At 39.7% G+C, this 144,179-nt stretch overlaps 1 protein-coding gene across 1 annotated transcript; it reads left to right on the top strand.

The window, feature by feature from the left end:
- Positions 1-84,209: 84,209 nt before the first annotated feature.
- On the top strand, positions 84,210-142,839 carry LOC146002948 (uncharacterized). Its single transcript, XM_083141107.1, has 5 exons — positions 84,210-84,459; positions 92,865-93,043; positions 134,058-134,219; positions 136,761-136,888; positions 142,830-142,839. Exons 1-5 carry the CDS (start codon positions 84,210-84,212, stop codon positions 142,837-142,839), a joined length of 729 nt encoding a protein of 242 aa, XP_082997233.1.
- Positions 142,840-144,179: the final 1,340 nt, after the last annotated feature.

Genomic DNA, 144,179 nt, shown 5'->3' with positions numbered 1-144,179 from the left:
TAGGTTACATGAGAATTCTTGCCAACATTTCTGTTAATATTTAATTTGTTTAGAAAAATCTGCAATAGAAAGGGGATTTTGAAATTCAACCCTATTAAAAACAAATAAATAACTTTTTTAAAAAAATAGTTATTTATTTACACTTAGAATTTTAAAAAAGTGATTTTTTTAAAAAAATAAGAGGAAATTATCTAAATCATACGATTTTACTCTATAAAATTGAATGTTGAACTTTTGCAAAAATCAAATTTTCACTTTTTACACTTACGAAAACCGCTAAATGTTAATTTTTGATCAAATTACACTTGAAGAGATCACTATAAAATAATTAGATTTTGGGGGGGGTGGCCTGAAAGGCATCGTTTACTCTACTCCCACAACCCTACTTTTGTTTCTCCCAGTGAAATCAGTCAGCCTAACATCTGGACATGGTTGTAACTGTAGTGCTCGATCTAAACTTCGTTCACCTTCATTGAGAGTCAGCACAACAAAAAGATGATTATCTTCACTACTTATAACGCTGTCATCTGTTCCCAGAGAAGTCCAAGATTTTAGCCCAACCGTGATATAGAACGAATAATTCACGTTGGGCGATTGGCTAAATCCGACTGCATACCAATCGGATTAGCACTAGTCGATGGTGCCCAACAGAAGTCTTGTTATGTCGACGCTTTGCCGTTGCTCGTTTGTCAAACGTGATGCAGAAGGTTCAAACTCTGAAGTTACTGGATTCAGAGGCGTTACGTGAAGAATCACGGGAATTATCTTCTGGATCAGATCTGAAACGACGCGGCCCACGTGCATAGTTGTTTCTGCCATCCCTTCTCGGAGGATTACGCCGCCTGTTGTAATTGGAATAACCATTTCTATGGTTCTACGTAACTTGTCTGACCCGGGGGATTTGGTTTCCAATTCTATTTTGTCTATGAGAATTTCATTGACCAGCACCTTCTCTATTCCACACCGGCTTCCAACTGTCCTGCTCCTCAAGCACCTCGAATCTTTTCAAACAATTAGCAAGCTGTCGTACAGTTCGAGGATAATTAGCCAAACTCAGACTGCATGCTCTATATGGAAGCTGGGAGATGATTAAGTTCACTATCTCTGGTTCTACATAACGGGCAGACAGATTGCGGTAGACTGAGTAAATGGACCAAGCGTATTCCTCCATACTCATATCAGACCAGACTGCTTTGAATATCGGCGAGATCTCACTGCCTCTCTTTGGCCTCTTCAGAAGCATATTTCTTGCAAAAACGGCGGCAGAATCAGAATAGGATCTGAACTCCAACTGATATGCTCGAAACCAATGCTCAGGCTGGCATTTGAATAACCGAGGAATAATTTCCAATCGGTATTCGTATGAAACTTGCATTAAATTAAAGTTGATATTGAGTTCTTTTAAATACTGTTCAGCATTCTGGGCTTCCAGGTCTCCTTTGAACTTGGACAAGGAATTAAGGTTTGCCATCCTTGGGGTTCCTGTCGTTGCTGATCGCTGAGTTCGTGGTGGTGACTCATCTGTGGCCTGTGCAGCCGTCGAAGCACAACGTTACAAGTGCTGTTGCGGACAACATGGAACAAGATGAACGTGGTCAACGATGGACGAGTTGGTTTTTGTGGAAGGAAGGGGAAACAACGGCACGTATCCATAGACGGTTAGTGGCTGTGTGTGGCGAGTATGCAGTGTCACGGAAAATGGTGTATAATTGGGAAACTGGCTGGAAAAACGGTCAAACGTCGACGGAGAAGGGAAAGAGTCCAGGGCGACATGTGAGTGTGAAAACAGACGCAAACATCGCGCGTGTGGAAAATGTCATACTGGAGAACAGGTGTGTGACGTTTACGGAACTGGAGAGGATTACGGGATTAAGCAGACGAACCCTGCAACGCATTGTGCACAGTGACTTGAAAATGGGTAAAGTGTCAGCTCGGTGGGTACCGAAATGTCTTAACGCATGCCACAAACAACAACGCGTAGACTTTTCCAGGGAGCTTTACGACCAGAATCCAGCTGATTTCATGGGGAAGCTTGTGACAGGTGATGAAGTTTGGCTGTATTACCACGAACCGGAAACCAAATCCCAATCCATGCAGTTGAAACATAAGGGTAGCCCCCACCCAAGAAATTCAAAACAGCGCCCACGGCTGGGAAACAAATGGCCACTGTGTTTTGGGATAGTTATGGCATCATTATCATTGATTGGCTACCGAGGGGAACCACCGTTAACAGTGCAGTTTACGTGGCAACACTGACGCGGTTGCGTCGTGCAATTCAAAAGAAGAGGCAAGGCAAATGGGGCAAAGGTGTGCTTCTCCAACATGACAATGCCCGGCCGCACACCAGTCGTGAAACAACAGCTGCTATTGACCGACTGGGTTTCAAGGTGTTACCACGTCCAGCATACTCTCCCGATTTGGCACCGTCCGATTTTCACTTGTTTGGCCCCATGAAGAAGCCCCTGCGTGGTCACCATTTCAACAATTGTGAGGAACTCCATGAGGTTGTCCAGCGATGGGTGCACACAACTCCAAAGAACTGGTTTCAAAATGGTCTCGAACGACTTCCACACCGCTGGCGTAAGTGTCTACAGCTCCAGGGGGACTATGTTGAGAAAGTGCATATAGCCGATTAAATGTATCTATGTCTGTATGTATCGAATACAATAAAGTGTAATTCTTTATGATACGCCCCTCGTATTATTTATGATCACAGATACGAAATTACATAAGTGTGTAATTGGGTGGGTAATGTTTTCTTAGGATAAGTTTTATTGTGTGTCGTGTGCATTAGTGTTGATGGATGAGATGAGGAATAGACATTAACACGATTCTATGAATGTTAAGCAGGGTCTATGTTCTAGTATGGTATGTTTGAGATAGTGAGAGTATTATTGGCTTTGAGATGTAAGTATTAATACTAGGAAGGGATATGAAAGAACGAGTGGTACCTGATGCAAGGAGACTTGCGGGAGACCAGCAAGAGTTGATCGGACTGGGATGAACATCGGTACGACGGTTGGTACCCGGGACATCATCAGGAAGGAAAGAAGTAGGGAGATTTCCTGGGAAGTATCGGGTACATTAGTACGTTCGGTAGTGGAAATATGGCGAATTGTCAAGAATCAGTAGGGAAGTTTGCAGAGTGTAAATAAAGAAGGGGTGTAAGATTACAGTTTAAGAAACAAACGAAAAAGAAAAATCTGGGTTAAATTCGGTTGGTTCCTGGGTCGAATCCTTGCAGTGTTATCCTTTACCTTTCTCCGGGGAGGAGTAACCTTTTTTTTCGTTTTGGCGTATCACTGTCTTGTGTATTAGTGTGTCCTTGATGTTCCTGTGGGAGGTTCTCCTTCATTATCCTCTTGGTGATCTTAGTCCGAAGGAGGGATGGATGTCCTGTTGTTGAGTTTGTCGAAGGTGGATTCTTTGTGATCTTCTGGGGGGTATATTACATTCCGGAGGTAGGGGTTGAATGGGGAGGTGAGTGATGCCGGATTTGAAGAGGGAATGTTTCTCTTTCGACACCAGGTTTGTTAAGTCGTTTAGTAACGTAAAGTGCTCGGGATTTCTTATTAACTGGTACGTGTTGAAGTTTGGTAGCTTTTGTCTTAAACCTTCGATTTGTTTGTTCGATGTGTGGCAAAAGAAGGCTTTATGTTCCGGTGTGTCCGTCTCCGTTGTACATTTCAGGCATTTATCAGTCTGTCTGAGGTTGTGCTTATTTAGGTGTTGACCGTGGGGACCGTGTCCCGTTAGGAAATGTATGAGACCTCTCGTGGGATGGAAATGGTCCATCGAAAGTCGTTCTTTTATGTTTGGAAGGAAGCTGTGAAGTCTCCTTCCTTGCGTTGCTTGTGTTCATTCCTGTTGCCAGACGCTAAACAAGTGGTGGTAAATTTCTGGTACCGTGGCAGGGCGTATTCCAATTAGTTTATAGATTTCGTCCTCTTGTCCATTTCTAAAGTAATATTTTGATGCTCTAATTTTAATAACGATTTCAATAGGCTGTAGGCCCGCAATCATGAGAAGAGCCAGGGTTGAGGTTGTTCTGAATGCGCCCGTAAGGCAAAGTATCACTTTGCGTTGTGAAGATCTCATTCTGTTTTTAATGTACTGTTTACTGGTTTCCATGGCCCACAGGGGCGAGCCGTAGGAAATAATAGCATTATATATGGTAATGAGATGTGTTTTTATGTGTGATAGTGGAAGGTTGTAGTTTGCAGAACACAATGTGGCTAGACTGTTTATAGTTGTTTCGGCCTGGGTTATTGCCAGGGCTATGTGTCTGTTATAAAACATCTTCTCTTGAAGAGTAATACCAAGGTATTTAGCTTCTCTTACTCTTTTTAAGTTTCTTTCTCTGAGTTTGATTTGAGGGTTTCTTTGTAACTTCCCCTTAAGGATAATATAATGTGTCTTTTCCGAAGCTATTTTGAGTTTAGCATGATCACACCAATCGGATAGCATATTGATTGCAGTAGATGCTTTATCTTCGATTTCCCTTCTTGAGTTACCGGAAGTGAGCATGATAATGTCATCCGCATAAGCTATGATTTGGTCTATGTCTGGATGGTCTTGTAGTTTCATAAGCGCAGGCTCCAAGTTAGTATTCCAAAGCTCGGGTCCCAGAATGGAACCCTGAGCACAACCTTTTGACGTAATCTTACTCATTTGTAGATCCGGATATTTGATGCTAACTTTTCTGTTAGAGAAATAACTTTTCAGAAGTAGGAAGAGTGTACCTGGGCAGTTCATGTTTTTAAGTGTTTGAAAAAGGCTGGGCCACCACAAGTTGTCAAATGCCCCGGCGATGTCCACCATAATTCCAACCATGTACTTGTTTGGAGTGTTTTGTGTTGTAGACGATAGCAGGCATAATGTATCGTCAGTGCATTTACCTTTCGTGAACCCAAATTGTATCCCTGGCATGGGTTTGAGCAGGCAAAATTCTTTGAGTATTTTAGGATAAGTTCCTCGAAGAGTTTTCCCAAAACGTTGAGATGGCATATTGGTCTGTATGAATTGACCCTGGTTTCATCTTTATTTGGATGTTTCTTGATGATTATTAAGTTTGCTTCCTTCCAGGTTTCTGGGAATATCTTCTGAATAAGGCACTCATTAAATAGTTGAGTAATGGAAGGCGTAAGTACTGGGGTGATTTCTTGTATTATTTCCACAGGAATTCCATCTGGTCCTGGGGACTTCTTCATTTTCATGCTGCTTATTTCGTTTTATACTTCCTGGGTAGTTAAAGGTAATATTGGTGATTCTGGATATGGCTGGTGATAAATTTTTCTTGTATCCTTATTTTCATCGCTGTCGTTTTAAGGTTTGTCGTCTGGTATGAGATTCTTCATTAGGAAGTTGATGGTTTCTTCCAAGCCCTTTGTCATATTCGTGTTGTTCTCGTCATTAATTAAGGTGGAAATGGTTTGCGTTTTTTTTATTATGCCGGTAGCGATTTTATACGGGGTGCCCCATTTATTTATTTCCAGACGTTTTTCGATGAAGATATTCCAGTGTTGTGTCTTATAATTTAGTAGCTCAGTTTCGTATTGCTTTTTTTGGCACAGTAAATCTGGAGGTTGGCATTTCTGTATTGTGCGATGATGAATTTTTTATATAGTTTCCTGGCTTTTTGCATTTGTTTCTTAAGGTTGGTTAGTTTCTTTGGCCATGGCTTCCTCTTCATTTTCCTTTGGTTATTTCTGGGTGTTGAATTTTCAATTGCTTGTCTGATGTTTGCAGAGAGTTCCTCTGCGAGCGTGTTGAGTTATTTTTGTTGGTCCAATTGTTCAGGGATAATGAGTTTTTCTAGGAATTTTTGATGATCCATTTTTCTCCAGTTCAATATGTTCTCCTGGTGTGTCTGTTCAAGCTGATGTTGCCTGTAGATTAAGTCGAATAGTATTAAGTTGTGATCGCTTGTTGTGGCGAGATCTATAACTTTCCAGTTTTGGACATCGCCCAAGGCCCTTCCATTCGTGAGTGTTAAATCAACGTTGCTTGAGGCGCCCGCCCTTTCCCTGTAGGTGGGGGGATTATCTGGCTGATTTTCGACTTGTAGGTTGTGCTCAGAAATGAATTCCTCCATGCATAGCCCCTTGGTGTCGGTTTCTTGGCTGTACCACCACTGAGAGGAGGAGTTTGTGTCAGCTGTGATTATGATCTTGTAGTTTTTGTACGCATTGCAGATCAGATCGATTTTTTCCAGATATGGGTCTATGTCATGGCTGAATTGAAAATAACTATTTATTAGGATCCAAGAACCATGCTCGGAAGATATTTGAGCGCAATTTATGTGTGTGTCACAAAATTGTGTTATTTTGGTGATTGTTAGATTTCTGTTTAGGTTAATTATTGCTGCCATGGTTTGATTGCGGTCCTGAATTGTGTGAACGTTGAGTGGTATGTAGGGAATTTTGTTTTGGATGTGTATGGTTCTTGCATGAGAATTATGTCAATGTGTTGCTCTTTGCAGTAATTGATTGTTTCAAGTGTTGCAAGCTTGCTTCTTCTGGTGTTGATCTGCGCAACGCGTATCTTGTCGTTATCTATGAGTGCCGTACTAATTGGTGGCATCGGGGCCATTCGTTTGTTGCTATGAACTCCATCCTCCCGTGTGCCCTTACAAAGTCCGCTTAAACATCGTCAAGTACCAGGGACTCTCCGCGACGTCCGAAAGCTGTCTCGGTTAGCCGGAGCAGCTCCTCTGTGTCGGTTGGAAGGTTGTAAGTTTTTAACGTTATCCTGTCCACTGCTTCTGGTATGGGAAAGGTAATAGTTTTGCCCTTGCTATGCTTCTTCCTGACTAGTAGCCTCAGTGCAGTAATGAGGGCCTCCCCGATGGCGCAGTGGTAGCGTCGTCGCCTTGTAATCAAGGGGTCCCGGGTTCGATACCCGGTGGAGGCACAAGTGGTTCGGATCCCACTTTAAACTGTAGGTCCAGTCCCGATTAGCCTTACTGTGCATAAAGTGGACTTAAAACACCAAATCAATCCAATCCAATCAGTGCAGTAATGAGAATATCTCTCTCTTCTAGGCGTGAAAGTTTCTAGTTGTGTTCGAAGTTTCTATATATTAGGTACGGATCCGAGGGATGGGATGAGTGTTCTGGCGAGGGTGATGGAGGTTCCGAGTCAGTATCGAGATCGGTGTCATATAAGTCAAGTGTGTCTTCTGCAGTGATTTCAATTTTCTTGAATGTGAGAGGGGTGTGAGATGATGTGTCAGATGTAGGTGTTCGTGTCAGAGCGGGTTTTATTACCTCAATTGGGGCAGAAGGTGTTGGAAAAGGGTCGTTGAGGATGGGATAGGTGTTTGTAGTGGATTTTATATTCTCCGATGGGTTGGACGGTTCAGCAGAGAGGTCGAGAAGGGTTGGGGGATTGAAGTATGTGCTACATGGGTACATGAAGGGGGGAGCTTCTGGGTTTAGCGTGGAAGAGTTTACTAAATCGATTGCTTTTTTTAGTCGGTATGCTGCCGCTCTTTTAGCGTTTCTTTTTCTTCTACTTGGTGGATTTCTTTTCCTTTTTGTTTTAGGGGTGTTCTCCATAGTCTGTCTTGTCCACTAGTCTTTGCCACATGAGGGTGTATGTTGGGCAGTCTTTGTTGTCTTTACTATTGCATGTTTTGTTCCTGTTGGACGGTTCAGCAGAGAGGTCGAGAAGGGTTGGGGGATTGAAGTATGTGCTACATGGGTACATGAAGGGGGGAGCTTCTGGGTTTAGCGTGGAAGAGTTTACTAAATCGATTGCTTTTTTAGTCGGTATGCTGCCGCTCTTTTAGCGTTTCTTTTTCTTCTACTTGGTGGATTTCTTTTCCTTTTTGTTTTAGGGGTGTTCTCCATAGTCTGTCTTGTCCACTAGTCTTTGCCACATGAGGGTGTATGTTGGGCAGTCTTTGTTGTCTTTACTATTGCTTGTTTTGTTCCTGTTTTTACATGGAATGCATGTTTTCGGTTGGGTTTTTTTATCACAATTTTGGCGTTCCTGATTCTCATTCCCACAATGGGTGCACAAGGGTTTGTTTTTGCAGTATTTTGCTACGTGGCCCAGATCTCCACATTTCAGGCAATGTGCAACCACGATATAATCTTTGATAAAAAGAGATAGAAACGGTAAATATACATTTTCTGTGCGAAGAAGGATTTTTCTAATTTTACTTGTGGTTTGTACCACTAGATGTACTGTGTTCCTGTTACGGGGTCCTGTTTTAAATCTCACATTGAAATCATTTGTGTATTCTTCATATGGAATTGATTCTTGGAGATTAAGGCTGTAAAATTCCTCTGGGTCTTTATTGGCCGGAACGTCATATATGATCATAAGTGGATCCTTTTTTCGAGGGTTTTCTACTTGGATGTTATGTTTAGGAAGATCTTGCTTATTAATTAATTTCTCGGCTTCTTCTCTGGAAGCTGTTTCCACTATCACCATTTGATTTGTGGTTCTTATGCTTTTGATTTTGATATTTTCCCTCACTGGATTTACTGTGGTGGACAAAATTTCCTGTATCTTCTTAGCACTCATTTTCCTATCTTTGTCGGACATAAAGACAGTGTGCTTTACGGTAGATGTGGCTTTCTGTATTTGTTGTTGTTTGTCGTTTTCTTTGTTTTTTTTTGTTGATACAACCTGGGAGTATAATACGTCTTCTCTAGGGGTTGCAGATTGGACATGGTGATTTCTTTCTTGAAGGATTTTATTTACGGCGTTGAGTGATTTGTTCTCCGACACTGTTTCTTCATGTACTTGTTCTAATTTGCTCAACAGTTCTAAGAGGATGGATTTTCTTTCTTCTGATATGTTTTTATCTTTAGCGACGAGGGTAGTAATTTCTAATACCAGTTTTCTGTGCATCTCTAGCTTGATAGTCTGAGAAACGGGAACACTGTCTATTGAAGATACGCCAGTCGTATTGGAGTTTGATTTCTGAACGTTGGTGCCTGGTGTCTGGAAGGAAGGGGTGGCTGAGGGGCTGAAGGGGTTTGCAGGTGACGGGTTGAATGACTTTTTCCAGTGGTCCTGGAGCTGTTGTAGGGGCGAATCTGGCTTCCTTTTTGTCAAAGGTGAAGGTGGGGGGGGCGAATGACGGACAGGGCCTCTCTGTCCGAAACCAAAGTGGGTGTTTTGCTTGGGGGTAGAATTTTTGTTTTTGGGTGTGGCGCCACCGGTAGGAGCCATGAGGAACACCAACAGTAGTCCAAGTTGTGCGTACTGATGAAATCTGGATTAAAGAAGCCAATTGACGGTGAGCAGCCGTTAACTGCAATCGCACGGTTGCCCGGTGCTACGAGAACTGACGCGTATTGTATAGTATTGGAATGGACTTCATACTCACGAGTGACATCACGCTATGTGAATGTCCTTTGTAACAGCTGAGTGAGTAAGACTGACGTCGCGCCCCGGCAATTCACAGACTCCTCTAGCCGAGAATTACACCGTGTCGTGGCAGTTGTATTTGTTAAATAAAACTGGAACTACTGTATTGAATTCAGTTCTGGGGGTCTCAGAATGTCAATCAGACTTCTCATAAAACTACTATGTTTATTAACCAAGCTAACTGAGTTCGGGTTGTCTGTGTCTGGTTGTTATTTATACCACTGACATCCGTTAGGCTTAACTGACATGGCTCTGTAAGGATAGCATGGGGATGTTTGTTTCACAACAGTTATTTTGCTTAAGGGTGAATTCACTTTTAGTTTATTTTCAGATCAAGATTGGTCCTTCTTACGTGAGCGTTTGGGGGTGAGCAAAGCAAACTACTCCTTGGGTGAGCTGCAGGGGGTGTCTTTTGCGTTCATCTGCGGGCAACAGTATTCTCCATAAGAAATATATGGAGAGTGCACACGATCACTATTTTGGCAGTGTTTGAGAAAGTACTTACCGGAACAGATTGTGGGGGTGTCCTGCGACCCAAGGCACACCTTACACTACTGCCTGCTCCCTCACTTACACTAACACTCACTAATTACCACATATTTTGTCGATTTTTATGAAGCACTTTTACGCATGAAGAGGTCTGCTTGGCACATGCACATAAGGACGATTCCGTGGCCCGCGAGATTCACGCACTCTGTAACCTCTGTCATCGACCGAAAGACTAAAGGTAGGTGGAACTGCAGAGGCCACTTCATTAGCTCTTGAATCAGCAGTAACTCGTGGACGACAGACTTGTTTGTCTTCCCTAGTTCTCTCTCCACCGGCTCTGTCCATCGCTTCATTTAGTTCAATGTTCATGGTTGGCAACACTGCAGACGGATGACCAGCTGCTCGAGATCCAGTTTCTGTTCCCGTTTGCAGGGTAACGTGCATAGTCTCTAAATGATTCGTAAGCTGTTCTACTTCCTCATTTCCTCAACGTCCTTACTTCTTTGAGATACAACTACGGAAATCTGACCAATATTTTCTTGGACCTCAGATCGGAACCATATTTTGTCAGTCTCGGACTCGGCCAATATCTGTTCCATCGTCAGCTGTTTTTCAATAACCTTAATGCACTCCCCAGTGAATCTTGAATTAATATCCTCTACATCGATGCGAACACTTTCCGTCGCTTTATTAACATCAGCCGCCAAGCTACGCCGGAATTCATCAAAGTCTATCTCCCTAGCCTGCTGGATTTCTTCAGAGAATCGGGCCCTAGTTTCCTCGTTCTCAGACTTTAGTTGTTGTATTTCACAGGCCATCTCGCCTATTTTAGCTCTTAAAGCTTTCATAGATTCATCGTGCTGCTTACCGATATCATCCTTTAATAGCGCACATTGTCTACAGATAACAGCCTTCAAGATGTTAATGGAATCAGCTTGCTGTTTAATATCAGCCTGTAATGTTTCAGACTGTTTGCTAATGTCATTGCTATTATCAGCCTTCAGTGCTTCAGACTGTTTACACATATCAGCTTGCAATATTTCATACTGTTTGCTAATATCAGCCTGTAATGTTTCCATACTTGCGACTTCTTGCTTGCTAATTCCTTCAATCATGGCTTTTAATGATTTGAACATATTTAATGGATCAGATGAAATATCCGTAGACAATGATTCACAATCTTTAAAAACCAAATCGGTAGCTTCGTGGCTTTCAAGTCGAATATCTAGGCCACAACATTCATAATGTAGAAGCTTCGCACATATCTTGCACACAAATGTGGTTCTTTCTTTATCAATGTCCCGACAAGAATCGGGAACATCAAGTCTTGAACTCGAAGTAAGACTTTTATTTGCACTACGACAATGCTTCCTTTCCATATCGAAACAAAATGTAACTGTGCTTTTCTATCAATATGAAAGTTCAGTGCTCTTGCATAATGAATCTCAACTTTAAACAATTGTCTTGCCCTTGTACACTACAAAATCGAGCCAACCCCTTGAGCTGCCATTTGACAAGTTCTTGCCTTGCTTTATTATTATACTATTTAACGTATTATTATACTTTTTAAATATTAATTCAGTATTACCCAGCGGTGAGCGATGAGACTCTGTGAAGTACACACTCCTCTCAGGTACAGGGATAGTGTTAGGCAAAGACAATGCACAGAGGAATAAAACCACATTATTGCAGTAGACAAAAACGAAAAGATTTATTCTTTATTTATTGCGATTTTGATGCAAACAGGCTCAGTACGAAGATGAAGATTTCGCTTTGTCGATGACTTGACTCGACTAAAATGCATAAAATCAATGCGTGGCTATCGGCATGCCTATGATCACATAGACCTACCTTGCGCTCCGAACTACCACACCAAGAGATATGCAATAATAACTGAGCCAATATTTGCTCTTTAGCCTTTTATTCCAAATTAATCCTTAGGCTAGCTTTATTTCTTAACGTAGAATGGTTGCAGTATTGTGCATAGCATCAATGCATGGCCATCGGAATAACTATGGTCACATAGGCTTAGCTTGCGCCCCGAACTACCATACCAAGATGTATGCACAACACGGAGAAATTCTTTTTTTTTTTTAAGTTTTAAATCTTCGACGATCCGTGGCGAATGTGTGCCATTTCTTCTTCTTTATTGGACTGTTGTTTTGTGAAGTATCGCCTTTAGCAGGCCTGGCTCCTATTTCTTCCTGTGTCGAGTTAACTATTGGTGTGGGTTGGTTGACTCGTCTTTCTTTTCCTCCTGCAACTGTCGCTTCTTGGATATATCTGCTTTGTTGTTTGTTTTGGTTCCGTTAAGACCGTTATATTGTGGTCTTTAAAAGGGCCTGGAATGACAATTCGTTTTTGACCTAAAAAGGGCCATCTTGGTTTTTGATGTCGTATCTGTGGGAGTTACAAGTCCCCTGTTGCGACAATGTCTAGGCAGACTTCCAGCAGGAGTGTGGCTTTGTCCTCTTTACTTTGAAGTTGTGATATCTAGTTTCTGACACTCCTTATCCTCTGTAGGATGTTGCCTCTGCGAAGTTTCTGAAGTAACCACTGGGGTGTTTCTTCATCTTCTTCGCTGTGTTGTCGTTTTGTTTCTTTGTATTCCGGTCTTCTCTGTTTTGGAGTTGCTGCTGTGGCATAGGTAAGAGACTCAGCTGTTGTTGGTTTTGGGGATGTTTGAAAAACTTTACAGCCTCTGAAGTTAGCTAGATGTTCTCCCCCCGCAGTTGGAGCACTTAGCGTTCAAGCTGCGGTCCTACTTTTCGCATTCTCTGGTCAGATGACTCTGTGCACATTTTACACATCTAGGCGCCGCTTGGCAATTTCACTGTGTGTGTCCGACCCTCTGGCACCTATGGCATTGAGGTGTTTCGGGAGATCCGTATTGCTTAACCAGCACTCTGTAGCCTAACAGGTATTCTGTTTGGTGAATTTCTCTAGCTTTTGTTGTTCTTCTGATGTCAATCATAAATACAGGCATCGGCACCTTGGCATGGGTGCTTTTGTCTCTCTTTGTCATCTGGGAGGCGTCGAGGACGTCGTAGGTCTCTGCAAGCTCTGCTTTGATGTATTCTACAGGCGTATCTATTGGCAATTTTCTTATGACGATCTTGATTGGTCTGTCCCTTTTTGGTGTCGAAGTAGCATACTCCGTGTCACTCAGCTTGCAGTATTCTGTGACTTGGTCAAAAGCCTTTTTCGTCTTGACCTGTACCCTTATGCCATCTCGGGTTAGGGCCTCCCCGATGGCGCAGTGGTAGCGTCGTCGCCTTGTAATCAAGGGGTCCCGGGTTCGATACCCGGTGGAGGCACAAGTGGTTTGGATCCCACTTTAAACTGTAGATCCAGTCCCAATTAGCCTTACTGTGCATAAAGTGGACTTAAAACAACAAATCAACCAAGCCATCTCGGGTTATCTTCACCGTCGGTTTTTCCTCTGCAACCTTGGTGATGGCTCTGGTTAGTGCATATCTAAATAAGAATAGTGATGGAGGCCATTTTTCCGTTGTCTCTAAAGGTCATTCAGTGATGTCTGGCTGATGGATGTTCAGAGGTTGGAAGATATTATTCGTTATGTTATGCTGTAGATGAAAGTAAATATTTTACACTACAGTTAATTTCTATCACAACTTACATTCAGTGTTCTGTAGATGAAATAATATTTTGGAAAATACAACATAGAAACTAGTTCAGTGCCATCTACCATGAGAGAATAGAATAAAATAATAGGTATGAGTGACACAGCTCATTGGGGAAGTTATCAAACAGAATAATTTCTGGATCCCACTTTAAACTGCAGGTCCAGTCCCAATTGGCCTTACTGTGAATAAAGTTGACATAAAACACCAAATCAATCAATCAATCGAAGTTGTATGAAATTTCACTTTTCTGGTTTGCATGAGAGTAATATCAACCCATTTCTAAAAACGTGTGGATGTTTGTAAGATATATTATTAACTAATCACTGCATGCTTATTCATTTTAGTATTTGTCAAACATCCCTAATTTTTAATCTAGAATGGGAGTAGGAATATGTCATGCAAGCGAGTTTTGTTCGAAGTTACTTACTGGAACCACTCTACATATTGACTACAATTTCATCATATGGCATTACATATTTCATAGTTACACAAAAAACTGGACTCGAAATATGAATGTCTTAGAATACAAAACAAAGCAGTCATGGAGTATGTACGATCAAGCTAGATAAGCACACTCCCAGCCCCCCACTCCTAAACACACACACAATGGAATTATAAATACACCACTGAAATATCTTATCCTGCACAGATATGTATTTTATATATTCATATACTTAATACAGTACTGAAGATGATACAATCCATGCATTCAGAATAAATATTCCACATGAATTTTAAAGTTAATTAAAAAACAAATAAATGTGCAAATTTCCAGCTGATGACAAAGAAACCAACAGTATTTTTTGCAATTTAGAGAGATTTCACACCAAAGTGACATGTGACATATGTCACTTGGAAATGAACCAATGAACAGCAACGTTTCACCCATAGTGGATGCCATATTGACAAAATCCCTGCTACTCATTATAAGCTTCTAAATAATGTCACACATGTTTCTAGTCAGTCTAAAAGAAAGTGAACATAAAGAATTAATAAATAATCATTCTTTCAACTTCACACTATCAGGTCGATCATTGGTGCATTTCTCATACCATCCCTTCCATGAAGAAGTAAATTTAACTTGGCTTCATATCGAACATAGGTGTCTGGTCTCACTCATGATGATTTGCTGCAAGGGCTAGACCATCCAATGTGTCATGTCTAAATGTTAAGTGATTGGCTTATTCCTACCTAATGTGTAGATTATACTTTCCTCAAACTTTTGATCTTACCAATTATTGACCAGGTTGGGAGATAATGACAGCACTTTAATAAATGTCATTACCTTTTTGAGAAGAGCGGGGCTCTTATACTGTCTCTGAGGAAGTTCGTAGTTTTGTGTATATCCTTTGCAAGTCTTTATAACATTTCACTTTCAACCTTTCTCAAGAGGCTCTTCGATACCTGGTGGAGACCCATAGTGTTTCCGATCTCACTTTAAACTGTAGGCTCAACCCAATTAGCCTTTCTGTGCATAAAGTAGACCTAAAAGAACAGTTCAAACTCAAGTAAGGATATTAGATAAGAGGATTGTTCCTCACATACATTGAATGGCCCAATATGGTCATTATGCCTACAAGTCCCAAAATATATTTCAAGCATCTTACTTCCAATTACATATATAAATTATATTGTTAGCATTAAACATATGGAATATAGAGTAAAAGACTATAAGAAATCCTTAAAACCCTACATCAATTAATTTCCACTGTATTGAATATTATCATAATATTGTTAATGAAATTCCATTAGACAAACCATTGATAGTCATACTGATAGGTTTCTTTGTCGGACACTCACTATGGTGACATGTCATACTTCACCAAGAATGAATTTACATGTTGAAATACTCCAGAAGAAGAGAACAGTTTCAGAGTAAGTACATTACTCTTAATGATTTAGTACTCATATTGTGGAAATGTAAAACATTATATTCTATTGCTAATAACAAATGTAAGGGAAAATAAACACATTTTTATTCAGGTATATATATTTATTGAATCACTAGTAATTAATATATTTTGCATAAGGTATGATAATCTCTTTGAGGTCCTACAGACTTTCACTGGAATAAAAGTTACTGAAATTATTAAAGCATCATTAACACACTCAACAAACGTTTCCATAGTAGGTTCACATATGTACAGTCTCAAACAGAAAAATGTGTGCATTTTATTTCCTTTAATCAAACTGTTCAAATATTTTACAGGACTGTTGAGCTGAAAATCATATATTTTTTATCCACCCTGCTTGGAATATTTAGTGAAACATTAAATACATTTGTTTCTAACATCCTCAAGCAATGTATTGTGTTGTTAGGTGTTATGTACTTTAAGTAAAATTTTTCTCTAAAGCATATATTTTTTTAATGCAGAAAAGGGAAAATACAATTTCTTATGCATGAGCCACATAACTGATGACAATGTTATTCCATAAGAAATGCAATATACTTACTTGGTTCTACTCTGGGTATGCATCATGCACTAACTTATTTCTATTAGAATTCATAAACATTTTCTCTGAAAAATTGTCTCCACAAACTCTGTAACTTTTGTATGTTTTGTGCCTCAAGTCCTTTCGCCATATTTTCTCCAACCATATCTCAGCTATACGAGAAAAATAAAAGATGAAAAATTATTTTAGAAACATATAACTATGCAAGGCAAAGCATTCTGCATTTTATGTCACTCAAAAAAGATAAATTCCATGATGCAAGAGTTGTTTGTGAGCTAAGGTCAAAGCGTGTCAACACAAAGAAAAGTTACTGAAAATGAATATGCATTAGATCACTATCTGTATCTGTTGAATAGAGTAGTGTCAAATGTATAAGGGTCCATTCTATGATAGCTCCTTCAACTAGTGCGGAAAATCTTACGAGATTGTCACCATTCAATTGATTTATTTTTACTCAATTTTCACATTATTTCTCATCGTAACTAATTCTTATGGCACCATACAGTGTGTGGCAATGCAAATAAAACAATATTATAGATATTGCACTAAACTTCCTAACATATGAAGCAAAGTTTTACCACATTATCTTTTAGAAAGAGTCCCTGAAGCTTACTGCCTAACCTACAACTGGCTAACAACGCAATTTTTCTCATTGAATGGATCATGGAATCTACTCCCGGGAGTGCTTTCAAGGAAAATGTTATGACACAACATATTTCTGAAGAAGATACCAGGACAGAAAATATGTCAACAAATCAAAATCACCCATACCATTTAGTAGATCAAAGCCCATGACCAGCAACAAGAGCTATTACAGCAATAATATTAACTACAGGTATAATTAGATGATTCCATCAACATAATATATTATTATATTATTATTAATAATAGGAGTAACATCCATAATTCTGTAGGGTTGGATTAAAGCACATAGATTAAAATGCGATTTGAAACACAAAATCTTCCTCCTGTGGCACCAGTGAGAAAGGATTGTTTTTACAGTAACAAGTGTGTAAATCTTTGTAAAATATTTTGCATATATTGCACATGTAGGTTAGTTACACTCATTTCGTTTCCAAAACTAGTGATTACTTATGATTTGGTTCAATGTATGCTTTCGTAGTTAGGTTAGGCAGGCCGGGTTTGGTTCTCTTAGCATTATAAACAAATTCCCTAAATTCATTTTTCTAAGGTTCGAATTTACTTCTACATTAATTCCCACTAGTCTACGATACTTACAGTCCCTTGTCAATGGAAAGAGTGCTAATTACTTTAAGAAAGGTTCAAATTTCGTGTGACAATGATTGCTAAAATTCTACGATAATTAGTCTTTCTGCTAAGATAATTTTTAAAAAAATCATAGAACGATAGGAACCTTAGGTTTCATCGCTTTAATATTTGCATGCTATTTTTCATCTCCTGTACATGCTGACAAAGTTTTATATGCTAGAAGAAATAAACTTCATGCAGAAGCGAATAGGAGCGCGATAACTTGCAACTTTCTGCATTATAACATGCCCAAATGAGCTTTTCCGAACTTCAAACAAACTTCAAGTCATTCCTACTATTCTCGTTGGCTTCCTATCCTCCTTATAAATAACATTAAGTTACAAAATCGAACCTTTAATCTTTCAGACGTTTTTTTAACACATGTCCTTTTACTTAAATGAAGCAAAATACAGAATACGAAGACATGCTAGGAATTATTCTCCGTGGAAACTAACTTTATGGAAATTATTTTTACATAATGAGCGAACAGAATTCATAAATAACTAACCTTTCAGGATATGACAGAACACGAACACAGCTCTGGATTCCTCTTCTGACAGTTTTTACAATAAAAATCTGCACAATAAGCCATTGTTTTTATTTTTTGTTCTTCTACATCCTTAAAATAGTTAGTGTACGTCCATGACAGATCATATGGAACGACGTTACGTCATGTAGAAGTATTGACTTTAAAAATACGATTTTTCTTATACATGTTTAAGAAGGGAAAGTCATTTAATAAAATACAAAATCACGTACAAGTGATCATCATTGATTAATAGATACATAAACTAAATTTTTAATGAGAAAATTAGGATTTAGCATTGATGGTGGTGCCGACTTTTAGCTGGTTAATTCATGCACGAACAAATGAATTCCGAAATTAACCTTGTTCGGATTTTTGCACCAGTGCGGGAGGCCTGTTTGTACTATTTTCGAGAACACAGATTCAAGTACAGATCCTATCTACAAAAGGATACTATCAACAAAACTGACATCTATGCATGTTTAGAAATACAAATTCACATAGTGCACTCTCGCAAACATGAAGATACATTAAACTACTCATAATAGAGCATAAAATACAATAAACATTAAACAAAATATATACATTACAAACAAGGTGCAATATTACATATAACAACACGGAAAGTATGTTTTCTTTGCTCAAAATAAATATATTAGTGACAAATTTTAAAGTTGTGACGTCACATAAAAATACGGATCATATCAGACTAACCTTGGCCAAAAGTTCCACATGGAAAGAACGACCCTTGTCTGTGACCAAACCATGTTTGTTCGATGAAGCCGTACCGTGTGTTCTCGCCTTTCACTATGTTTTTACAGGAGACTCACCTTCCTGAGACTACGGGCAGACAAATTATTGCTTTAGAAGTCGATGCACAGATTTCAGTATTTTTTTTCTTCTAAATGCCTTTCTATTTTTTTAACTTTATGCATTAAGCATAAAATGTCAATAAAGTTATAGCATAAAGAGTAATAGTTCGATTATGTCTAGGATTCCTGACAAATCTAAAATTATGTTTCAATTAGTTGTCGACCACTGGATCTAATGAAATCTTGTTGTCTCCTAAGGACGAGACAACGTTAAATTAATTTGTTAACTGTTGATTTTCTGAAGACCTGAATATTCAAATTATTTCCACCACAAAATATTTTTAATTTAAAATCGTTACGTAAGCTGACGACAAATATCAGAAACACTGGATTTTTAAGTTTTGTTTTGAAGGATTGCTAGTTCCCCCATGTGTGGGTGTATTGAACTTTTTAGCCTCGAATCAAAAACGCTCCTGTTTGCACCACTGGAACCAACAAGCAACTTATAATTATGGAAAAGAGCAAAAGGGATAACCGTGAAAGAGGACCAACACCGCTACCACAGAGTCTGCTTCTGCAATCTCCCCCACAGCTGTCTCAATTGCAATGGTTTTTAGTTAAATGGTGAATGTGAACGTTTCCTTCAGTGGAATACGTTTGGTGGAAAGTAGAAGGTGATGAATCTTGCTCTGAAGTAGTCCGCTGTATCAGTTGATTTCCGTTGTGGAAAATAATAGTCTATGCTCCCATTATACATATGTCCATGCTTTGTTCCACTCTATACCTCTCATAGGTCACCACACCACTAGGCATAATGGGTGCCGTTCTATGAAATATTTATTTTAATGTTATAAATTCCCGTAAAATTTGTGTCGACCTGGGGAAGCCACCCCCCATTTCAATTTAAGTAAGGCATCTCCTCACCTGCCTCACTATAAGCATATTAAACTACGGGATATTCTGCAACTATAACTGTAAGATTGGAGCAATCATTCTCTACACTCAACAATTTTCACTTCAATAGCTGCGTAAAATGTAACATAATAACTTACTCGTGCTATTCGTAAACAGTAATTAGATACCAGGGAGCAACCCTGGGGGTTAAACACTTCCCAGGGCGTGGTGCCGATTACATCAACTCAACAAAAGGCCGATGTGTGGTACCCACATTCCACTCCCCTTTCTGCGTTCATTGCATGTTGCAATGTGCAGGGGTAGGTTTTGTTCTAGCTACATTGAGAGTAAAAATATCATCGATGTCGATAATATTGATAGCGGCCAATCATGGATATCGATTTCAGATATCGTACGGCTTATGATGATGTAGTTGAAATTTCGGGTGCATCAGCACTTAGGCTATTTTGCACCCGTCACATTATGCGGGGTCCAGCCCCTTACCTTAACATAACTGTAATGTCGGATGACTAAAATATTCTTACTTGGGTTAAAAGTTGAGGCTGTGAAGGCGCACTGCGCAGTGGTAGAGTCATCGCCTTGTAATCAAGGAGTCCTGGGTTCGATACCCGGTGGAGGCACACAGTGGTTCAGATTCCACTTTAAACTGCAGGTCCAGTCCCGATTAGCCTTACTGTGCATAAGGTAGACTAAAAACACTAAGTCAATATTATATAGAGACACTCAGTACACATAAGGACAAAACAGGACAGTACACACAGCTCTACAAGTACGTATTATACTGGTCGTAGGTCCAGACGCAAGAGCCTCGTTAGTATCCCTAATGCAGTCCAGGGTGGACTATGTGAAAGTGAGGTTGACAATTGGGCAGTGACGTGCGGTGACGTCGACACTTGGGGTAGCAATCCGTGGCGTGTCCAAAGGGAGTTGGTGTAGATCATACCCCTCCCCCCTTTAGGGCCCGGTATTCCTAAAAAAAAGAACGTCAAAAACAGGTAAATATTTCAAAATGATGAATAGGTACTTTAAAAAAGTACACAAACTCTCACCGCCTTTCGAAAATGAAAAATTATTTGATTTGACTACTTAGCCAGAGATCCCGGGTTCGAATCTCGGATTGACTCTAGGTGTTCTTTGTGTGTGTCTGTCCCTTGATCAATTTTATCGTATTATCTTCGCGAATAGCCAAACGTGGCGGAAAAGTGGAGTAGAATAAACCTAATCAAGCAGTCAATCAATGATTTGATTTTTCTTACTTAGCATCGCTTTTTGTCACATTTCGTTAATTGCGAAGATGATATGATAAAATTAATGAGGGCACAAACACAAATAACATCTATGCCCAGGTCGGGGTTCTAACCCCAAATTTCTGGTGTCGTAGCGTGCTGTGATAACCACTCCCCCCACGGTTAGTTGATTTCTTTGTCGATTTGCTGTTTTAAGTCCACTTTATGCACAGAAAGCCTAATCGGATCTGAACCTACAGTTTCTAGTGGGATCCGAACCAATATGTGCCTCCACCGGGTACCGATCTGGGACCATTTGCACTCAACCACGGAGGTCGGCCGACAACAAAAATTACATGGGTATGTGGTAAAACAAACTGCATTTTTCCTCAGTGGTAATTTTCAATTGGATTTTTGAAACATCATCTTTGTATATGATTAAGTTGTTGTTTTTTTTCCAAATATTTTGCATTGCTCGATTTCCCTAATTTCTCCATTCCACGATCTCCTTACTGAAGGATCCGGGCTCGAGCCCTGGCGTGTGTATGAGTGTTCCTTTGTATCCACCCTTTACATGTTTCATTTAATCAACGTTCATCGTCATGGCAGAAGTTAGGAGCAAAGCATTTAAAAAAAAAAAAACTCCCAGTGCATCTGCAGGGCACTGTGAAATCAAGAATCTAGAGTTCTCTGTTTACGATTGTCCCTCATGACGTCCTTAATCTCATTAGTTACTTATTGCGATTAAATCCAGCTAGAAAAAGTGATGGTAAGTGGCAAAAATTCAACATATTAGAGGAGATAAAATGGCAACATAGTACACTTTTTTGTAGTTTCTTCAACAATATTCATTTGGCTTTTTGAGCTCAGGGATACATTTTTCATTCCAAATTATTTCATTACTCAATGCAGAGGGACAAGAATGCGCGCTAATCACAGGTTCGAATCCCGGCCTGGATTCTTCTATGTGAGGTCCCTTCATCATCCATCCTGATTTTCGCGATAACCAAATGGGGCAGAGAAGCGAAGTAAAATATACCAAACCAACAACAACAATATGAACGCGCGATCTCTTGCCCAAATAAATACGTCCGTATTTACGACTGTTTAGTTTACCCATTTTTTATTGGAGGCCAAGAGATTAGTATATTTAAATAAAACACTACAAAACCGAGAGCGAGAGGGAGCCTGAACAAATATTTGTTATTTAATCATTATATATTCCATATTTGGAAAAAATGAAAGATTAACATTATTGTCTGCACATAATACGTTTCAATTTCATAAATAATAAAACTACATCGCATATATTATACATACATACATATTGTAAAACGTGTAAAAAGTTGTGGTGTAAATGCAGAGAACATAAGTACTGCAGATAATTTTCCCCTGAGTTCTTTAGAGGATTTACAAAGGAATCGAAGTTAAACCAATCCCCTATCTGTCCTATAGGAGATAGACTAGGGGACCTGAAAGCACGTGCTTTAAACCATTGCAGCGGGGGGCGAGAAGGCAAAGGGAGGTAGAGGCACAAATCTCCCCTTTCCCTTCGGGCGGTCGTTTCTACCTGGAATTGGTGAGGCGGAGGAAGAGCGAGCTAAGCCAGATTTGCCCGCGCGGATCGCACCGAGAGACTAGAAGCGCGTGAAAAAAGTGTTGCATATGAACTGTGGTTTTAACAAGACAATAAATATTGTGATTTGAAAATAATTAGCGTGTGAGATTGATTGATCTATCTCTGCTAGACTAGCTACTCCTCAGTGCACGTCACTGAATTGGGTGTACTATGTGTGTTGCGAAATCCGGTCCGTTGAGGACCATTTTTATGAACGATGAATCCGGTCCGGTAGGACCATTTATGATTGATGATCCTAGTCGGCAGGATTTAAATGTAAGCAAAATTGTACGTTACTACTTACACCTCTCTGGAATGGATTGTGTCAATTATAGGGCTAAGTTCACCGCAATCTTCTTGGAGTTGTAAAGAAAAATACAGGTACACACTGATAACCATAACTATGTATTATACGAGGGTGGATCATTAAGTATCGCACAACAATTCTTTCCCGCGATGTTATTCTGGCTGGGACGTTGAAATTTTACAGATGTATGGTTTGAAGTTCGCGCTAGAGACGGACTTTTTTGATCAGGTATAACTCTTGTGGCAGAAGCGTGAACTACTTAACAAAGATGACGCGCATGTTATTGTCGTTAACGTGTGAAAAGCAAAGAGCTGTAGTTCGTTTTTTTGTGGACGAAAGGACAAAACCCAAGTGAAATTCTCAGGGAAATGTTGGGCGTTTATGAGGAAGACTGTTTGGGCCGTAGCAACATCTCCAGGGGGGTGCACATTCTTTCAAGGAGGACGTCTGAAGCTTGTTGACTCGTCACGTTCCGGGCAAGCAGTAAAAGCTGCAACGAAACAATGTTACAGCCATTAAGCAGGCAATTCTCAATGACCGGCGGATCCATCTGAGAACCTTGTCAGGGCGGTTCAACAATTCAGACTTCCATCTGTTTGGTCCAATGAAGAAATTCCTAGGTGACCAACGCTTCAATTCCGATCAAGAAGTGCAATCGGTTGTGCGCAGATGGCTGTATTCCCATTTAACGGAGTTCTATGAACAGGGCATATTTAAACTAGTGCCACGATGGGAAAAATATGTTAAAAGGCTTGGCTCCTATGTCAGAAAGTAGCTAAAAGATGTGGTTTCAATGTGTATAATTTATGTTGTCTTACCTATTAAACTTCCTTTTTAAAAGAAATGTTGTGCGATACTTAATTATCCACCGTCGTAATTTATACACACAACACGAAATCACAGTTCCCTGAACTCCTGTCTTGGGAAAACTGTTTTACACGAAGTTTGTAGCTGGTGTCACGATAACACGCCACTAAGAACATAGCCACGTTAGGCTTACGATATCCGTAACTGTCCGCGACGGTTTCCAGTTGTTGCCCGAGTGACTTCTCCGCGCACACTGAAACTGTAGAGTGCAAAGATATGGCAGTAACAAGACACCGCGCTCAGAATGAATTAGCCAATGAGAGTGCAGGTTTCTTATGGCATTTGATATACACAAATAAACAATTGAAGCTATATGCAGACATAAATAAAGAATAAACGTGGTTATTTTTATACCTAGATAAATCTCCAACAATGTGAAAGGTTCACCCGTTACACCTTGGCCTTATGAAAGAAAATCATAAGTTGATTAAGGCGATGTGTATATTTTTCACAAACCCAGCTTCTTTGGTTTCCAATGTCGGTTTTCTTCTCAACAGGGCGTCGTATAACCGATTTTTACAATCTTATTTCCCCATATACATACATACATACATACATACACACAAACACAAACACACACACGCGCACACACACACATACATTTTCACATATACATATATATAACGGGGGCCTTCCCAATGGCGCAGTAGTAGCGTCATCGACTTGTAATCATGTGACAGTCAGATTTACCGTCATTATTATTATCATTATTATTCATGTATGTAGCGGTAAAAAGACGGTGTTGATTCAAAGTGTTAAGTGTTTTAATTTGTAAGATTACATATTTGATTTTTGCCAAGCCGACGGGAGGAACGAGACATTCGCTTGTGTTAAGGGTGAGCACCTGAAGGGTCACGCTATGCGTCTAAAGCTTAGGAAATTTGACCTTAATGACAAACATTTAAATATCTCGGTTTCCAACGGTTCGATTCATGTGAAACTTATACCAGCGCAGCGGCATATGTACAAGGACAGATGTGTGGAGTTTCGTCACGATCAAGCGACAATTACGGACGCCAGATCAAATCGGTTCTAATCGATCAGTTTGTGGACAGCGATTGCAATTGAGCTGTGGGCGACAGCCAGGCGGAAGTTTAATCCGCGCAAGTCAACTTCGGACACGGTACGTCCTAGTTTGGAGACAATAGAGCAAAGTGGACTGACCTCTTCGGAAGCGTCGCTTCAACGATCGCCTAGCGTCGTTTTTCAATATCTAAATAAAACGAAGGACATGGTTTTTCGATACACAGTCTTACCGCGATCCTTGTAGTGAGAGCAGCTCCGTGCTAACTCTCCATATACAGTTTTGCCGCGATTCTTGGAACGAGAGCACCTTTGTGCTACCTTTCGTGTACAGTGGACTTTGTTGTGTTGTGCGAACACCAGTGTGTGTGATAGGCAGTAAGTCTACACGAGTGCACCTACCTCAACCGCTGGGGGAAGTTGAAGCGAAACCGTGTTTCCGTGATTACCTTACGCCATTTATAATTTTTGAGAAACAAGGAACACCGGAAACTATGGCGGGCTAGAGGAAGAAAGGAGATGAGGGCGTTACGTCGATTCGCCCGACGTCAGAAGAAGCTACGCCGATGATGCCTATACGCCGCCATGGAGAGAGAGAGAGAGAACGTCGAACGCCGCCCTATTGATACGCCGACGATGCCTACCATTCGCCACGTTGACGCCCCGACGACGCCTACCAGCCGCGACAGAGAGACGTAGAGAAAGATGTTGACGCTCCGACGACGCCTACCAACCGCGACAGAGAGACGTAGAGAGAGATGTTGACGCCCCGACGACGCCCGCTCAGATGCGACGTCCGAACCGCGCCATACCACGGAGATCCACCGATCCCGAGAGGAAGAGGAGCCGGGGAACTAGGTGTTTGAACACGTTTCGCATCTCCATCGTCGCGACCAAGGAAACCTTCCGTGTGAATACTATGTGTTTTTCAATCGCCCATAACGACGCCAGGATGCACCCCGGAAGCTGAGAGATGGTAAAGTGTTCATCTGTGTGAACCTTAACACGTGACGGCCCGATTGATTTAGAGAACGCCCTTGAAATTCGTCGACATTTTGAAAACGCCCACTCAACTCGAACTTCATACCAAACTCCCGTCGCGCTTGTCATTTGTAATCTATTCGTCTCAGGTCAATTTTTCTTATTCCTTGTGATATTTTTTTATGATCTTAAATTCATTGTTGTTTGTGCTCCTTTGTATTTGTTTAAAGTGCGTACTATTAGAGTAAAGCGCCGCCCGCTTAATTGCATATTCTACTTGAGGTTTGTTCATTTTTATGTGTCAGCGCTGTGTCGCTGCTAGCTATGTCCGGTCGCATATGTGATTATTTGTTAAAGTATTTGCCTGGTAATGTGAATTGCTCGTCGCGGCGAAGTGTTTAAGTCCCGCCTGCTAGAGAGTACATGTTTGCGTCACTCAACGGAGGTTATTTGTTATGTTTGAACCACGTGAGGTCTTGTAAAAGGAAAACGTCCGCCCACGTGAATGTAATTGCCGTTGAGACGCCTTTGTTTATACTGGTCAAGTAATGTATGGTCACCGCGCCGACTAGTTTCTTTTTTTAAAAAACAAAAGGTGAACTTAAGTAAGGGCTGGCTAGGATTTAAGTAGCACTGGAGCAAAATCACAAATGACCTGATTAGACAAAAAAGTAAGATAAAATTAATTGAGAATGCAATAATTAGGGCTTGTCGTCATAAAACCTGTACATGTCATGTATAATTTCTTGTGTCGATGACCCCATGAGGATTGAATCTGAGAGAGAATGTGAGAGTGCAAGTGTGGGGACCTGTAATAATTCCATTTTTGTTGGTTATGAATAGAATATACTTTTTATTTTCATGTTAATTTTGGGCTATATCATTTTCGTATGCATGTCGCTACCCGTGATTTTCAGGTATGCAGCTAGCCGCTTCCCGGCTACAGGTAAAGAGGTGGTAATTTGAAAGTACATATGTCTTTGTTTTTATTCGATATGGCTTATCACTATGCACTGTCGTTCACCGGTTCCTACACACGAACTTATCCTGGACCGTAACGCTATTTCGCTTGTCCGAGGGAGATTATGCCGCCTCTATCTAGGTAGTGGTAGCATTTGTTTTCCCGGGCAAGGGAGGGCGTAACATACATTTTTGGCGCCCGAACAGGGACCGGTATAGTTTAAATCGAAAGCACCCCCAGTGCAGGTGCATAGGTCGTTTTTGTAAGGGCTACGTCAGGCGTATTTTGGTGTCATGTAACTGTGTTTCATTGTGAGATTTTATTGTGTTATTTTTGACGTGAGGTGGTAATTGAGATATTAGGCGTTTATTTTGTTAAGGTAGTAGGGCAGCTACTTAAGGCGTTAGGCATTTTAAAATTTTTGTTTGGCATATGGCATTAGGCGTTAAGTTGAGTTCTGGCAAAAGGGGAATCGACCGCCCTTATCTTTTTTCGTTTGTGAATTGTTTAAATACATATATTGGTATATATTGTGAGCGCTCACGTTTACGCTTGTCAGCGAGCATTGAGAATCGACCGAGGGTTGAATATTTGATTTCATGAAATTGCGCAACCGCCGCATCGAGAACTTAAACATGAGTGACGTAAGGGTGATTTGCGATGTCTGCAGCGAGGAGTTCCCAGAAAGTGAAAACGTCGGCACAGCTAGCCAGGTTTGTTCCCGATGCGATCTCCCGTTAGGTCCACGTGAAGGAAGCAGTCTACCGAACAGCGGGGGGCAAGCCAATGAGGTCAGCGCGCAACCGGTTTCTCCGGGAGGTGCGGAACGGGTCAACGAAGCAGCTAGCCTCAGTGGTACCAACTCCCAACAGATCATCGAGATGCTACTGCGGATGGGAGCCTCGCTCGAAGCCAAGATGGAGGCTACGCGAAGCGGAATCGAAGCCTCGCTAGAATCAAAGATGGAAGCTACGCGAAGCGAGATGGAGGCCACGCGAAGCGGAATCGAAGCTAAGATGGAAGCCACCCAAAGGAAGATAGAGGCCATCAGCACCCAGATGCAAGTGACGGAAGACCGCCTCCAGGAGACCATCCGTACTTCCGGTGAGGTGATAACGCAAGAATTCGTCACTCGGGTACAGGAATGCGAATCCCGTGTCGAAGCCAAAATCGCCGACACCAACGTGCGGATCGACCGGCAAGAGGACCAGATGGCAACACTGTCTCAGAGCGTGCGCGACCAGGAGGAAGGTATGCAGCAGATGGCCCGACAATGCGTGCAGCTGGAAGCGACATGTGACCGTGGCATAGACTCCCTGGGGCGACATGTGCGGGAAATTTCAGTTAAAGCCGAAGGGAATTCCGAACGAATTGAGGACCTCGAGATGAAAGTGCGTCAACTGAGCATAACTAGCAGCGGCACTTCACAATCGTCGCGGGAGCCCAGATTGACGTCACCACCGGCAGCCGACGTCGCCACTTGTTCGAACGGGGAAAGCGACCAGCGAGCCCCAGGAACGCCCCGCCCCCTTCGAAGAGAAAACACTGCGTCACCACGGTTGAGTCCGCGCCGCGAGCAGAGGGACGAGGATTTACAGTTACTACAACCGTCCGCCAGGAGAGCTCTGTTTCCGCCCGAATACCGGAAGCACTTCAAAAAATTTTCGGGTGCTGACAGAATTCTTCCTTCCACGTACCTCGAGGAATTTAATTCTACCGCCCGTGAGTTAGGTCTGACGGACGAGGATAGGCTTCTGATTCTGAAAGGTTTAATGCAGGACCGGGCCAAGAACTGGATGGACAGGAACGAGGGGAACTTCAATTCATATGAGGAGTTCAAGGAAGCGTTTCTCACTTATTTTCAACGTCCCCTGCAGGTCGAGAGGATGCTGATGCAGGTGCAAAACGAACGATACGACAGGGGCGGAGGACTCACGTATGCCCAGTACTTTTGGAAACGTTACAATGAGTTCAAGTCTCTGCAACCCTAAATGACCACGGCGGAGATAATAGCCGCTCTGGTGTACCATTTTCCACACGAGATTCGTCGTCACCTCAATGGAGCATGCGTGTTTGACGCCGACGCGATGTCCCTCACACTGGAAAACCTGTTTCAGTGCGAGGAGGAGAGGCAGAAAACCAGGGGTGAGAAGTTTAGCAAGCGGCGCCGACCGGAAGATGATTCGTTGCACCGGAATAAACACCCGCGCGTTCATCTAGTCCAGCAGGGATGGAGAGGACAGCACCACGCTCCAGGGGCTGAAAGGAACCGCCAGCTGCAAGATCCACCTTCACCGCAACGAAGACGCCCGTTCAGAGGCAGGAGACGGCGTGGAGGTCCAACTCATGCGTCGCCAAGGAGAAACGACGGCTTTTTCAAAACGGCCAAGTCCGGGATGGATTTTATCAGCGTCACGCGGATAGCAGGTCGGTCAGCCCGGAGTCAGATCGGGGAGATGCAGGACGCCGTGGAGCGAGGACGCAACGGAGCCCAGCGAGAGAAGAGACCAGGCCGAATTCCAGACGCGGTTCGCCCAGGCCAGGACCGTCGGGGTACCAGCATCCGGGAAACTAATAAAAGTCTCGCGTCAGGGCTCGGATGCGGGGCAGACTTCACCTGATCCACCTTCGCTTGAGCCGAACCACCCGGATGTAACAAAGACCACGCCGATCAGAATTCGTGCTGCTTGGCTGGACGAGGAGATCCACGCCGACGAGGAAGCCGAGGAAAGTCACGAGGACCGCTGGCCTTCGAAATCGCCACACGTACAACTGCGAGTGGGCGATGAAATTGTGATGGGGCTCCTAGACACGGGAAGTGAGGCAAGCTTATGCTCGGAGGCAACTTGGCGGCGCGTGACAAAGGGAGTGCGCAGGCCACAACTTCGGCACGTACGAGACTTTAGACTCATCGATTTCTCGGGCAAAGCGAGGGAGAGGCCCCTCGGTCACACCATTCTGCAGGCAACGCTGGATGAACATCACGTTGAGGTTGAGGTTCTGGTGGTCCAGTCATTGTCCGTGGACCTGCTGCTAGGAATGGATTTCCTGAGCCGGTATGCGTCTGTGCTCAACATCGGTCGACACTTTGTAACCTTGAATAATCGCGACGAAGAGTTTAACGTCGAATTCTGGAGGTCAGGCGCAGGAGAAGATGGCGAGTTCCAGCCCGTCGTCGCTTTATGTTCGGAGGTCGACCGCGACAAAGGAGTACAGGAAAGATTGCACGCCGCAGTTGCTTCATGTGAGAATTTCTCGGCGAGTCAAAAGCAAGTTTTCGCCAATCTTTTGAGGGATAATGCCGTCGTTCTTGATGAAAGGCCAGGAAAGTGCCGGAAGTATACGCATGAAATCCGTGTCGAGGGAGAAAGTCCAGTTGTCAGTAAGCCTTACCCGATAGCGTTTACACATCGACCGGAAGTGCGTCGGCAGCTGCAGCAGATGCTGGAGTGGGGCGTAATAAGGAAATCACGCTCAGTACATTTGAATCCTCTACTCGTGGTGAAGAAATTTGACAATAGCCTCAGAATTTGCGGAGATTTTCGCGCGCTAAATACGAGGTGTAAGCTTGAACGCGTCAGAACATTAAAACTACAGGACACCCTACAACTGTTCCATGGAAAACACGTGTTCTCAAAAATCGATATGTTATCTGGATTCTGGCAGGTTCCCTTGTGCGAACAGAGCATGCCTTATACAGCCTTCGGATTCGAGGATAACTTATATGAGTTTACCGTCGTTCCGTTCGGAATCTCTAACGGCGTGCAAGCTTTCACGAACGCCATGGCGGAAGTGCTCGGAGACGAAGTGAAAGATTTCTGTCTGTGGTATGTTGATGACATCTTGTGCTTTTCAAGAAACGTGGAAGAACATTTTGAACATCTAAACCTGATCCTCAGTAAATTACGAGATGCGGGAATGACAATTAAACTCGAGAAATCGGCTTTCTTTCAACCGGAAGTGCAATTTTTGGGCCACATCATAGACGCGCAAGGCGTGAGGCAGGACCCAGTCAAGTTTGACACGATAAGGAAGCTCGAGCCCCCGACATCAAGGAAAGGAGTCCAGCGCCTTCTAGGGATATTTACGTGGCACCGGCGCTTCATACAGAACTTCAGCGAACTTGCGTCACCCCTATTTGAACTGCTGAAACAAGGAAAGGCATGGAAGTGGACGCATCAACACCAAGGAGCCCTAGATAAACTAAAGGACGCCGTCTGTGAACAGCTTCGCCTCTACCACGCTGATTTTTCTGACGTCTTTTATGTCCAGTGCGACGCTTCAATCACGGCCGTGGGCGCAGTACTGTATCAAGAAAAGGAGGGGGAGAAACGTGTGATTCAGTACGCCAGTCGTTCCCTGCGGGGGGCAGAGAGAAATTACACCGTCGGAGAACTCGAGTGCCTGGCCGTGGTGTGGGCCATCGAAACCTTTCATGTTTATCTGGCCGGAGGACACTTTATTGTGAGAACAGACCACCGGAATCTCCAATGGCTGCACCGCGCAAAAAACTGGAGTGGGAGACTAACGAGGTGGAGCAATCGCCTTCAGCGCTACTCGTTCGAGGTGGAGTATGTGAAAGGGCGAGAGAATGTTGTGCCTGATGCCCTGTCAAGATACGTTGGGGGGAAAGGATTAACAAAAGTGCACGTAAATTTGATGCAGTTCGATTCCCTGTACCTGACCACCTTCAGCCGCGGGCGGTTTATAGAAATGCAACACGAAGATGCCGAGCTCGCACAGTACTTCAGTATCCTGGAAGACCAGCAACCCGCAGATCCACGTCGCCAGCGACGCGTGAAAGAGCATTTTATCGTCGCGAACGGGATCCTGTGCAAGACGGATGTCCACAACCCGGAGCGCCTGAGGGTATATGTGCCAGCTGAAGCGAGAAAGAAAGTCTTGGAGGAAGCGCATGACAAATCAGGTCACTTTGGGGGGAGGAAAATGTGGAGATACCTCGAGAGTACCTATTATTGGAAAGGGATGCGGAAAGACGCTAAGAAATGGGTGCGCGATTGCGTCATCTGTATGCAAACTAAGCCTAACCGCGTCAGAGCAGCAAAAAACCCAACATCGTTTGTGGCAGAGAAACCGCGGGAAGTGTTGTTCGCAGACTGCGTGGGACCACTCCCGAAAAGCAAGGACGGCATGAAGTACCTATTCACAGTTATGGATGGATGCAGTCGTTTCCTGGTTGCGTATCCAGTCAGGTCAACCGCGACAAGGGTGCTGCTCCGTAAGCTTACGGAAAATTACTTTGTACACCTCGGAACTCCGCGCTACATTCTCACGGACCGCGGAGCTCAGTTCACAAGTAACCTCTGGAGGGACACTTTGGAAGCATACGCAGTGAAGCCCATATGGACCCCGAACTACAGGCCGCAGGCAAACAAGGTTGAACGCATGCACTGTGAAATGAACCGCCTCTTGAGATTATTTTGCCATAAACAACATCAGGAATGGAGCAAGCACGTCACCTCGATTGTACTCCTCCTAAACAACACAGAATCCGACACCCTTGGGTTCACACCAGCAGAGCTACAATTCGGCAGCACACCTCGGAGAGACGTAATTCGTCACTTTGGATTGAGGGAGGACAACCGCGACCCAACTGTCAAACAAAAGATCCTGATGGCCGTCGAACGGACGAGAGAAACCAGGAGGAAGGCCAATGAAAGACAGGCAAGAGACGGCGCCGAGATTCGAACTGGAGACCTCGCATTCGTAAAAAATCACGGACTTAGCTCTCAAATTGAAGGGAAAATCAAGAAGCTCTTTTTCATGTATGATGGTCCGTACTTCTGCAAGAGCAAGCTCGCCGCCAATATTCTGGAGTTAGTGGACTGCAAGTCTGGGAAGACCATAGCACCCCAACATATAGAGAACTGCAAGAGGTGGAACTGTTCCGATGAAAAGCGCAGAGAGTAGACAGCACTGTACGAGAGTAAGAGCGACGTAGGAATGCAAGCTGACACGTAAATGCTCACATCTTGTTCTTGTTTTGTGTACATACTCTTCGTGTTATGTTTATATACAGGGTGTTCATGTATTTGCTTGTCATTTTTTATATACAGGGTGTTCATGTATTTGCTTGTCAATTTTTATACACAGAGTGTTCAAGGATTTGTAAACAAAAAAAAATTTCCGTCCCTGTGTAGAGCGAATTTTTCACGCTTACGAAATCCTTGTAAGAAGGAGAGGGGCGAGGTTGTGACAGTCAGATTTACCGTCATTATTATTATCATTATTATTCATGTATGTAGCGGTAAAAAGACGTGTTGATTCAAAGTGTTAAGTGTTTTAATTTGTAAGATTACATATTTGATTTTTGCCAAGCCGACGGGAGGAACGAGACATTCGCTTGTGTTAAGGGTGAGCACCTGAAGGGTCACGCTATGCGTCTAAAGCTTAGGAAATTCGACCTTAATGACAAACATTTAAATATCTCGGTTTCCAACGGTTCGATTCATGTGAAACTTATACCAGCGCAGCGGCATATGTGCAAGGACAGATGTGTGGAGTTTCGTCACGATCAAGCGACAATTACGGACGCCAGATCAAATCGGTTCTAATCGATCAGTTTGTGGACAGCGATTGCAATTGAGCTATGGGCGACAGCCAGGCGGAAGCTTAATCCGCGCAAGTCAACTTCGGACACGGTACGTCCTAGTTTGGAGACAATAGAGCAAAGTGGACTGACCTCTTCGGAAGCGTCGCTTCAACGATCGCCTAGCGTCGTTTTTCAAAATCTAAATAAAACGAAGGACATGGTTTTTCGATACACAGTCTTACCGCGATCCTTGTAGTGAGAGCAGCTCCGTGCTAACTCTCCATATACAGTTTTGCCGCGATTCTTGGAACGAGAGCACCTTTGTGCTACCTTTCGTGTACAGTGGACTTTGTTGTGTTGTGCGAACACCAGTGTGTGTGATAGGCAGTAAGTCTACACGAGTGCACCTACCTCAACCGCTGGGGGAAGTTGAAGCGAAACCGTGTTTCCGTGATTACCTTACGCCATTTATAATTTTTGAGAAACAAGGAACACCGGAAACTATGGCGGGCTAGAGGAAGAAAGGAGATGAGGGCGTTACGTCGATTCGCCCGACGTCAGAAGAAGCTACGCCGATGATGCCTATCCGCCGCCATGGAGAGAGAGAGAGAACGTCGAACGCCGCCCTATTGATACGCCGACGATGCCTACCATTCGCCACGTTGACGCCCCGACGACGCCTACCAGCCGCGACAGAGAGACGTAGAGAAAGATGTTGACGCTCCGACGACGCCTACCAACCGCGACAGAGAGACGTAGAGAGAGATGTTGACGCCCCGACGACGCCCGCTCAGATGCGACGTCCGAACCGCGCCATACCACGGAGATCCACCGATCCCGAGAGGAAGAGGAGCCGGGGAACTAGGTGTTTGAACACGTTTCGCATCTCCATCGTCGCGACCAAGGAAACCTTCCGTGTGAATACTATGTGTTTTTCAATCGCCCATAACGACGCCAGGATGCACCCCGGAAGCTGAGAGATGGTAAAGTGTTCATCTGTGTGAACCTTAACACGTGACGGCCCGATTGATTTAGAGAACGCCCTTGAAATTCGTCGACATTTTGAAAACGCCCACTCAACTCGAACTTCATACCAAACTCCCGTCGCGCTTGTCATTTGTAATCTATTCGTCTCAGGTCAATTTTTCTTATTCCTTGTGATATTTTTTTATGATCTTAAATTCATTGTTGTTTGTGCTCCTTTGTATTTGTTTAAAGTGCGTACTATTAGAGTAAAGCGCCGCCCGCTTAATTGCATATTCTACTTGAGGTTTGTTCATTTTTATGTGTCAGCGCTGTGTCGCTGCTAGCTATGTCCGGTCGCATATGTGATTATTTGTTAAAGTATTTGCCTGGTAATGTGAATTGCTCGTCGCGGCGAAGTGTTTAAGTCCCGCCTGCTAGAGAGTACATGTTTGCGTCACTCAACGGAGGTTATTTGTTATGTTTGAACCACGTGAGGTCTTGTAAAAGGAAAACGTCCGCCCACGTGAATGTAATTGCCGTTGAGACGCCTTTGTTTATACTGGTCAAGTAATGTATGGTCACCGCGCCGACTAGTTTCTTTTTTTAAAAAACAAAAGGTGAACTTAAGTAAGGGCTGGCTAGGATTTAAGTAGCACTGGAGCAAAATCACAAATGACCTGATTAGACAAAAAAGTAAGATAAAATTAATTGAGAATGCAATAATTAGGGCTTGTCGTCATAAAACCTGTACATGTCATGTATAATTTCTTGTGTCGATGACCCCATGAGGATTGAATCTGAGAGAGAATGTGAGAGTGCAAGTGTGGGGACCTGTAATAATTCCATTTTTGTTGGTTATGAATAGAATATACTTTTTATTTTCATGTTAATTTTGGGCTATATCATTTTCGTATGCATGTCGCTACCCGTGATTTTCAGGTATGCAGCTAGCCGCTTCCCGGCTACAGGTAAAGAGGTGGTAATTTGAAAGTACATATGTCTTTGTTTTTATTCGATATGGCTTATCACTATGCACTGTCGTTCACCGGTTCCTACACACGAACTTATCCTGGACCGTAACGCTATTTCGCTTGTCCGAGGGAGATTATGCCGCCTCTATCTAGGTAGTGGTAGCATTTGTTTTCCCGGGCAAGGGAGGGCGTAACATACATTTTTGGCGCCCGAACAGGGACCGGTATAGTTTAAATCGAAAGCACCCCCAGTGCAGGTGCATAGGTCGTTTTTGTAAGGGCTACGTCAGGCGTATTTTGGTGTCATGTAACTGTGTTTCATTGTGAGATTTTATTGTGTTATTTTTGACGTGAGGTGGTAATTGAGATATTAGGCGTTTATTTTGTTAAGGTAGTAGGGCAGCTACTTAAGGCGTTAGGCATTTTAAAATTTTTGTTTGGCATATGGCATTAGGCGTTAAGTTGAGTTCTGGCAAAAGGGGAATCGACCGCCCTTATCTTTTTTCGTTTGTGAATTGTTTAAATACATATATTGGTATATATTGTGAGCGCTCACGTTTACGCTTGTCAGCGAGCATTGAGAATCGACCGAGGGTTGAATATTTGATTTCATGAAATTGCGCAACCGCCGCATCGAGAACTTAAACATGAGTGACGTAAGGGTGATTTGCGATGTCTGCAGCGAGGAGTTCCCAGAAAGTGAAAACGTCGGCACAGCTAGCCAGGTTTGTTCCCGATGCGATCTCCCGTTAGGTCCACGTGAAGGAAGCAGTCTACCGAACAGCGGGGGGCAAGCCAATGAGGTCAGCGCGCAACCGGTTTCTCCGGGAGGTGCGGAACGGGTCAACGAAGCAGCTAGCCTCAGTGGTACCAACTCCCAACAGATCATCGAGATGCTACTGCGGATGGGAGCCTCGCTCGAAGCCAAGATGGAGGCTACGCGAAGCGGAATCGAAGCCTCGCTAGAATCAAAGATGGAAGCTACGCGAAGCGAGATGGAGGCCACGCGAAGCGGAATCGAAGCTAAGATGGAAGCCACCCAAAGGAAGATAGAGGCCATCAGCACCCAGATGCAAGTGACGGAAACCGCCTCCAGGAGACCATCCGTACTTCCGGTGAGGTGATAACGCAAGAACTCGTCACTCGGGTACAGGAATGCGAATCCCGTGTCGAAGCCAAAATTGCCGACACCAACGTGCGGATCGACCGGCAAGAGGACCAGATGGCAACACTGTCTCAGAGCGTGCGCGACCAGGAGGAAGGTATGCAGCAGATGGCCCGACAATGCGTGCAGCTGGAAGCGACATGTGACCGTGGCATAGACTCCCTGGGGCGACATGTGCGGGAAATTTCAGTTAAAGCCGAAGGGAATTCCGAACGAATTGAGGACCTCGAGATGAAAGTGCGTCAACTGAGCATAACTAGCAGCGGCACTTCACAATCGTCGCGGGAGCCCAGATTGACGTCACCACCGGCAGCCGACGTCGCCACTTGTTCGAACGGGGAAAGCGACCAGCGAGCCCCAGGAACGCCCCGCCCCCTTCGAAGAGAAAACACTGCGTCACCACGGTTGAGTCCGCGCCGCGAGCAGAGGGACGAGGATTTACAGTTACTACAACCGTCCGCCAGGAGAGCTCTGTTTCCGCCCGAATACCGGAAGCACTTCAAAAAATTTTCGGGTGCTGACAGAATTCTTCCTTCCACGTACCTCGAGGAATTTAATTCTACCGCCCGTGAGTTAGGTCTGACGGACGAGGATAGGCTTCTGATTCTGAAAGGTTTAATGCAGGACCGGGCCAAGAACTGGATGGACAGGAACGAGGGGAACTTCAATTCATATGAGGAGTTCAAGGAAGCGTTTCTCACTTATTTTCAACGTCCCCTGCAGGTCGAGAGGATGCTGATGCAGGTGCAAAACGAACGATACGACAGGGGCGGAGGACTCACGTATGCCCAGTACTTTTGGAAACGTTACAATGAGTTCAAGTCTCTGCAACCCTAAATGACCACGGCGGAGATAATAGCCGCTCTGGTGTACCATTTTCCACACGAGATTCGTCGTCACCTCAATGGAGCATGCGTGTTTGACGCCGACGCGATGTCCCTCACACTGGAAAACCTGTTTCAGTGCGAGGAGGAGAGGCAGAAAACCAGGGGTGAGAAGTTTAGCAAGCGGCGCCGACCGGAAGATGATTCGTTGCACCGGAATAAACACCCGCGCGTTCATCTAGTCCAGCAGGGATGGAGAGGACAGCACCACGCTCCAGGGGCTGAAAGGAACCGCCAGCTGCAAGATCCACCTTCACCGCAACGAAGACGCCCGTTCAGAGGCAGGAGACGGCGTGGAGGTCCAACTCATGCGTCGCCAAGGAGAAACGACGGCTTTTTCAAAACGGCCAAGTCCGGGATGGATTTTATCAGCGTCACGCGGATAGCAGGTCGGTCAGCCCGGAGTCAGATCGGGGAGATGCAGGACGCCGTGGAGCGAGGACGCAACGGAGCCCAGCGAGAGAAGAGACCAGGCCGAATTCCAGACGCGGTTCGCCCAGGCCAGGACCGTCGGGGTACCAGCATCCGGGAAACTAATAAAAGTCTCGCGTCAGGGCTCGGATGCGGGGCAGACTTCACCTGATCCACCTTCGCTTGAGCCGAACCACCCGGATGTAACAAAGACCACGCCGATCAGAATTCGTGCTGCTTGGCTGGACGAGGAGATCCACGCCGACGAGGAAGCCGAGGAAAGTCACGAGGACCGCTGGCCTTCGAAATCGCCACACGTACAACTGCGAGTGGGCGATGAAATTGTGATGGGGCTCCTAGACACGGGAAGTGAGGCAAGCTTATGCTCGGAGGCAACTTGGCGGCGCGTGACAAAGGGAGTGCGCAGGCCACAACTTCGGCACGTACGAGACTTTAGACTCATCGATTTCTCGGGCAAAGCGAGGGAGAGGCCCCTCGGTCACACCATTCTGCAGGCAACGCTGGATGAACATCACGTTGAGGTTGAGGTTCTGGTGGTCCAGTCATTGTCCGTGGACCTGCTGCTAGGAATGGATTTCCTGAGCCGGTATGCGTCTGTGCTCAACATCGGTCGACACTTTGTAACCTTGAATAATCGCGACGAAGAGTTTAACGTCGAATTCTGGAGGTCAGGCGCAGGAGAAGATGGCGAGTTCCAGCCCGTCGTCGCTTTATGTTCGGAGGTCGACCGCGACAAAGGAGTACAGGAAAGATTGCACGCCGCAGTTGCTTCATGTGAGAATTTCTCGGCGAGTCAAAAGCAAGTTTTCGCCAATCTTTTGAGGGATAATGCCGTCGTTCTTGATGAAAGGCCAGGAAAGTGCCGGAAGTATACGCATGAAATCCGTGTCGAGGGAGAAAGTCCAGTTGTCAGTAAGCCTTACCCGATAGCGTTTACACATCGACCGGAAGTGCGTCGGCAGCTGCAGCAGATGCTGGAGTGGGGCGTAATAAGGAAATCACGCTCAGTACATTTGAATCCTCTACTCGTGGTGAAGAAATTTGACAATAGCCTCAGAATTTGCGGAGATTTTCGCGCGCTAAATACGAGGTGTAAGCTGGAACGCGTCAGAACATTAAAACTACAGGACACCCTACAACTGTTCCATGGAAAACACGTGTTCTCAAAAATCGATATGTTATCTGGATTCTGGCAGGTTCCCTTGTGCGAACAGAGCATGCCTTATACAGCCTTCGGATTCGAGGATAACTTATATGAGTTTACCGTCGTTCCGTTCGGAATCTCTAACGGCGTGCAAGCTTTCACGAACGCCATGGCGGAAGTGCTCGGAGACGAAGTGAAAGATTTCTGTCTGTGGTATGTTGATGACATCTTGTGCTTTTCAAGAAACGTGGAAGAACATTTTGAACATCTAAACCTGATCCTCAGTAAATTACGAGATGCGGGAATGACAATTAAACTCGAGAAATCGGCTTTCTTTCAACCGGAAGTGCAATTTTTGGGCCACATCATAGACGCGCAAGGCGTGAGGCAGGACCCAGTCAAGTTTGACACGATAAGGAAGCTCGAGCCCCCGACATCAAGGAAAGGAGTCCAGCGCCTTCTAGGGATATTTACGTGGCACCGGCGCTTCATACAGAACTTCAGCGAACTTGCGTCACCCCTATTTGAACTGCTGAAACAAGGAAAGGCATGGAAGTGGACGCATCAACACCAAGGAGCCCTAGATAAACTAAAGGACGCCGTCTGTGAACAGCTTCGCCTCTACCACGCTGATTTTTCTGACGTCTTTTATGTCCAGTGCGACGCTTCAATCACGGCCGTGGGCGCAGTACTGTATCAAGAAAAGGAGGGGGAGAAACGTGTGATTCAGTACGCCAGTCGTTCCCTGCGGGGGGCAGAGAGAAATTACACCGTCGGAGAACTCGAGTGCCTGGCCGTGGTGTGGGCCATCGAAACCTTTCATGTTTATCTGGCCGGAGGACACTTTATTGTGAGAACAGACCACCGGAATCTCCAATGGCTGCACCGCGCAAAAAACTGGAGTGGGAGACTAACGAGGTGGAGCAATCGCCTTCAGCGCTACTCGTTCGAGGTGGAGTATGTGAAAGGGCGAGAGAATGTTGTGCCTGATGCCCTGTCAAGATACGTTGGGGGGAAAGGATTAACAAAAGTGCACGTAAATTTGATGCAGTTCGATTCCCTGTACCTGACCACCTTCAGCCGCGGGCGGTTTATAGAAATGCAACACGAAGATGCCGAGCTCGCACAGTACTTCAGTATCCTGGAAGACCAGCAACCCGCAGATCCACGTCGCCAGCGACGCGTGAAAGAGCATTTTATCGTCGCGAACGGGATCCTGTGCAAGACGGATGTCCACAACCCGGAGCGCCTGAGGGTATATGTGCCAGCTGAAGCGAGAAAGAAAGTCTTGGAGGAAGCGCATGACAAATCAGGTCACTTTGGGGGGAGGAAAATGTGGAGATACCTCGAGAGTACCTATTATTGGAAAGGGATGCGGAAAGACGCTAAGAAATGGGTGCGCGATTGCGTCATCTGTATGCAAACTAAGCCTAACCGCGTCAGAGCAGCAAAAAACCCAACATCGTTTGTGGCAGAGAAACCGCGGGAAGTGTTGTTCGCAGACTGCGTGGGACCACTCCCGAAAAGCAAGGACGGCATGAAGTACCTATTCACAGTTATGGATGGATGCAGTCGTTTCCTGGTTGCGTATCCAGTCAGGTCAACCGCGACAAGGGTGCTGCTCCGTAAGCTTACGGAAAATTACTTTGTACACCTCGGAACTCCGCGCTACATTCTCACGGACCGCGGAGCTCAGTTCACAAGTAACCTCTGGAGGGACACTTTGGAAGCATACGCAGTGAAGCCCATATGGACCCCGAACTACAGGCCGCAGGCAAACAAGGTTGAACGCATGCACTGTGAAATGAACCGCCTCTTGAGATTATTTTGCCATAAACAACATCAGGAATGGAGCAAGCACGTCACCTCGATTGTACTCCTCCTAAACAACACAGAATCCGACACCCTTGGGTTCACACCAGCAGAGCTACAATTCGGCAGCACACCTCGGAGAGACGTAATTCGTCACTTTGGATTGAGGGAGGACAACCGCGACCCAACTGTCAAACAAAAGATCCTGATGGCCGTCGAACGGACGAGAGAAACCAGGAGGAAGGCCAATGAAAGACAGGCAAGAGACGGCGCCGAGATTCGAACTGGAGACCTCGCATTCGTAAAAAATCACGGACTTAGCTCTCAAATTGAAGGGAAAATCAAGAAGCTCTTTTTCATGTATGATGGTCCGTACTTCTGCAAGAGCAAGCTCGCCGCCAATATTCTGGAGTTAGTGGACTGCAAGTCTGGGAAGACCATAGCACCCCAACATATAGAGAACTGCAAGAGGTGGAACTGTTCCGATGAGAAGCGCAGAGAGTAGACAGCACTGTACGAGAGTAAGAGCGACGTAGGAATGCAAGCTGACACGTAAATGCTCACATCTTGTTCTTGTTTTGTGTACATACTCTTCGTGTTATGTTTATATACAGGGTGTTCATGTATTTGCTTGTCATTTTTTATATACAGGGTGTTCATGTATTTGCTTGTCAATTTTTATACACAGAGTGTTCAAGGATTTGTAAACAAAAAAAATTTTCCGTCCCTGTGTAGAGCGAATTTTTCACGCTTGCGAAATCCTTGTAAGAAGGAGAGGGGCGAGGTTGTGACAGTCAGATTTACCGTCATTATTATTATCATTATTATTCATGTATGTAGCGGTAAAAAGACGTGTTGATTCAAAGTGTTAAGTGTTTTAATTTGTAAGATTACATATTTGATTTTTGCCAAGCCGACGGGAGGAACGAGACATTCGCTTGTGTTAAGGGTGAGCACCTGAAGGGTCACGCTATGCGTCTAAAGCTTAGGAAATTCGACCTTAATGACAAACATTTAAATATCTCGGTTTCCAACGGTTCGATTCATGTGAAACTTATACCAGCGCAGCGGCATATGTGCAAGGACAGATGTGTGGAGTTTCGTCACGATCAAGCGACAATTACGGACGCCAGATCAAATCGGTTCTAATCGATCAGTTTGTGGACAGCGATTGCAATTGAGCTATGGGCGACAGCCAGGCGGAAGCTTAATCCGCGCAAGTCAACTTCGGACACGGTACGTCCTAGTTTGGAGACAATAGAGCAAAGTGGACTGACCTCTTCGGAAGCGTCGCTTCAACGATCGCCTAGCGTCGTTTTTCAAAATCTAAATAAAACGAAGGACATGGTTTTTCGATACACAGTCTTACCGCGATCCTTGTAGTGAGAGCAGCTCCGTGCTAACTCTCCATATACAGTTTCGCCGCGATTCTTGGAACGAGAGCACCTTTGTGCTACCTTTCGTGTACAGTGGACTTTGTTGTGTTGTGCGAACACCAGTGTGTGTGATAGGCAGTAAGTCTACACGAGTGCACCTACCTCAACCGCTGGGGGAAGTTGAAGCGAAACCGTGTTTCCGTGATTACCTTACGCCATTTATAATTTTTGAGAAACAAGGAACACCGGAAACTATGGCGGGCTAGAGGAAGAAAGGAGATGAGGGCGTTACGTCGATTCGCCCGACGTCAGAAGAAGCTACGCCGATGATGCCTATACGCCGCCATGGAGAGAGAGAGAGAACGTCGAACGCCGCCCTATTGATACGCCGACGATGCCTACCATTCGCCACGTTGACGCCCCGACGACGCCTACCAGCCGCGACAGAGAGACGTAGAGAAAGATGTTGACGCTCCGACGACGCCTACCAACCGCGACAGAGAGACGTAGAGAGAGATGTTGACGCCCCGACGACGCCCGCTCAGATGCGACGTCCGAACCGCGCCATACCACGGAGATCCACCGATCCCGAGAGGAAGAGGAGCCGGGGAACTAGGTGTTTGAACACGTTTCGCATCTCCATCGTCGCGACCAAGGAAACCTTCCGTGTGAATACTATGTGTTTTTCAATCGCCCATAACGACGCCAGGATGCACCCCGGAAGCTGAGAGATGGTAAAGTGTTCATCTGTGTGAACCTTAACACGTGACGGCCCGATTGATTTAGAGAACGCCCTTGAAATTCGTCGACATTTTGAAAACGCCCACTCAACTCGAACTTCATACCAAACTCCCGTCGCGCTTGTCATTTGTAATCTATTCGTCTCAGGTCAATTTTTCTTATTCCTTGTGATATTTTTTTATGATCTTAAATTCATTGTTGTTTGTGCTCCTTTGTATTTGTTTAAAGTGCGTACTATTAGAGTAAAGCGCCGCCCGCTTAATTGCATATTCTACTTGAGGTTTGTTCATTTTTATGTGTCAGCGCTGTGTCGCTGCTAGCTATGTCCGGTCGCATATGTGATTATTTGTTAAAGTATTTGCCTGGTAATGTGAATTGCTCGTCGCGGCGAAGTGTTTAAGTCCCGCCTGCTAGAGAGTACATGTTTGCGTCACTCAACGGAGGTTATTTGTTATGTTTGAACCACGTGAGGTCTTGTAAAAGGAAAACGTCCGCCCACGTGAATGTAATTGCCGTTGAGACGCCTTTGTTTATACTGGTCAAGTAATGTATGGTCACCGCGCCGACTAGTTTCTTTTTTAAAAAACAAAAGGTGAACTTAAGTAAGGGCTGGCTAGGATTTAAGTAGCACTGGAGCAAAATCACAAATGACCTGATTAGACAAAAAAGTAAGATAAAATTAATTGAGAATGCAATAATTAGGGCTTGTCGTCATAAAACCTGTACATGTCATGTATAATTTCTTGTGTCGATGACCCCATGAGGATTGAATCTGAGAGAGAATGTGAGAGTGCAAGTGTTGGGACCTGTAATAATTCCATTTTTGTTGGTTATGAATAGAATATACTTTTTATTTTCATGTTAATTTTGGGCTATATCATTTTCGTATGCATGTCGCTACCCGTGATTTTCAGGTATGCAGCTAGCCGCTTCCCGGCTACAGGTAAAGAGGTGGTAATTTGAAAGTACATATGTCTTTGTTTTTATTCGATATGGCTTATCACTATGCACTGTCGTTCACCGGTTCCTACACACGAACTTATCCTGGACCGTAACGCTATTTCGCTTGTCCGAGGGAGATTATGCCGCCTCTATCTAGGTAGTGGTAGCATTTGTTTTCCCGGGCAAGGGAGGGCGTAACATACAATCAAGAGACCCCGGGTTCGATACCCAGTGGAGGCACATATTAGTTCGGAATCCACTTTAAAGTGTAAGTCCAGTCCGGATTATCCTTACTGTGCATAAAGTGGACTTAAAACACCAAATCAATCAATCAATCAATATATTTAAGAGGCATGCATTTCTGACAAGGCTGATACCAATTGATGCTCTATTGATTATGCTGATTTATTTAATGTATTATATTTTTGCTGTTAGCTAAACATGAATGGAGGAAGTGGTAAGTAAATCTCTCCTTTCGTAGGTGCTTAATTGTATCACGATAGTTTCCATGTTGTTCACACGCAGGACTCGAAATGGAAATTTTCACGAAACGGAACACTTTACCTTCATTAACACCGTGTTTTCTTTCTTTATTTTTGTCTCGGACTCTGAGTACTACAGCGACGAGATTAGCGACTAGTAAAATGATGTTTGTGAGTGCCCATTCATTAATTTCATCATATCATCACTCATCTTCATCTTCGTAAATTAGACAAAAGTAGCACGAGAAGCGAAGTAAAATAAAGCAATTCAATCAATAAATCAATCAATTAATCAAGTCCCACAAAGGAATATACTGCCCCTGTATTCAGACGCCAGAGCCTCGGTAGTTTGCATAATGCAGTCCAGTGAGGTTGGCATTTGGGTGTCTTGAGAAATGGTCGCCCCTTACATCCAGCATGATCATTTATGAACATATGACAATATTTAGAGTAGTTCTTATAATGAACACTATAACTAATGATAATAAAAACAAACGAACTTGAAGAGTAACGAAACCTTTCTTCCAAGACAAAAACACTGATAGTAGTAATAAGAAAGTGAAGTTCTCCCCTGTGCTTTCCACCACGCCATGAAGGCTCATTAGGGGTGTGGAGTTAGGGTCCCACACTTTCTTGATCGGCGGTGATGTGAACAGCACCATGGCCTTGGTTGCCTTTACACCCCAGACTTTCCTCCAGGTACCCACTTTGTACGACGCCGGGTGGGCGCCGGAGCCGCTTGAACAGGTGGAAAATATCCCGGTTCTACTGTAATAATAAATATCATTGTTGTTCTAGCGTCTATTCAATGGACATTTCCACTACTTTTTTTAAATATAAATTTTAAAATCTACACCATCGACAAATAACCCCTGCAATTTTCCCCTTTCATGTACTTTCGTTTTTAGGTAAAAAAATATAGAGTTTCTAATTTTCGAGCAGAGCGTTGCGCGCAAAATACACCTGCGCTATGCTGTGACGTCGTCGTTCGGCTCGTCCTGTCGTGATTCGCAGACTTTTACGTAGACTTTTGCGAAGAAAACAACTTAGCGGAAGATCTGTTAAAAAATTTGGAAGAAGTTTGCAAAGACATGGAAGTGAGAGTCGACAATCTGATAAAAATGTTTTCATATATAATTGGGAAAAAATAAAAATCTGCGGTATTCGGGGATTTCGTCGAAAATATAAAACGTGGGCAGTATGTACCTTCCCATTTATCTCTTCGAGAGTGCTTTGCATTGATGGAGTTATTTAAAAGGCGTCAGACAGCAGGAAGAAGAGGAGAAAATGGGAGATGAGGAGAAAGGAATGGAGAAGAAAGTGGTGGAGCTTCTGAAAAAGAGAAAATTGAACAGCTAAAACTAACAGTACTAATACGCTAACACACTGTTCAATTTTCTGCGGTTGCAGTGGAAGAGTTAGATGGGAAGTTTATCGATATGTTGCAATACCGATATTATATAATTATTCACCTGTAGAGTTTCATTATGTGTAAGAATTTCTGTGTATATATATATTTTGTAAACTGATGATCGGCACCAATAAAGGTTGCGATGTATAAATATGAACTTATTATTATTTGACAAAATGAAATTAATATAAGGTACTTACATCGTCCCCGTTCTCCATTCTGGTTCTTCGTTCGAAAATTCTAAGTGTGAAATGATCGTAGAGAAACACATACAGCTGCCGCAAACACTATCAGCAAAGATTCCAGTATCATGTCGCCTTTCAAGATAATAAGTTAATTGCTGAATCTGGCTAATTGGTATATCCGGTAAACTTTGATTGCAGTATAATATCAAATTGGTGTCAACACTTGCGAGATAAACTAATTGCTGGCTAATTGGTATATCCGGTAAATTTGGATTGCAGTATCATAACAAGTTGGTGTCAACACTTGCGAGATAACTAATTGCTGCATGTGGTTAATTGCTTGGCAGACTCTGATAGAAAAATAATAAGGGTCTAATTAAATATACAGCTCTCTGACAGCCCGGTGGAGAAGTGCTGAGATAAACTGTTCTAATATAAAGTTCCTTTTTTTCTGTTTCTGAATGTAATGTTATGAACCAGTGTTGCAATATCGGTAGGAAAATTCTACAGATATGGATGTTATTAGTTGAGGCAGGTGTCTCCCATAATAAAGATGTATTTTATAATATCGGTTATACAGGGTGTCATTTTAATGGCGCCCACGGACCACGGAAACGTGTAGAGGACATCAAAACAAACAACGTTTCTCAGTAACATTTTTCTCGTTGGTGCATCGTTTCGGCGCTACAGTCGTTCAAAAAAGCCCGTTTTGCCGCCTGAATGCTGGCAACCACACATAACATTTGATTGTATTTGTGACGTCATATCCCGTCGTGAAGCGATGCGTTCCAGGGTTGCCAGGAACACACATATTCTGTGAAAAATGACATAGCCACAATCAGCTACATTATGTACCGTAAAACAAAACGAGAAAACACGTTCTGTAACTTAACAGAAAGTAGACAAACGATACGAAAAATGTTACAAAGAAAATAGAATTCAAGTGGATGTGGTCAAATCGAATTTTGTCTCAGCTTGCATGTCAAATATTTGCAAATCTAGTTACCAAGTTGGTATCTACAATTTAGTCTATCCACTTCGTCCTTCTGATACGAGTTGTCTGTGACACACTGAACAGATGACAAAATAGAAATGAAAGAACTCAATTCCAAAGGTAAGCAACACATAACATAATGTATATTCAGGGCATTATGAGGCAAGTGGCAAAAATGGTTGAAAATACAGGGATATAAATAGTAGTAAAACAAACTCTCCGACGACTGTGTTTATCTACGCACCGGATACACATGTAATAGTTTGCAACTCTGAACAGGGCAGTATATTCGTTACTGATTCATCATTAGATTGTTACTGTGGTTGTACGTGTTTTAGCCGTAATGCAACAACGTGAACCTCGGATACTTCCGTTATCAGCACAAAGTACCACAAGGCATCTGGACACAAACCTGTAGATATCAACCTTGCAACGAGATTTGCAAATATAATTGACATGTAGCTGGGCGTAAACAGCCAAATGTAAGTTGTAAGTACCAGGTGGTTATAATTAAAGTGACGGTGTTCAGAGTGGTACAGCACGGGCTGTAATGAGAGTAGCAGTCTGAAACTTCGTAGATATGATAATGAAGCAATGCGCTCGCGAATTATGCAAAAAAAAAAAGTTCCAATTCTCGCCACCAGGGTAAAAAATGGCGCTGTAAGCAGTCAAAACGTGGAATTTTCCGTAACTCTGACGTCAAAGTCGGTGACATTGCCTAACCATTGTGTGAGCTCCCTAGTTGTTGTTGGTGACGCTTGTTGCTTTTTCTTTCCTTTAGTGATGTGAATGTTCGCCGAACATTAAAAGTTTGATTTTTCCCGTGTAAAAAGCAATGGCTATTGCGAAGAAAGACCGTGCCCTGCACTAGTGAAGTTGTTTTACCAGAATGGGAGCAATAGTAACGCTGCACTGCGGAAATATCGCCAACAGAAAGGGCTGAGAAGAGGGCCCATGTCAATTAATGGGCTGAAGAAGATGATGAAGAAATTCGAGGAAACAGGTGAATTGGGTGTTGCACCAGGGAGAGGAAGGCGGCCCATCCCCGTGGAAGTTGTGGACGAAGTTGCTGTAGCTGTAGCTGACCGTGCAGCACATGCCTCAACTTCTGCAACCAGTGCTAGAGCTGTGGCACGTGAATTGTCACTCCCCTGGTCAACAGTTCGCAAGGTATTGCGGTGCATTTTACACTGGTATCCCTACAAGATTCAAATTGTGCACCAATTGAAACCCCAAGATATTCCACAACGCCGTGAGTTTGCCCATCGGTTTTTGGCACGCATGGAAGTGGATGACATGTGGCCGGGGAATATTCTGTGGACTGACGAGGCGCATTTTACTCTGGTCGGTACAGTGAATACTCAGAACTGTCGCATATGGGGTTCCACTCGTCCACATGTTGTGCAGGAACAACCATTGCACTCAGTTTACGTGACTGCATGGTGTGGGTTCACTAGCTCCTTCATTCTTGGTCCGTTTTTCTTTGAGGAGATGACACCTCGAGGACCTGTTAGGTGTACAGTGACATCTGCACGTTATAGGGACCTCCTTGTGCAACACGTGATTCCAGCTTTGCAAGAACGGAATTGTGAACACACCACCATTTTCATGCAAGATGGGGCAACACCACATGTCGCTCGCCACGTGAAAGATTTGCTGCGAGAAACCTTCACTAATGACCGCATCATCTCTAGGCAGTTTCCAGATGATTGGCCTTCCAGATCCCCCGACCTTAATCCATGTGACTTCTGGCTGTGGGGATATTTAAAAGATCGTGTCTATCAGGGACATGTCCGGTCTCTGCCTGATCTGAAGGCTAGCATACAACGACATGTCGCTCAGATTTCACCAGACATGCTGCGAGCAACCGTCGACCATGCCGTGTTACGAATGCAGCATGTTGCTGAATTGGGAGGCCATATTGAACAGTTCTTGTAACCATAGTTCCTAATAAACATGCCAGAGCCATTGTTCTCATGTGTTTGATCTTTCCTGCCTTTTTCCTGTAACTGTACCACGTTTTGACTGCTTACAGCGCCATTTTTTACCCTGGTGGCGAGAATTGGAACTTTTTTTTTTTTTTTTGCATAATTCGCGAGCGCATTGCTTCATTAGCATATCTACGAAGTTTCAGACTGCTACTCTCATTACAGCCCGTGCTGTACCACTCTGAACACCGTCACTTTTATTGTTGTTGATATTTGACATGTAGGCTGAGTTAATATCCGATAATGACATTTCATTTTGAATGCGTTTTTTTTTTACCATTTCTCATATCGATGGTTCACTTCCACTGAAATGATTGCTGATCTTCTGGCTGATAGGCTATCATGTTCGGTTTACTGGACGCGTTTCTCGCTTCGTTTTACAGGTAATAATGTGGTTGGTAGTATGTAATTTTTCACAAAATTTGTGTGTTCCTTGCAACCCTACCGTGCGCTGTTTCGCCGCAGGAAATGACGTCACAGATACGATCAAATGTTGGGTTGGGTTGCCAGCATCCAGGCGGCAAAACGGTCTTTTTTGAACGGCTGTAGCGTCGAATTGACGCACCAACGAGAAAAATGTTACTTAGAAAAGTGGTTTGTTTTGATGTCCTCTACACGAATCTGTGGTCCGTGGGCGCCATTAAAATGACACCCTGTATATGTTTCATAATGGGGGGTATTGATTTGAGTAGTGTGTTTGGTACTATTATTAGCACAAAATCATACAAATGAAAGAGCCATATGCCCGATTTGGCTACACTTAAAACTATGCCAAGATGCCCATATGCCCCAATTGTTCAAGTGTGATATGCTCTTAATCCCAAGAATTCTGAGTCCTAGTGTACAAATGAAGAAATCACACAGTGTACAAATGAAGAGCTCATATGATTAAACAGCCCGATTTGGCTACACTTAAAACAATGTCAAGATGTCTATATGAATCAATCGGCCAAGTGTGCACACATTTAAATCTAAAGAATCTTGAGCCCTAGTGTACAAATGAAGAAGCCTCAACAGACAGATTTGGCCATGTGTACAAAAACTACATCTGTGAGATTGTTGTCCATAAGCTTGTCAAAAATATGCCCCTCTTGATATTGTTTTGGCCACACCTAAAACTTAGCCAAAAATGCTCATATCCTCATGCTCTAACAACTTACAGATCTAATTCAATACAGGATTATCTTGGACAAAGGCAGGCTGCAAAATTGAACTGTTACATGTTTTCTTTCTAATCTTTGATCAGTTTTATTGCCCGGGGCAAGCAATTACTTAGCTCAGAAATGTATTAGTCTGTCAGACAGTTTCGATCGGGAAAATTGATGCATTTCTGAGCTAAGTAATTGCTTGCCCCGGGCAATAAATTATGCATGCCTGGGGGCTTTCATATGCTGGCACGCATGGGATATAATCTACACAGAAAAATAAGCTGAAAGGGGGCATTATTGATATTTCTGTGTAATTCACTGAAAGAGCATAAAACTTCAATTAATATTTCTGTGTAATAGAGGGAAATTCTTAGTAAAAGAACATTGCCCTCTTGCATGACAGCATGTATGCCTGAGTCCAATTCTAAAAAGCTTTGCTCTGATAATATATACACAAGTAAGACATTGAGAAAATTCATTGCACAGTTCAAAGTCCAACTTTGACTGTATTTAGCTGATATATAGCTTAGAGCTCCTGGGTCCTATACTCAGTAGAGTGTTGGCATAATCCCATAGCTTATATGCCTTGTAATCAAAGGCTCCCGGGTTTGAGGCCTCTCTATGGAGAAGTGCTAGTCTTGCTGCCTTGTAATCAAGAGGCTCCGGGTTTGATACCTGGTAAAGGGTGTGTAGGCCTCCCTGATGGCAAAGTGTTGGTATTATTGCCTTGTAATCAAGGGCTCCTGGGTTTGAGACCTGGTAAAATGTGTGAGATTGAAATACATGTGGCAGAATAATATCCCCACACGTGAGACTTTGAGAATATTCACTGCTAGCTGATATCCAGCTGATAGCTTCCAGGTTTGATACCTGGTAAAGTGTGTTATACAACAGCATAATGGAGCAAAATTATTTTATATTGGGGATCACCAGAGCCTAGTTATTGCTGTTGTCTGGGTATAAAAGCACCAGCTCAGCCACTAACTGCTGTTATAATTGTTTTGCCTTTCTATCCATAGTTCTGTTTTTTGGACCAAGAAATTTTATATAAACAAACAATAAAAATGCCAAACTTGAAATATTGCAATCAATGCAATAAAAATATATCTAGTTCTAATTGGGCTAGGCACCGGCATAATTGTGATCCTAAGAAAAGCAGAAAGGCTACTAAATTGTGCCCAAGATGCCATAAAATATTAAGCAAAGCATATTACAATAGGCATAAGTGTACTTGTTATGTACAGTCATCAATATTGCCCTCACAGCCATCTATATCTGGTCTGAAAAGGAAGCATGAAACACCTGTTAATGCTAGACCGGCAAAGCAGCCACGCTATGCACCTATCCATAGCAGTTTTAATGGCCAACTTAGGGATCACTGTTTTGAATCAGAGCCAAGATGTGACATTAAGAATTTTTTGAACAGTATAAATCCTGATGTGCAGGCAATTCTAAATGCACAAAATGGCTCTTATAAGCTGTCCCTCAAATTGTTTACACAATATAAGAAACCAAATGGCACAAAATTTACACAGCCCCACATAACAGAAACTGTAGCTGTATATTCAAATGCAAATTTAGACAAAATAATAAGCAGTTTGATAGAGCAATTGAATATTAAACACTCTGAATTTGCAGCAAAAGAATCAGGATGGAGCCTATGTGGATCTTCACACAAGCTCTATGTTAATATTTCTGAATTCAGCCCACTACAAGGTTCTACATATCTGCCATTACCTGCCAATATTAAAAACAAAAGAGCCGTGGTTAACATAGAAGATAATGATGAGAAATGTTTTCTGTGGTGTATTTTAGCTGCTTTGTATCCAGTTTTAAGGAATCCTCAGAGAATAACTTATTATAAACAACATGAACATGATTTTGATGATGCAATGGAGGGCTTAGAATATCCAATGTCTGTTCAGAATATTGATAAATTTGAAAAAAAGGCCAGGGATATCAATGGTAAACAATTATCTCTTAATGTATTTATTTGTTCTACTGGCCGTGGCAATTGCTTGATAGCACCTCTCAGAATCAGTACACCTCATGATGATTGATTGATTTGATTGATTGATTTAGTTTATTTTACTTCGCGTTTTGTGCCTCTTGGCTAATTTGCGAAGATGGGGATGAGTGATGAAATGGATGAATGGACATTCACAAACAACCAAGCCCGACCAGGATTCGAACCCGGGACCCTTGGCGTCGCAGCGCGATGTGCTAACCACTCGGCCACAGGGTCGGACACCTCATGATGATTCTGCTGTCCCGATTGATCTGCTCTTAATTGAAGTGGATGACATACACCATTACACTCTGATACACAGTCTTGAAGCTTTAGTCAGAAAACAACAAGGCAAATCCAATACAATATTCAAGTTGTGCAGAAGATGTTTGACTCTATTTGATGGTAGAAAAATGGTGAATGGGGTTCGGGAAGTGAATGCAGAAATTGCTAAAAACAAGTTAATTGAACATTTAAAATACTGTGGCAACCATAAACCTGTTCATATGCTTATGCCTAACCCAAATGAAAATGCCAAATTCAAAACATTTGAAGCCTTGTTGAAACACCCAGCATATATAGTCTGTGATTTTGAATCAAACCTTCTTGCTGCGGTATCTCCCCACTGTGTTTTGGGGACTCCCCTTGCGCTGCACCGCCAGCGCCGCCATTTCTGCCCCGAACCATGTACGCGTCTGTTGCCTGTCGAGTGTCACGGACCACTTTGCTTGCATTCTCGGTGTGTTTTTACATCCTACGTCATCCTCCCGTGGTTCTGCAACCCCGCACTACTTTTCTCGACTGCACTGCTTCAGTCATGGTGTTTGTTTCCCGCTGTGCAATTGTTACTTCATGCTTCATTGCTTCTTTTCTCCCTACCGTTGTCTAATTTGTTGCTACCCTTTCCCTTCACTTGTCTTGCGGGACACTCCTATTTCCTTTGTGGAACCCCATGCGCATGCGTTGCGCAGCTGCCGCCTAGTGTTTTTCGGATGGGCGACTTTGGTGTTCCTTTTGACTTCGTTTGTTCCGCCTTTCTATCTTCACTGGTACTGGCTGTACAGAGGTGTGAAGTTCATTTTCACACGTTTTCGGCGTTGTCTAGCTCCTCACGGAGGCATCTCTCGGCAAAGTGGAAGGGGAACTTTCGTCTCTATTTCATGGGAGGTATCTGTGGTTTTCGTTTGTACTATACCTTTAGAATCACCCTGTATATAATAAAAGACCACCGAGGAGAAATTCTCAAAGGCAGGTTTTATGAAGAAGAACTCAGCAAAACTAAACAGCCTGACACATTTCTCATAGAAATGAGAAAAGGCAGAAAAGGCAACAAGATACTGGTGAAATGGCTAGGTTTCCAGAACACAGCTGGATCGAGGCAGACAAAGTGATACTATGAACACCTGGGATGTTATAAAGAGACTGCCAGAGCCTGAACAGCAGATTAAGAGAAATAGCAAGTTGCTGCCTGATAATATTAGATGTCTTATTGTTGGGCCATCGGCTTGTGGTAAAACTACACTAATGATTGATAATTTTTTATTGGCACCCAACTGGTTAGACTGGAAAAACAGGCACTTGTATGTTTTCTCTAAGAGCTTGGAACAATTAAAATATCAGCAGCTGATGAAGCTATATGATGGACTGGATATAGCCACTTTTGAACCAGATGTTAAGCCACTCCATGAATGTCTTGATAACTCTGTTGTTGTGTTTGATGACATTATACTGGATAATCAAAGCAAGGTTAGAAATATTTTTACACAGGGGCGGCACAAAAACGCTGATTTCTTCTACCTGGCACAGACTTTTTCTAAAATACCGAAGCAGCTGATCCGAGACAACAGAAATTTTATATGTGTGTTTCATCAAGATCATACCAACCTCAAACACATACATGATGAATATGTAGGTGGGGACTTGAGCTACAATGATTTTTCCAAGTTTTGCAGTAGGTGCTGGAACCAGGACAGTTATGGGTTTGTCACAATTGATATGACAAGGAAACCTAATAGTGGCAAATACAGAAATAAAATCAACAATTTTCTAGACATTGAAACATATATAAATAACCATGAAAAGGCCAATCATTGATGATCTTAAATTAAGAGATTATCTTGTAAAAAGATTTAAGGGATGGAAATCAGAGAACCGAGGAATCTATGAACAACACAATCAAACAGAACAGCCTATTGTTGATGCTATTAGTGAATTAGGTAAAAATATCAAAACTGTTACAGAGCAAAATCAAAATTTGATCACAGAGCTTGTACCTGTAGCTGCAAGGAACATATTAGATTATCGAATCACCCCACTTTCTAGTATTCATACACCTAGTCCTGTTGCTCCTCGAAGAATTGAAGCTAGTCAGGATCCTATTGAATTGGGTCTTCTTGCTCAAAAATATTTAAGCACACCTAAAGACAACAAAGATGAGGTCTTTGGCTTATATGCTGACACAGAGCGTGATGGTAGCATCATACATAGAATTGGCAATTTCAGAGTAACATTTATGGGAGATGATCTGATTGTATATTCAGAATCTCATCTTGGAGAAAGAGGTGCTTTTGTTAAGTACCTGCCACACCTGGATTGTGGGAACTGATGACTAGGAAGAGACCTGGCAGCTATACAGATCAAGATTATGAGCATTACAAAGAAATATTAATAAAATCAGATGCTCTATACCAGAACAATGATCCCACAGAAAAAAGAGTCAAGTCTAGCAGTGGAGCAAAATGCAACAACTTAATCAAGCCCATATGGTCACAGATCAAGACAGGTAGTGGAATCAAACAATACAACACCCTGCCTAAAGAATTTGTGTGGGTTGATGATGTCAGGAAACTTGTAGATAGGTTGCTGGTCATAGCTGGGGAAGAAAATGCTGGCAACCACAATTTTTACAATGAAAAGGTTGGAATTATGGACATGATAAGCACCAAATTGTCTAATTTTATAGTGAATGACACTAAGGGGATTGGATATCTTATAAAAAATATTAATACTCTACCACGTAAATTTTGGAATATCTCTGAGGGTCGGGGGCTGGTTAATGACATCATAAACAAGCTGCCATTTGAACTACACATTCCAGGCTATCAGTATTGTGCTCCCGGTACAAAATTGGACCATAGATTAAACAGAGGTGACCCTAGTGTTAATCCCCTAGATGCTGCTTGTAGAGACCATGACATAGCATACAACACACATTCTGATCTTGACAAGAGACATGTTGCAGACAAGAAATTAGAAGAGGCTGCATTTGGTAGATTTGTAAGCAAAGATGCTTCTTTAAGTGGAAAAATTGCAGCATTGGGAACCACCATAGCTATGAACACCAAACAAAAACTGGGGTGGGGGTTGTGATAGATTAAATAAATTTAAGCCACTTAATTAAGCTATGTAAACCCAGAATATGTATATAATAAACCTAGGATGAAGGCCAAGGGTGTTATGTATCAGATACCTTATGCAGGTCTTAAATCTCTTAAAACTATTGATAGTCTTTTAACCAAAGAGCAGCGCAAGAAGAAAAGTTCTTGTCTTGCCAAGGGCCATGGTATGAAATTATTACTTAGTACCCCTCAATTAAAAAAATTACAGCAATCTAGAAAAAAATCACATATAGGTGGATTTATATTTAGTATCCCAGCTATTTTAGCAGCTTTGGGGGCTGTTGGCAGTTTGGCTGGGGGATTAGCTGCTATAGCAAAAACGGTAATAGATGCCAAAAAGAATAAGGCAGAATTAGATGAATTGAAGCGCCATAATCTGGCTATGGAAAATCAAGGCAAAGGTCTTAAGAGAGCCATGAATAAGTTTAAAAAAAACAAGAGCCGCTTACAAACCAAGATATTGAAGCTTTAATCAAGCCACTGGGCATCAAAAATTTTAGAGGTGTGTACATGTCTGATTCTTTACCAGAACAACCACTCAACAAAGAGTGTGGCATAGTTAATTTGGATAAGAACAAAAATAAGGGCACTCACTGGATCTGTTATCTTAAATATTTAAAAGATGAGGTATTTGTGTTTGATTCATTTGGAGGTGTTCCACCTGAAAATTTAGTAAAATATCTAAAATCAACTAATCTTTATTACAATAATGGCCGTGTTCAAAATTTCAAAGATGTTAATTGTGGACATCTGTGTTTATCTGTTCTTAGATATCTGTCTGAAATAAATAAACCATCAATTGAAGATTTACAAAAGGCCCTGTGGTATCTGAAGCATCATGGGGGTATTCCATCTCACCAGCCAAAATTCAATATTGAAACTTAGATTACATGATGATATATTGTATCCCAAAACAATAGCTCTCAGAGCATTTTATGGCATGTACTTGATCCCCAATATTACACACCACAACAACACAATTGCAGTTGGGGATCAAAAAATTGTCATCACTCCAGGGCAATATAATCTATCTACTCTAAATGCTCAGTTACCAAGAGGTATAGTGTTAACTCAAAATTCTGTCACTCACAGAGTAGAGATTGTGTCTGCTACAGAAACAGTGGATCTTGGGACTATAGGAGAGCTGTTAGGCTTTGGGAACAACACAAAACTTGAACCAGCCATCAAACACACTGCTATTAATATACCTAAATTCTTAGCCATAGAGACTCTAAATATTCACTGTAATGTGGCCGAGGGTATGATCACCAAATCAAATGGCATAGGCACTCACAAACAAACTGGCATCATTGCAACATTCAAACCTAACTCTGAATTTATGGAACCGATCATCTACACTCCATCACCAACATTATATTTTCCTGTGAGCCATAGTAGAATAGATTATATTGAGTTGATGGTCACTAATGAAAAAGAAGAATTAGTTGATTTTGCTGGAGCCACAACAACTGCAATCATAGAGATTAATATTTAAATAAAAATACATACAAAAAAAATGGAAAATATTGAGAGTTATGAGCTACAATCATTCCCCCCAAACCGGAGGACCTTTGCAAATTTAAATCAACCCAACACAGAGATTGAGGTTGATCTTGATGTAGGAGATGGCTTTATACACCCCCACAGAGCAGATCTATACATCAAATTTGATGTTGTAAAGCTCGATGTTACAGATTTTCCGGCAAATTCAAATATAAGATTGGTAGACAATTTTTTGCCACATCTGTTCTCTGAAGTTGAGATCAGAAAACATGGTGTTGTTATAAACAGAGTGGATTACCCTGGCATTACCTCTACAGCTTTGGCCACACTAAAATTATCCAAGACCGAGGCTTCTTACTACAAAATAGGTGGATTTGAGGCTGGTGATAAAATAGTATCTAAGAGCCACACCGTGCTGTTTCCTATGCGCCTGTTGCCAGGATTCTTCTCAGATTACAAAGATATTATGTGGAAAGGTAGTTTAAGAATCACATTTAGAAGAGCTGCCAATGATAATAATGCTTTGATGAGGTACAGTTCATTAAATTCTACTGGGGAAGCTCTGCCTAGTACCCTACCTGATGAAGGCAAATGCCTTATTCAGACTATGGAGCTAAGAATTCCAGTTGTTGAATATGAAGCCAGTTATGCTCTTAAATACAAAGCAGATATCCTAAAAAATCCACAGGTGCCTTTACAATTTTATACATATCAATGTGTGCAGAAGCCTGCCACTGGTAACTATTATAAATTTGATGCTACAAACTCATTCTCCAATATACAATATGACATGCCAGATTTTGTGGTGGTACTGTTTCAGACTGGAAGACACAATAATCAGGAAAAAAATTCAAGTAAATTTGATAACTGCAACATCAAGAACATATATCTTAAAAATGGCAGAAATGAGGTGTTTCCTAGAGAAAATTATAATTTAAACATGTCCAAGGATGATTTCCTCAAATTATATGAAGCATTTACAGCATACAAAAGGGTCACTACAGGCAATACTGACATGTATTACACACCAGATGAATTCAAAGCACAGAGACCCATGTTTGTAATCAACACCTCAAAAAGGAAACAAGTTCAAGTTGTGGTTAATGACAGGACAAACATTAAAATTATCTGTGAATTCCATGATACACTCCCTGATGACACCATATGTAGTGTTATTCTCATAGGTGAAAAATCATATGTTTATGATGTAAGAAATGAGAGAGTCAGAGCAATTCTAGAAAGCCTCTGCATATTACATTGTCTTAGTACTAGATATACAAGTTGAGCCTGGTGCCCAATTAAAATATTGAGCATATTCCAGGTAACATATTAACATAACAGCAACTAGTATTTAAGCATATATTTTATTATACTACTGTGTAAGCAAAAGCTCATATGAGCATTTTTGGCTTAGTTTTAGGTGTGGCCAAAACAATATCAAGAGGGGCATATTTTTGACAAGCTTATGGGACAACAATCTCACAGATGTAGCTTTTGTACACATGGCCAAATCTGTCTGTTGAGGCTTCTTCATTTGTACACTAGGGCTCAAGATTCTTTAGATTTAAATGTGTGCACACTTGGCCGATTTATTCATATAGACATCTTGACATTGTTTTAAGTGTAGCCAAATCGGGCTGTTTAATCATATGAGCTCTTCATTTGTACACTGTGTGATTTCTTCATTTGTACACTAGGACTCAGAATTCTTGGGATTAATAGCATGTCACACTTGAACAATTGGGGCATATGGGCATCTTGGCATAGTTTTAAGTGTAGCCAAATCGGGGATATGGCTCTTTCATTTGTATGATTTTGTGCTAATAATAGTACCAAACACACTACTGATTTGGTGTTTTAGGTCCACTTTATGCTCAGTAAGGCTAATTGAAACGGACCTACAATTTTAAAGTGGGATCGGAACTTCTATGAGCTTTCACCGGGAATATATAATTATGTACATAATATATATATGATATATATAATTCTTTGAACTTGACCTTGAACCTTGACCTTGACCTTGACCTTTGGCCTTAAAATTGGTTGAGATGAACCAAGTTTCATCGCTCTAGGTCCAGCTGTTTCCTACTTTCTTTATTTCCGGTCGGAGACCTTTGATGTTACATTCACATGAAAGGTCTTGCCGTGCAGATTCCGAATATGCAATCACTTCCGGTCAATTAAGGCCGGCAGGACGACTGTTTAAATTTTTTGCGTTTATATAAGTAGTTATGCAACCCCGTTGAGTTCGATAAATCTTTGATTTGTTGAAAATTTCAAATTTGAATATCTGGGCTCCTAATTGAGATAGGAGGATGGTCCAAACGTAATTTTTCTCAGAAAACATGCTCTTTCAGATGAACCGGGCTTCGTCGCTCTAGGTCCAGCGGTTTCTTACTTTCTTTATTTCCGGTCGGAGACCTTTGATGTTACATTCAAATGAAAGGTCTTGTCCTGCAGATTATAAAGAACTGTCCACAAGACAGTATTCGTGAAATAATCATTGTATTATCATGGACGTACAGTTATCCGCTGACGATCTGTTAGTGCTATATCGTGACGGATATTACACAACACCTGCACAATTACGGGAAGTGTTGGTGAACATTGCGCAGAAAATCATCACGGGAGAAAGTATCTCATTGGTCGATGAGTATGACCACTTACTAGGGACAGTGACAACATCCGTACCCGATCTTTCCGAAGAAGGATGGACAGGTATTCCCGAAGAGTCCACAGGCCCCCCGTCGACACCCGATCCTGTATCCCGAGTCATCACGGAAAAGCAGATAGCCGCCGCATCCGACACAGGAACTTCTAGAAACGCTGCATCCTGATCACACCCGGAGTCTTTGCCAGGAACGTCATGGAGACCGGACCCCTTACCACCAGCAGAACAGCCATCAAAGAATGCTTTTGTATCAAATGGGAAAGAAAAGAAAAGTTAACGTGCTTCAGTGTCTCCTGAACAGATAGGGAATATAACATTACATAACATTCAAGAACGTGAATATCCTAAATTCCGTTCCAAAGGACGACGTGTTGAATGCAGTTTCTCACACCCACCAGAAAATGTCGATCCTCACATTTGGATTCGATAAGGTGTTGAAAATCTTCTCACCTACGTTAAGAAAGACACCAAGGATGAAGACAAAATATGTATGACTTTGTCTAACATATCTGATCCAACTGTAAAAGATATTTATATCGGGTGGCATAGATGTGATCAGTTACATAGTGATATGGTGTGGAACATTATGTACAAAATATTGCAAAGTGCGAAAACCTTCACTGCTACAGATCGCTTAATTGTACGAGCAGACCATGTCAATATACCTGTTGGAGGTGGGGGTAATCGAACATATTTTTTACCTAATTACATTAAGCACCCAAAAAAGAAGTATCGTCGATGTGCCAAATAGAAAAAAAACTCTGTTTAGCTGAAGCGCTGGTCATAGGGAAAGCCTATGCTGATAACGATCCTTCCTATACTCAATACAGAAGAAACACAAATCTTCTCAAACCTGTTTTCGAAATTATGCGAAAAGCAGATGTAGATCTGACAGACAATACGTGTGCCGGAAGTGGAATTCCCGAACTGAGAAAATTTCAGCAAGTTCTCCCAGAATATAAGATTATTGTATACAACAATCTTCGTGATGTTAAAGATGTTTTGTTTGAAGGACTGGTTGGAAACGCTTCCAAATTTATATACCTTCTCTACGATAACCTCAGACAGCAATATGATGTGATAGTGAACCGTGTTGGAGCATTTGCGGCAAAACAAGAATGTCGCGGGTGTAACGAACTCATATTCCAGAAAGTTCATAACCATCTCTGTAAACAATTATGTTCTATGTGCCGTTCAACTCCACCGTGTGTGCCTGACCAGGGTGTTCATAGAATATGTCAAACATGTAACAGAATTTTCAAAAATGAGAACTGCTTCACGAATCCTGTTTCTACACCGTTCCGAAACGGTACTGTCTGCAGCGAAATCCAACAGTGTCCCCGATGTTTCAGAATTATTCTCACGAACAATAGATGTGAGAAAGTTCATAGATGCAACATGAAATATTGTACGGTATGTAATTGTGTGAAACCTGTAAATCATTTCTGTTACATGTCTATACCGAAACCTAAACAGAACTCAAAATTTCTGTTTGTGTTTTACGACTTTGAATGCTACACTGACATTCCTTATCTTGTGAAAGAAAAAACTTTTCTTCACGTTCCGAATTTTATTGTGGTGCAGACGTCCTGTCACGCATGTTACAAACAAGAGGATTTAAAGGTTCCATGTTCTGTTTGTGGAACAAGAGAGTTTATATTCTGGGATGACCCTGTAGACACATTCCTGTCCTATCTGGAATTCCAGCATAAGTTTTCCGACATAACAATCTGTGCACATAATGCACGAGGTTACGATTGCACATTTCTATTACGGAAAATGTTGGAGGGAGAAATGAAACCTCGTGTCATCTTAGATGGTACCAAAATCATCAGCATGACATACTAAAATCTTCATTTTGTGGACAGTCTCAACTACGTTCAGACAAATCTTGCAGGCTTTTCGAAACTTTCCGGTTTGCCTGTTCATAAAGGATATTATCTGCATTTGTGGAACACCTACAAGAACAGAAATTACATTGGACCGATGCCTCCTCCTTCTGCATACGGTTATGAATACATGAAAACAGTTGAAGATCAACACCGTTTCATGTCTTGGTATGACGTATAATGCATGCGAAACATACCTTTCAACAACAGAAACCAACATCTCCAATGCTGCATCAAGGATGTTACCCTGTTGAGACAAGGATGTTTGAAGCTGAGACAGAATTTCCTATACATATGCAAAATAGACATTTTCAAGGATTGCCTCACAATAGCATCTGCCTGTTCACTAATTTACAGACAGAAATTTATGCCTGCTAACACTATAGGAATAATTCCTAAAGGAGGTTACCATCATGCAGATCAAATGTCGAAGTTTTCATTGAAATGGCTAACCTACGTTGAAGAACAGAATGATGTAATACTTCTTCACGGCGGACGTACTCGTGTAAAATATGTCATAGGAGGACGTTACAGAGTGGACGGTTATCACGAGGAGACGCAGACAGTGTATGAGGCCCTGGGCTGTTATTGGCATGGTTGTCAACGTTGCATATCCGTTAACAGGGATATGTATCCGAAAGATGACGATGAAGATGAAACCGATCACTATAGTAACAGTCAGAAACACAGTGACATGTCGAACACTGCAGCCTTCAGATACGAGACAACATGCCGTAAACTTGCGGCTTTACGTTCTGAAGGATAACATGTCGCCACTATGTGGGAATGCGATTTCAACAAAATATTGAAAGCAGATCCTGAACTGAATAGATATCTATCGACACATCCTATTTTCTGCTGCATTCCTTTAAATCCACGAGACGCCTTATATGGAGGAAGAGTTGTAACAGTCAGGACTTATTACAAGATAAAGGAAAACGAGAAATTGCAGTACAACGATTTTACAAGTTTGTACTCTTATGTGAACAAATACTGTGCCTATCCTGTCGGACATCCTACCATATTTCTAGGAAATTCTGTTCTTTCGGTAAATGAGGTTTTGAACATGGAGGGACTCATCAAATGTACTATTCTGCCACCGAAAACCCTTTTACATCCTGTTTTACCTACAAAAATGCACGGAAAACGGATGTTTGTATTGTGCAAGGAATGTGCTTTCTGATTAAAATGTGAAGGTACATGCAGTCATTCTGATGATCAACGTGTACTTTCAGGAACTTTGGTCATAGCCGAGGTGCGTAAAGCATGCAGTTTAGGCTACAAAGTACTGTCAGTGTCGGAAGTGTGGAAGTATGAAACATCGATGTACGACCTTGTCACAAAGACTGGAGGACTTTTTTCTGGGTATGTCAACACCTTCTTAAAAATAAAACAGGAAGCGAGTGGGTGGCCTTCATGGTGTCGGAACGACGAGGATAAGAAGAAATACATACAGGAATATTTCGATAAGGAGGGTATTCTGCTGGAAGAAAACAGTATCGAAGTCAATCCCGGGAAACGTACTCTGGATACTATGCCTTAATTCTTTATGGGGCAAGTTCTGCCAACGGGACAATCTTTCCCAGACAACCATCATCAAGGAATCGAAAGATTTTCTCGATAAAATGACGGTCCCAAATATCATAATCGGAGGAGTCGTATTCATCAATCAGGACACCGTTTTAGTGAACTGGAAATATGTTGAAGAGGCAGTCAGTCAGAACAGGAAAGTAAACGTTCCTATCGCAGCCTTCACAACATGCCCTGCTCGTCTGAAACTTTATGAACTTCTAGAAAAGTTGGATGACAGGATATGTTATTGTGATATAAATTCAGTAATTTACATAGATATTCCTGAACTGGAATACCACCCCCAGACAGGTGACGCACTAGGAGAACTCACCGCTGAATTGGCAGATTTCGGTCCCGATGAGGTTTGTGAACAGTTTGTTTCAGCGGGACCGAATAGTTACAGCATGAAAATAACAAAACCGTTCTCCGAAGCACAGTATATCTGTAAAGTGAAAGTGATTACATTGAATACTTCCACATCAGAATTGGTTAATTTCGATACCATGTGCGACATGATAAACAATGAGAAACCTGAAGTTATGGTCGAAAATATTTTCAGAATCAGAAGAAGAAAACAGTTCCAAGTCATTAGTACAAATGAAAAAAAAACTGTTTCAGCCAGTATTGTTGAAACGACGATTCGACCATGAACATTTATCGTTTCCTTTCGGATACTGTGCAGACTAAAATATGTCTGTAACGGTCCAGAGTTCGAATCCTTCATGTGCTGATATAAAATGTGTTTGCAGACTGAGAGATCTTCATTTTTCTTTAGAATCTGTAAGACGTTTCTTCAGCATGATTCCTAAACTTTCTCATCCTTTCACCATGATGGTTTGAGGAGCATCAGGAAGCGGAAAAACTACTTGTGTGACAAATATGGTCGATTCCATCGTTCATCTTGTAGAAGGATCCGTCAAGAAAATCATATGGTGTTACGATCAGGAGAACAGTATTCCACAAAGTCTTCGAGATGAGCAATATCATAAAGGTATCGTTGATTGGCAGTCGTGGAACGGAAAAACCCCTACTCTCATAATCCTGGATGATCTTATGATAGTTGCACAAGGGGAAAAAGTCGCCGACCTTTTTACAAAAGGCAGCCATCACAAAAACATTTCGGTGGTGTTCATAACACAGAAGCTTTTCCACCAAGGAAAAAATTGCAGGGACATTTCGTTGAACGTGAATCACTTTGTTATTTTTAAAAATCTTCGAGATATGAACCAATTCACTGTCTTTGCACGACAACTTCATCCTCAGCGCATGAAGGAACTCGAAAAAGTATATATAGATGCTACCACGCAAACTTACAGTTATTTGTTTGTTGATCTCTCACAGTCAACACCGGATCCTTTACGTTATCACAGACGTTTTCAACCAGAATTACTCAACTGTATATCTTCCTCAGGAATGTTTAAACCATCGAGATGAGGAAAACGAGGAAGGCACGTAACAACTCACGTTCTAACAGGAATAGACATTCGACTTCTTTCAAGAAACATTCACCTTTCTTGCACGTGTTGAAAAATTCACCGCCCAAAATCCGTAAATCATTATTGAAAAGTGCTCCGAAAAAGACAATACGTTTCATCAGCGAATGCTGCCTGAACGTTTTAAAAGGAAACGTGAAAATTAAACCGTCCGCAAAACGCAAAACAAGTTGGTGATACGCAATCTTGTGAAACCGAAAGTGAACATCGAGAAATGCAGAAAGCTTCTTGTTCAGAAAGGAGGATTTCTACCTTTACTTCTAGTCTCCTTGTTATCGGGTCTTCTCGGTACTCTCATTCCTCATTGAGAAATGACATCTTCTTACAAGAAGATGATCGTCCTTTCACCGGAACAGTTAGTACGTATTCGTGGTTCCGAATTGTCTGTAACTCAAAAATTTTCCGTTCTATATAAGAAGATGAATGATATTCTGAACATGAAAAATATATCAGACGATCAAAAATGGCGTCTTTACAGAAAGGAACTGGACGAGGATTTATGGCTGAGTCGAAAATCCAAAATTCCATTACAGATTCCTATTGTTCAAGATAACGACGGTTCTTCTACTATTTCACCAGAATCGACGTATTTTCCTCAGAACCTGGCAGAGACATTACCCCGTAATACACGTCATCAGTTACAGAATATCATCGATGAGTACCAATCTACGGCACAACATTTGATAGACGAACGTCAGGAAAAAAACACTTCCGGATCCGAAAACGTTGAACTTCTCATCGTAGCCAACGGAAAGCCCTGGACCGTCTCATCGACAGAAGAAGAAGAAAAAGATAGTGACCGCCAGTGTTTCCAGGAAAACTACACCTTTTCTGAGAACACCTGACGCTTACAAACTGGTTCCTCTGAGAAAAAGCCGTAGACAGAGAAATCGGTCATGGGAGTTCCTAAGTTGAAACACAATAAAATTCTCACCAAAATATATTACGATCCCCGACACCATGCTTCATTCTCATCTGTAGATCGTCTGGTAAGCTGTACGGGATAAAAATATATCCCGCGATACGGTGAAAAAATGGCTGATGCATCAGGAAACCTACACTCTCCACAAACCTGCGAGAAAAAGGTTCCCCCGAAATCGTTACCATGTATGGAACATAGACATGCTTTGGGAAGCTGATCTCAACGACATGACCTCGATACAAAAACCACGACGGATACAAATATCTTCTGACAGTGATCGACGTATTTTCAAAATATGCCTTTGCGTTACCGCTAAGAAATAAAACAAGCAATTCGGTAACCGAAGCTTTCAAAACTATTTTCGAAGAAAACAGACGGAAACCTGTCACACTCTAGTCCGACCAAGGAACGGAATTTACAAATTCTACATTCCAGAAATTTTTAAAAAATGAACATGTACAATTCTCGACAGCAACAAATTATCCTGTGAAAGCAAGTGTAGTGAAACGTTTCAACAGAACATTAAAAGAACGGATGTGGAGATATTTCACCTCAAAACAGACAAGACGTTATGTAGATATTTTACCGCATCTTTTCGAAGGTTACAATACAGCGATCCACAGTTCCATAGGAATGGCCCCTCGAGATGTCAACGAAACAAACGTTTACATTGTGTGGATACGTCTCAACAAACCTGACAAACATGTTTCACTACCGTCTTCAAATCTTAATGTTGGTGATATTGACAAATTTCTGTCGTCAAAGGACATTTTGAGAATGGATACAAACAATCGTGGTCTCGAGAACTTTCCAAATCCATTCCCTTGTTCAGCGAACACCCGTATCTGTATACATATTAGACGACTTAAATGAAGAACCTGTAAAGGTACATTATACAAACACGAACTGCAGAGAGTTTATTCGGATCCTGAAGAAGAGTATAAAATTGATAAGATTTTGAACACCCGGGGAAAAGGTAAAAATTTGGAATACCTGGTTCGCTGGCTCGGATATCCGCCTAGTTTCGATTCATGGATCAAGGCATCTTCCGTAAAACAGTTATTGGAAAAATAATTTCCAAAACATATTTATATCAAAATATAACGTTACTGCGATCCAGTGAGTCCTCTGTGTTCGGCGAGAATGGACGATAATTTCTATGTTTACCTCCTATCATCTGCATCGGAGGAATATTTTCCAAGGAACACACTCACCCATTTCACCGTAAAACTTGCTAAACGGATCGATCTGTCTCCAGAATTGTGGGAAGTCGGATTGGCAGAACTACATTATTCAACTCTATACGACAATGTTTTGGAAACTGATTCTGGAATGTTAACTCTTCCTGTTCGGACATATGCAAGTGGTGAGGACCTGATCTCTACCATCACCGAATCTCTCCCCGACGACCTGGAAATTAGGAGATCCGTTCTCGATACTTTCTGGCCTTTTTTGACAGAACCGCAATGGGGGACATTTGGATCTACTACCTGTACGGATAACACACTCTATATTAACGATCAACCATTTTATTTTCCTGCAACAACATATACGATAGAGGATCTGATTTATTTCCTGAAAACAGACCCTGCTAATGTAGCTGTTCCTACTCATCTCAGGGTTTTCTTCAAACAGGCCGTGTACAAACATCTATCCGTGATAGGGGTTACGAAGCCTGAACCTGACGATGCTCCAACAAATACCGTTACACCCATAGACGAAACAGATGACTATGCTAAATTTCGATATGACATATTGAAATCTATTTATTCTACGCACGCAATGTCCAATAGCGTTGTGGATAAAAACCCATATATATTCATTTACTCCGATCTGGTGAAACAACAATTGGTAGGGGGAGAAATGATACGTCTCTTGCGTCTTACCCGAAAACAGTGTTCGGACACAAATACATCTTGCACAGTACGCGTAGCCCATCATACATTTGACCCGATTCATTACGTTCCTCTGGATAAAGCCTCTTTCGAAACAATAGAAATTGCGTTGTACGATAGAAAAGGAAATCTCCTACCTTTGAGAACTGGGTCCGTACCCACAATCGCTGTTTTACATTTTCGTAGAAAAGCAAAGTCCTTTTAAAAAACAGTAGACCACTATTTCTCTCAGTCTTTGTCGAAAAGCGAATGAATCACCATGAATTCGCAGACCGAATATTATAGTAACCAAATCAGTGGAGGAATTGGACCCATCTACCGTTCAACTAGAAATCAAAAAGGGAGAGAATTGGGGTCACTTTTGCACTCTGGAGCGGTGCAAAAACGATCGGAAGAGAAGCTTTAAAAACAGGCGCTAACATTATCGCCGACATTGCAACAACCCTACAAACTCCGAAAACTATTGTTCGTCAACGGGTACGTGAAGCGGGTCAAAATCTTCAAAGTAAAGCACAACGGAAAATCGACTCTCTGGTAGGTTCCGGTATAAGAACAAAACCTGCAACAAGAATTGCTCAGTTGATGTTAAAACGTTCAGCCACCCGTATTAGAACATCTACGATCCGTAAAAAAACGAGCATCCAAAAAACGAAGGAAAACATCCGCAAAATGTAGGAGAACACGTAAAAGAAAAATCAAACAGGTCTCGGGGAAAGATATTTTTGGATAATGATGGAGGATAACATGTGCATGATCTCGCAGTTCGACCTCTTCCGGAAAAATCCTATTCAGCAAAATGTGGAAAAAAACGTACACAGCCACCTACAAACCTATCGCTTCCATCGATAATCAGAATATAATTCAGTTTGTCATACCGGGGGCAGAAACTGATTTTCTCGATCTTTCATCTGCTTATCTCCGTCTGCAAACACAAATGGTTAAACAAAATGGAAGTCCCGTGAGTGCTTCCGAAACCGAAAATGCCCTCACAAAAAACTGCGGGGTCGTGAATTATCTTCTCCATTCACTTTTTTCCCAATGTACAGCGACTCTCAACGGCATTGCTGTAACAGCCGCCGATAACAATTACGCATATAAAGCGATCTTCGAAGCAGCTATCAATTACGGAAGCGATGCCGCAAACACACATCTCACGAATGCGCTGTGGTATTTGGACACACCTGAACATCAAGATAAAATCACAGTAGAAGGGAGGCAGTTGGGAACATGGATCTGATTGGTCGATTTTTTCTGACGTCACTGTGGTCATAGCGGGGTAGAGCATGAGTAAACCTAACCATGGTGACGTCAGCTGGGAACGTGATCTGATTGGTCGAAATTTCTGACGTCACTGTGGTCATAGCGGGGTAGAGTATGAGTAAACCTAACCATGGTGACGTCAGCTGGGAACGTGATCTGATTGGTCGAAATTTCTGACGTCACTATGGTTAAAGCGGGGAAGAGCGTGTACAAACCTAACCACGGTGACGTCACTGTGATGATAGCGGGGTAGAGCATGAATAAACCTAACCACCTCAGGATTGCAGTTGGGAAGAAGCAAATCTTGTGACGTGTGACGTCACTAGTGATAAGAGTATTTTTCGAAATGTTGCGCAAACCTACGATGACTGTGTGTCACAGTGCATAGTAGCAGGCTAAGGCATGAGTTAACCTAAGTCGCCATTTTGTTTTTGACGTCACATTGCTGATAAGAGTGCTAGGGGAGCTCGATTCTTGTTTTGATGTACGGCGTCAAGCTGTCTGGCATTGTCGCTGACATGATCCAGCTTGCTGAAACGTTGTGACATCACATGGCGATGGAAAGTTTTAACGTAGTGCAATCTGAGCATTCCGCGCCGCCATTTTCTTTCTGCTTGTGTTTTGGGAACAAGCTGTGATCGGTTGAAGTTACGTGACGTCATGGTGCTGCAGTCTGCTACTGTATGAACAAACCTGAGGCGTCAAGCTGTCTGCGACTTTCGATGCAAGTCCCAGCACGTTCTGTGACGTAGATGGTGACATTGACATCTGAGAGGTCGCCATACAAAGCTGGTTCCTTACAATTCGCAGAACAAGTTTGAAAACTCTTTCGTTTTGCGAACGCTCCAACAGAAAGTGTAAGACGGGCCCCACTTCGTCTTTGCGTTAGTGGTCTGTCTGGCTGAGGATGAATTATTTTTGTTTCATTATAATTAAATTCACTCTTCCAAATCAAAGTTTCCTCCACCAATCGTTTGAAAATTATTTTTCAGCAAACGTAATTTTTCAAAATAAAAAGTTATTTGATTTACTATATATTTATTGTCAATATGTAGTACAGAACATAAAATTAATAATAATACAGATCAGTATTTACACAAAATATATATATTTCACTTACAATTTAAATGTAACAAAAATCAGTTTTTTCACTGTACACACGAGAATACACTAAGAAGTATTTGTCACATATCCAGTATCACTACATACACTGAGTACAATCTCACTTAATATCCAAATATAGTTGAAATGTCGCTTTTTGTGTTCACTGTGCATACGATAATGCCTTCCTGAATTCTGTGAAATTTGGTAAATTGCAGCTACTGTTGAGAAATAATGTGTTCCTAATTTGATTGCCAGTACAATTGAAAGGATTCTCCATCCGAGAGATTGACAGCTATCATTATATTCTCCTGAAAAGATACAGTAAGCTATTTTAAGTTAAAGAAGTTAATGTAAATTCAAGTCAACTATTTACAGATAAAAGAAATATAAACGTACCTTGCATGACAACCCTGGAAATGGGTATATTCTGAATTCGAGAGTCTCATATTCTTGACGGGTGTTGTCATTTTTCTCCTGACGTATCTATCATTCCATGTTGTGTTGTTGGTAAATTGGTGTAAAAATGTGTTTAAGAATCCACCTTTAGCCCTATGTGAAATGTAAAATAGGCAGTAATGCCCACATACATCGCTGTTCAGTCCCTGTAGCTGAAAGGTATTGTGTGAAAATGATATTGTGTTGTTTTGAAGAAAGTTTCGCACAATAGCTGCATGTGGTGGCATTCCAAAACTATCAAAATATTCTCCAGTTCTTGAAACATCAATGTAGATAGCTACCCAATGTCTTCCTGCCTTGTAACTAGGGTCTGTGTTTACAATAATGGCTGCAGGTGTGGATACTGATGGCGGTAACATATCAAATGGATACACGCCTATATGATTATGGCTATGAAGCTTCTGCAGCGGTGCAAGTAACTGAAGGGTGTTCATATTTCCAGCGAGCAAGACTATAAGCATTTGATAGTGAGCAAGAAAAAGTAGACTGCGCATGTGCTGAATGAAAGCAACGAGGTGAAAGTTTATGCGAGAACAGCTTTAATGAAGGGCAACCATACACACTGAGATCCTGAACTTGTCTGTGAAGTAAATTAGATAAAAAAATTGACTTTTCTAACCCCTTAGAGAATATCGTGGAGTATGGGGTAAGAGTGTGTTGTAGAAGAGTTTGTAATAAGTCAAATTGGACAGTCCCCTCGAACCATGATAAACCGTGATAATTTTTCTCTAACCATTTTGCGGATCGAAAATCTTTTTCAGAGAGATAATGCATTGGAAACGGTGGTTTTACCACCCAGTGATAGGATTGACTACAGTCACCACTGTAAATTCCAACCTCTTTGGGTACGAATTTGTTGTCTACATTAAATCCTTGAATATCAACTACTGCACACCCCATCTCACTACTAAATGAAATAAAAAGAAACACTCACCTTTTATGTCGTCAGCCTGTGTAGTCGACAATGATGTTCCTATCCTTGCCTACTTCTAGAAGGTTTTGAAATTCTGCATATACTACGCTGTTTACTGTCTCCGTTAAGGCTGTGTTGAAGTGCACCTCCAATCGAACAGTCCCATGTCGTAACAGATTCCAGTGGGTTGATGTATGGGCAGACATATCGGGAGTTAAGTCGAATGCGAACAAGGTGTATCCTTGACCGTAGTCTTCTCTAGAGAGTCCATTTCCATCATTAAGATACTGAATTCCTGTATTCTGGAATAACGTCTGGTATGATCGAACGAAAAGATTGTTTCTGAAGTCAGGTTGAAGTGGATTTGAGGGTATCTGCTTACCATCCACGTACAGGCAGAGAAAGTTGATATTAAAATGATTAAAATTAAAAGGATTTTTATTATATTCTCCGTTGAACGATGCATTAGTCACAAATCCTAGAATAATGCGTTTTGGAATTTGCCCAAGGAATAGATTGTCTATGGTTTTGTTCAAAATTCCTCTTGGAAATGTGATTACTTTCATATGTACACGGTTTATCGGATATTTTGCAGTTGTTTTTTGAAGCACTTGAGAGTGTGCAATCTTAATATTTGGGCTTAGTGAAACCTTTCTGACAAATAATGTAGCATCTTCTATGTGAACTTTAAACGTGTTACTCTCAGCCATTAGACAGAAAGCATCTTTAGCACGTATCAACTTCACTCTCATTTCGATGTTATTAAGTACAAGACGTTCCAAGTTAAACACATCACAATGAAGATGACCGAATAGATCGATCGATTTATTACTTGTGATGAAACTTCTTCTTTTCTGGAAACCCTTGTTTTCTTCACTGTTTAGAGAGTCCATGTAGCCTGGAGTATCCTGATACCACAAGCATGAAGTCAAATGGGATTCTTTGGCAGCTGGACCATAATTTAGAAAATTTTCAATATATGCACGATATGGATATGTGTGAGACGGTGATGTCACAAGCTTTTGATTAAGAAATACATCAACCTGATTGAACATAGAGTGCATAAAATTATTGGTAGGTGCAACTTTATCCGTAGCACTTATTGTTGTATTGTCCGTTGAGTAAATTTTAACTTTTAGATAGAGGCATGTGTGTGGTAGATCCAGGTAATCTTCTCCGTGTCCAGGAACATTAAATTCTACGGGTGCATCATCTGTTAGGGATGCTAATGGTTTGTATGAAATCCACTGTCCTGACTGTATACTTGTTTGTGTGGGAGGAACAGAGAAGATCTCCAATTCTGAATTGGCACATTGACAAGAAAAGTTGCTTATAAACGACATGATGAATAGAACCTCTTCCTTCAACAAGCAATCTGATACTAAACTGTGTGAAGTAAGATTGCTGGTGAAATCTGTTATCCAAATATATCCAAGTCTATATTTTTTCTATTACTTTTTGTTTTCTTTCTTTTTTTGTTTGTTATTTTCCTTTTGGTTGTTGTGCGTTTGAGTTTTCTGGAATTAGTTTTATTTTGTGGTCTATTCAATGGAACTTTTCTTTTCTTACCCGAACCAACCATTCTGTTAATCTTGTCTTCTGCCTTTCGTTTCAATCTTTCACCGGCCTCTGAAACTCTTACTTTAAATGATTCTTTCATTGGTTGATTCTGTGAAATATCACCAAGCACATTTATTCCTGTAGTGAGCATTTCTCTGCCTACTGCTTTTGCTCCTCTGGTTATAAGTGGAAGAACAGATCTAAACAGTCCTCCAAGGAAACTTCCAATACCATGTCCTTTCTGAAAGGGTGAACCTTGGTATACATTTGAAATACCTTTTCCAGCAAGTATATGATAATGATGTGCATACGGGTTCATTATTCTTGGGAACGTCTGAAGTGAAGTTTAATGGACACTTCTCCAAATATAAATGGTACTTTTTGACCCGTGTGATCTCTAATATCTATCTCGATAGTATCAAATTGTTTTTTCATTAATGGGGTGTACTGTGGAGAATGAAAATCGATATGTGCATCACTTCCGAAAACAAAGTGTCTAATATTTGTTCCTACTATCTTCAGAAGCGGCGCAAAACTGTCTCCTACAATTACATGCTCTAATATATCACAGTATATAAACATTTGTTGCGGGACACCAAGAGATAAGTTGGTGGGAGAAGAAGAGTGTACACGTTGGTTACCAACAAACTTGATTGTTTTAAAAGGGTCAAATCCTAATTGGGTTGCGAGTTTTGGTGAAAATCTCACCTCAATAAATATTCTTGATTCTTCCCCTTTTGCTGCTAACTGTTCATTGACTCTTAGTAGAATATGTTGATCATCCAGAAGCGAGATGAGGAAGGGTACACCACTATTCTGGATTGCAGCAACTACCTCCACCATGTTTCTGTAGTATCCCGGCTGTATTTTTACCTTTTTCCAATCATGATCTACCGGGTCAAGGTTATAGTAGATAATATTCTGTCTCTCTGTCACATTGTACATGAAGTTGGGATAATGGATTTCAACTGCAGCAACTTCCCATTCTCCATGAAGTTCAATTTGTTTGGGAAGTTTAGTTGTATAGTTGGCGAGTGTATTATTAGGAAATATGTCCATCGAACTGCTGCTGGGTAATGTTATGTAGAAGGAAGATCTCATGTTAAATTTTTCAACCGTGAGTGTGGGATCCAAGTATTAAAAGATGCCGGATATCCTCTCCATTTAACAAACGACTTTCTTCTGCTGCCTTTACCACTAGTCTTCAGTATTTCTTCAATTTTGAACTGGGTTGGTAGTCGAACTTTCTGAATCTCTTCTTTGTAAAATTTACCATCGATAGTTTCCTGGTTTAAATCTTCAAGTTTGTACACTCTTGGGATATGTCTAATAACCTGTTTAATCTTAAAAATTTCTTGTGACCATTTTCCGACATAGCCTTTTTCGAAAGGCATAGTTTCCTTGCTGATTCTTACATAATCTCCTTCTCTAAAGTTTGGCAATTTTTTTCGTGTTGCTGTGGATGTTTTACTATGCATGTTTTTCCAAACTTGGACAATATTGTCAGGTTTCACCTCTACTGGAGCCATTTTAATTGTTCTATGCTTAGTGTTGTTATAGGCTTGTAAAATTTTAGGTAACACATGAATATAAGTATACTTGTTTGTTGCTGTGAAATACTTCCACATTTTCTCCTTGAGAGTTCTATTAAACCTTTCGATAATACTGGCTTTCACATCAGCATTTTTTGTTGTAAAATGACGGATGTTATTGTTTTTAAAGAATGTTTGAAGTTTAGTATTAAGAAACTCTGATCCTTTGTCTGTTTGTATAGCGATCGGTTTTCTTCCCTTTGACTGTTCCAAAATTTTCTCAAAGGCTTTAAGAATCTCTTTGCTTGTTTTACCGGACAGCAAGACTGCCCAGGCGAACTTAGAAAATGTATCTATAACTGTCAAAATATATTTTCTGCTTTCATTATGGTTACTTAAACTTCTCAAATCGACAAGATCTGCCTGCCACAAATCATCAATATTATTCAGAATATATTTATTACGCTGAAAATTTTTTCGTGCTGGTTTGTGTAAGGTATATGTTTCCTGTGCTTGCAACCACCTTTCAACTTTTTTTCTTGGATACTTTCTATTGATACCTTCCCACAAGCGATGTACAGTGGAAAAACCGGATGGATTTGTAATATCGTAGTAAATATTTTTTAATGTGGAATTCATATTTCATAAGGAATATAAAATAAATGTGTCTAAAATTTCAATACTTCAACCATTTGCTCCGGTTTTCTTCTCTCTCAGTGTCTACCTTCTGATAACCAGATTTTAATTTCTCTATCAATTTCCAACGTCGGTTATTAACAACAACCTCTTGAGGAACATTCAGGTTTGCAAGTAGTTCAGAGAAACGTTCGTAACCCGTGGGAGAACTGTGTTGGCGATTCCTTACAATATCTCCAACAAGGTCGATAATGTTACTTCCTGGGATAGTTTTGTTATATATACTAGTTTCACCTTGAGAATCCCACATGATATCATTGTTGTTCTTCAATCTTTTATATAATAGCTCTGCCTTTCCATGAAATCTTCTTGGTATGGTAGCCAATATTTCATCATAAATACGATCTTGCGCTGGTTGTTTTTCTTCTTCATCATCACCTTTGTTCTTCAAATTGTCTTCCTTCTGTGCTTCTCCTTTTGAAACAATCGATAGTTCTATAGGCTTATTTAAATTACGTGCAAAGTGAAGATACCTAGCTAGAACTTGCTGATATAAATTCCATTTCTCCAGGTCAGGTATGTTCTTCTTCAATATTTTATTCATTTCTATATCCAATTCTGATACCGGTGTTGTATGTTGCTGCTGTTGGTGGTGAATTTTCTGCAGAGTATCCTGAGGTACTAACACCATTTTCCTTCCGTATTCCATTATTTGAAGAGACTTGAAAAAATTCCACCAATTAATGGTCCTATAAGATATGGTAGAAAACCACCAGATTGCACAATAAATCGTTTCTTCTTCTTCCAAGATATTCCTCGTTTTACCAGTTTTCTTAACACATGTCTGTAACGGGTAAGTTTTTTCCTCTGAGCTGGTTTGAGTGGCACATTGCCTTTTAAAGTGTTGTGAGCACACTCACAAATATCATGCACCAACGATGCATCTGCATTTTTGACAATTGCATTTCGCATCGATGGTTTACATTTTGAGAGAATGCGGAGTAAATCTGTGTTCCTAATTGGAGAAGACATAGTAGGTAAGTGATATAATTTTCAAAAGTAGGTGTTACTTATTTTGGGACGTAAACATAATTATAAGGGTCGTCAGGAAATATACACGTTCGATATCTGAGATTATCTGGCGTAGACTGCTTTAGATCAATCAGAAAATATCCATAGGGAGGATATATTGCGTCATTATATGCTTCCATCATAAATTTCTTATTTTCAGGACAAATTTGACATGAGAGATGTTTTATTTGCGCTTTATCCCTAGGATTTTTGAAGCAGATTAAATAATGACAATTGAGTGATATATCTCTTCGACCTTTGCCCTGGTGGAAAATGTTCTGTGTAAGAAAAATTGAGCTGATATTTCTGTGGTGGCAGCCTTTAGTAAAAAGATCCACAACTCTAGTGTCAGCTTCCCTCATTAAATCGTCCAGAATAATTAAATGTGGTCCTTCTTCTGGTAGATACGTGTCGGTGTCCGGTAAGCCTTTCTGAAATTCCACATTAGATAAAATTGTTTCTTATAAAGGTTGCCATTCGCTGTAACACCAAGTAATCTTCTTAAAATCTACATTCACTAAATGTTCAAGATGTGTGAGTATTCTTGACACAAAATTGGATTTTCCACACCCAGAAGGACCAGCAAGGATCATGGAAAATGGATGTGTCAACATGTGTGCCATTGTTAACAATAATTATATTTGGTTGGAAGCACTTCATTTAGAGGGTACAAAATTTGAAGAAATCCAACTGTCTGAAGTCTATACAAGTTAAGGGTTTGATGTCGCTTAGACATTATTCACGTCGCTGTTTCTTATGTGGTTGGATATAACCATAAGGAACTGTATTGAAATTGTCAATAATTCTCCTTTTCGTGTAAACAACACGGAGAACCTTACTTTCAGGTCTGTTGATTACCCTGAAATCTTTCGTTCTGCAGATTTTTCTTTGGTTGTGAACTGTAATTGGTGGGGCGTCATAAACTACCAAATCCATGAGTGAAGGCATGTTTATTTCTCTGCTATTTGCATAATTCAAAGTTATCCCTTTCACTTTACACACAGTATTTTCAACTCCTGTGACAGGATTTATTACATTATATGCATAGGATTTGGGGCCACTTGAAACAAATTCTGTGATGTAACTTCCTATCCCGTATATTTCCAATTCATCCGTCATCTCCCCAAGACATTCACCCGTTTCAGGGTTAACATCCCCTGGTTCTGTCGTGTAAATAACACTGTCCGTGTCATAATACAGTACTCTATCCTTTAGCTGCTCCAGATATTGATAGAGATGCAATCTTGCTCCAGCTGTTGTAAAAGCAGCAATCACAACGTTCACATTTGGTAACTCACCGATCGAATCATTCACAAGCTGCCAATTTACTACTAACGCATTTTCGTCAATTGGGAGTAGAGAATTCACACAGACAGATGGGTTGGAAAGTTTATCATACAATTCTGACGGTTGGGATATGACTGTGGTTTTTGGAAGATTAGAGCGTTGCCCAAATTTGCCCCAGAAACTGTTCAACATAAGTTTAGCAAGACTCCGCTTTCCCGGATTTTTCTCAATTCTGTCATAATCTAGGGATACACCTTCTTTGTCGTAAAATTCGGAAATAAACTTTTCCCTGTCTTCTGTTGTTATACACCTGGATGGCCAACCACTTGCTTCAACCTTCATTTTCAGAAATTTATCAATATATTCAACAAATAACCCTCCTTCTCTGGTTTCTGGATTGTACACAGTTACATCATACTGCCATACTTCTATCATTTCGATTATCTGGTACCCTTCTTTTACTGCCTTTTTCAACTCGTCAGCAACCCAAGTTCCTATGAAAGTTCTTTCTTCATCACTATGGTTACAATCTCCTTGGTACTTCTCCTCCACACAGGTTCTACATAGAGCAAAAAATAATTTTCCATCCATTTTCACTGGAAGAACAGGGTGGTAAAGGTGACGCGGTGGGAGGATTGAGCACTTTACCAAACCTTCCACTTTCTCTATAGGAGGGCAATCATTGGCTAGGTATATTTTAGGATGTCCTACTGGAAATTTTCCGTACTTGCATACATACGGATATAGGGAACACACATCGATGTAGTTAATTTTCTCACCATCAGTAACTTTGTGATGTAATCTTGTTGCATTCGTCCGTCCACCAGTTAGACTCATTCGCGGATCAAGAGGTTTATTACGGGTCATGGGGTGATTCCTTACATACTCCGAGATCGTGTCATTTTCTTTCTTCATCTTTTGCCAATCACATTCCCACATAATTTCAACCTTATTTCCTGTTCTTTCCAGACGTTCCTTTACTCTCTTAGTTCTCTCCCTCCTAGCATCCACCGTGTCACATTTCTCATCAGTAACTTGTCCACTTTTAGTTGATAAACATCTCTCGCAGGAATGAAAGTAGCAGCCATGATATTGAAGTATATGACCATCTCCGTTGTCATCTTCGTAGTATCCATCAACTTTCAGACCATCTATCTTTTTCTCCAAACCTCTCCCAGCATGTTGGATAACAACACCTCTTCGTTTCTCTTCATACACAAGCCATTCCACTGCTCCAATGGACTGCGTATCTGCCCATCGATAACCTGAAGAAGGTATCACACCGATAGTATTTTCCTTTAGAAATTTTCTTCGGAAAAGTAAATTGCACACTCCAGAAATTGTGACACCCTCTCTCCATACATCAATTTCGCTTTCTTCCAAAAACGTTTGTCTAAACTTAAGGCAGGCTAGTCGTAGAATTTCTACGTCGCTAATACAATAATCAGTTAGCTCTTGCTCTAGGTCAAAAATATTGTCTTTGGCTTGTCTTCGCCCCTCATACCATCTCAAAAATTTCTCTCGTTCCTCTGGCTTCATTTGATCTGGCAAGTAGTATTCACTACCAGGTAACTCGCCTTTGTATCTTCTGTTTGAAAAAGTATTGAATAAATGAGGAAACCAACCCTTTTTTTTCTCAGGTGGTAGATCAAATGCTGATGGCAGACTGGACAGAGGCATCGGCAGAAAATTCAGTGAATCCAGAAATCTTATATGACCACACTGCATCAGTAAAATTTTCGACCCATTCATGATAATTTCCGGGTAGACCTTAAACTCAGTGATCATGGACCGTAGAAGAAAATGACCATCGTACCCTTTCATGTTATGACATATGCAATATATGTCAAACTTGTGAGGTATTTCTTTAATGTAGGACAATAGTTCCCGAACTGGTGATTTCCTAAATATATGTTGCCTAATTCCACAGGTGTCACAGGAGGTTGAAGCATCTAACTTGTTTACACAATCAGTACAAACTTGTTGCATAACACACAGATTAGGCTGATGCTCGGTTCTATCTGGATGATTATCGAAGGGAGTATCTTGGCTGCATTCCAGATCGTAGAATATCATTATAAATGGTTTTTTGTGTTCGGGTGCTGAAGATTTTTTCACATAACACTGGTGGCTACTGGAGAAATATTTTCTGCATATTTTGCAATAAACCTCCCCACAAACATGCTTAGATTTTCGTTCATTCATAGCAATAACTTTAAGGCAAACAGTGCATTGATGAATTTTTTCACATATGCTTTTACCACCTTTAGGCTTTCTTTTATGTTCTTGAAAACACTTGTCACCATTAAACTGCCTATTACAATCATTACAATCCCTAAGAACATTCGCCATTTCGTGAGATTGTAAACAACTTCTGCACCTGTTTGGACAGTCTCTGTGTTTTGTTACTGACAAGAATCTTTTCTTGCAATGTTCGCAATAATACGAACAACTGAAGGCTGAAGTCAAGGAGGTTATAACATTGTAATGGTGATCAGCGTGTAACAGGTATAATGGTCTTCTTGTCATGTCTTTACTGCCTTCAAACATGATGTTGCTACCGGTGAGATCAGCATGTACAACAATTCTGTACTGTGGCAGAACATTTTGAAATTTTTCAAGTTCTAAAATACCACACCCTTTTCTAGTAATCTGCACACCAGCGTCTTTACACAATTGTTCTGCCTCTGTTTTTACAATTGGACGTCCCATCCTATATTTACTTCTTTCATTGTGTCCTTTCAAAATTGTATAAGCTCTGGCCACAACAAGTGCGCGTGGAAGACACAGATAATCCCTATTTTTAATTGTTATAATACCAGAGCGCGTTTTACATACTTCTTCCATATCTTCTAACCCAATCTTGAATCTCCCAGTTGGACCTGTCCCACTTGGTACTCTGACACGATGTAAATGAAAAATCAATTCGTCCGATGCAAGAAAACTGGAGTTACTTTGCATAACATTTTCTAGAGACTCCCAAATAATCTCAGCATTCAACTCGCTTGCTAGGCGAAAGCTAACCCAAAATGGGTCTCTTGAGGAATGTACATTTCTAATGGTTAAACCAACATGGTCTCGAGCATCAGAATCTTCTGTAAGGGTGTCGATAATCTGGTCTAATCCTGTACGAATCCAGTTAAGGGGATTAACGTTATCTGGAACAGGCTGAAGGCGTACATTCATTTGACGACCTTCCAAATTAAATTTCTTGTACTTTCGGGTAAAGTCTCCCAACACAATGAATTGTTTATCATTATCACTCGAGGAGCTACTTTCAGATGCTTCCCCCTTTGAACCACAACCATGTTGCACTATTACAGGTAGCATTGACCCTAACATTTGCAGGTTATTTTTTAGCAAAATCACTTCCTTATTTATGGGGGTTCTAAGTGCACAACTTAAAAATTTTTCCATGCCTTCCTCTTCATTTCTTCTTGGAACATCAGAAATTACATCTAAAATCATTTCATCCACAACTTCGTCCAAAATAACATCCTCATTTTCTTCTTCAGATTTCTCTATGTCATTGTTACTATCTGATATCATGTGCACTACATCCCGCAGAGACTTGCCTAAATCTTTATTATTTTTCTTTTCCGAAATTTGTATTTGAGAAAACAAATTTGGATTGGCATCTGTAGATCCGATATATGCATCGATCTCGTGAAGAATATTTTGGGTAGATAGAACTGTACCTATCTCCCCTTCTGATGTATTAACTATTTTAGGTTCGTGCACAAAACTATCAGGTTGACAACTACTACCAGATAACAATATGGGATTCAATGTTTCTCTTTCTGACCCATTAAGAAAATTATCTATATCTCCAACAACTCGCTGTGTCGGAACCATATCTACATCATTGCACCCGGTAAATTCTTCAATCTCTTGAATTAAATTCTGTGTTGAATCCACAACACCTCTGGCATCTGAAAACAAAAATTATACTAAATTGTAGTGTTTGCCTGTACACTATTAAAACGAATATTTACGTAAACTGATAATATTTCTACATACTTGTATCAGTTAATTGTGTTCTTCCCTATCTTTATACAGCCAGTTCAATACTTATTCTCATCGTCACGATTGTACGGTATTTGATAGCCGGTGGAGAGTGGTTCGGACCCCACTTTAAACTGTAGGTCCGGTCCAGATTAGCTTTCCTGTGCATAACGTGAACTTGAAACACCAACGCAAACAAACAAAAAAAAAGATCCTCATTGTCACCATTAACAGTAAGAAACAGAAACCAAGTAAAATAAATCTGAATTTAAACTCCACTTTAAGTATATAAGTTAATCTGACTTAAAATTACAGTTTAGAGCGGGATCCAAATCACTATATACCTCCACAAGGTATCAAACCAGGACCCCTTGATTACAAGACGATAACCTTACCAACATATTTGAAGCTATCAACTCTTCATCTATGATCCTTGTCAAGTGATCAACATTTTTATTTCAATTTTATTATTTAGCGCTGCCTTTTTTTAACTTTTAGCTAATGGCGATGATGAGGATAAGTGATAACATGATGAAATTAATGATAGAACACCCTTAAAAAATACCCATGCGCAGTGCGGGATTCGAACCCATACCCGCCGCATTGAAGCGCTCTAAGTGGTCAACAAAGATTACAGAGACAGATGTTCTAGGTCCTTATCCTCATTAGAGGATAATGGAACAGAGTTTGATCAAATCACTATTGAATCAATTCATTATTCATCTTCATCGTCGCGGTTAGCCCGAGAAATAGAAAACGACTTAAAATAACCCAAAAAGTAAAAACTATTTTTAAAGCGTCAATATATCTACCAACAGTTCATCCTACATCCTCAGCGCTGCGATTAATGCATAAAGTAGAAAAGCAATATCTGGATACAATATTTTTCTTAAATCACATTACTCAGTGGTACTGTTAGTCTTCTACATATTTAGAATTACATACATTAATACCAATTCAATATGGAAAGTTACTTACCCATTGTTGACTCCAAAAAGATAGGGACACAACTCACAGATATATCTAACTTCCAATTGTATTCTAGATAATCACTTTCAAACACAGAACAACAGTTTCCAATAAACACACACACACTCAAACCACGATGCGAATCGTTTTCAAAACGAACAGAAGAGCTATAAAGCAAATGTACTCTCGAATGTCTCAAATCCGAATGATTCTGAAAAACAACAGGTCATAGCTTGACTGGCTACCTTGAGACTTTGACTGGTGACTCACTTTCAGATAACAGGTCACAAGAACCTATTTCTCAGGAAAGCAATCATGTGTGTAGAATATAGAGGTTTAAAAACTCTTAGAAAATGAGGTTAAAATACCAATTTTTTCATCTACCCATTAAAAATATATTCGTAAATAAATTAAACTGCTCACGCAAATACGAAGTGGGCCGCGCCTTGCAATTTCTAGCGAAACTCTCGCATACAGATGCCATTGTCAATATGCTAAAGCCACTCTAGAAAATAACGTCGCCACTACATATATGAGCCAGCAACAAAAAAAGTAAAATCAAATCAACAACAGAAAACACAAAATCTTTCACAATTACAATTTATTTACTTCTAAATCAGTTATTACACAAAATATCACAGTCACTTCTTACTTGAAGTTTAAAAAGAAATCTGGTGTCTCAATTGTTCTAGCACTTGATAGTAACATGGGAGCCAACATCTCGATGGTCATCTGCTTGTAAAAACATTCCACCTCTAGTAAGAGTCGATCGCCGTCTATTCCAACACAATCTTCCCCGACAGTTTCCAAACATCGCCCTTTATGTTCTTCGATGAAATCAGGTTCAAGGCATCTATGAACTGAGGAATCGTTGCAGCAAGCATCACATTTCTCACTAACATTTTGAGAACATTTTGATAGGTATCTGCCGTACCACTCCAATACAGATTTCTCATTTCTCTGTAGTCGAATTAATGCATAATCAACACAACTACTTAGGTTAAGCAAACCTTTCCAACCCTTTCTGGCAAGACATACGCATAAATTGTAGTCAACATTACAAACAGGTTCTAAACTCACTACTTTGGTGCCATGGAAACGCCAGAAACGAACGTTCAAATTGAATCCAAGTTTTATAGCTGGTGGAGGACGTTTTACACTGTCGTTCTCAAAATATTCATCTATAACCACCTGCAAGTTCATCAAAGTTTTCCATTCATCGACAGAAAATATTGCGCCTTGTTGGCCAGCTTTGAATACACGTACAAATGTAGCAAAGTTTTTCAAAGGATCCATGCCGACAATAATCTGCTTCGATGCACTCTCGTTCAAATTATAGCACACTTCCAACAAACCTTGGCGAATGGGCTCACGTAGAGTCTTCACACTCTCCTCCTCTCTTCCCTCTGTATCCTCTTCTGTTTTCGTTTCTTCGTCCTCCGCTGTCTGTTTTCGTCCCATCTTCCTCTTCGCTTGCTTTGCGCGCTTGTCGTCTTCTTGCGGACGCTTCACTCCAGCTTTCTTTGGAACAGTTTTCACCGATGCAGAATTCATAGCTAAACTCGCAGATAAAGCACAACTTACAAGAGAACAACTGACTCCTTCTGCAGCTTGTAAAGAACTAAGGCTCTTCCTTATCTATGGTGACCTCTCAGATGCCAATATCACCATCTACGTCACAGAACTTGCTGGGACTTGTCATCTGTCTATGGCGACCTCTCAGATGTCAATGTCACCATCTACGTCACAGAACGTGCTGGGACTTGCATCGAAAGTCGCAGACAGCTTGACGCCTCAGGTTTGTTCATACAGTAGCAGACTGCAGCACCATGACGTCACGTAACTTCAACCGATCACAGCTTGTTCCCAAAACACAAGCAGAAAGAAAATGGCGGCGCGGAATGCTCAGATTGCACTACGTTAAAACTTTCCATCGCCATGTGATGTCACAACGTTTCAGCAAGCTGGATCATGTCAGCGACAATGCCAGACAGCTTGACGCCGTACATCAAAACAAGAATCGAGCTCCCCTAGCACTCTTATCAGCAATGTGACGTCAAAAACAAAATGGCGACTTAGGTTAACTCATGCCTTAGCCTGCTACTATGCACTGTGACACACAGTCATCGTAGGTTTGCGCAACATTTCGAAAAATACTCTTATCACTAGTGACGTCACACGTCACAAGATTTGCTTCTTCCCAACTGCAATCCTGAGGTGGTTAGGTTTATTCATGCTCTACCCCGCTATCATCACAGTGACGTCACCGTGGTTAGGTTTGTACACGCTCTTCCCCGCTTTAACCATAGTGACGTCAGAAATTTCGACCAATCAGATCACGTTCCCAGCTGACGTCACCATGGTTAGGTTTACTCATACTCTACCCCGCTATGACCACAGTGACGTCAGAAATTTCGACCAATCAGATCACGTTCCCAGCTGACGTCACCATGGTTAGGTTTACTCATGCTCTACCCCGCTATGACCACAGTGACGTCAGAAAAAATCGACCAATCAGATCCATGTTCCCAACTGCCTCCCTTCTACTAATCACTGCCGACAACACAGGTATCACCACCAGGAAAGAATTTTTCCAGTACGTTCCGACGACCGGAAATTCTACGGAAGAGACAGCCGTGGGTAAGAAAAATCCGTTCGACTTTAGAAGTTATAACCTATCTTCTTTCCATCTTGTGAAAAATGGAGAACTCGTACCTTCCGAACCTTTACGGATCACCACACGAGGAAACAGTGGATTGATAACACGTGCCTATCAAACTCTTTTTTTCCGGTACAGGCATTCATCACGCCAATTACGGACACCAGATCACACGGAAAATGTTATCACCAAAGTGATAACCCGTACTATTAAGCATAGTAGTGTTTCTTCGAAAGTGACAACTTCAAAACCTGTGAACATACAATTGTTTCCCGAACTACTTGACAGCAGATTTTACCCTGGAAGCATAGAAATGACCAAAGACATTTTGAACAACCCTCATATAATTCGTAATGATCATATTTCAGCAAAATCCTTTCACAGGTTTTGGAGCAAAGCAAAGCTGTGTCCGAAATATCATCAAAATCGGTGACTATGAGGGTCAATTACTGCCTGATTTGACATGGAATGAATGACCCGAGACATATATATATATTCGAATGTCAAACTAATTGTTCATATTTGTTGTTAAAACAAAAACTCTTCCCCCGGAAGAATTTTGTGGGGGGGATTTCAAGACAAGATCGTTGGTGGGAGGAATTCCCCCCGTCCCCCCGGGATTCCGTACCCTGGTTTGGAACATTTTTGTTACATATTATGCTGTTCATTAGATCACATTTTTGTAATCTGTAATTTTAAGGCAGTATATTGTTTGAAATAAAATATTCCAAACCATTTCAAAGGTAATTACAAGTATTGTCAACTGACTCCACATACAGGTTGAATTGACAATTGTCACTCTTCAAAAAAATAAAATAAAATAACATAACATAAAATAAAAAAGTAATAATTTTACAAGTTTTTAGGAGCATGGTGAATTAAAAATTTGTAGTGGTTGAGGAATATACAAATATTGCTCGTAGGATTTCATCAATAGTATATCTTAATTTTTAAAAGCTGCAAAAATTTAAACATAAAAACATGGTCAAGTACGATTTGAGGTTGCTCTTAAAGTAGGGTGACCATAATATTTTGACCCAAAGGTCACTTTACTCCCTCCTGAAAAATTGGTTAGGACTAATTAGCTATACAATTATTGTCATTAACGTATTATTATTATTATTGTTATTATTTATAGTAACCGCAGTAGCTCAGTCGGTGGTCGGCCTCCGTGGCGGAGTGGTTAGCATAGTGGTCCCGGGTTCGAATCCCGGCTAGGACTTGGATGTTTGTGTTGTCCGTAAATTTTGAAAACCGAGAATATAGAGAAAAACTGATATGTAGGAATGTTGAGAAAATGTGTATGAATGACAGGGGATACCACGGAATATTTCTTTATTTTATATTTAAAAAAGTCGGTATGGCGTCTGACTACCATGCGAGAGGCCCGGGTTCGATCCCCGGCGGAGAGAACCGGGACTTTTTCCACCTGTTTATGCGGCTCCGGCGCTCACCCAGCGTTGTATAAAGTGGAAACCTGGAGGAAACTCTGGGAGGTAAATGCGGCCAGGGGCGTGGTGCTGATCACATCACTCCAAGCTTCGGCCGAGATACTCCTTCATGGCGTGGTGCAAAGCACAGGGGAGCACTTTACCTTTTTTTATTATTTATTATAGTATGGATCACATAAATGATACATCATGAACAATATCTATGTAAAATATGATCTCTCGTTGTCAAGAGCTATTAATTTTTATAATCTCGGTATGACTACATAGTGTTTCTGGCTTCTGATCAACCTTTGTTGTTGGTCCTACGCTGAAGTTGACGAGTGCCAGAAGTATTTTGCAGAAGAACCAATCTTCTTGAGAACAACTTTATTCTTTACTAACCGTTAATAAAGCTCCCCGAAAAAGTTGCATCAAATATTAATATCTAACACAAAACGCGGGATTTGACATTTGAATTTCCGCCAAGACACAGAAATTCATTCTCTTTAAGAATCTCTCAAATTTAGACTTGGTTTTCAAGCTAATTCCTAGACTTTTGAAAAACGGGACAAACAGTGTTTCTTGTCTTGTATAATATCAACGGGACGACTGGGACACGCCTATGAAACGGGGCTCTCCCGGTCAAAACGAGACGAATGGTCACCCTATCTTAAAGAAACGATTTTATTTCGAGCAAAGTGAAACAAAAATTATTTGAATTTCACGTTATTCACTTCATTTTCATTTCTTGTGCGGCGGGGTCGAGTAAAGATTGTTGCAGTCAAAAAATGATTGTTGCGCCGGTGCATGGAATTCGCCGCCCCCAGTTTGTACTTCAGTTATGAGTTATTATTTATCTTTTTGCTCAGGCCAATCGGGACTAGACCTACAGTTTAAAGTGGGATCCGAACCACTTGTAGCTCCACCGGGTATCGAACCCGGAACCCCTTGATTACAAGGCGACGACGCTACCACTGCGCCATCGGGGAGGCTCACACTCTGTACTCGTTATTTCAAAAGTGGTAATGGAAATTTCCACAAGTGAAGTTGAAATATTTTAAAAAAAAGTTTTTTGAGAACTGAATTTGAAAATTCAGGCGCCAGTTGAAAATGTCTACATTTTACATTCCCAATTTCGCCTTCAAATAAACACTCAAAGAATCTGTTAACAATTGCATAGGAAAGGCAACCTTACTTTCGAGTAAAAGATTCCGAAGAACTTTGCGGTGGCGGAAACGCATCACCCATCCCATCTCTTCACCCCCCCCCCCTAACAGCGGTGCTTGGAAGGGAACCAGCGAAAAAGAAAGTCCTTGCCATTGGTAACAGCCTTGCTGGGATACAAGAGATCTGACCAATAAGGACGTTTGAAACCCACGTGACTGCCACCGAAAGAGCTCTCCCCCCAATTTGTGCTGGAAACAGCAAAAGAAGACGGCCGCGCCATCTATTGGCCACCGACGGAACTGCAATTTCCAAGCGCAGCGAGGTTTAAATGTAGGGTAATCTTCTATACCCTAACTATTCTATGACAGTAGTGAGTTCGAATGCGTAGAATGGGAATTATATGAAGAATTTAAATACCTAGAGAACGAAGGAAATCTCGGAAATTTAAATCAGGATTCCGAAAGGCTAGAACAAAAGGAAAAAAGAGACATGTTTTAAAAAGTCAGAAGGGTGTCTTCGAAAAACTGTTACTACCTTTAATAACGTTTCAGATTTCGCCACGACTGATAAATGAAAGTAATGGCGATACACTTGAAACCATGGGATTTAGTGTTAGTGATATGGTCGAAGTCTTACTTTGAAGTAAATCTCAAGAATTTATTGGTATGTTTGTTATTCTGATTTAATGATACACGATGCAGAAAACACACACTGTACTCGTTATTTTAAAAGTGGTAATGGAAATTTCCACAAGCGAGAATGAATTTTTTTTTAAAAAATTAGTTTCTTGAGAACTGAATTTGAAAATTCAGGCGCCAGTTGAAAATGCCTACATTTTACTTCCCCAATTTCGCCTTCAAATAAACACTCAGAGAATCTGTTGACATTTACATAGGAAAGGCAACCTTACTTTTATGTAAAAGATTCGGAAGAACTTTGCGGTGACGGAAACGCATCACCCATACCATCCCTTCCCACCCCACCAGACACTAACAGCGGTGCTGGAAGCGAACCAGCGAGAAAGAAAGCCCTTGCCATTGGTAACAGCCTTGCTGCGATACAAGATATCTGACCAATAAGGACGTTTGGAACCAACGTGACTGTCCCCGAAAGACCACTCCCCGGGCCTCCCCCATGGCGCAGTGGAAGCGTCATTGCCTTGTAATCAAGGGGTCCCGGGTTCGATACCCGGTGGAGGCACAAGTGGTTCGGATCCCACTTTAAACTGTAGGTCCAGTCCCGATTAGCCTTACTGTGCATAAAGTGGACTTAAAACACAAACTCAAGACCACTCCCCACCTATTTACTGCGAGCAGCAAAAGAGGACGGCCGCGCCATCTGTTGACCATCGACGGAACTGCAATTTTCAAGCGCAGCGAGGTTTAAATATAGCTTCCCCTTCTATAACCTAACTATTCTATGCCGAGACAAAGAGCGAGGCACCCGTGCCATTTTCGAATCACGTTCGAATACATATTTTTCTTTGTCCGGACTGGCAACTTTGTAGTTTAGTTCATGGTGAAAGTTTAGTCTGTGTGCGTCAACAAGAGTGAATTTCGAGTTTTTAAGCTCGGTATTCATAGTCGTTTCTCAAGAAAGGAAAGCGTCTTGAGACCTCTCTTAAGCAGTGGCGGATTACCTACTAGGCCCACTAGGCACATGCCTAGGGGCGGCAAATCTTTTTTTCAGAATATCAAGAATAATAAAAAGTGTCTTACGTACACAGTAAGAATTTAGACCTATGAAACCAATGTTTCAAATCAACGGTTTGCAACACTTTCGCTTCATACGAAAGAAACCTTGATGTATCGGATTTATGTGTTATCAAAAAATGTTTCGTTGCTCTGCCTCCTTCAGGTGCCAATCAATTTGTTTTTAACCCGTGCTGTGGCTTTTATCGCTTACAATGACAATGCAAGCCGCCCAGCCTTCGTTGATTTGTTTTTGTAAATACATACCCCTCGATCTTCCACTAATTTTTAAGCGTTTATGGCCAGGTAGGAAAGAAGACTGATTGTTTGAAACTCGCATCTGTAACAATGCCAGTCTTAAAAAAAAATAAACACATAAACAGTGCTGATAAGTGAGTGAGTGAGTGCAGCTTTCTCGTGGACCGCAACTAGTTTTTGTCTTACTGGATTCTCTGGCTGGTGCATTCAGTTTGTTGCTAGTGCGTTTGCGATTTGGTATTTTTTTTTTATGTAGCAGGCAGCATGAAGCGAACAAAGTTAAGTGGGGCGGCTTATCGCAAACTTGCAAACGAAAAGCGTGAAAGAGAAGCAACCTTACAGAAAAAGCTTGGTAAAGTGGACATGGTTTTTAGGCGAAAGGAACAAGTGATTTCCGAAAGCAGTCCAAAAATTGAAGTGGAAGCGGCTACATCGAGTGAACTCTGTGAAACGTAAAATGTCGAAAATATTGTGGGTTTAGTGGAGGAAGAAAGTGCACTTGAGGTAGTGTCCCCTCAGTTCGTAGGAGTTCCTGATTGTGACAGTGAGAGTGCAAATTTCGTTAGTGACGAGTGGTGTCTGAATGAGTCTACAATTGACATTCTTCTAAGACGTGGAATTAATCAGAATGCTGAGAACGATTTATCTAAATCGCAAAGACTCATAGCAGGTAAGACAAGATTTTTAAATAATAGTATTTTTTCGTAAACTTGTACATGGCGAATCAATTTTGCGGAATTATTTGGTATATTCGTGCAGCACTGGTGCCGTTTATTGTGCATCATGCATGTTGTTCAAGGGTAAGACAAACATCCCAACTCACGGCATTTCAGACTGGTAAAACATTTCAAATATTCTAGCATCACACGAAAATTCTGAAGAACACAAAAACTGCGAGTTGGCACTCTTAACAAGGCAGAAATCTGTTGGGACCTCGGAGAACAATTTTCAATCACATATTCAGACGGAACTTACGTACTGGGTCAGTGTCTTAAGAAGAGTTTTTGCTGTCGTAAAGAAGTTGACAAGTCGCGGGCTTCCCTTACGTGGTCACGAAGAAAAATTCCATTCTCTGCACAACGGGCAATACATGATGTCTCTAGAGCTTATTGCCGAGTTTGATCCATTTCTTGCAGAACACATTGAACGATATGGAAATCCGGGGAAAGGTCATACAAGCTATTTGTCTTCTGCAATTTGTGATGAAGTTATTGAACTGCTTGCTGATAGAGTGAGAAAAGAAATTATTAATGAAATAAAACAAAGCAAATACTTCTCCATAATTGTTGATTCAACTCCAGATATTTGCATACTGATCAGTTAGCTTTTGTGTTAAGATATGTGAATGAAGATGGTAAACCTGTTGAAAGGTTTCTTTCGTTTCTGTCAAATCCAGGTGACAAGTCTGAAAATCTAGCCGAAGCTGTAATGGATATTTTGACCAGACATTCTATTGACCTTACTAATTGCAGAGGTCAGTCGTACGACCATGCCAGCAATATGTCGGGGGCATATACAGGTTTACAGGCTCGAATTAAAGGAATAAATTGTAAAGCATATTATGTGCCCTGCGCAGCTCATTCTTTGAATTTGATCGGAAGTAGTGCAGCAAGCAGTTGTAAGGAAGCATGTTCTTTTTTCACTATGCTTCAAAATATTTACAATTTTTTTTTCCAGTTTAACAAAACGCTGGAAGTTACTTGCTTCTTTCATGTATCCAGGAAGCAAAACACTAAAATCCTTATCTCAAACAGGTTGGTCAGCACGAGAGGAGGCTTGTACATGTATATATGAAAACTGGGATAGTATAATGAAAGCCCTTATTCATGTAAGCGATGATCCTTTTGAGAAACCACTAGTTCGAAATGAGGCCTTATCCCTCTTGAATCAACTAAACAGGCTGGAGACAGCTTTCACTATTTGGAAGGATATACTGCAGAGATTCCAGAGTGTGGCCGTGAAATTACAAAGTGTCAACATAGATTTAACAATAGTGCATGATTTATTTGAATCACTTGTGAACTTTATAACTTCTATTCGTGACATGTTCGACTCTTATGAGCAAAAATCCATGGAGAAAACTGATATGGATTACGAGTGTAGTTATAAAAGGTTTAGAAAACGTAACATTCAAGCCGATGAAGTAAGAGACAATGAGGTTGTTTTAACAGGAAGAGAAAAATTATAAGTTGAGGTGTTTCTTCCTATTCTTGATAAATTGCACGCTGAATTAATTAAGAAAAGAAAGCTAAAAATTAATGTCTGACAACTTCATGATTTTTAGTAAGTTTCTGCAAAGTTCTTCTTGTGTCATTTCTGAACGCGCAGCTAACCTTCAGGCTGCATATGAAACTGATCTGGAATCAACCTTTCCAAACGAATGTGTGCATTTTGCGGGGCTTCTGAAGACGAGAGGAATCTGTGGCACGCCAGCAGAAATGTTAGCCTTTATACGGAAAGAAAATCTGCAGTCTATGTTTCCAAATGTGGACATTGCATTAAGAATATTTTTGTGTACTGCTGTAACAAACTGTTCAGCTGAACGTTCGTTTTCAGCCCTAAAAAGACTGAAGACTTACCTCCGTTCAACCATGGTAATAAAAGACTGAACGAGTTATCTATTCTCCACATCGAAGCAGACATCTTGACAGATGGACACATCAACTTTGAAGAACTTATACACGAGTGAGGCGGAAGCGGCTTCATTTATGACTGGTGATTGGTGAATTTAATTTCTCAATACATTACATAATTTTAGGTATAGCACATACAGAAAATGAATTGTTTGTTATTGATTTTTATCCTTTGTTTTTTATTTCAGTATGTTCACTAATTTTTATATTAGCCTGTAAAAATACTGCAAATAAGTTACTACTTTTCTTTTGAGAAGGGCGCACAGTAAGTTTGTGCCTAGGGTCGGCGAGGAAGCTTAATCCGCCACTGCTTGTTCTCTGTCCTGTCTCTATTTTCAAGTTTTTTCTCATTACAATTTTGAATATTAAGATGTAACAAACTTGTACAATCTCTTCGAGTTCTGAGATCTCGTGCGATTTTGGTTTAGGCTAATTTTTCAAAGGCCACACATTCTGATTGACCAACTATCCAACCAGACGAGAGTGTCGAACAGTAAGTCTCAATGTTTTCAGTATTTAGAGAAGTATGCCTCAACCTTGGACTCGTCTTAGAAGTCGAGGCAAAGTTCTCCGTGCATGTAGCACCGTGCCGAGGAGGCACGTTTAGTAGATGTGGGGGATAGGGGCTCCACATATTCTCGATCTCGGCCGCTTTGGAGGTGATGTTATAAGCATCACGCTCCGACCGCCTTTACCTCCCACAGTTTCCTCCAGGTAACCACTAATTTGAAGCTGGGTGAAAACCGGATCCGTTTTAAGTGGAGACAAGGCCGGAAAAATTCCGATCTTAATCGAACCTGGGTATCCCGCGTGACAGTCAGATACCATACCGACTAGTCTTGAAATTTATACTCTTGAATTCTGTCGGAGATCTTTTTAGTAGCATTGCTCATTCCGACGATATTGGAATAAATGCATGCCTGGTGCGTAATTGTCCCTCTTCGCCTTAACAACGCAACGAACGCATTTCATCCTGACGTTAGGAGGCGAAGAGCGGGGCACTCGTGCGATTTTTGTTATCACGTTCGAATACATATTTTTCTTTGTACGGACTGGCAACTTTGTAGTTTAGTTATTCTGTGAAGGTCCTATCTCCATGGCGAAAGTGTAGTCTGTGTGTGTCAACAAGAGTGAATGTTGAGTTTTTAAATTACTATCTGAAATGAAATTTATGGTGATACTCTCATAAGTAAATTATATTTACCAGAAAGTTATAGTAAGGGAGTTATGGAAAGTAACGAAGTTGATGTTAATGAAATAATGACTTATACGAAATGTTTTTTCTGTTCTGAACAAACTAGTTCAGACGAAAGTACAAGTGTTTTGATGGCAGAGGAAAAGGGAATGGAAATTCTAAATAAAATGAAGAATTGCCTCGGTATATTGGTAAGAATTAATCACGTATTATATGATTTTTTTACACATTGTATCTAATTTCACACACAACCCCTGAATGTCCGTGTTTCCGATTACTTGCATTCTTTTGGGCAGAAAGATTTTCCCTTTCTACGTACTCTACAATATGCGGTAACACTTTACTATACCTGAGACAGATTCCTTCGAATTTACAGGAGAAAGTACTTACGGAATTCACTTTCTGGAGTGTTGTTGATGTTCCGGAATGTAATTTTGGTCCATTTTAATGCGAATGCATGTGGTTTTGTACGAAAATCTATTTCCGACGCGCTATTGCTGCTGCCGCCATTTGCTTCCTGCATGAGAGCACAATACGCTCTCGTATTGTCCGTATATGCTAAATTGAACGAAAGGAGTGCTAATGGAACCAAACCTAACAGGCCTAACCTAACCTAGTAGGCATACCTCGTCCCCGTGATGGTTTGTGGGGCTATCGTGAATTTTTGGGCTAACGTCAATGGTTTTTCTGGCTCAAGGAACGACCAACGGTAAGCTATCGCCATGTTGTGTGTGGAAATAAACAAGAACAGTAAGTACTCGTAAATGTAAGAAATATACATTACTTTCCTAACAAATTCAATTATTTCACCTAAATAAGTGTTCCGGAATGCAGAATAGTACGTTAGCAATGTAAAAAAGTGCAAAGAAATGATTCCCAGGTGTCTCAGGTATAGTAAAGTAGTACCCAATATGCTTGCATGAATAGATTAGGCGCCCAACGGGAGTATTGGAATTTTTTTAGAAGCAAATTTTATTTTTGATTGGTTACAAATTTGGTTCAGATTGTTTTATGATTTTTTAAAAATTTTCCTAGCAGAAAGGCTCAGTATCATATAATTTTGGCAACCATTGTCACACGAAATTTGAATCTTCCTTAAATTTATAAGCAATGCTCGGACTCGATAAAAAGTTAGGTATGACTTAAGATGACCGGACCCCTCTCCGATTTTCTTCATATTTGGCATACTTACTAATTGAGGCCTGCTAATGACGAATCTGAAGTTAAAATTTGTCGGAAACGTCTAGAAATTGCAAAATAATTGCGAACCATTGACGCTAGCTCCACAAACTATTGATGTGTGGTTAGGTTAGACAAAGATAGTTAAAATTTGGTGTCGTGGTATAGTGGAACCACTAACAAAGAAACCTGCGCAGACCCACGTCTCCTGTGCACCATACTCTCGCGAGGAGGTGAGGGGAGAGTGAACCATGCTTCCTTATGGCCCGGGTGGAACGGAAGAACGGAAAGCTGCGCGGAGACTTTTCGTCCAAGGTTTTTTCCTTGTGGTCACTCTACAGTATCAGGAATATATATATCACCTTGTGAAACAAAAAATTTTGCGAAAATCGACTGTTTCCATTCCGAAAACTAACGCCTTATTTTAGCTTATTTTGCAATTTCTAGACAACTTTTAACTTCAGATTCGTGATTAGGAGGCATCAGTTAGTGAGTATGCCAAATATGAAGAAAATTGGAGAGGGGTCCGGTCATCTTAAGTCGTTCCAAATGTTATTTATGTTTAAATAGAAAACAACTTAAAAATTACCTTACGCAAGCATGTGAACTTTCTACAAGGTATTCTCCGTTGAAAGCGACTGTAAGTATCGTAGACTAGTGGGAATGAATGTATACGTAAATCGGAACCTTAGTAAAATGCATTTAGGGACTTTATTTTAATGCTAAGACCTCCCTAACCTAACAACATAAACATATAGTGAGCAAAATCTTAAGTAATCGCTGAAACTCCACAGTATGTGTTAACAGACGTAAATCGAAATCATATCATGATGACTTCGCAATAAAACAAAAGGAAACTGGGCCAAGAATTTTAAAGCTCAGGCTTTTCAAATACCGAGAAATGTTTGTAAAATTTCTTACAATGAGAAATATTCATTGTAGTGAATAGAAGTTTGTTTTATGTTTGATAGATTTCCTAGTTTTTCTATGATTTTGTTAAGTTAGGAATATTAAGTTTCTTGGTGTTATCTTTTGTGGAGCGAATTTACAATATAGAGATATTCTCCAATTTTGTTAATATTTCGCATACTCACTAATTTAGGCCTCACAGCCACGAATCTGAAATTAAAATTTGGGGGTCACGTCTAGATATCGGAAAATATGGGTGTCCATGATCTCAGCCAACAATGTAGAATTGCTCATTATTTATCTCAAGATCTATCGTTTCACAACGAAATATACATGTTCCTGATATACCACAACAACAAATGTTAACTATGTTTGCCTAACCCAACTGCAACTGGTTTTTGGGGGTATCCATCCCGGAATCGGTGGGAAATTTAAACTAAAAAATTATTTTAGTTTGAAATTTTTGAGTCCAAATTTCCCACCGATTCCGGGCTCCGCCCCTGGGTTAATTGACCTACCGCCCCCAACCTCTAATGCGGCCCTGCCTCCGCTCCGGCTCCCTGGCTTTTTCTATAGACTCCCTGTTAAGGGCATGTTACAAATTGGCCGGAGTCACCTGCCCCCAAATGAGCCCCAAACTTTTAAATTTGAAGAAATCCGTTTCCAGGATACGGAAAACTTACCTGAATTTCACACAAAACACCTTCCCTATGTTAGACAATACTACAGGAACTTATTACGGTAAGTAGTTTTCTCTGTAGAAATCTGTCCTAAGGATAGTAAACTAGTCCGCAGAACACCAAATTCCATCAATTTGATAACCAAACCACGACCATCCTGGTCTACACTCCACTTATATAACTGTAGCACATTAACAACCTTTTCATTTCTCTCCGCCATTCTTCCTCGACCTTCCACGACCAATGCTATGAACCAAAGAGAATTGCTCTGAACAGCGTCGCAACGCTCTAGACAGCGGAACGGACGTTGATAGTCATTTCTTCACATCATCAAACATGGTTGCTATGATTGTTTATGGGGAATCATCGCGATAATTAACAACGTTATTTTACAAGTTCTACAACTCAATGTGCAATTTAAACACACGAGCCCCAAATATTATGTGCATATACGTAATTAAAACTGCATATTTAGTGAGTATAACAACTTGTAAAGTAATTACAGAATATCTCTATATTGTAAATTCTTACCTCTTTTGCATGTATTATTTAGCTATTTGAGTGTGCATGCAACTGATTTTTACAAATGAATAGCCTCAAAAGTACTCAGAGATGGAAGGTTTTTGTTTAAATGGGCCATACTCTGGGATCAAATATCTCCATTAGCTCTTTGTGTTTTTCTCGTGCTGGAACCAATTTTATATGTATTTATTTATTAATACCTTGTTTTAAATGGCAGAGTTAAGGCAGTACGTAAAACATTGAAATATATGTTTAAAAAATTCAATGTAATTCTCAAGGGGGTACAGTAGGCAATGGTCCCCATGCAGGAAACTCATTTCTACAAGTTCACATGAGAAGATTTTGTGTAGAAGTATTGTAGGTTACTCATGATGCTAACAGTGATGGTGGCTCAAGTTCCTTTTTTTTTTTTTTTTTTTTTTGCAATTTCATTATGCTACGAATATATTTTTTTACATGGTTCAATTTAAATGTATGTGTGTTAGCACACACTGTGCAGTTTTAGCGATTACTTACTGTGTGTTTCCTTGACACTGGTTTCTCGCCTCCATGTACCCCTAATAATTCTGTACTTGCCAACAGCCAATTGTTTACTATCATCTTGGTTACGAACTGATCCTCCTGTCTAACGTGTGAGGTATGACGGGGTTTCCGGTATCGGTTCATAGAATCCGTTTATGTATCGTTTGGTGTTCAGATGTGTACTTTGTTCTTTAAAAAAATGTCTGAAAATTTTGTTCAATAAATGCTTTCATAGTAGGTGGGTCAGTTTTAGTTTCTTTAGCATTTTAATAATGAACTGAAATGCTTTTGTTGTTAGGTTAGGCAAGTCAGGTGTAGTTCTCTTAGTATTAAAATAATATTCATAAGTGCTTTCTATCCTACATGCTTTCATAGTTAGGTGGGTGAGGTTTACTTAGCTTAACATTTTCTTAACACATTCAGCTCTGACCTCATAATACAGCATTTTTACCTGTGGTCTGCAGTTTTTGGTTGTTTTTCAAAAAATCATACAAAAAATATTTTTAATTTGTTAATTACCACATATTTCTTAAATCTACAAAACTTCCTCTTTTCAATGAACAATTTTATGTTCGTAATCTGGAAATTTCAATAATTGACTACATAAACTATCAATACATCTTTTGAATCTTGCGTAAGAATACTTCTTATGTGCACGTAACAAAAAATAATTACAAATTACAGGTAATTATCTTTTGTATGAAAAAGTGGCTGCAGGACAGGACCAGACGATGTATCAGTTGGTTCTGCGTCATCTGTAAAAATTAAACAAATAAATAAATAAAATAAATTTTCATTTGACATACACTATACAAAATAATAAATGGAAAAACTAAAAATACATCAGTGCATGTAGGAGAATCAAGCAAGAGGCAAGATGAATAGACCCAAAAAAATTACCTCTTCTCCCTTCATTCATAAAATACTAGAGTTTGCAACACTGTTTATATTGTCGACAATAATTATTACGAATATAACCTACCTTCCAAATCTTCAAAATCATCGCTAACTTCAAAATCTGAGGCGGAATCCTCATGCAGAATTTCCTCTATGCAGTCTGGATCTAACGACGCCATTCTAAACAATGCACAGTACATCAACCCGACAACAAACAGTCACAGGTTCGAGATAAAAATAGCACATGAGTCACCTAGAAGTCGGAATTTCAACAGAGGGGCTTGAATGAAAACGCGCATGAGACGAAGTACGAGCATAGCCCGTCTTTCAATCGGCAAAGCGATTGCATACCGCAGGATGGGCTTGCCCATCGTTCGTCCACATTGACTTTAAGTGCACTGTGGGCTATGCCCGTCATGAGACCCCAATGTGTTAATAATCACATTTTTTTTTTGTTAGGTTAGGCAGGTCAGGTTTAGTTCTGATCCCTAAATGCTTTCTACTATTGCACTACTGCTTACAACACAAATCTTCTGCGAACATTCATGGAGAGGGAAAGAGCGGAATAGTCTGTGGAATGCATCTTGCATGGGAAATGGGGAGTTTTGTTCAAAATACTTCTAACATCTCATTTTTGCCCATGAATTAAAACTGTGCTGATTAGTTTCAGGAAGGTTTTATTCACATACATTTCATAACATAATGATGAACTGTGTATTACTGACTATCAAATATAAAAGAGTAAATACCTAAATAGTATAAAAAATTCACAACTTACATGAGTGAGTATAAATTTATCCAAACTACGTTTCGGAGGTCAATACTTCCTCCTTCTTCAGGTCCACATGAATATCTAGACACCAGTCATGATGTCACATAAAAAGTGTTACATAGGGATATAGGTTGAAGGCTAGGGTAAAAAAAAAACATTATAAAACCTTTGACTCTGACAAGGTAAAAGTTGCTGTGTTCCTAAAAAGCCCATATTAAAATACTAAAAGGTTTAAAAGCAGGTCCACTGCAGCGGTCCAGAAATCCCATCCAGCAGTGAGGCAAAGCATGTGGGTAACAGTCTCTGTACACAGAGTCCCTCCCCTCCATGGGACTGATTGGAACCTATATCCCTATATAACACTTTTTACGTGACACCATGACTGGTGTCTATATGTTCATGTGGACCTGAAGAAGGAGGAAGTATTGCCCTCTGAAACGTAGTTTGGATAAATTTATACTCACTCACATAAGTTGTGAATTTTTGATACTATATTGGTATTTATTCTTTTATACATTTCATTTTTGAGGTTCATTAAAATGAAAGTCGAAGGTTAAATATCAACTGAATTTACAATGTATTTGGGTTTGAAGCAGTGGTTAGGTTTACTATAGCTGAATGTTCAGTACAACAGTGTTCACGACGTTCAGAGTTGACTGTACCACTGCTACTATATTATGTAAGATTGCGTAGCTACTTCCTAGTTGCAAAGTTTGACATTAGAAAGTTCTGAATTGACATGGCCATGAACTCCTTGTTGTGAATAGAGTCTCATAGAGATAGGAGGTGATCCAGTTGCCCCATTTGGGACATAAACTGACATAGTTGTCCTAACCTAATTGTAAAATCCTATACATTTCATGAAATGTTTATTTTTTTCTTTCTTCCTTGTAACTAGAACAGAGCCAATACCAATGCCAATTTTACTTCCCCATATTGACTAACCAGTTGAGTCTAAGAGTTGAAATTTTCACAGTGAGTTAAGTACATGGCTTTCTTTATGCCTTTATCTTTTTGTAAGGACCCATCTGAAATATTTGATTGTGAAGACTGTCACAGGTCACCATGGTCCCCCCCTCTTTGACTCCTTAGGATTTTTATCTGGGGGGGGGGAGCACTTGAAGGCTATTGTGTACCAGTGGAGAGTTAATGGTGTTGCCCACTTGAAAAGTATCACCTGACGTGCTTCGTAGGGTGCACGACCATTGGGTTTAACATTTGTGGAAGTGCTTAGAAGAGAATGGTGGCCATGTGGAACATGTTTTGTGATGGTGATTGTGTGTTGTTTTGTGGTTCACAGCTGTTCTCCCTCGCTATGCATGTGTTCATTGTGGTGTTACACTGTGTGTATGAAACAACCCTGCAGAGTTCAAAACCGACCCTAATATCTTTCCTAAGTGCAACACCATTACAGTTATCATAAAATGATCTGCACCATTCAATTCCTCGTTGAAAGAGGGTGTAATTTGATATATCACATGACAATGTTGCCATTTGAAATAACAAAGTTGGATCCAAGATGGCGGACGATGACTCCAACCACATCATAACGTTTCCTCCTCCTCCCAACATTGATACAATTTGACTTTAGATCAAACCCGTACACATTTTGTAAAATATTTAGCTCGGTCCTTACTTTTGACCACACACTGTATATCACTTCTAAGTTAAAAGTTATTTATTGTATAATAACAAAATTATATTCTGGTATTGCAATATTACTGATTAGTACCTATTATGAGAGACACATTGTCCAGAAATACACAACAATTTTTGCTATTTTATTTGGAATTTAGGTATGATTGCACAATATAGAGAATATCTCCAATTCCTTTCATACTTCTTATACTCACTAAATATGCAGTCCTGGTAACGTATCTGGAGTTAAGAATTGGGAGTCATGTGTAAAAATTGTACACTTACGTCTATATATGTTGGACGGGTAGCCCCACAAAACATTGATGGATAGGATAGCCCCACAAACCATTCACGGATAACCCCACGAACAATTTCAGGTAAGGTTAGGTTAGGTTACGTTAGGCAAGCTTAGTTAACATTTTTGTTCGTAAAACAATGCAATACAGCTTTTTTTTTTTTAGAAAAAAGATTCTCAGCTTACATCACCTTTTTTCACGATTCCAAGACGTAACCCCCACATTTTAACAACAGATTCCTGATTAGAAGGCCAAATTTAGTTAGTATACCAAAAATTAACGAAATTGGAGACATTCTCTATATTCTGCATTCGCTCCGGATTTTACTTTTCATATTAACTAATTTGCATAACGTTAATAATAAATTCAATAATTTATTACTGTTGACAAGAGAGATGTGCATTCTACTTCATATTTACAATACCACCCAATATATTGAGGAAAAAGAACAAGTAAAAATTGGCTCATCTTCATAAGGATATTGATCAGTGTTCCTATCATTATCACTCTTCAATGACTCTTCAGCAACATTATCTTCTGAGAATCAAACACTCTACCCAGGTCTTCTGTTTTTCCATCACTCAGTTCAGCAAGCCATGAAATGCTGTTGTCCATTCATAATGAATATGAGGTTTCAAAGTTCATTTAACCAGAAATAGTGGCAGTAATAAGTGAATGGAGCCAAATAAAATAATTACTGAAGAATCAAAATACAAAAAAGTGATACAAGACGAATTTAGTGCGCACAGATTTAAAATATATTTGCAGATATTGGTTATACATGTGAGCATGAACCTCACAAAGGATGGACATGACGTACATTTGGAGTCACATGAAAGAGTTAGTCTACAGTACACCAGTGGATTCCCAAGAAGAGTTGAGAGAGAGAATTGAGACATAAGAGACAGAGTTTAAACGCGAGTGACTGTGTCTGAAGTACGCCGCAGGCTGCGTGCTTGCATACGTAACTGGGGAGGCAATTTGAACAGGATTTGTAGTTTTTGTAACAGTTAATTCTGACAACCTGGAATCATGAGAATGGTAAATAACATTATTATTTCACTCATTTTCGTTCCTTTATTTCTCACAACCGACAACTTCTTTTCACTTTACAAAGAGGTCTACAACGTGACTTCTCCGCTTTATATTCAGATTTTCCCCCCAACCCTTGTACCAGTTGACAACATTTGTATCTTTTTGGAGAGCTTATGAAAGGAGGAAGTTTTTTCCATAATTTTTACGCTAAGTGTGTTACAAATTTTTTGAGTAATCCTCTTCAATTTAATTCCAAATAATAATTTCCAAATTTCTTCATGACATGTGGACCAATGACTGTTTCTTTCTGTGGGTATGGGAATTTTGGGCATGATTTTTTCCCCAGTAGTCACTCATTCGTCAGCTGTTAGCAACGTGTCAATTAAGTGTCCAGGGTGTAGTAGTTTTTTCACAATTAGTAGTTTTTTGGTCGCAAGTCGGAATATGTCACGAAAATCTACAAACTGCAATAACTCTAAAACAATTGATTTCCGACCCCCGGTGCATAGGGTCAAATTTGTTGCAAATGTGCTCTAGTATTACCCCTTTCCAGGAATAGGTCGAATTACCAATCACCCTGTATAATAATTATTTAAGACAAATTAACATCAGATAATATAAAGAATTGTAGATATTCTTTTCAGTTCCAAAAGCTTACATAATTCATCCTTTCTTCCCTGACTATAATTGAATTTCTTTAGATTGGGTAACATGTGTGTTTGCATGGTTCCTTCTCCATCTAAGGATAAGAGTTCACAGCAGTTACCCTTGATTTCTTTAACAAAATACGGACCAAGCCACAAGTCAATAAATTTGTGTATTCTTTTACACTGAGCACTGATTTCTCCATGTTTCTTTAAAAAGAAAAACAATATATAATTTCTCTCTATCTTTATAACTATTTCCATAATAGTAAATGTATCACATTTTAGTGAATCACTTTTATCTTAATTTTCCTCATCTTCATCTAACTTGTCTAGCTCATAAATGGTCTCAAGTACGTAGAATAAGAAAATCCTTTAACTTCCTTTTAATTATTGTTTTTTTTTCTCTATATTTTTCTTTGTATTTATCGAAAACAAGTTCTATGGTCTGATCATCAGTGTCATTGTATTCAATTAACTCAAGTTCAGACCAGACAGGCCCTACACAAGAAGAGAATCTTCATGTAATGCTGAACTATCACTTTTACCAGATTCATCACTGACATCACTAGCATCTTTTATTTCACTATTGTCCTCCTCGTCCAAACTAAATTCATGATCATCTTCAAATACGCTACTTAAATATCCTTCTGAGAAGGCATATAATTCACTTCAACATCTAACATATGTACAGAGTTTAACATTCCACAAGACTGGAATTCATTTTCTGTCATCTTAGTATCATATTCCACACATTTATCAGATTCAATATTTATCGAACTAGAATCCTTATTATTTAATGTTGTACAAACTTACCTTCCTGATGAGGTTATTAAACTTATATTTTGATTTCTAAAATTAACAATTCCTTTATACTTTCATAAGAAAGGAACACCTAAAATAACGTCGGCATTAAGTTCTTTTAAAATATAGAATCCATTGAAAAGTATTCACTGTTAATTTGAATTATAACACCATTAAGCCTTGTTTCCATGATACGAAAAACTCAATATGCTGACCAAGGCAGTAATTTATTTTATTATAAAACATAAACTAAACGTAACATTTCAACCTTCTAGCAAGGCCTTCTTCAGACTCTGCACCAAGTACAAATGTAACAAGATACAAAAACAGGACGATATATGTACACAAACATTACTCCCCTTCAGACTATTTGAAAGTTGTTCTGGAACATTCTAGCAGGTGGCTTTCCCTTGTCAACTGTACTTTCACCTAAAAGGCTAAATATATTTACTTCCTTTTAGAATGTGGTTGGACTCTTTATCTCACTCTCTTTTTCCTTCATTCTTCTTCCTTCTTCTCTCCACTTTCTAGATGGAAGTAAATATGTTTAGCCTTTTAGGTGAAAGTACAGTTGACAAGGGTAAGCCACCTGCTAGAATGTTCCAGAACAACTTTCTAATAGTCTGGAGGGGAGTAATGTTTGTGTCCTCTTTTTGTATCTTGTTACATTTGTACTTGGTGCAGAGTCTGAAGAAGACCTTGCTAGAAGGTTGAAATGTTACGTTTAGTTTATGTTTTAAAATAAAATAAATTACTGCCTTGGTCAGCATATTGCGTTTTTCATGTTAATTTGAATATGTATGATCTTACATCCAACAATTTTGCACGTCTTATTGCCAGCAAACCCAGATAATGTGATATCATCCACCGTGTCTAATGTAAGATTACCAATACATGATGATATCTTACACCAAACCTCATAATTCATAACATTTGCTTGGCTACCACAACCTATTATACAAATGATAGGCAATTGACATATAATTCCATGTACAATTGGAAGTTCTGTTAAAAGTACAGGTATATCTTCATCGTTAATAACCCAATCAGGTTCTTCCTCAAGCCATTCTAACAAAAAAATAATTTGGACGTTACTTAATGCGAATTGCATAGCATCACAAACATTATATAAATCAAGTGAATATTCCGCGTGCCTCTTGTTGGTAGTGCAGAGGGAAAGAGGCTCTTCCGACTGACACTTTAATTTAAAGTAGACTGTCTTTCTGCCTGTTGCGGTCGCCCATCATTACATTGTAAAGGCTGCACACTAGAAATTGGATTTTGAGTCAAATTAGTATTTACACCAGTATTATATGTATTCGTCATTGTAGTTCCTTGCATATTACTAGGTTGATTCCTCTCTGTATCAGGCACAACTGGCATATCTCGATTTTGTCGTGAAATGTTTTCATAGGCAGAGTGAAACAAAGATCTGTTATTATTAAAATAACAGTTTCTAGAAAATCTGTAGTTAGGCTGCCTATAATTAAGACCATTACCTTGTCTGGAATTCTAATTCGGGATATTTCTATTATTATTATGATAAAACCTGCCAGTATTGTAGAAATTCCTGATGAAGAAACATCTGATTTCTATTTCATTGGAAATTTCCAAAATTTTTAGAGTAATTAGTGTTGTATCTTGGACTCAAAGATTGATTTATATTGTCTGAACTATTTCCAACAGAGGAACCCAAATTATCAGAAGTTAAAGTTTAAGTAGAAGAAGTACTAGTATTTCGTGTTTGTCGAATATTTACTTGTCATACATTTAATCTGTGATCTTCACTCTTCTTAAGACCTTTGTTAGACTTGTTGCAATCTAAATCTTCAGGTAAATAAATAAGTTCTTTCCTACTAGTTCTAATAACATCTAACTTACCCAGGTTCGATACCCGGTGGAGGCACATAGTGGTTCGGATTCCACTTTAAACTGTAGGTCCAGTCCCGATTAGCCTTACTGTGCATAAAGTGGACTTAAAACACTAAATCAACCAACCAATATCTAACTTACGAAGCATATTTGTAAGCCGATCATCGTCTGAACATTATGACAATTGACATTGTTAGCAATATTATCAGGAAACTGGCTCATTGTTAACTGTATAACATCTACGTTATTCGAGTTGTCCAGTAAATTTCAATATGTGGAATGTGTTTTCAATGCAAAGGTTTCTAAACTTCCATGTGCATTTTGGTTGTATTTTTGATTCCTTAAAACAGCTAACTGTGATTGTAACATTTCAGGTGAAGCAAACTGTTGAATAAATTTGCTTTCAAAATCAGAATAAGAATGGAAATATCTTTTGTGTGTTCTAAATAAATAAGCTGCTCAGTTTGTGAAAAAATTCTGAATGCTTTGCAGTCGTTTATCAGCAGACACTCCTATCAGATCTAACATTGAATTTCATTGCTCCAAGTATTCTCTTGCAGATTGTGTTTCAATTCGACCTGAGAACTTTGGTAATAAAGACAATTAATTTAATTTCAAATGTCTATCTTTCCTCAAGTACAATGGCAAAGAATCAGAGTCCATACTTATATTACAATCTTCTTCAAAATTATGTGCATCATTACAATTTTCTATTCCATTCACAGATGGACTATCATGAATTTTTGGTGACTGTTGATTACCAGCAAAATATATGCAAGGGTAAAAACATTCCAACATTTTCCTTCTAGACTGATTGTTATCATTATGAGAATTAAAAGATCTATATGTATTATTCATTCTTGAAGCTATGTTATCAGATCTGTCTGGATAAATTTGAGTATAATTAGTAGAAGTGGAACACCATGTGCAAGGATAGTTTGTGTAATTCAAATTACAATATCCTCCATAACTGCAGAAGTCATCTGGCCTACCCAACATATTTCCTGTAGTTTCAGGAAATGCGGTATTTGAGGAAACATCAATGTTATTCTCAGTTTGTGCTCTATATTTGTTTAAATTACAATTAGATATATTCGTACAAGAGCAATTAGGCTTTACTTGTGTCTTTCTAGCATTATGTAAACTAGATTGTTTGTGATTTTGCTTCCAACATACATGTTTAAGGTGCGGTTCTCTTACATAAAAAGTCTTTACTTTAGTAGGATCCATAGAGTTAGTAGAACTTCCATCTGAATCACTCCAACCAGAATCATGTTTATGACCAGTTCCAGGATCACACCTTACATTTAACCTTCTCGATTGGCGATTTGCAACATTATCAGCTCAATGAACTTGAGAGTTCATATTAGAATATGTGTTATGAGAAATACCTACAACATTACAATCAGCACCAACATAATTTACATTAACTGGCTTCTGCATATTGTTCTCAAGGACATGAACAATGCAAGCTGTTTCAAATTATCATCGCGTTGATTAACAATTTCGAAACACTCTTAAACCTTAGAATCGAATGTTCCAACTTGCAAACAACAATCATGAAATCCACATTTGAGTGTACCTATATCGTCCTTTGCACCTTTCAAAGAATCTTCAATTTCATTTGTTTGTTTCTCATGAAGATCTTGTATACTAAGAATGCCTGATATTTTACGGTCATAATTTTGCATGCTTTCTTGCAACTTCTGGTTTAATTCTTCATTTGAACTTTCACATGTCTCTGCTAGAGATTCGATTCTTATTGCTACATCAGAAGCCCACATGTCTATATGGTTATTGACCTGCTTAAAATCAAAATTCATAGATTCAATTTTATACTGTAATTCTACATTCGAAGCTTCAATTTTAGATTTCAACTCTTCATTGGAAGCTTCAAGCTGAGATTTTAATTCCTTTCTGGAAGATTTTAATTCCTTATTGCAAGCTTCAAGCTGAGATTTTAATTCCCCGCTGGGAGATTTTAATTTCTTATTGGAAGCTTCAAGCTGAGATTTTAATTCCTTATTTGAGTTAACTACCACAGAGTGAATGCTCTTGATTGTTTCTAGCAGATCACTAAAATTAGGACTAATACTATCTTTGTAAGCTGACAATTCATACAAATTATAACTATGTTCACAATACTTACAAAAGTATTTCTGTACCGTAGTGAAATAAATAGACCAATGAACAACTGACAAATTAAGACAAGAAAAGTGAAACCATGAAAGACATTTGTAGCACTGAACAAATTGATGTCAGCTTTTGTATAACCACAACATTCCACCTTGCAGGTACTGGTATCAGGCTTATCATCAGAATTAACTTCTTAACCTTGAACATTTGTAAACGTTACTAGATATGATCCCTCGTATTGCGTAGCATTCTTCTTTCTGCTACGAGATTTAGATGAATCTCTCGAAAACATTTTGCTTTAATGATAAAAACTTGCACACACTTAAATACTGGAATATCAAATCTAGTTAGAATCCGCTTCAATCCCAGACCTACTGAGATTATATTTCACATCGTTTATCCGAAGAACTACTTAATTTCAGAGTCCTGTCACACGGTCACCACTTTTTGCTAGTGTCATAGAGGCTTCAGCATTTTACATTATACTCAGTAAATCACTGTTGTGCTTCACAGCAAATTATGCAAATAACAGTAATGTATATAGTTCTAAATCACAACACTGTTCTCTGATGAGTATACTTATTATTTGCACTAAATAAATACATTAACTTGTTCTCGATTTAAAGTGATTTGAACTACACACGAAACGTCCTTGTTATTTTTTCATTTGTTTTTAACAACTGGTTGCTAAGCAACAAAACAGCATACTATCACATTTCTTTCATTTTCTTTCACACATATGAAGTGATTATACATTTCACAATTTGAAATTAGTCACGGGGCGATTAAATAAATGTTACGAAAAATGGGGGAGAAAAGGTCAAGAAAAATTCACAAGAGAATCAAGAATTTTGCACTTGTTGTTATTTTGGTAGACCCCCTGTATAGTGAAAGTGTTTTGTAGCATCCCCTCCCTTTTTCTATCCTTTTTCTGACACAAGATTCCATGAAAAAGCTCTCTTTCTTTTGTTACGATGATGATCTAGATGAAAGTTGTATTCATTTGTTTTTGCAATTTGTCAGAAGAACTTTTGAGTCTCAATTTGGAACTTCATCACAATTACTGAGAAAGCACATTCTGGTCATGTACAATGGACAGTAAAGGATTGAAACTTCAAGGAATCTAAATGAAGAAATCCATTATCATTTCTTCTTTTTCAATACATTCCTTTGAATTATCCTGTGGTAAAAATAAAGACAGCACTCTCATCAATGAATGTCTAGTTGTGAAAGTTTATTACATGTCTATAAATCAAAACATTAAAGAGATTCTTTTTTCTATGTTGCATATTCTGTTTATTAACTGCACCATGAACATAAAGATTAGCTTCATCACTGTGAAGGACTTTTTTATTCCAATTAAACTATCACAGTGTAATTATTGGAGACAATCATTCATAATTTAAACTTTTCGTGGTTGTGTCCGATTAAAATGAAGTGCAATGTAAACTTCCTACCCTAAACATCAGTATGATCTCGATGCAATACTGGCATGTTAGAGGCATTTTAATGTTGTTTTTTTCTGACACCTTGAAGAGAGAGGAAATGGGTACAAACATTCATGAACAACTTTTTCCTGGCAAAGGATACATCAAAGAAAACCTTCACCATTGCATTTCTCATGAAAGTCTAGCCTATCACATCACTCCCTTCTCATTTAAAAGAAAAATCATTTGAATTCAATATGGCGGAGGTCCACTTGATCCACACCAATATGGTTTCCCTGAAGCCTAACCTGTTTCCATAATGACCATTTGTACCCAGACTAAGCCCTTTAAAATTTAATGGGGACTTTTGATTCACTCTGTAGTTTGCATTTCAGTTTTCATTAACAAATATGTGGTTTCTTGGAATTTTGCAATGTACAAAATCCAACATACCCATGAAAATCAACAATTATCATATCAATTTAATGATATTGGTACCTGAGAGAACAGCAACATTTTAGGGATGGCCAGATCCGGATCCTGGCGGATCCGAAATCCGGATCTGGTTGGTTCCGGATCCTAAGGATCCAGATCCTAAAATTTTTCGGATCCGGATTCGCGGATCCGGAATTTTCAGATCCGGATCCGCGGATCCGGAATATTCAGATCCGGATCCGGATCCGGTACTTTTGGATCCGGATCCAGAACTTTCGGATCCGGATCCGTTTTGCCATCCCACATGCGCTTCTTTGGAAAGTAAGAATGTGCTTATAACATATTGTTAGCCGCTAATGTACATATATATATATATATATATATATATACACACACACGTATATATACTGCTGGACAATGAAAACCGGACACTTTAATATTTGACATCTGAATTGCAATAACAGTTCGCAGGTATATTACAGAATGTTCGGCAGATCATGTAGTACCATATGCACCATTCATAGGCTCGGACTTTGTTTATGCATTCGTACTTAATTCAGTTTCTGCAACATTTAGTTAGCCCTTGTACCAGACCTTTTATCGACCCATTGCGTTATCACAAAAAAATGCAAGTGTCCGGTTTTTTTTGTCCAGCAGTATATATATATATATATATATATATATATATATATATATATATATATATATATATATATATATATATATATATATATAGTGTGTGAGCACGCGCGTGTGCGATTTGTAAATTATTAATACACTTACAAGGGAGGTCTAAGTCTCCCCCTCCGATTTGCATGAAACTTGACAGGTGTATAGAGGTCCCCCCCTCAAATGTCAAGATGAGGAGAAATTGAAGTGGGGATCTGACCCCGAAACCACCCTAAATATGGCATAGGAAGAAACAGGAGGCATAGGGCCTCTCTATACGCCTGTCAAATTTCATGGAAATCGGATGGGGACACAGGGGTCAGATGATCCCCACAATTTGCAATTTGTCCTCATCTTGACATTTGAGACAGGTTTTGCCCTCTAAAAAGTTTTTTAGCCGAAACAAAAAAACATGTATTTCTTCCTTTGGGTCCCTCTATACACCTGCGAAGTTTCATGAAAATCGGAGGGGGACACAGGGGTCAGATCCAGTAGTAGGAAAGTATATAATATTAGGACACTTATAGCATACAAATGAAGAGGTTATTTGATTAAACAGCCCGATTTGGCTACACTTAAAACTAAGCAAAGATGCTCTTATTCCCTATTTCTTCAAGTGTGATATGCTCTCAATCCCAAGAATCTTGAATCCTAGTGTAGAAAAGAAGAACCCTCAATAGACAGATTTGCCCACACTTAAAACTATGTCAAGAGGGGGCATATAGCCCAATCGGCCATGTGTGTACATATTTAAATCTAAAGAATTTTGAATTCTAGTGTAGAAAAGAAGAACCCCCCTCAGACAGATTTGCCCATGTGTGTAAAAGCTACATCTCTCAGTTTGTTGTCCATAAACTTGTCAAAAATATGCCCCCTCTTGATTTTGTTTTGACTAAACTTAAAACTAGGGCAAAAATCCTTATAGGAGCTTTTGCTTACACAATAATATAATGTAATATGTGCTTAAATACTTGTTACCTGGAATATGCTCAATATTTTAATTGAACACCAGCCTCAACTCATATATCTAATACTAAGACAATGTAATATGCAGAGACTTTCTAGAATTGCTCTGTGACTCTCTCATTTCTTACATCATAAATATATGATTTTTCACCTATAAGAATAACACTACATATGGTGTCATCAGGGAGTGTATCGTGGAATTCACAGATAATTTTAATGTTTGTCCTGTCATTAACCACAACTTGTTTCATTTTTGAAGTGTTGATGACAAACATGGGTCTCTGTGCTTTGAATTCAGAATTCATCTGGTGTGTAATACATGTCAGTATTGCCAGTAGTGACCCTTTTGTATGCTGTAAATGCTTCATATAATTTGAGGAAATCATCCTTGGACATGTTTAAATTATAATTTTCTCTAGGGAACACCTCATTTCTGCCATTTTTAAGATAAATGTTCTTGATGTTGCAGTTATCAAATTTACTTGAATTTTTTTCCTGTTTATTGTCTTCCAGTCTGAAACAGTACCACCACAAAATCTGGCATGTCATATTGTATACTGGAGAATGAATTTGTAGCATCAAACTCATAATAAGTACCAGTGGCAGGCTTCTGTACACATTGATATGTATAAAATTGTAAAGGAATCTGTGGATTTTTTAGGATATCAGCTTTGTATTTAAGAGCATAACTGGCTTCATATTCAACAACTGGAATTCTTAGCTCCATAGTCTGAATAAGGCACTTGCCTTCATCAGGTAGGGTATTGGGCAGAGCTTCCCCTGTAGAGTTTAATGTACTGTACCTCATCAAAGCATTATTATTATTGGCAGCTCTTCTAAATGTGATTCTTAAACCACCCTTCCACATAATATCTTTGTAATCTGAGAAGAATCCTGGCAACAGGCGCATGGGGAACAATACTGTGTGGCTCTTGGATAATATTTTATCACCAGCCTCAAATCCACCTATTTTGTAGTATGATGCCTCGGTTTTGGATAATTTTAGTGTGGCCAAAGCTGTGGAGGTAATGCCGGGGTAATCCACTCTATTTATAACAACACCATGTTTTCTGATCTCAATTTCAGAGAACAGATGTGGCACAAAATTGTCTACCAAACTTATATTTGAATTTGCCGGATAATCTGTACCATCGAGCTTTACAACATCAAATTTGATGTATAGATCTGCTCTGTGGGGGTGTGTAAATCCATCCCCTACTTCAAGATCAACCTCAATCTCTGTGTTGGGTTGATTTAAATTTGCAAATGTCCTCCTGTTTGGAGGGAATGATTGTAGCTCATAACTCTCAATATTTTCCATTTTTTTTGTATGTATTTTTATTTAAATATTAATCTCTATGATTGCAGTTGTTGTGGCTCCAGCAAAATCAACTAATTCTTCTTTTTCATTAGTGACCATCAACTCAATGTTATCTATTCTATTATGGCACACAGGAAAATATAATGTTGGTGATGGAGTGTAGATGATGGTCTCCATAAATTCAGAATTAGGTTTGAATGTTGCAATGATGCCAGTTTGTTTGTGAGTGCCTATGCCATTTGATTTGGTGATCATACCCTCGGCCACATTACAGTGAATATTCAGAGTCTCTATGGCTAAGAATTTAGGTATATTAATAGCAGTGTGTTTGATGGCCGGTTCAAGTTTTGTGTTGTTCTCAAAGCCTAACAGCTCTCCTATAGTACCCAGATCCACTGTTTCTGTAGCAGATACAATCTCTACTCTGTGAGTGACAGAATTCTGAGTTAATACTATACCTCTGGGTAACTGAGCATTTAAATTGGACAGTTATACTGCCCTGGAGTGATGACAATTTTTTGATCCCCTACTGCAATTGTGTTGTTGTGGTGTGTAATATTAGGGATCAAGTACATGCCATAAAATGCTCTGAGAGCTATTGTTTTGGGATACACTATATCATCATGTAATCTAAGTTTCAATATTGAATTTTGGCTGGTGAGATGGAATACCCCCATGATGTTTCAGATACCACAAAGCTTTTTGAAAATCTTCAATTGATGGTTTATTTATTTGAGACATATATCTAAGAATAGATAAACACAAATGTCCACAATTAACATCTTCGAAGTTTTGAACATGGGCATTATTGTAATAAAGATTAGCTGATTTTAGATATTTTACTAAATTTTCAGGTGGATCACCTCCAAATGAATCAAACACAAATGCCTCATCTTTTAAATATTTAAGATAACAAATCCAGTGAGTGCCCTGATTTTTGTACTTATCCAAATTAACTATGCCACACTCTTTGTTGAGTGGTTGCTCTGGCAAAGAATCAGACATGTACACACCTCTAAAATGTTTGATGCCCAGTGGCTTGATTAAAGCTTCAATATCTTGGTTTGTAAGCGGCTCTTGTTTTTTTTAAACTTATTCATGGCTCTCTTAACACCTTTGCCTTGTTTCTCTATGGCCAGGTTATGGCGCTTCAATTCATCTAATTCTGCCTTATTTTTCTTGGCATCTATTACTGTTTTTGCTATGGCAGCTGATCCCCCAGCCAAGCTCCCCACAGCCCCAAGTGCTGCTAAGATGGCCGGGATAGTAAATATAAATCCACCCACATGTGATTTTTTTCTAGATTGCTGTAATTTTTTTAATTGGGGAGGACTAAGCAACAATTTCATACCATGGCCCTTGGCAAGACAAGAGCTTTTTTTCTTGCACTGCTTTTTGGTTAAAAGACTATCAATAGTTTTAAGAGATTTAAGACCTCCATAAGGTATCTGATACATAACACCCTTGGCCTTCATCCTAGGTTTATTATATACATATTCACAACCCCCACCCCAGTTTTTGTTTGGTGTTCATAGCTATGGTGGTCCCCAATGCTGCTATTTTTTCACTTAAAAAAGCATCTTTGCTTACAAATCTACCAAATGCAGCCTCTTCTAATTTCTTGTCTGCAACATGTCTCTTGTCAAGATCAGAATGTGTGTTGTATGCTATGTCATGGTCTCTACAAGCAGCATCTAGGGGATTAACACCAGGATCACCTCTGTTTAATCTATGGTCCAATTTTGTGCCTGGACCACAATACTGATAGCCTGGAATGTGTAGTTCAAATGGCAGCTTGTTTAAAATATCATTAACCAACCCCCGACCCTCAGAGATTTTCCAAAATTTAGGTGGTAGAGTATTAATAATTTTTATAAGATATCCAATGCCCTTAGTGTCATTCACTATAAAATTAGACAATTTAGTGCTTATCATGTCCATAATTCCAACCTTTTCATTGTAAAAATTGTGGTTGCCAGCATTTTCCTCCCCAGCTATCACCAGCAACCTATCTACAAGTTTCCTGACATCATCAACCCACACAAATTCTTTAGGCAGGGTGTTGTATTGTTTGATTCCACTGCCAGTCTTGATCTGTGACCATATGGGCTTGATTAAGTTGTTGTATTTTGCTCCACTGCTAGACTTGACTCTTTTTTGTGTGGGATCATTGTTCTGGTATAGAGCATCTGATTTTATTAATATTTCTTTGTAATGCTCATAATCTTGATCTGTATAGCTGCCAGGCCTTTTCCTAGTCATCAGTTCCCACAATCCAGGTGTGCCAGGATATTTAACAAAACCACCTATTTCTCCAAGGTGAGATTCTGAATATACAATCAGATCATCTCCCATAAATGTTACTCTGAAATTGCCAATTCTATGTATGATGCTACCATCACGCTCTGTGTCAGCATATAAGCCAAAGACCTCATCTTTGTTGTCTTTAGGTGTGCTTAAATATTTTTGAGCAACAAGACCCAATTCAATAGGATCCTGAGTAGCTTCAATTCTTCGAGGAGCAACAGGACTAGGTGTATGAATACTAGAAAGTGGGGTGATTGGATAATCTAATATGTTCCTTGCAGCTACAGGTACAAGCTCTGTGATCAAATTTTGATTTTGCTCTGTAACAGTTTTGATATTTTTACCTAATTCACTAATAGCATCAATAATAGGCTGTTCTGTTTGCTTGTGTTGTTCATAGATTTCTCGGTTCTCTGATTTCCATCCCTTAAATCTTTTTACAAGATAATCTCTTAATTTAAGATCATCAATGATTGGCCTTTTCATGGTTATTTATATATGTTTCAATGTCTAGAAAATTGTTGATTTTATTTCTGTATTTGCCACTATTGGGTTTCCTTGTCATATCAATTGTGACAAATCCATAACTGTCCTGGTTCCAGCACCTACTGCAAAACTTGGAAAAATCATTGTAGCTCAAGTCCCCACCTACATATTCATCATGTATGTGTTTGAGGTTGGTATGATCTTGATGAAACACACATATAAAATTGCTGTTGTCTCGGATCAGCTGCTTCGGTATTTTAGAAAAAGTCTGTGCCAGGTAGAAGCAATCAATGTTTTTGTGTCGGCCCTGTGTAAAGAAATTTCTAACCTTGTTTTGATTATCCAGTATAATGTCATCAAACACAACAACAGAATTATCAAGACATTCATGGAGTGGCTTAACATCTGATTCAAAAGTGGCAATATCCAGTCCTTCATATAGCTTCATCAGCTGCTGATATTTTAATTGTTCCAAGCTCTTAGAGAAAACATACAAGTGCCTGCTTTTCCAGTCTAACCAGTTGGGTGCCAATAAAAAATTATCAATCATTAGTGTAGTTTTACCACAAGCCGATGGCCCAACAATAAGACATCTAATATTATCACGCAGCAACTTGCCATTTCTCTTAATCTGCTGTTCAGGTTCTGGCAGCCTTTGTATAACATCCCAGGTGTTCATAGTATCACTTTGTCTGCATCGATCCAGCTGTGTTCTGGGAGTCCTATCCATTTGACAAGTAACTTGTTGCCTTTTCTGCGGATGATTTTTTTCTATGAGATATGTGTCAGGCTGTTTAGTTTTGCTGAGTTCTTCTTCATAAAACCTGCCTTTGAGAATTTCTCCTCGGTGATCTTTTATTATATATGTGTTAAGGGTCCCAGGTTTAACTTGAACCACTGTAAATAATTCAGTGCTCCAGTTTCTTGTAAAGCCTCTTTTGAATAAGTGCTTATATTTGCTGATTCTTACTTGATCACCCACCTTGCATTTGGCTTTTCTTGTTGTTGGCTGGTATCTAGGATAATAAACAGTTCTGATCAATTTTTGCTCATCAGATGAAGTTACCTCAGAGGGTTTCATGTTGATTGTGGAATGGACAGAGTTGTTATATTTGTGTAGAAGTTCTGGAAGAATATTAATCCATTTATAATTACCTTGAAGTGCAAATTGTTTATACATATGATTTTTTAGGGTTTTGTTGTCTCTCTCTACAATTGAGGCCTTGAGATCACTGTAACTCGAGTAATGTTGTATTGACTGGCTTTTAATAAATTGTTGGAACACAGAATTATAGAATTCTTTGCCGTTATCTGTTTGCAAATAGCACGGTGATCTTCCACTTTGATTGATGATTGTCCTGAAGGCTTCTGTAACACATTTTCCAGTCTTGGATTTGAGTGGCACAGCCCAGGCAAATTTTGAAAATGTATCTATGACAGTGAGTAGATACTTGTAGCCCTTGTTGATCTTGTCTAAGTTTTTCAGCTGTTCACTTGCCATTTCCACCAAGTCGCACTGCCATAAATCATTTATGCCTTTTGTGACTACTGTAAGTCTCTTATAATTATGTCTGGCTGGTCTGTGTAATTCATCAACAATAATTTGTCTAGACATAATATGTAAACAAGAATATTGCAACTATAGGGTGTTCAGCAGCTGATACTACAGGATTTTCTAAAAACAGTTTGTCTCCTATTTGTATATAAAATTCCAGAGAGCCATCATCTTCAGCATAAGATGTTTCTAATGTATTGGGATCTGTAAAATCCTCTAACTCTACACTGGTGATTTTTGGTTTGTTATCAGCATTTGTTATTGATAAGGTAGGGTAGTGGTGTGCCTGTGGTTGTAGCCAATATTTGATCTTGATTGGTCTAAGTGTGCCCCCAACAAAAAACTGGTAATAAAATTGTGCAGGAGACAGCATATATATTTTGCCGCCTGGTGTAAATGGTGAATCATATTCTTTGTTGGGGATACTGTACAATTCAAGAATTACTGTATGTTTAGGATTCTCGATTAGACCAGTTATTTCTTTTTCTGCTGTAAGCAATCTACTTGTTACAGATTCAAGGTGCTCATTGATAGTCCTAACAATCTCATCATACCGTGGTTTGATTCTTATGTCCACAACAAGTTTTTTGTATTGTTGCACAATCTCTTGTAGCTGGGTGGCAAAAACAGACAAAGCATTTGCTTGATTGGATTCCATGGTCCCTAGCTGTTGCTTGATATTAGCTACAATTTGCTGTAAATTTTCAACAACTGCCAATTTTGAATTTTGAGCAGTAAGATCATGGACTTGTCTTCTGATATCCTCAAACAGGGCATGCAGTTCATTAATATGTTGATTAGTTGGTAGAGTGGCCACTGTCTGAGTAATTTGTTTGATCTCTGTTTGGATATTCTTGATATCTTCTGATTTCAATATGCGATTCACAGCTCTCTTAATATTTTTAAGTTCCTGTGATGTAGGCAAATTTGATACAGTATTCTGCAAAGATTCAAGTGCCAATTTTACATTGTTTAATTCAGAAGCATCAGCCACATTTTGCATAGCATCTTGGAGCAGGGCTATATCTGCCTGAGTAGGTGTTGATTGTTGTAAAATTTCAAGCTTTGTTTGGATATCATCGATCAAGTGATGAAAATGAGATAGCTCAGATTCAGTGTTGAGATTTTCAAGTTTTGTGATCTGTTGCTGGACACTGGCAAGGGTATCTACAATACCAGGCAGGCGGGATTCTTGTACATTTGTCAAATCACTTTGCACTGCTGCTATTGTACCCTCAAGATGGGTTATGGTACTTTGAATTTTTCCAAAATCTTCATATGTTTCAAGTTGCAGCTTAATGTTGGCAACACTCCGAGTTATTGCACTCAAAGCATCAGAAGATGGCAAGTTGTTCATACAATTTTCAAGTGTCTCAATTTTTTCTTTAACCTCGGCTATGGCATTGTTCAGAGGGTCCAGATTAGGTATCTCCAGTGATTGAATCTGTTCTTTTAGAGTGGAAATCACTAGATCAAAATCTTCTTGTGACTTTATGCTTTTGACAATTCTTTGGAGCTGTGTCTGGACATTATTTATCTGCTCTTCCAATTGTTGTTTCAATTGCTCAGAGTTGGTGGCCTGGGTCTTAAATTTGGCTTGAAGAGCTGCTACAGCTTCTTCTAAACTTTGAAAATTATCCAATGTGGCCAAATCAGTATATTTCTGAAGCAATAATTTGAGTTCTGAGTCAATTTTAAGAAGAGGGTCCATGCATTGTGATTGTAAATTTGTAATTTCTAGTTGAAGACTGGCATTGAGTGTGGTTTGTAAAGTTTGTAAATCACTTCTTAATTTCTTGACTCTGACATCAAGCATCAGAATCTCATCACTGTGATCTTCATGTCTTGAATGGCCAAATATATCATTAGGCATTTTGATTTAGTGGTTATTTATTATTGAATATCTAATTCTTAATTCTATAAAAAAAGGTATAAGCTTGTCATATGATCCCGGGACCTCAATATATAAGCAGTCACCAGCAGAAACAGTATAAACAGTGCCAGAAATCATGTTTGAGTGCTTAATTCTATAAATATTTCTCCCTATTGAAATCTTGACATTACCCTCGGGGGTTGTAATAAATTGTAATTGACCACCTACAGGTAATTGGTAATGATTTAAATTATTGTTAAATATGTACAATGTTTTACCTGTTTCATCATCAACATCTGTAAGCATGCTGTTCAGATGAATAATTAACAAAGCACTTAGTTTAGATATTATATCAGAAGAAGGTTGTGGTGTTGGCAGGTTCATAATAGCCTGTTTTTTGAACCCAAATAAGTTCATAGGCATGTTTATTTATTTCAAATCATGCTCTGTAATTGGGCATTGATTGCCATTTTTCAAATCACAATGACCCCATTGTAGAGTATGTATGCCACATGACAAAATGCATCTCTTATCATCATGTGGGTCCAGAGCCACTTTTCTTACAATATTTGTAGTCAACAAGTGATCCACACTCTGAATTCTATTTTCTGATGTTCTGATTGTGCTACATGATTTGAGGCAATTTTTGTAATCTTCAAATTCAAGTTCTTTGTCAACAATTACTCTGCCAATGCCCTTGGCTTTTTTTGCAACAGCACCACTACATGTTTCAAAGCTGTACATCTTGGCCCTTAACCCAGCAAATGCCACAATAACATCTCCAAGTGTCTCATCTTTTAACTTGCCAGGCACTTTTTTGTTCTGGGGTTGAATCTTTGTATGTTCACTGGTATCAAAATATTCAAGCAATGCAGGCTGTGACATATTTTTATAAACATCTTCTGTTTGAATATCAAGAATAAAACTATCTGTGTCCATGTACATCAGTTTTACACAATCACCATAAAAGGGCTTCAACACATTATAATAGAGCTCCAGCATGTGTAATTTGGCCAATTCCAATATCACAGCCCCTACATAAATAGGCTTATCAAACTTAATCTTTGTTTTTTTCATATTAAAAAGTGCCATATTTTCATCATAAATTCTTCTGTTGTTGAAATTAGGCTTTGCAATCAATTTTTTGCTCCGGCTGGGGTCAGTAATTATTTTAACATCAATATGTTTTCTGACATTTTCTATTGTTTTGCCATACACAGAATTGACCATCAATTTAAACAAAGTTTTATCAAATTGGCTCATTGCAGATGTTCGAAGCTCTGTGTTTGTATCAATATATGGTTTCAACCATCTTGAGTGCCTGAACCTCAAAACTTTGCCAATTTTGGTTACTTGAACACCATGTTTCATCAGGAACTGGAGGTTTTTGTAATATATGACATAATCCTGTTTTGGCTCTTGAGTCATCATCAATTTCTTCTGTTTAGAGCCAGGTGAGCACTCAACCTCAGGAATTGGGGGCAGATCAGAAAATATGTAGTGTAAATTATCAGGAATTGTCAGATCAACCTCTAAGAACAGGCCATAGTTACTGTCATCAAAATCCTTAAGATCTTCAATATTGAAATCTTCAACCCACTCAAGCCCTGCATATGGCAGTTTATCCATCATAGCATAACCATACAGGCTATTGGCATCCACATACAGTATATAATTTGATGGCAATGCTGGATCATAATTGGGAATATACTTGTTATTTGCTCTGGCATATCTCTGAGAACATTGCACCATGCCTCCTCTTATACATTGTTCCATAAACAGATACATATCTTGATCTTGGATCAGATCCAATTGCATTTTAGTGTTCAAAAACATTGCAGACCATGCTAGGCCTGGTGCACTGTAAAAATACAATGGATCCAGTTTATAATTTTGCATGGAAGATTTTTGAATGCCTGCAGTATATCAGCTAAGAGAGCCACATCAAGTTTTAAATAAGCCTTGTGATAATCACCAAATGTCTGGCATTTTAAATTGTTCCACATCAATTGGGCATGGTGATAATCTTCATCAGTGATTCCAGATCCTCTGAGTTTGCTGTAAAACTCTTGTTGTGGTGGCAGAGAACACTCATCAAATTTAGAAAAATCTGTAACATAATCATATGGATATACACCCTTCCGCCTAATTAATTTCAGGTCCTGATTTGGAAACAAAGCACATGTGATTTTGAATTGATCATCAGATAATTGAGCGGCCAGTGTAGCCAGGCTAGCAGACAAAATTCTGTAGGAATCAAGAAATCTTAAGTGAATAGAAACACCATTAACTTTAATTATTTTGCTAATAGCAATATATTTTTCATTATTTTCTGCTAAAATATTTAAATTCTGCTTGTCAAACCCCTCGTACCTGATCAGATGATGGAAATCATAATTGGATGCACCATGGCAAAATATAGGGACAAATTTTGGTCTCTGGATCTTAATATTACAGCTATTACACAGGGCCATTAAGAATTTACCATCTGTATGGGAATGGTGATGTACCTTGATATTTATATCTGAAAATTCAGAATCACATACCGGGCATTTTTCTGCATTGTTGAAATCTTCAATCTGATCCTCTGTTAAAGGCAACATGGGTTTTGATTTTAATAAGACATTAGATGCTATGTCATGCCACTCATTTTCTATTCTATGTGCAAATTCTTTGATGGCATCTGCTCCCATGTATAAATATTCTTTACTAACAACCCCATCCTGTACAACAACATAATAAAAACTAGAAAGTTCATGTAACTGGTATGATGTACTTGAAGATTCATCAGGATCTTGGCTACAGAATGCAAGAGGTTTGAGATTTGATTCAAAATCACAAACTATATATGCTGGGTGTTCCAACAAGACTTCAAATTTTTTGAATTTGGCATTTTCACTTGGATTGGGCATCACCATATGAACAGGTTTATGATTGCCACAGTATTTCAGATGCTCAATTATCTTGTTTTTAGCAATTTCTGCATTTTTTTCACGAACCCCATTTACCATTTTTTGACCATCAAATACAGTTAAACATCTTCGGCACAACTTAAATGTTCTATTAAATTTGTCTAGTTGTGTTCTGACTAAAGCTTCAAGATTATGTATCAGAGTATAATGGTGTGTATCATCCCCTTCAATTAAGAGCAGATCAATCGGAACAGCAGAATCATCATCAAATGTACTGATTCTGAGAGGTGCTATCAAGCAATTGCCACGGCCAGTAGAACAAATAAAAACATTAATAGATAATTGTTTACCATTGATATCCCTGCCCTTTTTTTTCAAATTTATCAATATTCTGAACAGATATTGGATATTCTAAGCCCTCCATTGCTTCATCAAAATTGTGTTCATATTGTTTATAATAAATTATTCTCTCAGGATGATCTAAAACTGGAAACAAAGCAGCTAAAATACACCACAGAAAACATTTTTTCATCATTATTTTTTATGTTAACCACGGCTCTTTTGTTTTTAATATTGGCAGGTAATGGCAGATATGTAGATCCTTGTAATGGGCTGAATTCAGAAATATTAACATATAACTTGTGTGGAGATCCGCATAGGCTCCATCCTGATTCTTTTCCAGCAAATTCAGAGTGTTTAATATTCAATTGATCTATCAAACTGCTTATTATTTTGTCTGAATTTGCATTTGAATATACAGCTACAGTTTATGTTATGTGGGGCTGTGTAAATTTTGTGCCATTTGGCTTCTTATATTGTGTAAACAATTTGAGGGACAGCTTATAAGAGCCATTTTGTGCATTTAGAATTGCCTGCACATCTGGATTTATACTGTTCAAAAAATTCTTAATGTCACATCTTGGCTCTGATACAAACCGGTGATCCCTAAGTTGGCCATTAAAACTGCTATGGATGGGTTCATAGCGTGGCTGCTTTGCTGCTCTAGCATTAACAGGTGTTTCAAACTTCCTTTTCAGACCAGATATAGATGGTTGTGAGGGCAATATTGATGACTGTACATAACAAGTACACTTATGCCTTTTGTAATATGCCTTGCTTAATATTTTATGGCATCTTGGACACATTTTTGTGGCCTTTCTGCATTTCTTAGGGTCACAAATATGCCGGTGCCTAGACCAATTAGAACTAGATATATTTTTATTACACTGATTGCAATATTTTTGATTTGGCATTTTTATTGTTTATTTATATAAAATTTCTTGGTCCAAAAAAACAGAACTATGGACAATATGCCAAAACAATTATAACAGCAGTTAGTGGCTGAGCTGATCCTTTTATACCCAGACAACAGCAATAACTAGGCTCTGGTGATCCCCAATATAAAATAATTTTGCTCTATTATGCTGTTGTATAACACACTTTACCAGGTTTCAGATCTGGGAGCTATCAGTTGTATATCAACTAGCAGTGAATATTCTCAAAATCTCATGTGTGGGGGATATTATTCTGCCACATGTATTTCAATCTTACACATTTTACCAGGACTCAAACCCAGAGCTTTTGTTTACAAGGCAACAATATTAACACTTTGCCATCAGGGGAGGCCTCACATTTTACCAGGACTCAAACCCAGAGCTCTTGTTTACAAGGCAACAATATTAACACTTTGCAATCAGGGGAGGCCTCACATTTTACCAGGACTCAAACCCAGAGCTCTTGTTTACAAGGCAACAATATTAACACTTTGCAATCAGGGGAGGCCTCACATTTTATCAGGCCTCAAACCCAGAGCTCTTGTTTACAAGGCAATAAGCCATGGGACTATGTCCATATTCTATTGAGCATCAGAACCCAGGAGTTATGAGCTTTATATCAGCTAAATACAATTCAAAGTTGGACTTTGAACTGTGCAATGAATATTCTGTAAGTCTCACTCGGGTGTATATATTATCAGAACAAGGCAAAACCTGAATCCAATTCAGGCATATATGACAACATGCAAAAGGCCAATGTTCTTTTTACTAAGAATTTCCCTTGTAGTCAATGACATGATGGCATGTATGGGGAATTTTCCCTGAAAAGGCACAGTGTAGATTTTATCTCATGCATGCAAGCATATAAAATCTCCCACGCGTGCATAATTTATTGCTGGCCGGGACATGAAACTGATCAAAGATTAGAAAAAACATGAAACCAATTTGCTTGCCTGCCCTTGTCCTATTGTATTGATCTGTAAATTGTAGAGGATGAGAATATAAGCATTTTTGCCCTAGTTTTAAGTATAGTCAAAACAAAATCAAGAGGGGGCATATTTTTGACAAGTTTATGGACAACAAACTGAGAGATGTAGCTTTTACACACATGGGCAAATCTGTCTGAGGGTGGTTCTTCTTTTCTACACTAGAATTCAAAATTCTTTAGATTTAAATATGTACACACATGGCCGATTGGGCTATATGCCCCCTCTTGACATAGTTTTAAGTGTGGGCAAATCTGTCTATTGAGGGTTCTTCTTTTCTACACTAGGATTCAAGATTCTTGGGATTGAGAGCATATCACACTTGAAGAAATAGGGAATAAGAGCATCTTGGCTTAGTTTTAAGTGTAGCCAAATCGGCTGTTTAATCAAATAACCTCTTCATTTGTACGCTATAAGTGTCCTTATATTATATACTTTCATACTACCACTTCAATTTGTCCTCATCTTGACAATTGAGTGGGTTTTGCCCTGTAAAACAGTTTTTTTTAGCTGAAACAAAAAAACACGTATTTCTTCCTTTGGGCCCCACTATACACCTGCCAAGTTTCATGGAAATCGGAGGGGACACATAGGTCAAATGCCCACTTAAATTTGTCCTCATATTGACATTTGAGGGGGGGTTGCCCCCTAAAACAGTTTTTTAGCCGAAACAAAACAAACACGTATTACTTCATTTGGGCCCGTTTATACACACACCTGCCAAGTATAATGGAAATTGGAGGGGGACACAGGGGTCAGATCCTCACTTCAATTTATCCTCATCTTGACATTTGAGGGGGTTTTGCCCTGTAAACCCGTTTTTTAGCTGAAACAAACAAAACACGTATTTCTTCCATTGGGCCCCACTATACACCTGCCAAGTTTCATGGAATTCGGAGGGACACAGGGGTCAGATCCTCACTTCAATTTGTCCTCATCTTGACATTTGAGGGGGTTTTGCCCCCTAAAACCGTTTTTTAGGTGAAACAAAAAAAACACGTATTTCTTTCTTTGGGCCCCTCTATACACCTGCCAAGTTTCATGGAAATCGGAGGGACACAGGGGCCAGATCCTCACTTCAATTTGTTTTCATCTTGACATTTGCGGTGGTCTTGCCCCCTAAAAACGTTTTTTAGCTGAAACAAAAAACACATATTTCTTCATTTGGGCCCCACTATACGCCTGCCAAGTTTCATGGAAATTGGAGGGGGACACTTAGATAACCTCGCTTGTTAGTCTTACACTTTGTAATTATATAACACTGCATATATTATAATGTTCTATTTTAATTTGTAAAATGTAACTTTAGAACAATTGTATAATTTTTGTATAACATTTCTATCTTGTTATATGTGTTAAAGGTTTCATCCTGGAATGGAATGTCTCACATTTATGTGTGTTTTCATTTCCAATACATTGGATTGAATACATATTCGTTTCAATGGCGTTTACAAAATCACCTCTGACATTTTATGTTAAACAAGTAAGATTTTTTTTTGTGCACGAGTGTGTTAGCCGATGCGTAGCAAAGTATTTTAGGAACAACACTTGAAAAAAATTCTTGTAGGACTAACTAATGAAAAATTTCTTTGTAATCGAAGATCATAATACCTTTTAAGGTGTGGTAATATTATATTGGGATTGAGATATGAAACTCTCGGATCCGGATCCGGATTTTCGAATCTGGATCCAGATCCAGAACTTTCAGACCCCGATCCTAAATTTTCGGATCCGGAACTCTCGGATCCAGATCCAGATCCGAAACTTTTGGCTCCGGATCCGTTTGGCCATCCCTACAACATTTCAGTAGATCCAGTGTTTGACAACTAATTTTATACTTAATAAACATGGTCCCAATCGAACTCCATCTCTTTATGATAATGTCCTAATTTATGAATTAATATTTAATTTGTAGGGTATATTAATTAATGTATGAAGGTATAAGTCAGATATTTATGAGTGAAATTAAATTGTTAGGATTGGGGCATTTTTTTTTTTTTTAAGAAACTTATCTGGCTGCAATCTCTCAAAGGTTGACAACCATAGTTATAGAATGCTTAAAATTATTGTTGATGTACCTTGGAAGTTTTGAAGAAACTAATTAGCACTATTAACAGCTTCATTGTGTATTATTTACTGGAGAAATTATGATATGGAAAGTAGTGTTCCTCTAGCATTTTCACTTCCTTGTTTTATCTTTGTCTCACCTGTGGATTCAAAATAATATAATACAGCTATTATTAGTGTTTTTATTTTTTCTTGCGACATTTCATCCTAGTTTCCCAGAACTTTTTTCAAGCTTACACTGAGATAAACACTCGCACTACACACAACCTCACATAGCTTAATAAGGATGCTCCTGAAGAGAAGAAGTAGGTGAGTGTGCCATTCAGAAAGAAGATGGAGAAAAAGATGAAAAACATCTATGCAATGTATGGACTAAGAACAGCCTTCAAGCCACCAAGAAGCATCGAGAAATGGTTTAATGAATAGAAAGAGGAGAAGGAGAATAATGAATTGACAATGCTAAGGATATATGAAGTAAAATGCTTTGGATGTAGAAGCAAGTACATAGGAGAGAAAGGAAGAATCATCAATGAGAGTACTAAAGGACATAGGAGAGATATTAAAAGAGGAAGAACATTGATAGCCTCACCTGCGGAGTACTGCTGGCTTTTCAGGTGAAGCTCAAAGGGAGTTTTTTTTGCTTGAGACCATGTAATCTGTGGTCAAGTATTTGAAACATTTAGGAAAATTATTTTAATGCTAAACCTGGCCTGCCTAACTTAAAAACAAAACCATGCAGGGACATAATACCACTCCCCAACTCATCTCAGGTGACATAGTATCAGTGACAGTCCATTTCCAAGACTAATAAAAGGCTCCTGACATAAAAATGTATACATAGGAGTACATAGAAGGGAAGCAATATTCTCCAGGAGACACAATAAGTAATCAGTGAGCTGATGAAGTATGTTTTGACAGATATAAATCCAACCGTGTGAAATCTCCATGTGTAATAATGCAGAATGAAACCATCACTGCATGGGCCAACATTTGCAGCAAGTTACTCTTGTATACACAACCATCCTTCACCAACCACAGATAGGAACAAACATTTTTTTCTTCTTCAGCTGAATATGCCAGGCTTTTAGTACGATTCACTCTTTACAATTGAGTTCTTGCTTGTTTGGGTGACAGTGAATAGTGTAAACTTTATCGACTTAAGAATGTAAATCAAGAATTATCACAAACAGGAGCAAAAAAGCATGCTGGGGAATAAAGAAGTGCAAACTTCATTATGCATTATTAAAAATATCATAAATAATAGGAAATTTTTTCTTTCGTGCATCTGATCGCCATTGAACCTCACTGCTAAAATTATACAGAAAGGGTAGGAAAGCAAAGTCTTTAAAGATGCCTTAAAAAACAGGAGGTGAAATTTGTCTCACGCCTCCTTTTTTTCAGAATCATATAACCCAGTTCTCTCACCATTTTAATAAATTGCATGCTGGCAATTTTTGAGATGCAATGTGACCACCACTTTAACATAAAAGCTCTCAGTCAAAATCAACAGACTAAAGAAAGTCCACTGAAACCAAATCCAATTTGACCACTACTTTATGATATGTCTAATGAAAGTATTGGGTATGAATTGCAGCCTGAGCAAGTGTCCTCTCGTCTCATCACCATGATTAACCAAAAATTCCACAAAAGCAAAGTGTAATATGAAAATACAAAACACCAGTATCTTTATAAGTATTCTCTTACATGCTCACAATATAACTATGACTGACCTCTGTGTCGGAACACACAAAATGCCATTTGAAAGGAAAAAAACCTTGGATGTTGTCTGGTAATGTCTTTCTTCTCCATGACAAAGCTCCGTCTCACTCAGCTAATTTGACAGCAACAACTCTGGCTGAAACATACTTAAATGTCCCCATTCAAGTCCAGTGATTGTAATTTGGTTGTTCACCCTAAAGAGCACTTGGGTGGAAGATATTCAAGACAGATGAAGCACTGAAGAAAGATGCTCTGCATTTTTGTGACAGCAGCCCAGTTCACGGAATACTTTGAAGGACTCACATATTTTGGTTCTTGTCTAACTTTGTCTAGCAATTTCAAGAGGATGGGCATTAAATTTTGGATGTCAGAATAGGGAGCAGGCAGTGAATTTCACATTATATTATATTTCTAGTTTTATTACATTACCACACATAATGTCAAGGGGATGGCTTTTTTAAGATACATAGAAGGGAATGTGAAACCCATTTATTATCAACTTTTAGCGGATTGCTGCTTTCAAATGAAACCACCCAAATTGTGCACTTATTGATAACTGGTTTCATCTGAAACTACCACCACTTGGCAGCAATTAACACACCATTTCTTGAAAACTAAAGATATTTCATTTCTATTTTGTTCATTAAAATGCATATGAATGTATGCCATACTGGAATGACAAAACAGTATAAACGTATTTTTAATAATTTTTCACATGCATTTTAAAAATGTTGGTTCCTCCTTCTCCAAAAAAATTATGCGAAAAATGTATAAATGAGGTATTACTCTTCAACTACAGTTTTTTGATGATATGTTTTACTTTCACATGTAAAGATGAAAAGGAAAAATGAAAAAACTGAAGTCACAACATCCATAAAAGAAACTAATTATTACACAAAAATTATTATTTTCTAAAATTAGTTTTATTTCCTATATATTTTTTTAAAAAAATGGGGGACAGGGAGGGGATTACATGTCCTTAAAGAGTGGTCTCTTGCCATGCAAAGCAAATTTGGTCCATTCGGCATCCACAGGGCCAACACTAAAATTGGAATCACAAACCTTCTGACTCTCTGTAAACAACTGTCTCACTTTGAGTAAAGTATCACTCCGTGTCAGCTGTTCATGGATGGTGCGGTCATCATATTCTGTTGTTCACTCGCATTTCACCAGAATATGTTACATGAAGAAAAGAAAAGAAGAAAAAAAGAAACATATTCCTATTTTTTATGACATCCCTACACATTGAAGCAAAATAAATTTTCTAAGTGTAATTAAATATGTGTTCTTGTTCAAGCTTGAAGTACAGGTATGAACATATTTTCGACTTCAAAAAATCCATTTGTCTGACACTGGGTTAACGGGTCGCTCCTCCCCCTTTTCTCTCAGTATGATGGGTCCAAAGTAAAACTAAGAGAGCGAGAGAGTCAATTCAGTAAATTCAAGCCTTTTCGTTTTATTGCTACCCCTTCCACCAAGCTATTGCCCAACATTGTGTTGACATGCAGAGAATTGTTTTTCTCCTTTGTCCAACACTGTGCCACCAGTTTTAGCAGAAACTAGACAAAGATAAGCCGAAAGATAAAAAATAGATTGTTTATCTCCGTTCAATTCTCTTTCTTGAGCACTGAAAAAAAAGAGACAATAAAAACTCACATTATTTATGCAAGGGAAAAATATTTACTTACTTTAATCCAATGGGAGAGGTTCGATGCCTGTCAAATCTTCATCACAACTATCTTCCGATTCACTTTCCCCGTCATTAACTTGGATAATGAATATTTCCAAATTTAAATTGTCTGTCAGGTTGTCCACTTCCCTCAATTTCCGCTCTTCAGTTTCAATGACATGCCGCACTGCATCTGCCCAGTTACGTGCCGAAATCTGAGACATGGCAATCTCAGTCAGTCTCTTGACTTTGTCCAACTTGAAGGTCTTGTTCTTGCACGCAACGTACCCTTTGACCTGAGCCAATATAATTTCAATTGGATTCAGGTTGCAATGGTAAGGTGGTAGACGCAACACGGTGTGCCCGGCTCTCTTCGCCATATCATCGACAACGTATTTGTTATAGCTTGACTTCATATGCAAAACGTGATCCAAAAGTTCCACCTTGAGCACGTCAGCTGGAAGTACAACGCCTTTTTCGCTCAGCCAAGCTAATATGCCAGCCTTCTTGCAAGCAGTGGTTGGCAACTTTTCACATTTCACACTGTGATAGGGAGCATTATCCAGCACAATAACACTGTCCAGGTCAAGTTTTGGCAGAACAGATGAAAACCACTCCTCAAAAACATCACCGTTCATTTCTTCGTGGTAGTCAACTGTAGTCTTGGACACAAAAATTAGTTGTGCACCGTCCACGAACCCACTTCCACTTCCAACATGAACAATGATGAGCCTCTTGCCTTTTCCTGACGGTTGCTTCATTCCGGTTGACAGTCCTTCGAGAAAAGCTTTCTTCCTGGAGGTGACAGTGCTATCGTGCCACGCCTTGCTCACAGTGTGTCCTGCGTTTATCAACGTCTCATCCAAGTAATAAATGTTCTTACCTTGCTTTCGCAGTTCCCTGATGGACCGGAGGTATTTTCGGCACCAAACAACAATATTGTCCCTGTCGATGAGCGCTGTCTGCCAACTTCGCTTCCCATAAACGAACCCAACATCCAACAAGAAGCAATTTAACGTGGATGTGCTAAAATTGGGGAGATCCTCATCGTTATTAACATCCTTCAATAACTTCCGCACGGTGGGTAGTTCTTGATTAAAAAAATAGGAATGCACTTTGTGCCGTATTGCGCTTATTTCAAAATCGGTATACTTGTTCACACGAGCAACAATGTTGTGTTTCTTCCCGGGAGTTACAATTTCACTGGTTGTTTTCCGTTCTTTCAACGCACCGAAAACAGAATACGCTGACACACCACTGCACTCGGACACCAACTTCACCACCTCCTTCACTGGTTTCTCAGGATGCCACCGACAGAACGTTGCATAAATGTTCAGAACAATCTGCTTCTTGCCACTTTTCAACGGCTGTCCTTGCCGATGTTTCTGAAAGAAACTCTGAGAACACGGAGACCTTGCTGCACTCATGGAAGTCACCATATTCGAAACTGGCGCTACTTTCTTGTCTCTCACATGATCAGTTGTAATTTATACAATCATCACGTATTATTATTATAAGCAGAAACCTTTAATGAAAAGCTATTTTAAACTTCAAATTCCGGGATAATTTACACATTTTTCTTGCATTGGCAAGCTTTTTTTAAAATGGACTATATGCGGTGGAAGGGTGTTGCCAACCCCAATACCTTCACACTAAGTCAGTGAGGAAATTGAAGTTGTGTGGCAAATGTCGGCACATGATAATTTGATTTCACAATGTCAGTGAGGGTGCTGTGGGGTGAAGGGTCGCAGATGGGCTGACCATAGCTGTAAGACTTGTGGGGGTGACGGAGGGTGAGGGCAGACCGTGAGGGTGAGATGAGGGCAAGATGCGAGAGGGGTATGGGTGGAGGTTGATTTAAAATGAACACCTTTGCTCTAGAAGAAGAAAAACCTGGTAAATTAAAAAAACAACTGTAAATATGCATTTTATTTTATATGTAGGGTGCAATAAAATGTGACTGCCTCTTACCGTCTTCTTCCCCCACTTTTCTTTCCAGTGACAATGCTTCATTGAGTTGCCGTTTTAATCTCCCTCAGCGTTTTTGCTGCTTAACCCAGAATTTTAGATAGAGGTGAAAAGGACATACGAGTGTTTTGGGATAGCATAACTTTAGAGACGTTGAAGAAAAGTCTGGAGCATGTTGTTATGTGTGACATTGAGGTGTAGATCCCCCACACTGTGACACACACTTTATGTCATTAGTTACCGAGACGATGAATACGATTCAAGAACTTAGTTAATCAAATTAAATCTATCAGCTTACTTATGTGCAATAGTAATAATAAATCAACACTTTCAAACCCCAATGAATTTAATCAATAAACAGCTGTTTTAAAAACGTCATTTTTCTCAATGTGTTATCACATTCCCTAGCAAGGGTTATTTTAGCATAAGACGACAGAAGAAGAATCATTTGGTACTGAACTGTCACACCCGGTAGGGAATAAGATCATGGACGTCCGCAGGATTTTTTTCCAGGGAGGGGCAAGGAAGGTATTTTTTCCAGGGGGGCAAACAAGGCACATTTTCCCCAATAGCAGTGTTGTTCCCTCAAAAAACATTGCTTAAATTTGAATTTATCATGTTCGTGCAATAAGTAACACACATTATTGTGGCTGAAACTAAATTGTATGTGAAAAATATATAATTTTTGGTTGGCCCCCCTTGCCCCCCCTTTCTGGACGTCCATGGATAAGATATACATTTGTTCTTTATTTTTTACATTTAAGACTTCATCTTCCACATTTGGCTAATCGTCTCTTCTTGCACTCAGCCACCAAGCAGCCAAGATGTATATTTAATTGTTCTTTTTAAGCTACATATTAAATTAACTCCCAACCAGTGATAGGGCCTTCTTAGTGAAACATTGCTATAACGGGTCCGTTGACAAATAGAACGTCTGCACCTTGTAGGCTATGTAGATAATTTTATTGTCATAAGTTGGCAACACTGTTATGATACACATGCTTTTGTTTACAGAAGGTCTTAAGTTCTATGATTCTCACTTTAGAAGAAAATTCCAGATTTTTCCATAAGATGGCAACATTTCTTTTCTTATACATTGCTATGTATATATATATTATTATTATTATATATATATTACAAAGAACATGACATTTCATGCTTTTTGGAACATGACAGGGATTTTTCATTCACTTTGGTCTATTGTGGAGGCCACAGAAGTATGCCAAATATGATTTTCGGTGTGAAATTTCAATTTTATCTTTTTTTAACTATCCTTACTGGGAGATAAAATGTATATACGAGGGTGGTTTGAAAAGTTCTCGGAATCACCACCAGATGTCAGTGCTAGGACAACGAGGTTCCTGCATAGTAATAGGCCATCCTTTATTAATATACACGTGGCGCGTCAGTGTTCTGGGTAGAGATCTGTGGTGCGGACGTCACTTTGTAGTTGTTCCCGTGCAGTGCTTTGTGAAGATGGAAAAAATCGAGATTCGAGCGGTGATTAAGTACTTCGTAAAGAAAGGTATGAAAGCAAAGGAAATTCATGGCGATTTTCTGAACACACTGGTGGACTCTGCTCCTTCATATTCAACTGTTGCAAAGTGGACAAACGAGATTAAATTTGGTCGGGACAGCTTAGAAGATGATCCACGTAGTGGTCGCCCAAAATGTGCTACTACCCCAGAAATTATTGAAAAAGTGCATAAATTGATCATGGAGGATCGCCGACTGAAAGTGCGTGAAATTGCTGAAGCTATAGGAATGTCATCCGAACGGGCGTATCACATTTTAACAGTTGAATTGGATATGAGAAAATTATCTGCAAGATGGGTGCCGCGACTTTTAACACAGGACCATAAACGCATCAGAGTGGACATTTCCGAACAATGTTTGACTCGTTTTAAGAGAAACCAAACAGATTTTTTGCGCCGGTTTGTGACGACAGATGAAACGTGGGTCCACTACTATACCCCAGAGACAAAACAACAGTCAAAGCAGTGGAAACATGTTGATTCACCACCACCAAAGAAAGCAAAGGCAATACGGTCGGCCGGAAAGGTAATGGCGTCAGTGTTTTGGGATGCGAAAGGGATTCTGTTGATCGATTATCTTACCACTGGTCAAACAATTACGGGACAATACTACGCTAATCTCCTCGACCAACTAAAGCATAAGATACGGGAAAAGAGGCCAGGTTTGGCAAGAAAGAAAATCATCTTGCATCAGGACAATGCGCGCCCTCGCACAAGTGTCGTTGCCATGGCAAATATTCATGAAATTGGTTACGAATTGTTGCCACATCTGCCTTATTCGCCTGATTTGGCTCCCTCAGACTTCCATCTTTTCGCCAAACTCAAAAGTTTCCTCGGTGGACGGAGATTCTCTTCAAAGGAAGAACTAATACCCGAATTTGACACGTATTTCACAGGCCTGGAGGAATCTAATTTTCGAGATGGGATCAAGGCATTTGAACATCGCTGGACCAAGTGCATTAGTGTACAGAGAGACTACATTGAAAAATAAAAAAAAATCACTGTTGTAAGTCGTTTCTTTCTATTCCATTCCGAGAACTTTTCAAACCACCCTCGTATTACCTAAGAGTTCTGTCATTGAGACAGAAACAAAAAACAAATTTGTCTCTCGATGAGAATTAATTCTCTTGCTATGATTTTTTTATTATTATATAATTATTGTACATCACAAGTTTGAAAAGCACGTGCATGAAAAGTTCCCATCCTGAAAGTTTAGCACACTTCACCTAAAGCTTAAGGTAATTGGTGGCTTCTTGTTGGTTTTAGATATCCTGGTGTGTTAAGCTGATGCAAAATTTATATAGATTTCCCGTTTTGTTGAGGATACAGCAAGGCTTTCCCAAGTTGGTGCCAATGGACCTAGAAACTCCCCACGAAATCTAAAACCAACAATAAGTCACCAGTTACCTTAAGCTTTACATTTCTGCCAGTTTTGGGTAATCACAGACATATGAAGTTTGCTACCTGTGTGTGGGGCACAGCAGAAATGTGGTGTTTGTGTCTCAAACTTAATTTGGGGTGTTTTTAGCATAATTGGCACGCAACTGAGGGTGACTTGCTAAATTATCACCATTTTGTGATTTTCGACCATGCTACGAAGGTGTCCGTCCACCCACGAGCTTTGTAACTTCATCAATAATTTTTTTTTTGTGCAAGGATGGGGGAATCCATTGTGTTTTATTGTTGCTTTTCTCTTTCTTTACGCTATGATGAGTGATGATTATGAGACGAAGTTGATGAAAAGGCATTCACAAATAAAAACGAACTCTGAAGCTGTTGCTCAGAACTAGAGCCTTTGATTGTGAAGTCATTGGTTGACAAATCAAGATGTTCAGCCTCTGTGATAGCTCATCTTACTTCTGTAGCAAGTTCAAGATCCATATTTTATTTATCTTCTAATATTTTTATGAGTAGAGGTTGAAATTGCAGACCACAAATTAAATGTTCTTGATTGTATTAAAGATTGAGGCATAAATTATCCTTGTTGTAATGATATTTTCCTTATCTCTGACAACATGTACAAATATATATACACAAAATAGAAATATATATCATTAGTTTTTTACACATAATGCTACTATTATGGACTTTGTTTTAATTCATATTTAACTTTTCTTTTTTTTCTTTTAGGCAACACCTCCACTTGATTCATCAGATATTGTGTGCATCCAATGTTTGGCAGAGATTGACATATTTCATGATTTCCTCCAAAAATGTTTAAATTGTGACACAATGATGAAAGATAAGACCTCTCTTAAGGCGGTGAAATTCATTCAAAATGGGATGAAACAGGTATATAATGTCAATTTACAAAGGTTTAACATTAGAAGGATGGTGATTTCGTAGTGACCAATTATGACTAACATGTCACTTGACCCATGCAGTTTTTCCTTGGAATGTTTTTTGCTGATTTTATTCTGAGCATGAAACAACTCATACCTGAGTTTATTCTTTCTTTTATTTTCACATTTGTTACAAATTCTGTCTCCTACAGTGCCTAATAGAGGGGCAAATAATGAACAAATAGTCTGGTCAGAAGGACTGTGTTATTAATATTCAGTTAAATCACTCACATTGATCTGTTGTGTAAATTAACAGTTTCTCCTGTGTTTTCTTTTTATGCTATGAGTGAGCAACATTATTAAAAGGAACAAATTGTTATGCTGTGCCTCACAAGTGAGGTAAGCAGTTGAAGTCTTGATGTCCACAATAAAGGGGCAATCTGTTCTGAGAAATAATTTATTTATCACTGCCTAGGAGCGAGCCGAACCCAAAATACTATTAATTCTATTTGTGTGAATAAGTTTTTAATGTGGGCCATCCAGTATTCAGGTTTTTTGACATTATAATTTAAAAATCAGTTTCACATGTGTATTATTTGGTGGTTGCCATCCTGTTTCACTTGTGAAGGAATGGGAATTCTCTTAATCGCAATCCCTGAGTGAAATGTGATGTTTTCAACTGTCTAGCTGACAGATTTAGTATGTTACTAAATTCGTGGCTCCATATCTTGGAGTTGCGATTGTGGTGCACATTGCAGTGTTTTTGTAGTGCCTTGGTGATCGTTGGGTACTCAGGAATACTGAACCATCCGTGACATCAGCAGCATGCTGTATCCAGCCATGGAGCTATGTGACTGGATAACATTGTGTGGATTGTCAGCTGTTTTATCATGCAGATTGTTGTACATAAACAGAGACTGCTGTGAATGAAGGTGAGCAGGATGCCAGAAATGCTACGAAATGTAACTCCAGTGGCTACTGTTGTATCTTAATCATCAGTGATGCCTGAGTGGGTCAGTTTTGGTATCCTCCCTCATGGAATGGGAGAGAAAAGGACATGAACAGCTGATTGCCACTTTCTCAGAGAAACAACACAAACGGGAGGAAAAGTTCACAGAAAGGGACAGAGAACACGAGTAATGGTTGAAAATTGAGAAAGAGGAGAGCAGGAAAATACATGAACTGCTGATCGCAATGTTCTTGGAGAATGATTGAGTACATGAAGGAGACAGAGAACATGAAGAGAGATTGAAAGCTGAAAAAGAGGAGGAGAGGTGATGGCTTTGACAGCTTATGGGCAAGTTATGTGAAGTGGTGGAGCAACCTAGTTTCATACCTGCCTGAATTCAGTTAACTGAAGAGTGGATAACCCAGGTGGAGTCGGCACAACAAGAAATCATTTGCAAACAGATAGCTTTAGAAACAGAAGTGATAGAACTTAGTGGTCGATTGACGAACAAAATCTCAGGTCGTCGAACTCATGCGCAGTGTGTGGTGACAGATTCACATTTGACTTTGATGAACTCAGTTATAAAGAACTTAGTGAACAAGTGACACACTTATCACTACCTGCAGATACAGTGTTGCATGAAGGTACGGGTTTAGTTTCACCAGAAATTCCAGTGACAAACAAGCATGACCTAAACAGTGAGTCAGTGCCTGGTGTGCAATACAGCTGATAGACTTCGTAGTGTATTTAACAATAGATAGATAACTACTCATGTACAGGTACGCATATTTTTTTCCAAATGAACAAGCAAGCAACAATCAGCAGCATGGAATGAAATATGAAGATCTTTCCGAGAAAGACAGTGTCTATGCCAAGATTTTGGTCTCAATTTTTGTGTGTGAAAGGCATAAATCTGCTGCCAAAGTTGGATGGAAACATCAAAGGCCATTCTGCCAAGAACTACCTCCGCAAGTTGAACTTGAGTTTCGATTTGATACAAGTGCCAGATGAGTGTCGATTGGACTTATCGAGATTTTTTATTGACACAGCAAAGCACTGGCTCTCAGCGAATCACGACCAGTTTCTCAACTACGAGGATTTTTGCACAATTTGCACAATTTGCTTCTATTGAAGTGAATCAAAGACAATTACCAGCCTTCCAATGACAGTGGTACTCGCGGTACATTAATGCGGGCATGGAAAGTTATGCCTGCAGCATGGATGCAAGTTTTAGTGTAATCTAAAAAAGATATTTAAAATATGGTACATTATTAACAATTTCATCTTTAATTAACTTAAAAATATTCGTAATGTCATAAACTTCGGAACTCAAGTTTTACTTTAAAACTCCCATCCTTCTGTATGAATGTAGAAAGTTGTATAGACAATACATAGTTGTCACTCTAATTATATCGAACAATTGCCTTTCCGTGTGAGTCACTTGTGTGGCTAATGCACCTAGAAACATTAAAGATCTTACCGCTTTTCTGAAAAGTTACCAGTGATGTGAAGAACCAGTTGTTGTCAGACAATATGAAAATGCATAAACGCATCATTGATTTTGCATGTGTGTGTTACATGACTTTAACTTTCTTTTCCCAGGCCAGTGGGGTGAGTGAAACTTCAAATGATGACAGTGATTCCAATCAGTCTGAAGAGAATGGCTCTGCAGTTGCTGATTCTAACCCCAGCTTTGGTAATGACTCTGAGTCGCAAGAAGAAACCTCGAGGTATGTGATATATTCCATGAAGCATGTTATGAGTAGGGCACAGATTTTGAGGTTCTGTAACATATGGTCACTGTTTTACTTGTGAGTACTGTTACCAGTGTCATGCTCCTCCGAAATTGAAATGTGGAGCATAGATCAATATTTTACAATTTATTTTAGGCATCAGTATGACAAAACATTCAAATACTGACCAAGGCAAAATTTATTGTATAAAAAATATACTGGTACACTAAAATGTAACATTTCCACCCTCTAAGAGGGTCTTCTTCAGACAAAGATTCACAATAAATTTATCTCATAAATTAATAACATAAAATATATATTAATTTATGAGATAAATTTATTGTGAATCTTTGACTGACGAAGACCCTGTTAGAGGGTGGAAATGTTACGTTCTTAGTGTATATATTTTTATACAATCAATTTTGCTTTGGTCAGCATTTGAATGTTTTATTAACATGGACACAAGGCTTAACAGTGTTATCAGTATGATGTATATATAAATCCATACTTTACAGAGGTTATTTAATTAGCATATTTCCTTCTTTGGTGACAAAATTTGGACCTGCTAGTGTTGTCAGCTACGGAGATATGTCCCAAAAAATGGCCCTTTTTCACTCAACCCATAAAACCGCCAGTCATAAATCCATCAAATGCTGTACATGATCATTATTGGTTGCGAACGACAGATTGGCATGGCTTCACTCATCAGACGTCTAATTATGACTCTGATAATTTCTTACATAGTTTACTTACTCAAAAGTGCATTTCTGGAAAAATTTTAATGCTGACTTCCGCCAGTTATTAATTTATTTAATTTTCTGTATGGAATAAATTGATAATGTTAAGCATTGAAAAATATCTCAATGGATGAGGTTTTATAATGCAGCAAACCTGGTGTAAATGTCTTATGGTTTTCATGATATAAATTTTCAAAGTTTGGGTTGCACAACTTTTGAAACACACTGTACATTCCAATTAGCCATAAATTAAAACACAAACTTCGGTAATCATTGACATTTTATTGTCTTACTTACAGTGACCCATAACTTAATTTTCGACATATTCACCACCATTCTTCAAGTATTTGTTGTAGTGTGACACTAAATTTTGTATGCCCATATCATGGGTATGCCTAAAAAAATTGGAACCATCTGTAAAGCAGCATTACTGTCAAAACGTATGTCCTGCCAGAAACTGCTTCAGCTGAAAGAAGAGATGAAAGTCGTAGTGCGTCAGGTCGGGTTTCCCACTTAAAGTGATGCAAAAAAACAAAAAAAAAACCACTTTCAGTCAGGTGTGAGGTTGTGCATGATGGATCTGCCTTCCATGAATTGTCTGCACCACCATCTTACCGTACTGTCACTTATGGCATCCAGTCCTTACACCTCTCAGAAGTTCTGGTAGATCTCTGCCAGCATCCGCTTCAGAGCGTGGAAGATTACAGCATGCAGTCGGTATATGAGAACTGCCATCTTTCTCACATGTTGAGCCAAGCTAACTCCTGCATGCCCCCGTAGCAGAGTGGTGAGCACATCACGCTACAACACCAGGAGTCCCGGCCTGGGCATGGATATTTGTGAGTGTCCATTCATCAATTTTATCACGTCATCAGTCATCCCCATCTTTGCAAATTAGCCAAAAGTGGCACAAAAAGCAAAGTAAAATAAATCAAATCAATCAATCAATCAATCAACCAAACTAACACCTGGTGTCACTGGTGGCCCATCTTTATGGCAGCGACCCGCTGTTGCCACTTTTACTTACATATGTAGAAACTTGCGGTCAAACAGCCAATTAGGCCTACTGCTGCCCCCCCCCTTTGAACAACAATCAGCAACCTTAGAATCCCTCCTCCCTGCAGAGGCCAGTAGGGAAACAAATTTTGTTGAAATAACCATTCTACCCTTTGAATACAGCCAGGAGATAACTTGGCCCTGGTATAACACTTTTCTTAAATCGACTACATTCACATCAATGCAACTGCACCACATTACAGACACATACCACCTATTCCTATCTGTATGTGCGTGTCATGCTCCAACCATTAGTGCAGTGTTCCAATGATATTGGAACTTACTTTCTTGATATGCCTCATATATAAACTTATGGGCACTGTTATTAACAGCATGTTCCTATCTTATCCTGTCTGATTAGCAAAATCAGATGCCTGTGCAGTGCAGTAGATTTGCCTACTATAAATTGCTTGCGTTAAGATTTTAATAGATATGTATATATATACACACACACACACACACTCACACTCACTCACTCTCTCTCTCTCTCTCTCTCTCTCTCTCTCTCTCTCTCTCTCACACACACACACTCACTCTCTCTCTCTCACTCTCTCTTTTTGCCAGCAATATAGGTAACATTGTGTTGTCAGTTTCACAGTACTTGGATATACTGTGAATGTTTGTGCTGAAAGAGAAGTCACATCGATAATGTAAGGTAATATGACACTTTGTTTTGTACAATTCCATTGCTTCAGAGAGTTTAGTCCTGAGAAGCAGGTTTAAGATATGTTACGGATTTGGGTGCCAAGAGGACACCATGTGTTGCTATGTTCACATCAAACAAGCTGCTAATTCACCATACCAATATCTCAATCATGTGTGCATTTATGTAGTTGTTTGTGTGGTTTATATAGAAAAAAGACGTAGGATAGAAGCATTAATGCTTCAAAAATAAATTTGCAGTCATGGTTCTTGCAAGTGGCAGGTGAAATATCAACATTTAATAACGAGAAAGGCTTAGAAGAATAAGAAATTACAAAATTTCTTCATTAAAAACAAATAATTTACTCTAATCTAATTTAGTCATAACTTGAAAATTAATAAAATATTTTATTTAAGCCTGCTTGCAAATGAGAAAAGCCCTGTAAGTCCTTCCCTAGCTTGTGAATTTAATATTTTTTTTAAAATTCACTATTTTTAAGAACAAATAAAAATTGTAGAGAAATTAAGTCAATTTCTTGTAAGCTAATATATATACTTAATACAGTCCATATCTGAAAACTGTATGAGTTTATTTTCCATGTACAAATATGTGGATTTAGATCAAAATTGTCAGGGGAAAAAATGCAAAATTTGTCCTGGATAACCTGGAAAAGTCAGGGAATGTCATTTCTGCTTGTCTGTAGTCACCCTGATTTTAAGTTTGTGGTAAACAGTGCAAATAATGCATTATTAATATATATGAGGAGTAGTGCTATTGGAGCGTTTCAAAGTAGTACTTAGTAGGTATGGTCTTTTTTTACCAATTGAATATCACTTTTTGACATATTTTGACAATTTTTTGTCGATGTTTTAGCGTTTAGCGATGTTTTAGTACAAATTTTCACTATACTCATTTTTCCCCCACTCGTACTTGGTAGGTATATCATGATGTTACGTGATACAACTTAACCTATCTTTTTTTTACGATTATTTTAATTTTTTTACGACCCTAAGTGATATAACTTAACCTATCATTTTTTTTTATTTAGGTACTGTTTGAACGTTATTATTTGAGGATCATATTTTGTAGGTATTTTTTTATCAATCGAATATAAGTTTTTGACATATTTTGACAATGTTTTGTCGATGTTATAGCGTTTAGCGATGTTTTAGTACAAATTTTCACTGCACTTATTTTTTTCCCTACTCGTACTTGGTAGGTATATCACGATGTTACGTGATATAACTTAACCTATCTTTTTTTTTTTACGATTTTTTAAATTTTCTTACGATCCTAAGTGATATAACTTAACCTATCATTTTTTTTTATTTACGCACCGAACTAACCTACAAGGGGGACTCCGTTTGTTTTAATATTTCAGTATTATAAGGTTTTCACAAATTTTATATAACCTAAAATGTGTTGGATGTTGATTTTTTAGTATGTGGCAATTGTTTATGAATTTTAAAACTGCTCTGTGACCCTCTCGTTCTTCACGTCGTAGGCGAAGGACTTCTCTGCAATCAGGATGACGCTGCATAGAGTATCGGCAGGCAGCGCGTCGTGGAACTCGCAAACACCCACTCTACAAAAATTCTACTATATGATCTTTCACTGGCTAAGCTAACCTACAAATAGGAATTGGCAGCACTGACTTATAAACCCACTGGGTCTTCTTGGCATGTTTTTTCATGATGTGTTGCCAGGCTATTGCGCATCTTGGCGTATACAATGTATATATTTTGAGAGGGGGGGGTTATAGCTTTTTATGCTGTACGAATACTAAAAACTTGACAGTGACAACCAACAGAGTAAATAAACCTACATGCAGAAACTAACAACACTAGTTTCTGACAGTGAATTTGAAATAAAATATTAAACAAAATACATGAGTAAGCACTGTGATTACAAATAATACCAGTGTTATTACACATTCATTCTTATTTCTCGAAGTTGAATGGAAGCACGTGTTTTTTACGCTCTCGTAATACTGACCTTGCCCCAGTGATTTTAAATTACTTCCATCCGGTTTTTTTTTCCGTGTTATTCCGCGCGCACGCAACATTCGCTTTCAATAGTTTAATGAAATACAGAAGGAGTGTTAGTTTAGCAGGCTCCGAGTTTTACAATTTATTAAATTAAACAATAATTTATGTAAGAATATACTTGTACTTACCGAACACAAAATAATAAAAGCACATGTGAATCTTTGCGTGCGTTCATGTTATATGACGACTGAGTAAGAAATAATGTTGACTCCCCGAAAGATAAAAGTTCCTGGTTCGACATCAGATGCATGCAAATTTTATGTTTTGCTCTCCAAAATCTTGATTTCTATGTTTGTGCTATTTGCCATACAGCAGAGGAGAAGAGGGGAGAGGGGAGGTGAGGGGGTACTATTAGCGCCATCTATTAGCAAACAATAGAAATAAAAAAGTAGGGTCAAACTTTTTCAACACCCAAAAATTTTAAACGTCCTCGTTTAGTAATACGATCAGCAGAAGACGTTTGAAAGAGTACTCTTAGTCGAGAAAGCTAATTGCTAGGGCCCGTATATTGCTAAAATGTTCTTTGATTTGCATATTTCTCATATCGCCATATGTTGTTCTAGTTGACTTCTTCCAAAAAAATGCTAATTAGCGAGAGTTAATTAAGCCAGGCAAGTAAAAGAAGCAAATAGGACAATATGTGGCGGCGTGGAAATATGTAAAAATTCGATAAAATTCGAATTAAAATTGGAGGATATTTTGCATTTTTTTCCTATAATGTACAAAATATTTACCGTACATAATTTTTTCTATTTACAACAGTATAAAATAAGAGGAGTGTGTGACAATATCCATATTAATTAGGAAGGTATGTTGTATGCTAGGTTAGCTAATTGTGTCTTTACTGTATAGAGGAAAAATGGAAAAATAGAGCTCTAACGTCACCAAAAAAAATATCTTCTTTTGTCGATAAGTTGTCACGTTGTAATCAAAGGGTCCCGGATTCGATACCTACTAGTACGCTGCATTTTTTAACTGCACTCACGCGTTTAGTTGGTTACACGGTGCAACCTACCTTGTTGATTTTGGGTGTCATGTAGTGTATTTGGTGTCCGCACCACGTCTTAGAGAGGTGTAATATGTGGTGTGGTGTATGACCACGTGGTGAGTGGTTAACTAATCAAATGAACGTTTAAAACAGCAGACAGGTATTTGTTGAATCTTCTGAACTTGAATACTGCTATTCGTCTACTTGGTTGAACGTTATTTTTTTTTACCAGCCTGACACCGGGATACACCTGCATCGCATCTAATGTCAAAGAAGTGCAGCGTACTAGACGAGGATATTAAATTGCATACTGATCTATTGCATGCTAACCAAACCTCTTGGAAGGTGGGCCACGGGTCCTCCACATGTATGTATGTATGAAATGCGATTTGGGGGAGGCCAAATTTTAAATTTACAGCTTAATTAATCTGCATGCATGCTTAATGTTTGACTTTTTTGTTTCTAGTTTGACATGAGATACACGCAATTTTACTTTTGAAGTACAGTTAATATTACCTAGGTTAATATGTGACATACAACTAGCGATCGACACGACCACCTGACACACAGACACAGAGAGAGTGAGCAAATTTAAAATGTGATCTATCGTGAATTAAACTAAGCTCCCTCACCTACCCACATATAGCCTTACAGGTGACTCAAAAGCAGAAATTGGTCATAGCGTGACAGGTCGATCTATCGTGAACTAAACTAACCTCCCCCACTCATACATACACACTATGTCTTACAATAAGTAAAACTGCTATATCACATGTCACATGCTGACGGTTGCCAACACACACAAGATCTATTGCAAATTTTATTAACCTACGACATAAGCCATGGACACACACACACCAAGCCTTCCAGATAGGCTATAAGCAACTCACCTCTTGCAATTGTATAACGGGGAAAATTAACCTACAGCTAGCAACACTGTTTGAGCTGCTTTCGACGAGTAGTGTTACCAAACTTACTTTTTGCAAATAGGCTCTACAGCTAGAGGCTTGAAACCAGAGTATGCCAACTTACCTCATGTAAAAATATTACCTAGTACGGGTTAAGCTGTGACATACAACTAGCGAACGACACGACCACCTGACACACAGACAGAGAGAGAGTGTGATACAGCTTATACGCAGTTTTTCCTACACACGTACTGGGTTTAAAAGGTAACTTGCAACAACTATTTTACTTACCTCCTGTCATATAATAAAATTACCACAGGTTTTTGATACTTGCTGCCAGAACATGGTGGTTTTAGACTGGAAATTCAGCCCGATTATTCTATTTGTGCAAGAGAAAAATGATGATGCCTGCATTTGGAATATACAATTCTTCTTACGGTATTTTGCGTGCTCCCAGTAACCTTGTTTTCGATTCACGGAAGCTATGACGTGTATTTCCTGTTTCGCGAACATGCGAGAACCTTTCACAATGTCGCATCAGAGTTGGTTGTGTATATAAATCTAGTCTTGGGGAATGGACATGAATATAATGACAAAATTATTGCATAACTTAAAAAGAACATTTATTGCACTGTGTTTTCTAGCAAAGGTAAATGTGGAATGCCCCGGCCCCCTCAGAGATTCGAATACTGTTAGTTAAACAGCAAGCATTGTCATATGGACTGACGATTATTATTTTTTAAAAAAAAACAGACCTCGTAGTAAGTTATAACCTGAGCTGTCTTGCAAGTCTCTCGTGTTTGATATCTGGTGAAGGAATATGATGCCACTATAAACTGTACACAAGATATACCCAGTCCCTGGCATGAGATGGACGAGGAGCTATACAGTTGTACAATGGTTGTTTT

Source organism: Lepisma saccharinum, chromosome 19 (genome assembly GCF_977018435.1).
Source record: "Lepisma saccharinum chromosome 19, izLepSacc3.1, whole genome shotgun sequence".
NCBI classification, from domain to species: Eukaryota; Metazoa; Arthropoda; class Insecta; order Zygentoma; family Lepismatidae; genus Lepisma; species Lepisma saccharinum.
This window is presented reverse-complemented; position numbering and strand designations above follow the sequence as displayed.

Coding starts and splice junctions, on each gene's coding strand:
- LOC146002948 (XM_083141107.1), top strand. CDS start 84,210: ATGACCACAGTGACGTCAGAAATTTCGACCAATCAGATCACGTTCCCA. Junction 84,460..92,864: donor TACGGAAGAGACAGCCGTGG/GTAAGAAAAATC, acceptor TATATTTACCAG/AAAGTTATAGTAAGGGAGTT. Junction 134,220..136,760: donor TTCAAAATGGGATGAAACAG/GTATATAATGTC, acceptor TTCTTTTCCCAG/GCCAGTGGGGTGAGTGAAAC.